We start from the raw sequence: 144,179 nt of genomic DNA on the forward strand, positions 1-144,179 counted from the left end.
GAAAACTAAGCTTACAGAAAAGCTGCCTTGCAGATTATTGTAAACTGTCTATTGTTTTCTCCTGCAAAGAATTTTAGGAAGACCACGGCTTAAAACGCGAGCACCGAGACGCTCTGAACCAGCTCTCAGAAGCTCTCATCAAGCTTCCATGATGTTACCTTTAGTGTGTAAATAGTGAACATAAACGTTGCTCTTATCAGCCCCGGCTACTCTGCTTGACTTCTACCTGAGACTTGGCTAACTCATTCAAACACATCACGAGCAAGCAAAAGGGCATGGAGTTGTTAAGATGAAAATGTGCAACATCACATCGCTTTTATTACGCGACATATTCGTTCTCCGCCGCATTCGCCCGATCATGTCCACATATAACTTTCCTGTTTTATAGCGACGACACACCGTTGATTGCGGTCACGTCATTGAATGTCATTTAAACAGCGGTTGCATTATTTATTTGCAAATTACTTCTTCATAAAATATGGTGAAGTAATTTATTATTTGGCCACCTGAGGAGCTTTCTAACTTGACTTATTTTTTATCGAGACTTGAATATAATGTTAAGTTTTATTTGGTTGACTCTGAGCATTACCTTCGCAACAGAAAGAGATCTGTCAGCGACAATATCATTCTTAACCTCTCCCAGTGCCAGTAGGTCCGTTCAAGTTACGTGATGAAAACCAGTTTGCTGAACTATGTCATATATGACATGTCGCTCAAATGTAGGTCTCTGCATTTTTGATGAATCCAGCCGTCTTTTGTAAATTGTCTACTGGCAAGTTTTTTTTTAAATTTTGTTTTGTTCTTTTTAAAACTGGTGGTCTCAGACAAGCTTATTACGCCTCGTCTCACCACTGGATAGCCGTTGTTACGCGCGGCGCCAGGGCCGACGGGGGAGGGCCGCGTTCTTTGTTCATCAAACAAGTCACCGAAGGGCTGCCAGCCTGCTGACCGCCGTGTACTGTCCATCTTAGCCGGGAAGTGAGGTGGCATTCCGACACCATAAGACGTTCGACGAGACGACCACAACGGTTTCTTGGTGTCACAGGTGCAGTGTTGTGGCCACGCCCCGATCAAAGACCTTGACTTGAGCGAGTGTGAGCGGCACCGTCAGAAATGGTGTGTGTGTCTCGTGATTCAACAGCGCATTCTTGACCCATTCCCTGATTAAGTCAAAACGTACACTTTATAGTGAGCCACCCAGCTCATTCGCAAGAGACCTCTCGCCCTGTCTGCACAGAATGTAATAAATCCTCTGTTAAGTTTGCCATCTTACTCCTGAGTGCACATGCGTTTTCTTTTCTGTCTCGCTACACGCCCTTTCTTGCCCCTATTTCTCAACCCCCAGTGCTAGGCAGCAAACCGGATGCGAAGATAGGGTTAATCCCCCAGCCTTCCTTTCTCTCTCTTGCCATCTTACTGCCTTGGCATCTTCATCCCGGGTATCCAATGTCTTAAAAGGCCGGTACAAACAGATAAGTTAAAGAATAAAACAGATGGTGAATATTTTCTGCAGCATGTTCAGACGCTGAATATAAGTGGTCATCCTCGAAAATTATCAACTTTAACACCGCGGACAGGTGCTGATATACCCTGAGTAGGTTCGAGCATGTATTATGCCTCGACGCTTTTAATCTTCATTAAACTTCTCCCTTTCGATTTCATCCTTGGGGGTTTTGTGTAGTTCTTCATCTAACGCCTAACCTCCCTGTCCTTCCTCATTTATTCCTCCTCCTCCCTTCATCCAACGCGTTGAATTCGTGCTGCACTGCTACCACTTCATTTCTTCTTTATATACGCCCTGTTTCGGGCACAATTATAGGCTGCCATCTTGGACTGATAATGATGCCGTTTTCCATCCGTATGAATATTCGAATTGTGCTATGGCGAACTCACATGCATCAAAACGCTGGGCCATTACATTCAACGTCGTATCACCATAATCATAGCTAATTACGACATAAAAAACAGCAAAAATTGCTTTTACGCCTAAGATGGCAGTGTCTATGCTTTACTGTAACTGTTACATTTTTTTTTTTTATTTTCAATTTGTCCAATATGTCATTTCATGCAGCGGCCGCCGAACTCGTTCCGCTGTTCATAGTGGTACTCTCGGTCTCTGAAGCTGGATGAAGATAACTAAGAAGCCTGGTTTTTACTGGCTACTTAAAATGTGAACACAAGCTATAAATCAAGATGAAAAAGAAGACAAATCTGTAAAAGTCAGTACTGGCACATAAATGGCGCGCCGATTGCGCCAATGAAAAACGTCGGCGGCGGCGGCGCGCCGATCAGTTCGCGTCGACGGCGGCGACGCGGTTAAAACTATTGGCGGCGGCGCGCCAATCAGCCGGCGCACACCTCTAACCAGGAGGCGACAGTCGCGATACCAACGTGCACCTCCTGGCAGCGACAGCAATTACCAAAGCAAGGCTTCCACAGTGGTGGTCAAGGAGACAGTGAACAATTGTGATGTTCATGGACCTGGTGTGATTTTTCTTTCCTTTTTTTTTCTCATTCAGGTCAGGACACTAAAAGGTGCCCCCCCCCCCCCCCTGTATAAAGGGGAAGACCACAGAGATCATCATCATCATCATAGACTTTGACTAAGTTCGTCAACTATGCTTTTCTTAAACTTGTGACGCACCTGACTACAAAATATCTGAAAAGCACACGCCCACGGCGCGGGAGTCGTCGCAAGGAGAGGGGTTTGTCTGGCAAAATTTTTGTTTCTGATCGCGTCGCGCTGCGCTTCGGGGTTGTAGTTTTCGTGTCTCCGCGACTACTAAGCAACGCGCGCCTTTAGAAACGCCATGGGTGTCATTCGAAACGGAGCCAACGGGAAAGGACCATTCAGCGCGGCGAGTTGTGATGTCCTTGACGGGTGAGTACGATGACCGTGCCAAGACACGATCGTCGCTTGTCCTGCGGCCTACAGCTGTTACTAGGGGCCTCGGGGTGCGCGCGACTGCGTCCTGTAGTGACATACTGCCTGCTTGCGACATATGCGATCGCTCAATTACCTTTTAAAGGCCAAGAGAAGCCAGCTAACTGTGTGGAAAGCACTTGGTGGTTAGGTTACATTTGTTGTCATTTGATGGCTTAAAGGTACTGTATTCGCGCTTCTAGATTTATAATATGGCGCGCTGCAGTTGAGAGAGCGTAGTCGTAATTACTAGAATTGAAGAAAAGTCTCGGGTGAGATTAGGTTGCGTTATAACTTAACTTGTCGGTCTTGATTACTAGCTATTTCGCCCATTCTCAATTGCTAAGTCTAGTGGCGAAAAAAAAAGTGGGGGGGGGGGGGGGGTGGAGGAAAACGATGCCCAAACTGGTTAGTGGTGCCGTGGCAGTAAAGCAAAGCCTGTGTATAGATTGCGCTGATCTGGAATAATTGTTGATTAAATTGATAAAATGTCCTAAAGTTACTATACTCCGTCATTCATAGTTGTTGGCTGCGAGTTCACTGTTGTTGCTGATGGCGCGCTTTCCTCTTGGCTGCCATAGTTATTGTATTGCTTCCTTTACCCAAGGTCATTTAAGTGAAATGTTTTTTATAATGTGGGAGCAACATACCTCTTTGTGAAAACAAATGCGCCTCATTGGCAGGCAATTAGTGATTGAACTAATAAAATCCAATTTCTTAATTGTGTTCATCTGTGCCATGTGAGTACTGTGGATGCATCTGGCTGTCTATTTCTCCACTACTTTATGACAAGCTTTCCGTGAAAGGGCACCACTGGTAAAAAAAGTGCTGCTATGAAACTATTGAACTTCATAATTTTGTTGCTGCGTGACATGAAAATTAGAGTGCTGTAAGCCTTCAAACAGACAATAAAGAACTTACATGGATCCACGTAAACACTTTGATTGTGTAAAAGAGTGAATTTCCTAGCGTGAAGCTACAATGAAATCTTTACATGTTTCTGCACACTTAAAGGAAAAGTTTGTTGTGATCCGGGATTTCAGCTCCGGACGAGCGGCCTTTTCAGAGATGTTTGCTGTACCATCTGTACCAACTGAGGGGCTCAGGGCTGGCACATTGAGTGCGTGTGGGGAGGAGACGGTTTACCATAATTTTCTAAGTAAGAGGACAATGGCATATCCGCAGTGAAATAGCCATTTTGGCTGATTGATTGCTATTCATTCTAAATGCAGGAAGTTGGGCGCAGTATGAAATGGACAGGATAAGAGTGCACCTGTGTCCTCTTGTCCCTGTTCCGTAGTGCGCCCCCCTTTTTGCACTTTAGAATGCATATCAATAGCTGTAATGGAGGAATGTTCAAGAATATAGTAAGTTTATCCATAACTAGGTGCCTTGACCTGGTGGTTGAAAATTTTAAAAATTTCTGGAACCCTCTTTAACCTTGCAGGCCTCAAAAGAGCGGATTTGCTATTGCAGTTTACTGTTATGACTTGTGAAAATCGGATTATGATTGAGCTTCACCTGCAAGAGTAGGTCGCAATAGCCTAATCAGGCCTCGTGCGCATCATCTTCTGAACTGCTACCGTGCTGCGATTCTCGGTACATGCGTCAGCCATGCCGTAAGAAAACTAACGACTGTGCACATACCATTGGCTGTTTCAAAGCATCATTGAAGGCCTACTGCAAGCAAAGTTGCTAAGGGCCCACTAAGCCATAAGTCTTTCTTTTGCGCATCAGTGAAGAGCCTATTGGGCATTCGTAGGGCAATATGCAGAGCATGTTTTGATGATGGTGTTCATATTTCATTTATCTTTGACTGTCATTTTCGTTTAAACTGCACTGGTATGTAATGCGAGGTTTGACGAATAAACTTTTGTTGGGAGCCTGTGCTCTTGTATGTGTCCTGCTTTGCCTGGTCTTTCTCGTCTTTTGCACTGTTTCCCTCCAGTATGATGTTGTCAGGCGTTAGGGTGCGTGCTGGGGCTATTTTTAACTAGATAAAAAATAGGTTTGCAAATTGCTCATTCTCTTTATTGTCTGTGCAACATTTTGCTTGTTTATGTCAAGCCTCACATATTTTCACATGATGTTTTGTGCACAGCCTGTTGTGAATCATGTCGAACTGACATATTTATAGAGAAAAACAGCGGTGTGCTTGCCAACATGTGAGTGCCAAGACATCTCAGGTGATTCACGCATTCCAACCATCCCACCAGTTCCTTTTGACAGCATTGTTTCCAGCCTTCAGTTATTCGGAAGGTTATAATCAGATTAAAGCAATGGTTGACTTGAGCAGCGTCAATGTGCACTGTGAATGTAATAGACCACTGAAAGCATTCCTACTTGTTTATTAAACTTGCCATGATTTTTCTCTGATGAAGTGATTAGCATTTTCTCTTGTCAATAAGTTATGAACGAATATGTACACGGTCAAGTTCATTCTCTATTCAGATACTCAGTACAATAGAGCTTGCATAGGTAGCTGCCGAAACGATCAGAATTAAGGTTTTTGCAGTTCGCAAAAGGCAGCAGGATTGTGACAGGCATAGCTTCAATTCGGAGCCGCAGATTGTTGAATCAATTGCTTGTAAATCATTACGAAATTCATAAGTACTCATCAGTAACAGATATTGCTTTCTCTTAACTGCTTCTATGGGCAATGCATGAATGAATCGGGAAGTTTGTAGCTTTTGTGAAACTGGAAATGTTTCTATGGACTTGGTGAAATTTCTCCTAGTGAAATTTCTACTAATTACCGCTGTACTTCATAGCAGTTTGCATTTCAGGGAAAGCCAAAATAATCTCGGCCTAGTTATACATCTCAGCGAGAGCTGATTGTGTCGTTGCTGGGTCGAAACGATCGCTGTGCCAAAAGAGTCATATAAAAAGTCACTCTAAGTGACAGATTGTTGTAACTATTTTGTTTTAAGTGTAAAAACCTGTTCAGTGTGGTTGTTTCCAAGCTAAATCTTAGTTTTGATGTTTTTAGATAAGACTCGAGGTGAAGATATGTTCCAAATTAAGAGACAGCTTTCTTGGTAGCATGACCAGGTAGCATGCACGTGCAACAGTAGTCTATTGCCCAATGTTAAAAGCCAGTGATTGCACTGAATGAACAGTTTAGATGTGCTCACAAGCAGTTCCAAGTGTTGACAGCAATCTTATCTTTGGCTAAAAGTGCTCTCAGCGAGAAACACTGTCCATTGCTCCTGTCCACTTCAAGTTGTTGCAGTCAGCAGCCTGATATGGCGGCGCAGCCGAGAGGTTTTCTGTTTCCTTGTTTACATTTCCTCGTCCCTCCTACTTTCATACCTGCGCCTGGTGCGGGGGCACTGATGTTAAACACAGGCATCCAGTTCAAAATGTAAACAAGTATTTCTTTGTGTATTTACTACAACACCTACTGTGGCAGAATCTTGTGCAGAGCAAACACCCACAGTGGTGTTCCTGCATGACGCCATCCTGTAATTTTTACATCAGTCTAGCTTTATTCTAAGTTATGTTTTGAGAATGTCCCATTGCTGTTTTTGAGGTGATGAGATATTTGATCATGTGGTCGCTCGATTTTCGTGACATGGATGAGCGGCTTGCTTCATTTAATTTTATCTTACATTTCACTTTAATCCTGAGGGTTCTTCGGCATTTCAATAATGTGAATGGGTCACATCACATTGAACATGATCTAGACTACTTAAAAGCAAGGGTACTACGTAAACACATTAACAGTTCTAATCAATGATAATGCAAGATTGATTAATGAAGATAATATTGATGCAAATATAACGCAATAAGGAATAATAACTGTAAATGCCAACATAGACTCAGCTACCTTATCCAGATACTGTGTTGTCAGTTATAGGTTATTTAAAGTGTCAGTAAAGAAAGTAAATCACACTGAAACAGTAATGATGATGTATTATAACCGGCAGTGCAAGGACACGGCCTGCAAGGGACACGCATCAGCATACCGTCCAAATGCAGTCCACGTGCTGCAGGAATGCTAGTGGTATCCGTGTGCGCTGCGGGGAATGTGCATCGGCATCGCTGTGATACGCAGTCTGCGTTGGACAGAAGCACTGGATGAAAAGCACGTGTACAGACGGGTGGAAAGAACGCGTCACCTGTGTGCCGAAGGCTCTCTCTCTGGCCTTCACTGGCCCTGTCATCTCTCATGTAAAGACACATCTTTAGATCTAGTTTGTGAACTCTTTTAAATATGTAAATAATAATGTGTTTTTCTTGTATGAAGCCTCACAATAGCTCTTTGTCGCCGAAGCCTGGGTGGCAGTTTGTACCCCCCTTCTCAGTCACATCAAGTGGTTGGCAGCAGCAGGATCGGGTTGTGTTTTCTAATGCTGGTGAGTGCTCACTTTCTGTAGTGGTTCCAGATGTTTTAGATACTAGTTGGTGGTGTTTATCCATTCAAAAAGGTAGATTAATTGGTGCTTTGTGACAAAGTGCCTTCATTGGAGGTACCGTCACAGCTGCTTGAGCAACGGAAGTCTGCAAGGGGTGACCATGGAGACGAAAAAATTGAGGACACCAGATTAAGTGCGCTCGTGCGAGGAGCTGGGGATCAAGGTGGTAACGACACAAAGGAAACCACATTAGATATAGGCGGTTAAGAATTTTGGCGCGGATAAGGAAGAGCTTAGTGAATACCGGGAGCTCGTTCTTGGAAAGGTGCAGAAGGCACAAAAAGATGAGGAATGAGAGCGGCTATCCTTTCAGAAAGAGACCACTAAGCATAAAAAAAAAGGTGCAGTTCAAGAAATGATATTGAAGCTTGAGCTTCCGATTGTGCAGGTGAAACGTGACGGTGGTCAGGGTACATATAATGTAGAGATTCACAGTAAACCTGACACTATAAGCATCAAGGGTGCGGATGAGCTATCATGTGAGTACTGCGTCCATCGCCAAACAGGTGTCACAAGCATGTCCGAAAGCCATTATGACTGGCTTTTAAAGAAAGGTTTCATTTCTCAGCTTGGGACATATGCAGTATTTTCGACTGAGCATAAAAATAGTGCAGAAGTAATCATCAAAGCAGAAATTATGGAATCAGATATGCTATTGACTGTATGTAATGATATGGAAAGGTAGGAGGGCGAAGATGGAGCAGTTATTTGTGGGAAATATAATAATAAAGCTAAAATAATTGACATCGAGGATAACAGATTGCCAGGGCCCTGCTTTTTCAGCTGCAAGGAAGCTGGTTCACTTTTTTTAGTGTTCCTGGCTGCAGAGGCCACTCCTCAAAGATCTTGTGTCAGAGATCTTGAGCCAGAGGAAGGTGCACGAAAGCGTAGATTGGGCACTCCTGTCTCTGTGCATTAGGGGACAGATTCTTAGGCCTAGGTGCTATATTTTTCTGTACAGGGGGTAGAGATTTTGTGAAGCGTCTGGGGGTTTTCATGTGGATTTTCTGACACACGTCTACAAAGATGCTCCTAAAGAGCCCGTAAATCACCCACAGGTCGCAATTCAGTTGTGGTGGGAAAATTGTGCACGAGTGTACAATGAACAAGGACCCTTGAGAATTTTTCTAAACGGTGCAGTAATAGCAAAGTTAGACACGCTTGATTATCGAAACCGTGACGACCACACCTTTCACTTTCTCCTGCACTTCCCTCTGCTGGTATCCTCTCCCATGCTGCTTGCTTTGACCTCTCGCTGAGCACTCCTCCCATGTCCCTGCCAACCTCACGTAGCATATGTCATCGCTGACGTGCTGCTTGAAACACCGTCTACTTCCGGTTGCCGCGACTCCGGCCATTGACTCCGTCAGTTGCGTGCTTGTTGGCGACCCGTGGCTGTGGTAATCGTGCTAGCATGGACCCTGCATTGCACGCACGCCCTTAAAGGATCGCCAAAACAATGGATTCGTACGGGGACACGCCGTGCGCCGCACCTGTTGCGCGCATGTGGGCAACACGACGAACAACAACAAGCAGTGCGGACAGCTGCTTGCACACTGACTGGAAACCGTAGGCTCTTGCCCGACCAATCACAGCATATTTGGCATATTTTGCTCGGCGCATCAGAGATGTGGCACGGGACGTCACGCGGAGGCCCGAAAGGCCCGGAAAGAAGGAGGGATTGTTTCTTAGAATTTGTGGCGCGCTGGTGGCTCGTAGCGCTGCCACGTGTAAAATCATTGGTCGCAACGACATTCCACACATGATGCACGCGTTTATTTGACATGCTTGAAAAAATATCGCAGGTTGTTTATGGGCCCTTTAAAAGAAGCCTTTTGTCTAGGGTCCATTAAGAATCTGAAAAGTTTCCTTGCTTGGGTTTGGAACGCTATCACTTAAGCGTAAATATAACTGGTCACCACCACAGTGAAGCCTTCTGTTGTGCAAAAAGTTAAAGAAGGAGCCTTGAAGTAAGTTAACACCTGGCGAATCCCGGGAAAGCTGAGTGTCCTCAGTGATGGACTGGGCTAAAGTGAGTCGCTTCTCGCTTAAGCCAGGCAGAGGAAAAGTTTAGCCATGCCTATGTCCTACAGCCGAGAATGAAGGACAAGATGATTTAGCCACTGTGGACTGCGGCCTTGCTGCAGCACTTCGTGCCATGACCTACCTGCGGACGACCAGGCAGCGATAATCGAGCCTCTCCAGCGAAGCAGGGTACTGTGCTGGGACCAAGCGTGTGTTGATGTTTTGTGAATCGTTGCGACACCAAAGGTGCCTACCATAAGACCTGCTGTGTGGTGTGCATTTCTGCGTTGTGGTAGACAATAAGTGAGATGCCCAAAAAGATGTACAACGGTCACTTGAGGGAGCAGCGCTACTGTAGCCTTTATGTGACCTCTTCGGGCGGTGGTCGAGCTGTTATAACTAGCAGTGCAAGGACAAGGCCTGCAAGGGACGCCCATTGGTGTACCGTCAAAACGCAGTTCATTGTCCTCCAGGAATGCAAGTGGTGTCCCTCTACACTGCAAGGAATGCGCATCGGCGTTGCTGTGACACGGAGTCCACTTCGGACAGAATCGCTGGATGAGAAGCGCATGCACGAACTGGGGTCATAAAGAGCGTGTCGCGTATGTGCTGAGGGCTCCGTCTCTGGATTTCACTGGCCTTCTTGTGTCTCATGTAAAAACGCGTCCCTGTGCCTTGTTTGTTAAATTTGTCAATATGTAAACTAAATGTGTTTTGTTAAGGTAAGTAAGAAGCCTTACTAAAGTTCTCCTTCTTCGACGCCTGGGTTACAGCTTGTGCCTGCTCCTCTGTCACATCAGAGGTTTCTATTTTGTAAGTGTTCTAGCTCAGAACAGGGGAGGGATCAAACAAAAGGATGAGAGGGAGCCACACGGGATTGGCAAAAGCTATTCTGATGGTCAAGGCATTAGATTAGCCACGAAATTTGCACAAAACAGGCAAGAAAGCATTGAAACAGACTCGAGCCCCGTTCTATTTATAAAATGCATAAACGGTCTCTAGACGACGTGGATTAGACCGAAACATAAACACTTGATCCTTGAAAATCAAATTAGCCTGTTTTGCACCTTTCTTACCCCAATCCCGTGTCGAAAATCACCACTGAACGACTCATCAAATCGCGACATTACCTAGCGCCCACTCAGGATATTATTATCGTTATCACGCTGTGGAATACCAAGCTTTGAAAATAATGTCTGTCAACATTGATGTTGAGCTGTAATAATTCTGTATTTATTCATGCGTTGAAAGCATTTCTGAATGCCCTCTCGTTTATTGGCTGTTAGCTCCCTCTCGTCCTTTATTCGGTATTTTGTACGCTAGAATGCTTACACAATAGCTCTCCAGATGGTATGAGCAATTTGAACTGTTAACTGTAATGTAACACAGGCCTTTAGCTTTCAGGAGGACATCTGGTCGACTTCATAATCAAATCAGTTTTAAGTTCATTTTTGGCTGGACATTGTCACTAAATGATTTTTTATTGCTGTGGCATTGTACTGTTGAATATTCTTTCAGCTGTTATTGTTTCCCATGAGATGCTGTCAAATTTCGTGATCAAGTGGAACTGTATATGTTCTCTTGACTTGCTACAATGGTGTTTTTCTTTCTTTTTGTCAATTACTAGAATTGCTTATTCAAAATAACAGACAATGGAGCCAAAAAAGGAGTAGGACAGGAAGTATAGGGTGTGCACCTGACCGTCTTCACTCCATATCTTTTTAAGCATGTTCCTGAGCTACTCAGGGATGAATGGCCTAAAGCATTGATTTTGCGAACCCCACCCTCCCCCTCCCATGTGATCAGCCTCTGTATAATCATAACTCTGAAACGAAAACAATGGAATTGGCTCAATATTTTTGCCATTTTGGAGACCGGTATTGACTTGTGCTTGGAATCCTGGCCCCAAATATTCTTTAGAAATTACTTGTATATGAGATATGAGATGTTTTTTTTTTTTTTTTTTTCAAACGACATTTCTTGATGCTTTGTCCCTCCCCTGCTCCCATCTTTTTCACTGCTTTGGCCCTTGTGGGTCTGTGGCTCGCTGGCTGAGGAGAGTTTGAGACCCGTGGTACAGGGGATCTTATCAGAAGTAACTTTAATGTAAGTGTGAAGAAAGAAATTTGATCGAAACGATAACTTGCCACCGACAAGGGTGGAACCTGCAATCGAGGTTTGGTCGCTGCCAATGGGAAGTTTTCTTTTCGTCGACTGTTCTTTTTCTACCTTTACAATGAAGTTGCTTCTAATAATAGCATCCCCTATACTTGGCATCGTTGTCTATTAGTTCTCAGTAATATTGTGTCTAGCAAAAAAAAATGAGCCGTTCACTTTAGCCGTCTTTTCTTTAGAATTGCTTATACTCTCAAACCTATTTATAACAGTTACATCTGCATGAAAATGCTTCGCTACATGCGAAAGTTTGTTATAAACGATGCATAAAACGCTATGACAAAGCTATTCATCACTTACTTGATTATAAAATATAATTTGTAATATCTAAATTAGTTATGTAGAGGTTTCAATCTAGTGTTTCTATTTCCCTTGCAATGTACAAATTTCTTTGCTTCACTTTCAATTTAGTTTGTTTTGTGCGTTATTTATTGTTATGTTTCTCTGCCCCCTCCCCCAATGCAATACTGCTCTGGGCCATATTGGCTAATATAAATGAATGAATGAATACTAAATAAATAAGTTGGGCCGCAGCTTTTGGAGCCTTGCTTCTAGTATCACAAGGCATCACATCATTGACAGTTGTCTTGAAAACCTTCCTGTAGGTTTAATAGCCATGACGAAGGAGACGAACCAGTGCCGCTGGCTGTTCACGTCGACCCCTCGTCCTCGCTTCTGGAGCGAAGGCGGCGCACGGTGCGACGGTCGATGCCTGCTTGTGCCGATGTTTCGGGGCTCGGCAGCCGCGGGAAGCGACTGTCTTCCAGGAAAGTTCGGCGCCTTGACAACAGTAAGCCCAATTCAAAGTCTACATTTCATTTGCACGCGGCATGAAATTGAGAAAACTGCAAAGTGCAAGCGTGCATCAACTACGTTCAGTTGCAATCTAAGAAAAAAAGGCAGCTCCACCCACAGAACCATGCCACATTTGCCTGTGAAAGGAAGTCATGCTACCTTGCTTTCACTCAATCAGCATTTCTTGGCTAATGTAAACACTGCACATATTATGAGAGAAAGGCTCGTCATAACTGCCAACTGTGTTATATTTTGCTGAGCAGTGGTTTTAAAACTTGACAAAATTCACCAGGACGTCCAAGTTTCCGTCATAAAACCAGGGATATGAACGTGGGCCTGTGTGGCAATGTCATCCATAGGAATTGCTCGAGAAGTGCTAGACATCTCAAAAATCATCATCATCATCATTAGCCTGACTACGCCCACTGCAGGGCAAAGGCCTCTCTCATAATCTGCCAATAGATGCGGTCTCGTGTTTTCTGCTACCACGGAGAAGAACCTGCAAACGTTTTAACCTCATCGGGCCACCTAACTCTCTGTCTCTCTTTCATGCGTTTGCCTTTCCTGGGAATCCAGCCAGTTACCTTTAAAGGAATGCTGAAGTCAAATAAGAATTTGAATTCGGCCTAATGAACGACGTCTAAAATGACAATGCAGTGAAACCCTTTTATAAGAAACATGGTATTAGAGACACCGGTGTGTCTACAGTAAAACAAGGGTTGATAAGAAAATGCATACGAAGTACTGTGCTTATAAGAGACATCTCAAATCATAGACAAGTACTGCTGCCCAGAACATGCCTCCTATAATGGGGTTTAACTGTATTATTGATAGCAGTGCCCTACTTACCGAAAAATTAAGGTAAATGCATGAGAACATGTGCGCTAAACGTAGGACATTCACAAAGTGATCCCGATGATGTCAGAGTTACTGCCTACAATTAATCACTAGTAATCGAACTAGCTGCACTAAATAAAGAACCTTCCGTGCATCAAGATAGGTAATAAAATGCTGCTTGTTTGTTTCTGTTTGAATCATGGAAAAAAGAACCGCTGGGCTATGCTATGGGGAATGATGTGAGTGGTTCAAAAGTTCAATTTTCACCTGGTTACATTGGACAAGTTGTGCCATCAAACGGGGCCCAGTTGAAGCAAGCACTTCTGCCATCCGGCAGGCTATGGCAGGAAGTTTTTCAATGGCCGTTCTTGCTGCTGTGGCTCTTGTTACTTTCGTTCTGCTGCTACTAGTGTCAGCAGCAGCACAGTAAAGCTGGGCAACATTGTGAACAGCAACAGTGACGTGACACGTTCCACTTGAGGCGGGTAGTTTGAAATGTGCTAACCCGATTTGGTCCCTTTAAAATGGGATGGTATTTAAAAATAAGCTCTTTTTTTTTGCACAAAAGTAACTCTACGAGGTTTCTGGACCACTATTTGAACAATCAACGACAACTTAATAGTTTCTGTTAGTTTCCGTTTAATGAGCAGTGGGTGTCCTGTCAACGTGCTACGTGCCCGGCCAAGTCTATTTCTTCTTCATCATTTCAGCTATGATATCCTTAACCCCGGTTTGTTCCCTGAACAACTCTGCTCTCTTCTTGTCTCTTAGGGTTACACCTACCATTTTTTTTTTCGGTCCCTCACTGCGTCGTCCTCGATTTAAGCGGAACTCTCTTTGTAAGCCTCCACGTTTCTACTCCATAGGTAAGTATTGGCAAGATGGAGCTGTTATATACCTCCCTCTTGAGGGTTAGTGCCAGATTCTCATTCATGATTTGAGAATGCTCGCCAAATGGGATTCACTCATCCTTATTCTAGTTATTTCACTCTCATGGTTTGGCTCCATGATTACTGCCTGTCCTAAGTAGACATATTCTTTACAACTACCAGTGCCTTTCCACCTATCGCAAAGTGCTCTTTTCTGCTGAAACTGCTACACATTACTTAGGTTCTGTGCGTACTAATTTTCAGACCTACTCTTTTGCTTTCCTTGTCTATTTCAGTAATCATGCGCTGTAATTCATATCCTGAGTTACTCACCAAGGCAATGTCATCAGCAAATTCCAGGCTACTAAGATACATTCCATTAACTCTTATCCATAATTCTTTCCAGTCTATGGCGCTGAAGACCTCCTGCAAACAGGCAGTCAATAGCATTGGAAGAATCGTGTCTCTCTGCCTTACATCCTTCTTATTGGAATTCTGTCACTTTTTTTACGGAGAAGTATGGTGGCTGTTTATGGCTGTGGGTCCACTGTAAATTTCTTCCAGTATGTTTATGTAGGGTTCATCAATTCCCTGATTTCGTAGTGTCTGCATTACTGCTGATGCCTCCACTGAGTCAAACGCCTTCTCGTAATGTATGAAATCTATGTATGAGGGTTGCTTGTATTCCGTGCATTTCTCGATTGGCAGTGGCCTACTATCGTTAGAGTGAGGGGCCTGTCAGCATAGTGTAATCGTGACTACAGTGACGGGGCCCGTCAGTGCAGTGCTATTGTTTAAGTAGGGGGGCTCTTCACTGTAGTGAAATCGTAGAAGAGACGGTGCCCGTCGTAATAGCAATGCAGCTATAGCGACGGGCTTCGTCACCGTAAAGTAATGACTATTGTGAAGGGGCCTGTCACACTAGTGTAATGATAAAATGAGGGGTGGGCTCATTGCCCTAAATTTGTGTAAGAAGTACGTACAGTGCGAACTCAAGAGCGGGATACAAAAGAAGAGACACAGACAGGCGCTGACTAGCAACTGAATTTTTATTAGCACGAAAGGAAATATATACGGAAAAACAACAGAAAAAATAAAGGAAAAATTAAAAGCATGACAAGATTTCTTCCAAGGAATGGTTACTCGCGCTCTTCCAAAAAAGGTAATTCTTTTGTCAATGAACAAGTAAGGTAGGAGCCATGCTGATGCATAGCGAAGCCTTCTTTCACGATATGGGTGGCTTCAATGATTTCACGAGTACGGCTGTCCTGATGTCTACTCATCATTGTGGTTTCTTCAAACAGGGGTGTGCAACTGCAGGATAAACAGTGAATGGCCAAAAAACCTTCTTTGGCATTGCGCACATTATTTCTGTGCTCACGGAGGCAGTCATTTAGGCGCCTTCCTGTTTGGCCCATATATAACAACACCCACATGAAAGCGGAATTCTATAAATGACATTGTGTGTGCATTCTACGTATCTTTTGCGATTCTTGATAGCGCACTGACATTTCTTTTTCTTTTTTTTACAGTAGAGGTGACACGCCAAAGATATGACAGGTTTATGGGGGGTTGAGGAAAACCACTCGAATGCCACACTGTTGCCTTATTTCCATCAGAAGATGCGTTATCTTATGCATGTATGGTATGACCAAAATCTTCTTCCCTCGATCGGCTTCCATGTTTGCCTGTTGAACATATTCTGGGCAGTTTTTCTTTTTCGGGTAAATTGCTTGCGCTACCGATATGTGCAGCTTTTGCAGGTAGCCTGCTCCTTTAAGCCGACGTATCTGCACCATGAAACTTCCAGTGACAGCGTGTTGACATGATTTTTTCAATGCATTGGAAAGACAAGTTTGAACGATGCTTCTCTTGACTAATCTTGTGTGTGAGGATGTGTACGGCAACAATGGTTTTGGTGCTGGCGGTTTGTACATCCAACATGTATGTTGATTGGCAAATGTAATTCTCAGATCTAGAAACCAAATGATGCTATCTTGTGGTATTTCGTGAGTAATAGACTGAGGCGACAGACACTTTTTTAATAATGAGATGAGGTGCCTTGTTGCAACTTGGAAGTTATCCGCATTGCACTCGAGAACCACGAGATAATCATCAACAAATGAGGAAGTTCTCAGAGCACTGCTACGATTGAGGCGTTCGTTAAGAGCTCTGTCAAGCTTTGCTAAATATAGGTCACTCAAAAGTGGTGCAATGCATGAGCCTATAGATACACCATTCTTTTGGAGTAAAATTTTATGATTTCATTTAACATAGATAGATTTAAGGTATAACAAAATGATGTCGAGGAAAGAACCCGCACTTATGCAATTCATGTTCTGGAATGCCAGAAGTCCAAATTCATTGATGCATTCTTCGATACATGAAATTAACAATTTGGTTGACACAGAAACACACAGGTCTTTCACATAGAGGGAAAAAGTGGTGAGCTGTTTGTGCGGGTTCTGGTTGATGAAGCTTATGATTTCTTGAGAATTACAGATAAGAAAGGGACTATCAATCTCTAGCAATTTAAATTTTTGTTAAATGAAGCTTGCTAGTGCCTTCTGCCACATTCCTTTTTTTTTTTCAAATTATCACGCGGAAAGGTGAATCTTTTTCATTGGTGTTGCATGAAAAAAACATATCAAGAGCCAAATTGTCACATTTACATATCATTAGTGCCATCTTTTTTTGGTCTAGTTGCGAGCAAAGTATGTACTTTGGCTTTTTCTTTAATTTTGCTAGCGATACATCAGGACATCGTTAAAACACTGAGAAAATGGCATAATGCGCTTTTCCAAAGTACACATAAGTTGGTAGTACAGCGGATCCTCTCTCTTTATCTGGTCCTCTTCCAGGTCCTCGAGGGCGAGCTTCGCCTCCCACGTTTCGGTTAGGTCTTCGTTCGTTCGTCCTGCTTCGTTATTAGTCGTGTGTTGTTGCAGATTACGTCTGGCAATACACTGGCATGCAAGAAGCAAGTGCGCCAGGGTGTCCGGTACGTTGCAAAGCGGGCACATAGAGCTATATCTCGTTGGGTAGAGACGGTGCATTAGGGCCCCATGTGTGTATGTGCTGCTTTGCAGGCGTCTCAGTATTACGCTTTTCTCTTTTGTCAGTTTTGGGTGTGGTGGAGGGTATACTTGTCGCTCCAGCATGTAATGCTGAAGTAACGACGTGTAGGTGTTTTGAACAACTTCCGTCTCTTCAACGACGGGTCGAATGTCCTGTGGGCAGGGGGCAGCTCGGCTGACGTGCTCGCGGGCAGCGGCGCGGGCCGCTTCATTTCCCTGCAGACCCTCGTGTCCTAGCACCCATAATACACAAGTGTATGGGAGTGGAGTGCTTCGCCGTTTCAAAATATTGATGGCATTGGCTGAGATACGGCCCTTAGCGAAATTCCTGCAGGCGGCTTGTGAGTCGGTGAAAATCACCGCGGCGTCTGTACATGTTGTGGTTGCTAGAGCGATTGCCGATTCTTCTGCGGCGTCTGAATTGAGTGCATGGACCGTGGCTGACGCTAATTCTCGGCCTTGAGAATCGACGACGCTGACAGCGTACGCGTTTCTATGCGGATACTTGGCCGCGTCAGTGTAGCGGGCGTCCGGGTCTTGCTTGAACTTTCGTCGAATAGTGTTAGCTCTAGCCTTGCGTCTACTTTTGTGGAAAGTAGGATGCATGTTGCGTGGAATAGGTGCGATGGACAGCGACTCTCAAATGTACAGCGGGATGCGCTTTTTCCGGTCTGCATCGGCGATGAACGTGTCGCTGTAGTTGAGGTACCGGAGCTCCGATCTCCCCGTGGGCGTCAGCTTGAGCCTCTCCAGCTGACTATTCCTATGCGGTTCGATGAGCTCTTGCCACGTGTTGTGGACGCCCATCTTTAGGAGACGTGTGGTAGAGGCCATTGGCGGAAGTCCCAGGGCTACTTTAGTGGCCTTTCTTATCATGATATTAAGTTTTTCAATTTCAGTGGTTTTCAAATTTATGTACGGCGTGCCGTACGTAATGCGGCTGGTGAACAGAGCTTGCAAATAATGAAAAAAACGAAGTATAAGAGTACGAAAAGGATGGACGCGATGAAAGTAATTATTCAAGTTTTTGTTAGCTTGAAATTATGTGGAAGTAAAATATACCAGTAATGGAACAGGGCAGTAATTGTTTAACTGATGTCAGTGTAGCGTCATAACTTATACGTATAAATATACGGTTGAATCATTTCATAGTAGAGACGCACCAGGGTTCAGTTCATGTCCCTTATATGAGGTGTCTTTCACAAGCAAGGTACGGCATTTATGCATTTTCTGTGCTACCCCTATTTCGGTGTATGCACTCTGGTGTCTCTTATAGCCAATTATCTGTTGAATCAGTGTCTTATTAGGGGCTCGACTGTATAACCCAATTTGTCATGTCATTACATATATTTAGAAACTAGCACATTTATGTGCACTTGTACTTATTCAAGTAATGCATGTTGTTAGTGACAACTGCTTTAAGTGATGTCGGGAAAAACCGTAATAAAGAACCTAATTTAATTAATGTGTTTGTCAATTAAAATTCACAGGGAAGAAAGCATTAAAAAGTAAGCGATCGTATATAATAAAAGCAGATAGAGTGTTTAGTACAGTTTTAGCTAGAGTTAATGAAGGAATATAATGCGATCTAAAAAAAAAGTGATCAAAAATCTACTAAGCATACAAACATGTATGTAGTAAGAATTCAAGGCTTCGATAACAGAACGCAGTCTGGTTACACCCGCAAAGTAAAAGAAAAAAGACGAAAAAAAAAAAAAACGGTGGTAGAGAACTCTGGGATGAAAATACAGCAAACAAGGCTGCCATTTTACTCTAGATTACTGTTCGTGGTTGGAGAGGCACCTTTGTTCTTGTCCTGTGAATGTTTCTCTGCTAGCCACTGAATGGTCCAATTTGTGCCCAATGCAGTTGCAGGGGCTCGTTGAGTGAAGATGAAATAAGTGTGCAAGTGTGTGTGAATGCAGAGCACTTTCTGCACGACCTTGCGGAAGAAGACGAGGACGCGATGGGGCAGTTGACCATCGAGGACTTTGTGCACCAATCGGTGTCCGCCTTCTCTCGGTTGCTTGCAGACCTAGACAATCACGAGGTGTGTGCAGTCATTTGTTGCTGCAGCTTTGCTCATTTTTCAGCATAAATCTCGCACTCTTTGCATGGGCTTTATGATTTACCATCAATAAATAAATGACATGTGTGTAATTTGGTACCAAGGTTCTATAGATGAAATTTAAAAGCAAGCAGAAGGGTTAAAATAGTGTTTATCGCATTTCACAAGAATGAATTGCAATTAGTATTGGTAATTATCTAATTAATGCTCAGTGAGTCATGCGATCTTTCAGTTTCTTGCTTTTTGATTCCGAATCGTTTCATTTGTTACACTTAGATCCTGAAGCACTGCACATGTACCGTCTACACCCAGCCACTCTTTTCTTGTTCACAACATCTTAACATTGAATCACGGTAGATTCTCGTTAAATTAAACATGAAGGGAGCAGAAAAATGTTTTATTTAACAATAGTTTCATTTATGGAGACATGAATGGGGTCAGTCACATTAGAGGCAGTTGTTCTACCTAAGCAGCAGTTATATTTAAAATTTCCGATTGCTGAGAGGCAACTTACAGTAAAAACTTGCAGAAAGTACAGCGATTAGGTGTAAAATGTACAAAAGATTGATTTGCCTGTACACACATCATGGAAACTAGGGGAAAAAGTTGCAAAGAATAGCCAATCACAAAAAAAAGATAGCAAGATTTGTGCTTCAAAGCATTCAATAGATGATGATGCAACAGATGACGTAAAATCCTGGACAAGCCTCCTCTTTCCTTCCAGAAAAAAAAAAAAAAAGGGTGGGGGAAAGCATGGTGGATGACCAGATGCCGAGCAGGAAGGGAGTGTGAAGGGAGGGGGGGTGCTTTTCTGGAATAGCATGGAATTTTGGAATTAGCTGTGAAATTCGAGGGGGCGCCTGCTCATAATATCATAGTGCAGTGTAGGATTTCAGCAGCATTCTCATTTTCCATTGTCACTGTTTACGCTCCCTCTCTTTTCCTCCCTCATTGCTGTGGTGGAGTGATATTTGTGTTGTGCAGGTCTGGGACGAAGTGCTCAACTGCACCGGGCAGCCGCTACCCCTGCCAGAGGACCGCAGGTCCAACGAAATTGCAATGGAAGTTGTGAGTAGCCTTCCAGCATCTGGCGGCTGCTTCCAAAGGCTAGATGCCGCGCTGCGTACTCTCTTGCGGAGGCAGCGTGTACCCCTGGTGAGTGCCTATGGTGGCATTAAGCATGGCAGGCACAGGACAGGCGAAGTGAGCCTGCTGTTTGTTACAAGCCTTCGGGAAAGTTTTTGTCAAACGTTCTTCATTTCCTGTCATAGAGACAGGTCCTACACGTATTTATTCAACAACTTGAATTTTGTAAAAGTTTATTGTGCCTATATTTATGGTTTTGGGTGCCTAAAACAGTATTTTGCGTGCCTCTTTTGGCACCTGAAACCCGTTTTTTTGGTGCCTCTAAATCTGGCTTTAACGATGAGATTGCAACTCATGATTACGGAGTTAGAATAAAAGAGCAAAAAGGTAGGTCTTAAAATATCACTGCAGAAAATTGTAGTAATGTACAACAATCTCGGAAGGGAACAGCGCTTTGAGATAGGTAATTGTGCACTTGAAGTTGTAAAAGACTACGTCTACTTAGAACAGGTAATAACTGTGGACTTGAACTGCAGGGTTGAAGTAACTAAAAGAATAAAAATGGGGGGAGCACATTCGGCTAGCACACTCATATTATGACTGGTAAATTGTTACTATATCTCAAGAGGAAGGTATATAAGAGCTGCACCATGCTGGTACTTAGCTATGGAGCATAAGTCTGGAGACGTACAAAAAGGACTCAGCTTAAATTGAGGACGACGCAGCGGGCGACTGAAAGGACAATGATAGATGGAACCTCAAAAACAAGAAGAGGGCAGAGCGGATCAGGGAACAAACCGGGGTTAAGGATATCATAGTTGAAATCAAGAAGAACAAATGGACATGGGCCGGACTTGTAGCGTGTAGAATGTACAACCGCTGGTCAATAACTGACTGGATTCCCAGAGAAGGCAAGCAGGGTAGGGGGAGACAGAAAGTTAGGTGGGGAAACACGCGATCGACCAGATAAAGTAACAGCTCTGTCCATCTACCTGCTGAATGTAGCAGATGCCTATCAGCAGGAGGACGGAACATAAAAACAAAAATGCGTTGCTGTAGCCACCAACGCTTCACGGGAAATATAAATTTCCTAGCTTGAAAACGCGGCTGTGGCAAGTTAGGAACTAAAGTTGCAAGTGTATGCCGCGTTTTCCACGCGCGAACAACTTCATTGTGTTGCGAATGCCGGCGCTGTCAGCTACCACGTTAGTTGTCTTAGCAGTTGCACATGAAAGTTTTTTGTCTTGAAGTTGTGTCATCCCGGCCACGGTTTTGGCGATAGATATCCGGTGACTTCGCCCAGCCAGCGGGGGCACGCTGTTGTTGTTTTACTGGGTCAAACGCATCTCGCAAGCGAGCCAAAGGGGCACCTAACCCCATTGTGAAAGAAAAAAAAAAAGAGGGGGAATGCAGCTGTTTGAAAATTTCTTGGCATTGGTTCTAGCCAGTGCAGAAAATGCTGCTAAGCCACCTTTGCCGCAGTACACCGGTGTCCTGCCAAGAAGCATTTGAAGATTTGGAAGAGGCTGTTATCATTAGTCACCGGACACAGCACATCTGGTTCGATTACTCATGCTTGTGTATGCCGCACAATCCTGAGTACCAGTATGATGATGATCGTCATCATCATCATCAGCGTGACTACGTCCACTGCAGTACGAACGCCTCTCCCATAATCTGCCTGTAAACTCTGGCCTGTGCTTGCTGCTGTCATTTTTAGGGGCGGAGCTCCTTAAGGCGGCACCCGTTCGTCCCTCGTAGTAGTCGTAGTCGTAGTGTGTAACCAGTCTTAAGTTTCGACCTGTAAGGAGGTGCCGGTGGGAGATTTCTCCTTTGCGTTGTTGAACAATAAAAAATTTGCAACGTGCGCGGTAACTAAAAGCTGACTTCTCCTGTCTCTCATTCCCCATTAGCTGCCATTGGCATGTACATTGAGCACTATCTGACAAGAAAGGGTTTCTACGTTATACTCGCTGGGCTTAACCTCCTTGGTTTTAGAAAGGTTTAGCGAGCGTTGAGCTGCAGTGCCATGAATACAGTGAACTAGTATATACTATGAACTCGAGGTGGTTAAAGGTGGGAAGTAGACAGAAAGGGCAAGCTGTAAGAAAGTGTGCATGTGCCACCTCTCGTTTAGTCTTTGGAACGTCCGCTGGATGGCGGTGCTTTTATATGGGGAATATATGATGAAAAGCTGCGAGATGGTGGTACTTGGAGTGTTGAAGAGATGGACGAACGGACACAGAGACAGATGCATGTACGGATGCACGGATGGCTGCACGGACAGATGAACGCATGGACGGACGCAGGGGTGGATGCATGGAAGAACGCTGGGATGGACGCACAGATGGACGCGTGGACGGACGAACAGACGCGCACGGACGGGCGGATGGACGCATGGACGGTTACACAGACGATCGCATGGACGGACGGAAGCAAGAACGAAAGGCGGATGGATGCTTTGCCCCACTCTCCATCATTCACTCCGTGGATATGCTGCCATTTTTTTTTATACCTGCAAACTTCCTAATCTCATCGGCCTACCTAACTTTCTGTCCCCCCTTTACCCGCTTGCCTTCTCTGGGAATTAAGTCAGTTATCCTTTAGGACCAAAAGAACAAGGAGGATTTTGAACAGGCTACTAAACAATCGACCACATTCATACTATAATTCAGGTAATAGAAAACTAGTATCATCACTGACGTATAAATAAACTATTGGCAATCATTTCGAGCAGTGTGACATTACTGCTTCCCTAAAAAAGAGCAAAATTGTGCACTAGTTTTTTTTTCTATGAATGTCTCGAATTTCAAGGTTGCGAGCTTGGCAGGTCCACTATAGTCCACATATAGGCACAACTTGACGTTAGTGTTATTAATAACACTTACTACGTCATTAATGCAAATGAGAAATAACAGAGGTCTGAGCACTGAACCCTGAGGCACTCAAGATGCGACTGTTACCGATGAAAAATGCGTGCGATTAAAAGTAACGAACTGAGATCTTAAGTGTAGATAGTCAGTGATCGAGTCTATTAATTTAGACCTTGTCAATATTGCTTGCAGTTTACATAGACGCTTTTTGTGGCAGACCATGTCAAAAGCTTTCGAATAATGAATGAAAATGGCGTCTAGTTGATCGTGACTATTGAGTGCAGAAGCTATGTCGTGTGTAAACTCAATGAGTTGCATGGCGGTGGAGAAACCAGAGCGAAAGCCGTGCTGGCTTTGTGAGAGAAGACTGTGGAAAGTTAAATGCTGTACAATATGCTTGTGAATAATGTGCTCAAGAAGCTAACAGCAAGTCGAAATAAGAGATATTGGTCTATAATTTACTATAAGCTGCTTGTCACTAGATTTAAATACTGAAACGACGCTGGTAATTTTTCAAGCTTTGGGAACAGTTGAAGTGTCCAGAGATTTATTGAAGATCACTGTAAGATAATGGGCATCCCATTCTGAGTATCTCTTCAAAAACATGTTGGGTATGGCATCAGGTCCCGTGCTTTTAGTCGTGTCAACTTTTAGCAACAGGTTAAAAACCCCAGCGCGAGTTAACTCGAGACCCGGCAACGCATGTTCCGAGTTATGTATGAAAGGAGGACGAGAACCATCATCTTGGCTGAAGACAGAGTGAAAGTATCTATTGATGCCTTCAGAAATGACGACAGGATCAGTGCAAGTTTGATCATTGATAATGAATGCTGTGGAGTCATGAGAAGAGGGAAGTATTGTTTTCCAAAATTTCGATGGGTTATCCTTCATGAATGTTGTTAACGTCGTGTTGTAATAAAAGTTTTTCGCTTCTGTCATTTTTGTCTTTAGCTCAGATTTCAGCGAAAGAAGAGATGCATCGAGGCGGTTTCGCTTGCGTATGCGCCTAATGCGTTATATAAGATGGATTATGTCACGTGTGTACCAAGGATGCTTCGGGTTATGTTTTACACATTTATGAGGGATGAGCTGCGTCACACAGGTGCGCACCAAATTATAAAACTGCTCTAACAATGCATCAACACTGCATGATTCACTGTTTGCCACGAAACTACCCAAAGAGCATTCCAACAATTCTACAATTGCACGATCGTTAGCATGCGCGAAATCAGTAACGGTGCTGAATCTCGGGTTACAAGGTACATGACTCACGTCAAGTTGCAATAACACACCCTTGTGATCAGTTAAACCCATCTATTACATCACACTCAAAGCCACGTTGCAGCAGTTCTTCGTTAATGAACACAAGATCCAGAAGAGAGTTACCTCTGGTTGGACGTTCAACCACTTGCGTTAAGTCAAAAGAAATAGCCATGTTAATCAGGTAGTCGCATATTGTCTTTTCACGACCTGTTGAAGTTAACAAGTCCCAATCATTACAAGGAGCGTTGAAATCGCCTGTGATGATCATTTTGTAACTGTTGATTTGGTTACGGACTATATATTCTGTAATGTGGAAAAATACATCTTCAGAACTGGGTGGACGACAAACAGCACCAATTACCGTCACAAAACCAGAAAGTTTTATACGACACCAAGCAGACTCAGTATTCGTAAGTTCAGGTAATACTGAAAATTCGATGCCTTTCCTAATAAAGACAGCAGCACCACCACCTTTACTAAATTGTCATTTCTTATGACTGAATAGGCTGGCGGCAAAAATTCAGAATCCGATATTGCGCTGTTCAGGCATGTCTCCGTAACACAAATAACTGATGAGTGGTGACACTCTACTAGCCAGTTGAAATCCTGAACCTTGTTAAGCAGACTGCGAGCATTTATGTTCAAAAGGGTTAGTTTCCGCTCACTGCTGAGTCACTCTGTGTCCCTAGGAACGGTGGCAGGAGGAGCCTGAACAATTGTTTTGCGAACACTGTCTCACGTGTAGCGAACGCTGTCTACTATCAAGGAATCGTATTGTAATCTATATTTAGATGCCTGTTTACGGATATCAACCAAATGATCCCACAAGTTTTTGCGGATTTGCTGTACGCGTGTAGAAAATTCTTCGTTAATATATATGTTGGTTCCTTTCAGCTTTCTGGCATTCTTAAAAATTTCAAGCTTGGTTCTGAAATCCAGCAACTTAAAGATTACAGGGCCCTTTCTTTCACTTCTTCGCGTGCCGAGTTGAATCGCATTGAATTCCAATCTTGGAAGAGAGCAAATTCGTCACAGAAACCAGCAGTGCTTCGGAAGTTTCATGCGTTGGTTCATTCAGGCCATATATAATCAAGTTATTCCTGCGGGATCGATTTTCAAGGTCATCGTTTCTGCGATCAAGTTTGTCAATTGTATCTTTGAGGTTTACAACCGTTACTTTTAGTTCGTGAATGCATTGAAGAGCATCATTTACAGTCGAAGACAACGTTTCAATGTTTTCTAGACGCTGTTCAAAAAAAGCCATTCTTGAACTGAGCGAAAAAAGCTCTTCGCCAATTCGCTTCTGTCTGGCTATCAGTTCAGTGAACATATTTTCTACCTTTTTATATGGGCCGGGGTTTAACTCAACATCGCCAGAGAGTTGCAACAATATTCTCAGGGAATGCAGGAGACATGAAAAAACACAAAAAAAAGTGCGGAGGGTCTGGCAACAGCAACAAAAAACAGTCATCGCTTCGATAGCATTTAGAAGGATATATCGGGCCTACCTGCAATAAGAAGCACACGTGTTTGCAAGAACCATCTGCCATGCCGCTGCCAGACCCACTGAAGAGGATTGACTGTAGCATCAGCCTTATATCATGACGTGTCCATGTTGATGACGTTCCAGAGCTGTGCCATGCGCAGTCCGATGAAGCAAAACCAGGGTCAGTTAAAAGAGCGGTCACATTGCCACCTGCCGAACAGCAAGCTTTACTGAAGGGAGGGTCATCAAAAGCAGAGCGCTTGAGAGAGAAACTTGAAGGTGAAACGTAGCTCAGAAAGTACAGGTCAGCGATGCTTGCGGCAATTTGCAATAAGCACACGTGTTTGCAAGAACCGTCTGCCATGCGCTGCCAGCCCCACAGCGATGTGTATCCCTTCCTGTCAAGTACAGCCATCGCAAAGAGCTTTGTTGATTCCATAACAAACTGCTACTTAGCACGCGACCGCTACCGATCGAAGTGAAACCAACGCCGATTAGGCCTAGCTTGCTGTCTGGTATGTTGTCGCGGAAAGTTTGTCCACGACATGAATATCCGGCATCGAAAAGATCGCGCTCACGCACTAAACCAAGAACAGCGTGCTGGATAGAAAGTTTGTGTTTGCGGACGGGAGATAATAACAAAAACCCGCCAAACTTACGTATGACAGGGCACTGGCAGCTAAGGCGAAAGCTTGTGCTGTAAAAGGATTTCAATTTATAGACGAGGTAGCAAATGCGATATCTATAGCAAGCTCTACAATGACTGTGCTTTTCTTGACTGGGAACTGTTAAGCACAGTTGATAAGGACGGGATCGCACGTGCCATGTTGAGCCGCGATAGCAACGCTGGTACACTGTAGTCTCGTCGGCGCCGGCCGAACTATATACAGCGTTCTGCCGGCGTTTTCTCGGTATTTCGTATGCTGGCGTCACTCAAAGTCAACGCTGCCGGTGACGGTGGCCAAAACGTCCACTTCTGGACGATTCAGATATATGCAGCGTGGGCGTCAACGCCAGAAGCGAGACGATAGATGGATAACTAGTCAGCCCACGGCTGCCAGCAGCTTCTGCTACGTAACAGCATCGTCGCTGCTGCCAAAATGGGTGCCGCCTACCTCGGATCTATTAAGTCGTCGCTGTGCTCTGTGTGACCCGAAAATTTTCAACTGATGTTTGTATTTGACTTGGCTTGTTCCTGAGTAGCTGTGACTTGTAACTCTCGGGATTTCTTTGAACCGTTTTCGAGCACCATACTTAAGTCCATCGATAGGGCTAGCAGGCCTGAGTGTATTGGCTGAATACGTGACCTCAAAGATATACAACTTTTAAGTACAGGGGCCAGATATTCTCAAGTTTTCGGTTCTTATTCCGAACAGCTGGTACTAGAATTAAAAAAAAAAGAAACTTTTTGTTGGCACTGTGATTTATCTTCCTCGCCTCAGAACTGCAAATGAGATGTGAAATGGATATTCAGGAATATTTCTTGTTGCGCATTGACGGACACTGTGAACTGCTTTGCGAGGTCTCGGGTTCATTATCTTTGACACAATGTGCAATGCTGCGCCGGCGCTGGCCTCAGCACTCCATATGGCTGGAGATAAAACGGCAGGACTACTCAGCTGGCACTCGGCTGACTGCCTGTGATAATCGCAGTGATCTGAACGCTGTCACCTTTCGGTAGCAGTATACAGTAAAATCTCGGTGTAACGAACTTCATGAGACCACAGTAATTTGTTTGTTATTTTGAAAGGTTGTTATAGTGAAGGCCCGAAAATTAACCACAAATACTTATTTTCTACCAACCAAAACTACTTACCTTTACAACGGTGGTTCCTAAACTCGGTTTTCACGATAAAAAAACAAATGCACAGTTGAACAGCAAAAAATGCGCGTTTTCTTAAATAAGTCTGATTTTTTCTTTTTACGCGTGCGGCACGAAGTTTGCAGCGGGAAAGCCTCCAGCTCATCCACATTCTCCACTTTCTCCTTAGCGAAAACTGCTTCCGCTTCTCTGTCGCAAGCAGAGATGAACTCATTGTAGTAGCACCGCAGCGAGAACGCAGACTTTCTTTGCGGACACGATAAGTAATCATTGAAAAGATTAACACGACTGATAAGGCCTCCTCAGAGAACACCTGTACCCCTTTGGCCTCCTAGATCCCATATAGAAGTGACAAAAATAAGTAAAACCGGAAGTGTCGTGGCTGTCGTCGCCTCTTTCGAAGAAAAGAAAGAACTAAAAAAGAAAATTTTGCGCGTTTCGTTTTCTGCTCCCTTGCTGTCTCAGGTTTTCCGCGCCCATGCTTCCTGCTCCGCCACTCCCACTCTGCTCTCTGCATTGCTCAACATGCTCCCCTCTGTTGCCCTCGCCTCTGCACTTGTAAACCTGCAGCGTCAGCGTTTCAATAAAAAGAAAGAAAAAAAGTCCCCTTTCGTTTTTTTTTCTCTCGACACCGTCGTGCATCTTCCCAGAAGCAAGGCGTCGATTCGCTGTGTCGTCTGCTTGCCTACTACTACGGTGGTCACGACGTATTGCAGAACATGTGTTCGTAGTACTGAGGCATTGTTAATATAATGTGGAATTAAATTAGCACTCGTTATTCCAAAAAGTTCGGTATTATTAAGCATGTAGTAGCGAAATGATTTTACGTTGAAACTACTAGCAGTCGACGCGGGATTTTCAAAAATTTTGTTAACCTGAAATGTTCATTAAAGTGGTGTTCGTTTTACTGAGATTTTACTGTATTTATAATTCAGTGCCCTGAATTTGTTTATAACAAAAGAATGCTACAAATAATAAGTTAGAAATAGAAGTTAGGGTTGTTATTACTGGTTCATTGACGAAAACTTTACGTCGATTAAGGAGATTTCACAATGAATTCGTCTGGTTACACTGTGCGACCCTGAGCTCATGCTAACCTTGGCGCTCTTCCTATGGTTTGCCGTTCTGTCTGGTAGCGCTGACGCGATGACGCGGAGTGAAGTGACGCCAGGAAAATGTTGGCAAAAATGCTGCATATGTTTCGGGCTTTATCCATTGCCGAGGCTACCGCCCTCTTCCCTTACTCAGCGAGCCCATGCAGTGTCTCGCGGTCTTTTGTTTCTTTTTTTCTTCCCTCCACCCTTCGTGTCCCCTCCTCCTCTGTAATGATCTCGGCGCTCGCTCCCCAGCGCGTCTCCTTTCAGAGACGCACTCGCTACTGCATTTGTCACAAACATTTTTTGGCAACCGCATTATAACCGGTCTTTCATCCTGGGGGACTGCACAGTAAGTGGTATGCATGTAGCAGAAATATTTTTCGGGGGGGGGGGGGGAGGGGAAAGGGGCACCGCCTTGAAATGGTCATTTTTTGTTAATATGCCAATGCAAAAAACAAAAAAATTTGGGGGGGGGGGGAGCATGTGCTTGTTGTTCCACCCCCTGGCTACACCCCTGATGGTTTTGCACTATAAGCAGTTACGGTCTAAGTGGTCTACACTGTATCGAAGTTTGAGTGTGGTAGTAGCAATAATATTAGGCTGTTATGTACTAAAACCACAGTATAATTATGAGGAGTGGCGTAGTACAGGGCTACAGAAATATCGAGCATTTGGTGTTATTTAACATGCACTGACATCGCACAGTACACGAGCCTCTATTGCCTCCATCTAAATGCGACTACAGTGGCTGGGATTCAACACGCAACTTTTGATTTTGCTGCCAAGCGCTGTAACCACTACACCTCCACGGTAAATGTTGTAGTAGGAGTAGTGGTACAGTAAATACCCGTTAATTCAAACTGATGCCCTTGTCCCAGCACAGCCCTGTGTACAGTAGACTCTTAGTAAATGGAAATTTGTTAAACAGAACAACTGCTTCTGGCCAAATCGCTTTCATGCTTGTCTTCTGCACACCTGGTCATCTCTCGTTATACGGAACTCCTGTTCAATGGAACATACTTTCCCATTCTTTTCTGGTTCCGCTTACTGAGAGTCCACTGCATTTCTATGGACAAAAACTCCAGATCACTCGAATGCATGGGTATCGACAATGGTTAATACGAACTAGGAGCCCCTGGTTTTTCGCTCTTCGCAGAAGTCGGCCTTATAACACTATAACAAATACAACAAAACCAAACTAAAGACAATCTAGCAGAGATGCTAAACATCGAAAACAGCAGCATTTCTTAGCAGATAATTCAGACACTGCACAGAAGCTCTTGAGCAAGTGACAGAAATGCCATAAACAAGCAACTGTAGATTGCTGATTACTTTTAATATTGATTGCATTAACTCTACTATATGAGTAAACATTATTTAGAGAGCATAGGTTGCTTTGCGCTCTGCCCACGTTGTGTGGTATGATGTACATTAACTGTGGTGTGTGCCCGCTTCTCTTAACTCTGCTTAGTTTGAACACATTGATAGTCTCCTTTGATTTTGAATTAACAAGCTTTTACTGTAGTTGTATTCAGGGGTGGATCCAGCTGCGCATTTGAGGGGAGGCGGTGACTTAAAGTAACACCGGAGATGGGGGCGTGGTCATTACTTTTTTTTGTTTTTACTTGCACAAAAACTCTATCATAGGATAAATACTGTTAATGTCTACTCAAAGCAAAGGGATCCCACTCATTTATCCTGATTGGTGATAGCAGGTGAACGGCAAGCACTGAGGAGAGGGGAGGGGATGCTGACAGGTTGGGGGAGAGGGTGAGCATACCTACTGCCTCCTTTTGGATCTACCACTGGTTGTAGTAGTACTTTAGTTGTAGTAGTAGTTGTAGTAGTACTAAGTCCTAAGTCACCCTCAAAGCTCAATATGACAAACATGAATACAAGGAAATAACGCTTATAAGGAAGTAAATGAAAAATAAAGTTGCAGTAGATATAGTGTTATGAATATACCTGTATAGTGAATTTCTGGATATAACGAACTCATTTTTATGTAAGATGCAACTTCATTATAATAAGGTTTACGTGTAGTAGTATAGTAGTAGTGTTAGTTTAAGGAGGGAAAAGGTGCTTTTTTCTGCAGTTTACCGGGGATAACAATGCAGTGTCATTGAGTATGAGGAAAATGGAATGATAAAAAAGATAGGAAGCAGCATTGGCCTTTTTCTGAAGGAATCAGTAACCACAACAAATAACGTCACGTGAAGTACAGTGCTCCTCGATTGAAACGCGACAATTAGGGGCTGATCTATGCTCATGCTTCCATTCTTCCACCTCCAGTTTGTGTCATATCGGCTAAACTTCGACTTCAGCAGTTATGCCAGAGCTAACAATACCTTCAGTGGCGAGATTCAAGGTGACACAATGCAGTGATCTTGAGCAGTCAGCCATGGCAATCGTTATAACAAAAATTTGGATATCCCATTTTAATCTGTGAGAGCAGTACCCCCCTCCCCCCTTCAGAACAAAATCTGGTTGATGCCCAACTGGGAATCGAACACAGAACATCCTGCATTGGAGTTGGATGGCCTAATCTTAGGATTCTAATAATAGATAGGCACCCAACAGGTGCTGCTCCTTGAAAAAGCTGGTTTGTACATGGACTTCTGTGCCTAATATTCATGCTCGCATTTTGAATGCACTGGTGGCTTTGTTTATTGCTGGGTTTTGACTTTTACTTTGGAGAAAAGAATGGGTAATTGTGAACCTCGATAACTCATCTGAATTGGTCAGCCTGAAAGAGTGGTGAAGTGTAATTGCAGAAATTCCTTGGGAAATAGCTTAGAGAACAAAGCTTAAGTAAATCCACATACCTACAGTCGAATCTCGTTATAGCGAAACTCAGAATAACCATTTTTTGAGATTCAAATGTCCATTGGTTTAATGTAAAAATATTTCACTACTATGAATTTCAGAATACCAAATGTTTCAAAACGTATCGAATTTATCCCCCTTATATCGCCACAACACTTCAAAATAAGAAATAGCAATTTTAAAAAGTTACTCGCGGCTCTAAAACTATGCTCAACTTCGCTCCTGCCACTATCATCATCACCTGAACGCTTGTGTACTTCTCTATCTGCCCGCCCTATTCAAATGTGCGGTAGCCTATCGCTATCACCATCATTGCCTTGTACTTGCTTCATGCGTCAGACTTTGCCCCATTACCTTCATTTTTGTCGGGCAGCTTTACCTGCGCGCTTGTCGCTAGATTGTTTTCTAGCTTTTTGGTTAGTGGTTGAGCGTTAAATATGAGCTTCGGAAGGACCATGAAAGGAGTGCTATGACAGGGAAAAATGCAATGCGAGTGACTTATGGGATGGATGAGTCGCCCATGATTACTCGTGCATGCTTCACTAACGCTCGAACGCTATGCACAGTTTGACGACGAAGCATGCACGAGAGCTTAGCTGGTGATCGATAAGATCCACACCGCGATAAGATCCACATCAAGGAAACAATGACGAGGGCAAAGGCAACGTTGAAACAGCGCGCGCGAACCAACGTGAAGAATCTGTCGCCAATGCTTCGCAGTGCGTAAAAAGTATGCCCACACTTCAGAGTTCGTCTTTCAGCAGTCAAACTCCCCACATCAGTATAGACCTCGCTCTACCTCAAATTAACGCGCACTGGTTCTGTAATATTTCATATTTTACTCTTAGTTGTTTTTTCACGCTTATTGGAGTGCAATACGGTCACACAGGTAGGCTACTCACCCGTCTGTGCTTACGATTTTCGCGCTTACGATTTTTGCGCAAATTTTTAATACTTCTACTACATTGACTTTTCGAAATAACGAATGATTTTCTGTGGTCCCTTGAGATTCGTTGTATCGAGAGTTTACTGTAATAGCCATCATTTCCGCGCTAGCGGAAGCATCATGCATTGTCGCCCTCATAGACACCTACACCTGATTTCTTTCTACTGTACCAGTATGAAACTTTATGGCACTAAGCACTTAAATACTGTTGTCTACTGTTCCTCTCCCTCATTCCCTCCTTTTCTTTTCAGTGTCGCCACTACAGCAGAAAATCCATCAACCAGCATCATAACCATTTCAGGCGCCACCTATGAAAAACTGTCTGTAAATGTGTCAAATCTTTACAACGTTACTTCAAGGCACTGAATATTCTGTTGCAACAAGAATAATGAGATTGTTGAATTTATGTGTGTTATAGGAACTTGTTCTCACTAAGTTGTAATTAAATATAACTTTATCCTGAAGTCACTGATCCTTACTTTTGCCATAAACAAAATTAAATCTCAGGCTAGAAATACAGGGCAAATTCATTTTTGCTTATGTCAATCTTGAGCGAAGAAAAATTGTGCTTTTCGCATTGCTTGCAGAAAGTGGCACGTCGCATGACCCGTCGAAAGTGGTAGTGCCTTGAGAAAAGTGATATCAGTACACTGCAAAGTGAAGTTAAATGAAGACAAATTTATTCTGCAAGAGGTTCAATTCATCCAAAGTATGATATACCTTGCTCTTTCTTGGCCTCTTTTTGAAATAGCAAGAACGAGTGACGTACAGAATTGTGTGCATAGCGTCTCAAAGGATTAAAGGGGCCGTGCAACACTTTTTGGGCATAATCAAAAAACGCTGCCGATTGGTAGTCGAGACATCGGAGACCACACCTACCAAGCATTTTAGCATAGCATGTGGCCTTGAATGTACAATGAATTCTCAAAATCGGCTGATAATCGCTTTCTCTTTTTTTTTAGGAAGGATATTACAGGCCCGAAATTACTACAACCCATGCCTCGTATCGGCCACTGGCTGGTTTGAGCATGGTGTGCTCAGTCGTTACAGGGACCCTCGCAAGAGGCTGTGACTTGTCCATGCATCTGTACGTGATCGCGCAGAAATGTGCATTTGAAAGGAAAAAAGAAGACAAAAACGCTCAAGGTCACAAAGTGCACTTGACACATTTTCTTTCACCATGCCATCCCTCTCTGCTTAGTTTGCAGCGTTTTCGTCAAGAAGAGAGAATGCAATTGCAGTGGGCGATAGATATTTGTAACGAGCAGAGAGCTCGTACTGAGCGGATTCTGAAAACTTTTGCGGCAATAAGCTGCTTTTGTGTATAAATTCCATGGCTACTTGCAAAAGCGTTGCAGGGCCCCTATAATGCCCAGTTTTATGACATGACTGTTGTTTGCCAGAATTGTATCATGGAAGGCATGCAGTAGTGTGTGGTAGACATTCCTTGTCGTTCAACACCAACACCGGTGTCTGTGGTGCAGGGAACGCTCTGCCTGCTGGAGTCTGAGCTGTGCCTGAGTTTTGAGCGCGAGCCTTGCGGGGAGAAACACTACCGGCTGGCCAGCAGCTTCGAGCGGCTCCTGCTGCATGCGCTGTGCCAGTACATGAGCCTGTTTGCACACAGTGAGTGTTCCTTGTTCCTGGGCCAGTTGGGCGCGTAGTCACCTGGTTAACAAGGCAACTGTCACGCTGGAAGAGACACAATTTTTCATTGGGTTGAAAAACTAACTCAAAGTAATATCAATGTCAAATGAAATGCGAACAGTGGCCAGCATTGGGAACGGTATAACATGCATTGACTAGTCTTCACCATGAACATGTCCAGGGCTAGTGCACCAGAGTGCTGCACACCTGTGAATGGTGATAACTGGATGGTGTGCACGAGTGCATGGCACTGTTCATGTTTCATTTGGCGCCGATAGTACAAGCAGTGCACTCTGTGAACAGACATCGCCGACCGCAGTTGTTAATCATCGGTAATCTAATCGTAAGTTGGGACACGTTGCCTTTTATACACGAATGACTGTAAATGGGTTATCTGCAGATTAAACTCTACTAATTGCATGCACGCAATCTTAGTGGAGCCATGTGAAACAGTCTTCTGTTCTCGTGTGTTCTGTCCTGTATCCAGTCGTAGTAACAGTTTTTGTTGTAAGCGAAGTTGTATAACATGACAATAAAAAAATATGAGCGTGTGTTCACAATAACAGTGCAGTGTTAAAATAACAGTACAGTGTTTGAATTTTTTTCGACATGTATGTCTGAAATTTCCGTACTTTCAAAATGAACTACTAATAGCTGAAAAGGTGGTTTCACTGCAGAGATGTGCCACTTTTTCGTTAAACTGCCAACTCTTAAAATTGTGCACTGCCATGAAGGCTAACTTTATTGTTGAAGGTAGGCTAAAAAATACAAATGTTTTTTTTGTGTTAGTGATAATGATCAAAGCACTGCTCTTACTCCAAGAACAAAAATGGCAAGTGAAGAAATATGAAAAAAGAAAATGCAGGTGGTGACATTGCCTTGAATTTTCCATATCATCTTGGCATGGTTTCATAAACTTCAGCCGTGTTTGCTAGGACCTGTGCAATCATCATCATCATCATCATCATCATCATCATCATCAGCCTGACTCTGTCCACTGAAGGACAAAGGCCCATGTTCCACCAGTCAACTCGGTCCTGTGCTTGCTGCTGTCACTTTATACCCTCTAACTTCCTAATCTTATCTTCCCACCTAACTTTCTGTCTCCCCCTACCCTGCTTGCCTTCTCTGGAAATCCAGTCAGTTATTGACCAGCGGTTATCCTGCTTACACGCTACATGTTCGGCCCATGTCCATTTCTTCTTCTTCTTGATTTCAACTATGATATCCTTAACCCCAGTTTGTTCCCTAATCCACTCTGCCCTCTTCTTGTCTTTTAATGTTACATCTATCATTTTCCTTTCAGTCCCTTGCTGCATCATCCTCAATTTAATCTGAGCCCTCTTTGTAAGTCTCCAGATTTATGATCCATAGCTAAGTACCAGCTAGATGCAGCTGTTATATACCTTCCTCTTGAGAGATAGTAGCAGTTTACCAGTCATAATTTGAGAGTGCTTGCCGATTGTGCTCGGCCCTATTCTTGTTCTTCTAGTTACTTCAATTTCGTGGTTCGGCTCTGCGGTTATTACGTGTCCAAAGTAGATGTAGTCTTTTACAACTTCCAAGTGCACTATTGCCTATCTCGAAGCATTATTCTCTTCCGAGGCTATTGTACAGTACTTTCATTTTCTGCAGAATAATTTAGGATATACCTGTGCAATCATTTGTTGCTAAAAACGGTTCACAATGTGCTCTAAGAAGCACCGAGCCTGAACCAATTGAGAAAATTTTATTGAGCCAGTGTGGCCAAATATGTTGTAAGATATTGAAATTTGTGATGTCACACCGACATTTATGGGTTGGAAGTTTCACGTTGCAATTCAAATTTGAGAGTGACATTTATTTCTTTTCTAATAATTTACATATGATCGAGAAACTGATGAGAATAGACATCTGAAAGAATGGTTTATCTGCCTAAACAAATTTCACGTTAGTGCTTGCTAAACAGCCAGTGAACAGACTCCAACTTTTTTATAATAACATCTCACAAACAAGCTCGACAATTCGTGCAGAAAGCTGCAATAATCACATTTTAGGCACATCCGAGCATGTCTGATAACCTTCTCAGGGTGTGATTTCACAGATCGGAAATTGTATTTTTCATAGTTGAGGGGGGAGGGGTGACATTGGCACAAAATGATTTCTCAAACTTGGCCAATGTAGTTCATTTTTACTGATTAGGAACTGCATAGGATTTACTTGAATGTTAACATTCGACAGAAGTCTGTCTGGTTGGGTATGCAAACTCAGAGATGATTTAAACTCCAACCAAAAAAGCTTTTTAAGAAACCCGACGTTTCAGAACCAACTTTGTTTCTTTCTCAGTGGAAACTGCAGGACTACCTAGCAGCCGCGTCTTCAAAGCACTCGCGGGGTGGGTAATGACCCCCCAGTAGTCCTGCAGTTTCCCCTGAGGAAGGAACCAAGTTGGTTCCGAAACGTCTGGTTTCTTCAAAAACTTTTGGTTGGAGTTTAAATCATCTTCCGGCATAGGATTTAGTAAACACCAACAAAATGTATGACGTCATAAAATTAGGTGTGGCAATTGCAAGACTGCATCGCCACCGGCATTTTTTTTGTGAGCATTTTTCGTGCTTGCCAAGCATCTTCTTGCAACAAGGATGCTGACATTAGAATTGTGAAAGAGTCAGTTACTACATCAGAAAAACTGTTTTTCTCTTTAGTATTTCTTTACAAACACGTCACATGTGTGTACAGTTGGCCAAATCTAGCTATCGTGCATGAGTGGCAGTTTTTTTTGTGTATCTTTGACATATGACCGAATTTCAAGTTTGAAAAAAATGTGAGGACAAGTGTATGCCAACAAAGCACATGTCCATGGGGCAATTTTTCGTAGTAACTTCGTTCCATAATATGGTGTTGAGAGACAAAAAAAGTGTCCGCTGCGAACAGTAGTTGAACTTCTTGCCAACTAGACGTGGGCCAGCTATAGGAAAGTTTAATATGTGACATACAGTAAAACCCCTTTATAAGAGACATGCTACAGACAGCATTTTTCGCCCTTTATATGAGATGTCTCTTATAAGCAGGGTACCTCGTATGTATTTTCTTATAAACTCTTATTTTGCTGTAGGTGCAGTGGTGTCTCTTATGAAGGGGTTCGACTGTACTTGACCTCCTGTACCTGGCATGTTTGAGGTCTTCAAATTCTGCGACTTTTCAAATTCGCTTTAAAATGATTCAATATAATAACCAACCTTCCACCAAAAAACATTTATATTTTCACTACCAAGTTGTTCGTCACGTGAACCTTGTGTCGAGCCTACACATAACGGCTCCACTTGAAACAACCTCTCGCTTAAAACAAACGATACCCGTGTGACCGTGGAAATTTATAATATTTCAGTGGCACAAAGTCCCACTTACAACGAATGTCTTTGAGCGTCGCCGATTCGTTAAAGCGAACAAAGTTGGCTCTCCGGCGACTTCCCGGGAAACCACTTTTGACCGACCCATGGATTCTTATCATCTTATTTTAATCATCGGCCCATGGGTTCTTATCAATAAACGCCGGCCCTGCCTCCGCAGCCCTCTATTTGTGGCTCTCCCCAACTTTTTTGTTATGTACCCCTTCTGTTCTTTGTCTTCCTGCTACTCTGAGCACCCCGCATCGCCAGACGAGGTCCGTGTTTGTACACTGTCACCGATATTTCGAAGACCGGTCGGCCAACTAAGTCTTTCCCCAGTTTTTGATTGCTGGTGCTGTTGTGACATTTTTCTTTTTTACAGGTCACACCGTTTCGCTCATGTGACCAATCTGGTGATGTCACTAAAACATCACGGCTGCTGCGGTGCTTTTGTTTTTACCATCATAGTTCATTTGAAGTCGTGACGGCAAGCCAGGGTGAGGTGAAAAAACTATGAAGAAAACTATTAACGGTGATAATATCACGACTGAAGAGATGGCAAGAAGTATCTAAAAAGTCTTACACGTGAACATGGCTTTCTCAGTAAGTTCAGGTTCTTTCGATGTTGTAGAAACTAACTCTCACCACTCGACACTTGAGATGCGCCACACGAGGGGGTACAGCAAAGTGGGAGAAGAAAACATGCTGCCGCTATGTAAATAGCGGCGATTGACTTGCTGGTCGCTTAAAGATGAAGTAAAAATGCTTGAGAAGTTCTAGTGAAGGCTGAGGAAGACTTGTATATACAGATTGTACAGAAGTTACATAAGTACAAACATCAAAGTTACAAAAAAAGAAAGAAAAGAAAACGCTTTCGTTATGAACCGTCTTCTTCAAGGCTACCCTATGGGATTCGGCAGAGCCGACGGTGCGTAACACCTCAAGCCCGATTCAGAACGCTTGGCGGAACTCCGGGACCTCTTCTTATTCCCTCGGTGCTCCGCTCTTACACAATAGTTGGGGTATCTTCGCCTGTTTGTCCTGTGATAGGACAGTACACTCGGTGAATCAAAAACCCCGCCACGGGGACGCCACCGTCATGTTTGTGAGGGCTCATGCCCTCTCCCTAAATAACACAACAACCAAAATATAAAGAAAACAAAACTAGAAAGCGCCATAGAGACATGGGACAAGCTCAGTGGCCCGCCATTATCTACACTTGGAGCTACAGGTACTGGGCTTTGCGGCCATAGAACGGCTTCGCGGTAACACGTCAACTCTTTGACGACGGGGTAATAATCTGCCGATCCCTTATGCGCTATATGAGGAATCGTTCGCTGACTGCACGTGGCTCCACTTACGAGCTCATTTGCAAGGATTAACATGGAAGCAGTGGAAGACACGGTATCAAGGGTGCCGCTTGCAAGTGTCGCAAGCTCGCCAGCTTTCGAGAGCTACCCCACCAGACCGGGACGAAAGGCTTGTGGCGATCCTCGCGGTTTCATCACGCACATTGCCAGAGTGGCACAAAATGCATGCGAAGTTAGCACGCAAACAGCATGCAGCTGGGCTGCAACCGAACCGAAGTGAGGAGTCGCCGCGCCTCGCTGGGTCTCAAAAGAGGCTTATTGATGCGTCGGCCAACAGTGCTGTGAGGCACTTTGGGGGCCTTCACAATGACGTATCTAATCCCACCACTTTTGTGGTCCATGTGGGAGTTGGTTGCTTTTTCCTGAGTTTACAGGAACTCGAAACGCTTCGTAATCTCAGGCAAATACATGGCCATGTTTGTGCGGTCAGGGCTAATCCGGACGGACACGCTTTGACTAACTGCCATCAAAGCAATGCTGCGTGCTGGAGTAAATGCAGCCAATGGCTGTAATGCCTCCTCAAGCTAACGGCTCAATGTAAATGAATGTAAACCACAAACTGCCGCACAGCCACATCCTACCAGGGTTCTACATCTTCTGTGGAACAGATGAAAGTCAGCAAAAGCTCTTTTCATGTCAGAGCCATCATCATCGAGGTTTTCGTGTGCTGTGAGGCGTTTGCAATTTGTTTCGGGTCGTTCTTCCGTGCACACAACCATATGGAGGTCACTTCGGGGGCAAAGTGGTTTGTGCTCCTTGTTTTGTGAACTCACTATGCCTGTGAGATAGCCTCGTGTTGAGACTTCTTATTCGCAGCGTTTAGTGTTAGCAAATGCTTCCAATTTGTACGGACATGCACATGTAACGTGCTGCTTATGTAAGGAAAATACTATGTTGCGTTGTTTTGTGGTGAAATGGTACAAAAGTGTTAGTATGCTGCTCATTCGCTTGCCTGTCATGAAGTGTTATTACTTCGATGCAGTTTAATTAGTTTGATCTGAAAAGCTCGTGCAAATGCATTGTGCACTGTCTTGGTTGAACTCTCATTTTTATCAGTAAACTGGCCTGTGCCTTCATCATCGTGTAGATGCAGGTTTTCGTTTTCTCTTTGGACCTTTCCCTATTTCACAGTACGAGCACGCGAATTGTTCGAATCGTGAAGACAGAACAAGACAGTTCTCTGTGTATGTTTGCCCATGTCACATTCGCATTATGGTGTTCGTAACAGCCTACTCGCATCCTCAATTGATATTTGTGGTTTAACGTCCCAAAACCACCATATGGTTATCAAAAACGTCGTAGTGCAGGGCTTTGGACATTTCGACCAAACTGTGGTTTTTAACGTGTACCGAAATTTAAGAACAAGTGCCTACAGTATTTTTGCATCTATCGAAAATGCAGCTGTCGCAGCCAGGATTCGATTTCACAACCTGTGGGTCAGCAGCCGAGTACCTTAGCCACTAGACCACCGCGGCGGGGCTACTCGCTTCCTCGTGATATTTACTGTACAATTTGACAGTGCATGACAGTTAACACCGGGATGCAATCATGCGTATAATTTATAATGTCGTCCCTGTTTCTGCACATTATTAATTCCTGCCAGCTTTTTTGTGAGAAATTGTGCTGCACCCCTTCACCCTAGACATGCTGTTTATACTGGTGTTGAATTCCCACAAGGGATGTCTTTATTTTTAGTAAAGACCATCACAAGACACTTGCTTGAAAAGCTAGTGAAACAATCAGTAATATAAGGACGCATATATATTTTATTTCATATTTTCAAAACACTCCCCATGCACTGTAAATCTAGCTGCAAGCCGACTTACTTTGCCTCTTGCTGTGTACATGGATTGATTGCAGTGCGACGACGATCACTCAAAAGTTGTGTAGAGAGGCCCAGAAAAAGGTTTGTAACATTGAATGCTAAAGGTAACTTTCAGGAGCCCTAAGCAGGCAGCAGGTTACCAAGATTGCTTTGTGAACTTCACAGTTTAGTATAAGGTTCTAACCAAATACTATAGTCTTTGACAGGTTTGAGAGTTCAGAAATATGTGTTTCATTTTTGAGAAAGTGATCCCAACTGGATGGCAGTCCACCTTCCCAGAGGCCACTGAAGATACTGAACAAGGAAGGGGAGCGAAAAGAAAAGTGTACGAGATCAAGGGGCTGATTAGGGTCCCGCAGGAAGAGTGATTCTGAAACTGCTTTGGCCAAGCTAATTTAATGGTTAAGGGGGAAAGGAGTCTTGTGAGGTATGACAATTCAGAATACCTACGAAATAGCTTTCTCACAGTCCCACAGCAAATTTGGTGCTGTATAATTGGCATCCTGAAATACACATTTCTTAATCTAGCAGCTCAAAAACAAAAACGAAAAAATTGCCAGACTCAATAATGACTGTAGAAAACAAAAATAGGTGATACAAGTGGCATTAGGTGAAATGTGGTGCCCTCTGGCATTCCCAAACTTTTTTTTTGGGCATAATAGTACATGTCCCCCTGACACGCACTTTCCATTGTCTCGTAATTCCCTTGTTCACTGCCGCTAAACAGAATTCAGAGCTAGTCTCACGCTGGTTTACCACTGAAATATTTTTTGAAAGCCTGCCTTTCTATCTCGTTGAGCTCGCCCCGCCGCAGTGGTCTAGTGGCTAAGGTACTCGGCTGCTGACCCGCAGGTCGCGGGTTCGATTCCCGGCTGCGGCGGCTGCATTTCCGATGGAGGCGGAAATGTTGTAGGCCCGTGTACTCAGATTTGGGTGCACGTTAAAGAACCCCAGGTGGTCAAAATTTCCGGAGCCCTCCTCTACGGCGTCTCTCATAATCATATAGTGGTTTTGGGACGTTAAACCCCACAAATCAATCATCTCGTTGAGCTCACAGTGTATCAGAAATAAGGCAACTTAAGAAAACGTACGTATGGTTGCATTCCAGTTTCAATTGTCATGCGGTACAGTAAACTCCACGAGGAAGCAGGTAGGCTCTTACGGGCACCACAACACAGACATGATCAGAAAAACGTACGCAGGGAAGTGTCTCATTCTGTCTTCACGATTCAAATAATTCGCACGCTCATACTGTGAAATGGAAAAAAGACCAAAAAGCTAACAACGAAAACAAGCACCTACACGGTGATCAAGGCACAGGCCAGTTTGCCTATAAAAATGAGAGCTCAACAAGACAGTGCAGAATGCATTTGCAATTCTTTTCCAGGATAAACTAATTGAACATGCGTGAATGTGTTGCAGCGTCGACGCAATAACACGTCCACAGCTATAGCTTGTTGCCCCATTAAATGACGGGCAAGCAAATGAACGGCATAGTACAGTGAAATCAGGGGACCGCGGAAATTTCTTTGTTATTTTGAAAGGTTATTGAATTGAATTGAGTTTATTTGCCCTGAAAAAAAACTTACAAGAGCAGGAGCAGAGACTAACAGCTATACAGCCTGACAAAGGGCCTCTGCTCCTAAATACAGTTTGGTATGTAGGCCACAGAGCGAGCATCTGCATATCTAACAAATATTTCGAATATAGTATTGCACAAAAATACAACAAACATTAGCATAGTTTTACTATGCAGTGCGAAATAAACACAAAAGAAATTAACCCCGCAGGGGCACCTGCGCAAGTAGGCGTTTGGTGTGTAGCGACACCACGGACCCGAGCTAACGGGGGAGTTTCGGCTCCCTCCCACGCCTAGCCAAACATGGCTTTGCCGTGTCCGGGGAAAAGGGGATCCTGGGGGTTGAGCCGACGCCGTATGATTGGACCTTTAAGGCCCCCCGGCGGAGGCAACACACCCCTTTGGCCCTGGCTTCACGTAGACTGCACCCCTGGGCTGACCCACCCAGGGGAAACCGGCAGTCGCCTTTTCCTGTCTCTTCCTCTCTTCATCTTCGTCTTTCCCTCTTACTTTCAATTTTTCCTGATCTCTCCTCTCTTCAATTTACTTCTGTTTTTCTTGGCCGCAAGGGTTAACCTCGTGTGGCTATCCAAACTAGGGTAAACCATATTGGGTTATAGTAACTGCGTACTGCTGGCGTTGCGCAGACATGCCCACATGCTCTGCCACGTCCCCTCGTTGGACTCCGTGGTGGGTGGTAGGCTCCGTTACTGAAAAATACACATTTTCTCATGGGATCCTCGACCCCCTCTTCAACTGATCGTGCTTCGAAAAGGGTACGCACCGACGCAACTTTACTACTTTGGCCCAAAAACAGAGAAACTTTCCCAAAATACCATGTCCTCCACTGCGAACAATCATCTACAAAAGCTAGAGCAATCTCACCCTTCCTTGTGGCCAAGTGCTTGAGAGAGACCATTGAAACCGGTTATAAGGCCACGAAGATGGCAAGTGGAGATCTGCTTCTCGAATTAAAAGACAAGGAACAGTACAATAAACTCTCGCACCTCGTAGCCTTTGGTAACATCCCCGTCTCTGTGAGCGCACACCGTACCATGAATACAGTGAAGGGCGTGGTATCGGACGAAGATTTGATGACACTGAGTGAAGAAGAGCTCTTTGATGGATGGAAGGACCAAGGTGTAATACATGTCCAGCGCACCAAAATCAGACGTAACAACAATGAAATAGCAACAAAGCACTTGATACTCACCTTCAACTCAACCACTTTACCTGAGACTCTCGAAACTGGCTATGTAAAACTCCATGTCCGACCCTTCATTCCAAACCCGAGGCGTTGTTTCAAATGGCAGCGATTTGGTCATGCATCCCAGAGCTGCCGAGGACAGCTGATGTGTGCTAAGTGTCGCACAACCGGCCACAGTGCCGATGAATGTAGTCATGATGAGGTCCTCTGTGCTAACTGCGAAGGTAGTTACCCCGCATACTCCAGAGCGTGCCCAGCCTGGAAAAGAAAAAAAGAAATAATAACTATAAAAGTGAAGGAAAATACCACATTTACGGAAGCAAGACAAAGGGTCTCGTTATCATTAGCTCTAAAAACACCTTTTGCCGAAGTGGTGCAACGAGGAGCGGCACCACAAAGGCCCTTGGCAGTTGCCCGGACCGCGCCTAGCATGCCGAGGCCAATGCCACAAGCCCCTACAGCGGAAGCAGCCAGCGCTGCCCTGCCCACATTCAGCCTGTCCACACCAGTGACCTCTACAAGCTCTGGCAGCAGCCAGGGCAATCACGAGGCCTAGGGGCCTTCATCAAACCCCAGCTCGGTGGGGACAAAGACTTCGTCGATCGAGGCGAAGTCTAAGCGACGCACAGATCGTTCTTTAGAGCGGGCATCCAGTGCCTCGCAAGAGGCTATGGACACCAGTTCAAGCCAAACGGCGCAGGAAGCGCCAAAGGAGCGGCGAGCTTCTCTCGACCGCCCCAAAAAGGACAGAACGCCGATTACAGGGCCTGACAAAGGCCCTGTAAAATGAGCTAATCTCAGTCTTCTCTGCACACAGCTCTTTTTCTCTTTTTTTTCCACTATGGACAAAATCATACAGTGGAACGTAAGGGGAATACTTACAAATTTAGATGACGTCCAAGAACTTCTGAGTAAGTTTAACGCGAAAGTGCTATGTGTGCAACAAACGCACTTAACTCCTAAGCACAAGGACTTCCTACGACAATATATTATTTTCCGAAAAGACCGGGAGGATGCTGTCGTACCATCTGGCGGTGTAGCCATTATAGCTGATCGTAGTATAGCATGCCAGCATTTGAAGCTCCAAACAGCCCTTGAGGCAATAGCCATTCGAGCTGTACTTTTTAACAAACTCATTACCATATGTTCTGTGTACATACCACCGCAACAACAGCTACACAGACGTGATCTAGAATCAATAATAGATGAACTCCCAGAGCCATTTCTGGTTCTAGGTGATTTTAATGCACACAATGTCCTGTGGGGCGATGCTCACTGTGATGCGCGAGGACGTCTCATTGAGCAGCTATTTTCTCTTCTAGTTTATGTCTTTTAAATATAAAGGAGCCTACGTATTTCAGCCTTGCAAACAACACGTACTCCTCTATAGATCTTAGCATTTTATCACCGTCCCTTTTACCTGTTTTTAAGGGGAACGTTCTTAAAAACCTTTATGGGAGTGACGACTTCCCAATCATCCTGAGTGCGCCGAACAAAGATCAACTACCCCCGCAGGTTCCTCGATGGAAGATTGACTCAGCTGATTGGGAAGGGTATAGAACTCTTACACACATGACATGGACTGAGCTGTCTGCCCTGACCATAGATGACGCTGTCACGTATTTTACAGCTTTTATACTTGATGCCGCATCTAAATGTATTGCCAAAACAAGTGGCATGTCTTCTAAACGGCGAGTCCCATGGTGGAACGACGCATGCAGGAAAGCACGGACCACTCAGAACTAAGCCTGGGCGTTGCTTCGCGATTCTCCTACAGCAGGAAACCTGGAAAATTTCAAGCGGGTCAAATCGCAGGCAAGGAGAACGCGTCGACAAGCTAGACGAGAGAGCTGGACAAAGTTTATATCGAGTATCAACTCGTACACAGATGAGGGAAAAGTGTGGAATAAGGTAAAGAAAATTAAGGGCCAACAAACGTATTCCCTTCCACTAGTAAATAGCCTCGGGGAAAGCTTGCAGGATCAAGCCAACTTTCTTGGCACACATTTCGAACACATATCGAGCTCCTCACACTACTCCGAATCCTTCCAGAATTACAAGGCACGAATAGAAAAACAAAAGTTAGAAAGAAAATCCGCAAGAAATGAGGCATCTAATGCACCATTCTGCTTAGCAGAACTGCGAACAGCACTCAGCTGCTGTAATACATCTACCCCAGGTTCTGACAACGTAATGTACGCAATGCTGAAGGAACTACCCTCCGAAACTAAAGAAACGCTCCTCTCTCTTTATAACCGCATATGGTTTTCAGGTGTGATCCCCTCCTCCTGGAAGGAGGCTGTTATAATTCCAATTTTGAAGCAGGGAAAGGATCCCTCTACTGTATCAAGTTACAGACCTATAGCGTTAACAAGCTGCCTCTGCAAACTATTTGAAAAAATTATTAATTGCCGCTTACTCCACTACTTGGAAACAAATTGCTCGACCCATACCAGTGCGGGTTTAGAGAGGGCCGATCTACCACCGACCATCTTATACATATGGAGGCACACATACGTGAGGCTTTTGTTCGTAATCAGTTTTTCTTATCTGTGTTCCTCGACATAGAGAAGGCCTACGATACTACGTGGAGGTTTGGAATATTGAGAGACCTCTCACACATAGGTATACACGGTAATATGTTCAGTGTCATTGAAAGCTATCTGTCTGATCGTACCTTCCGCGTTAGAGTGAGCAATGTTCTGTCCCGAACATTTGTACAGGAAACCGGAGTGCCACAGGGTGGGGTGCTCAGCTGTACGCTCTTCATTTTAAAAATGAATTCTCTCCGTCTGTACATCCCACGTAATATCTTTTATTCAACATATGTCGACGATGTGCAGATAGGCGGATTTCTTTAATCGTGTTCTCTTGGGATCTAAGCGACAGGTTCAGCTCGCCCTTAACAAGGTACCCAAATGGGCTGATGAAAACGGGCTCAAACTGAACCCACAGAAAAGCACCTGTGTCCTTTTTTCACGAAAAACAGGCGTGCACCCTGATCCTGAACTGGTCGTTAAGGGTGAGAGTCTACCCGTAAACACAGAACATAAGTTCCTAGGTATAATTTTAGATGCGAAGTTAACCTTTGTACCGCACATAAAACATTTTAAAAATAAATGCTTGAAAACAATGAATATCCTAAAGGTGCTGTCACGAACAATATGGGGCAGCGATAGAAAGTGCCTCATGAATCTGTATAGAAGCCTTATATGCTCACGCCTTGAGTATGGAGCAATAGTCTATCACTCTGCCACGCCAAGCGCTCTGAAAATGTTGGACCCTGTTCATCATCAAGGCATCCGCCTGTCCATAGGCGCCTTTAGAACAAGCCCAGTTGAAAGCCTTTATGTAGAATCGGACGAGTGGTCACTCCATCTGCAGAGAACATATTCTTCCTTCATATATTTCCTTAAAGTAAATGTGAACAGTGAGCAACCTGCATATTCCACCATCAACGACCCGTCCAGCTCTCAACTTTTTTACAATCGACCCGCAATGGCACGCCCTTTCTCGCTGCGTGTTAGAGACCTAGCTAAAGAAACAGATGTCCCACTGCTTGAATACCACCTCAGCCCCCCCGCTCTGCGGCTCCCACCATGGCAGTGGCAGGTTATAGACTGTGACACATCTTTCGTAGCTGTCACAAAGCATGCCTCCCCCATACACATTCGGATGTATTTCTTAGAGCTGCAACATAAATATGACTGTCCAGAATATTATACTGATGCATCCAAGTCTCATACTGACGCGTTCTGTCCACCAGCACAAGCATTTTTACAGCCGAGGCTTACGCGTTATTCGTAGCCGTTAAACACATCAAAGAATTGAATACGCCAAGGGTAGTTATATACACAGACTCCCTGAGTGTCGTAAAAGCGTTGAAAAATCTTAAAAAACACAGAAACCCCATAATTAGTTCCCTCTATTCAATACTCTGCGCGGCCTATACTTCCAAGCAACATATCGTCGTGTGCTGGGTGCCAGGACATCGCGAGATCGAAGGAAATGTGTTGGTCGACCAGCTCGCCACGTCAATTAATGGAAGCTCTGCCAACTCTTCAGTTGCTGTCCCTATAATGGACCTAAAACCAAACATACGGAAAAAGCTCAGGGCTTACTGGCAGACGTTATGGGATCAACAAACTCATAACAAGTTACACTTGATTAAACCATACCTCGGTAGCTGGCCACCCACGTCGAAAACACGCCGTACAGAGGTCAGTCTCTGTTGGCTTAGAATAGAACACACACACAGCACGCACACACGCCTTTTGTCCGGTGGTGACCCACCCAGCTGTCACAGATGTGGCCGTCCACTTACCGTACTTCACATACTTTTTGAATGCTCTGAGCTAGAGGCTTACAGGAAAAAACATTTTCCACTAGCGTACAAGGAACACATACCCCTTCACCCAGCTATGTTTATTGGTTGCGAACCTCTTTTTAAATATAATGCATTGAATGCATTCTTAAAGGAAGTAAATACTTTCCATGTTATCTACTCAAGTGATCGGTAGCACGGCCTCTAAAAGGAGGCTGCTGCTGCGGATGCTACATCCAAAGAGAGCACCTGTCTCTCAGCCCTTGAGACCAAGGGCGCCGGCGAGGTATCGGTGCTAATATAACACTCCTATTCTAAGGCGTCATCATAACTTAAGACTCATTCTCACCAGGCATGCTTCACTTCACTTTCATGATTTTAATAAAGATATGTCTTACGCACCTTTAGAGCACAGAACCTTAGGCCCTTTTACAGCCATTTAACATAACCATTGCTCTCATCCGATATCATTTTCTGGCGCTCTTTGGCCATCAATGGCCCTTGCACCATTACATAACATATATCATCATCATCATCATCACAAAACAAATTAATTACAAATCATTTCAGCAGACCTGAAAATACAACAGCACAACATGAAACGACAGCACAACATCAAAATACAAAATAGAGATCCTCGTAGCATATTGCGAAATATTAGAAATCAAAAATATAGAAAGGCAATATATTAGACAAGATATTAGAAATCAAACTTTAGATAGTGAACTCGATATCATGATGCATTAGTATGTTTTTGATAATGGTGTTAGAAGGTGTGGAATTGTGATCTAGAAGACCTTGTAGACGATTTAACATTGTAGGTATTTGGTATTGAATGGGTTGTTTGTCATAGTTTGTCCTAATTGTTGGAACTTAGTGGCATTGCTGACGCATGTGGTAATTAGTACTTCCAGGTGTGTTCTGAAGACATTGTGGCTTATTTTGTTTGACCCATTGCAAAAGTCTGAAGTAATACAGCTGTGTTACCTCTAACATTTCATATTTTTCAAAAAGTGGTTCAGTTTTCAAGTTTCTGATTAGGCCATAGTATTGCTCAAATGCTCATAACACCCTTTTCTGGAGAACTAGTAATTTTTTATAGTTTGTCTGTGTGGTAGTTCCCCATACTAAGATAGAGTATGTGATTTTAGAATAGAAAAGTGCATAATATAATTCTACTTGTAACCATTTTGGCAAAACAGTGCTGAGCTTGTATAAGCATCTCATGGTTCTACTAAGTTCTATTGTTAATTTATCTACATGTGTATTCCATGTCAAGCCTTCGGTAAACCATATGCCTAGAAACTTATGGATGGTGAGCTGCTCTATCTCGCTGCCCTCAAATAAACGATGTCGGACTGTAGCTACGTGGCTTATTAGGCGGGGCAAATACCATGTATTTCGTTTTGGTAACGTTTAGTTACAATTTATTTAAACTAAGATAATCCGACAGCTGATATAGGTAAACATTAAGCTGGCGTTCAAGCGCTAGAATAGATGTACCACTGAAAAATATGTTAGTGTTATCTGCATACATTATTAACTTGGGTGAACAAGGAATATCACACAAGTCATCTATATAAATTATGAATAACAGAGGGCCAAGTATCGACCCTTGCGATACTCCTCTTATTATATTTTCTTAAGAAGATGTGCTGTTGTTTCTATAAACATATTGATAGCGGTTTGATAGCCTTTCAATAATTCAAGAACTACACAATGTACGCCGCACTTGCTAAGTTTATACATTAGTACTTCGTGGCCTACAGAATCAAATGCCTTCGTAAAATCAATGACAAACCGAGTGAGTACAGTTTATGTCCGATATTTTTAATTAATTTATGTTTAACATTTAGCAAAGCTGCTGCACAGGAATTATTTTTTTGAAAACCGTATTGAACCTCACATTACACTTGGTAAAGAACTTATACAAACGGATGTTTATTGCATTCTCCAACACTGAACAGGAAGGACGGATATTGGCCTGTAATTAGTTATTTGCTCTTAATCCCCATCTTTAAAGACAGGGCATACTCTCGCTACTTTTAGTGGTCTCGAAAAATGCCCGTCTGGAACTTTCTGTTTATTATATGCATAGTGACTGGAGCTACAATATCAGCAACGTATTCTAATAAAGTTGCCGTTATGTCGTCAAACCAGCGGCTACATTATACTTAATCTGATTTATCAATTGTATTACTTCATCTGATGTCACAGCAGATAGATGCGCAGTGTTTCTAAGACTATATTCTTTTAATATAATACGAGGAACTGTATTGCTATCGTTTTTGTATTCGGCACTGGTCACGAAATACTCATTCATCTTATTCGCTGCTTTATTATCAGATAAGGTGCTTGCATTAGTCTTATCTCTTTTGCATGCTTATCTCTTTTGCATTAGATTTTTTGTCTCATTCCGCACCTTGCTAGTCATTTTTTATTTTCGTAAACAGCTTTTCATTGTACATTTTTTTGCTTGCTTTAACTCGTTAGTCAACTTGTTACGGTATTGTTTAAACTCTGAAAATGCTTCCAAGTTCCTTGTCTGAACAAATGTGTGGTACAATTGATTTTTCGCCTTAATCAGTTTAAGTAGTTTTCCGTCAATCCACGGCTTTCTTGCCTGTTCGTGCTTCTGATTTTGCAGTCATAGGAAACGCTTGATTACAGCATGCTTTGAATTTCTCAAAGAATACCTCGTAGGCTGCATTGGAGTTTCTTAGTTCAAACACGCATGCCCAATCTATTGACTGATTATGTGTACGTAAAACTTCCAAGTCTGCGCTACTGGTGCTGCGAGATAAGGCTTCCACGGTGGTTGTGCGTTTGACCTGCGTGTTTGGTAGTAGACAGAAAACTGGTAGATGGTCGCTTAAGTCGACCGTTAGCAGTCCAGCGATACAGTCTTGTGAATGAATCTTACACACATGTCAAGTAATGTAGTGCTGTTTTCTGTTAATCTTGTGGCTTCTGTAATAAGATTTGTGCACAGGAAGGAATGAATAATTTCAGCAAACTATTTAGCAGCAGTGTCACCTGATAACATATTTATGTTGATATCCCCCATTGTTACAAAAGGCATGGGAAATCGCCATAGAAAAGAAAGCACATGCACCACATAGTCATAGTCTAATTTGTTACCCATTGGTGGTCGATACATAACAACTACTAACTTCTCCAAACGTACCGACAAACACTCAATGCTATTATTTATTACTGAAAACTCAGAGACTATTTCACAATTTATTGACCTTTTAACATAAATTGCTATGCCACCCCCCCACCCCCCTGGCCACTTGAATGCACCAGACCATTGTACATGTAGTCATGAAAATGGGGTGGTTTTTCAGTTTCTGTTAGCAAGGTTTCCGTGTACATCAAAATATCAAAGCTATGGGTGATTGAAGCATACAAGTCACTGAGTTGTTCCTCTTTATTTCTGATGCTACGCATGTTTAGGTGCAATATTTTAAAGTGTTTAGAAGTACCTGAAACAGTTTTGTTAAAAGTGGCACATCGTAATAGCTAAATGCTTCAGGAAAGTTTATTATCTATGGGGTGGTCTACACATACACACAGAAAAAAAACTCACACTACACTGCTTCGTTTATCTTCTCAATGTCACTAATGCATGAAACCTTCAACACCGGGGAGTCTTCACTTTTTCTCACAAACACTATGCCTCCCGCTGTCCACGCGAATTTCCATCGGAGTTCCTTCTTTTTTTTTTGCACCGTGGCACCGAATAACTGCTTGCTGAAGCGGGTCAGGTTCTCATTCACATAAACCCTGGAGGTGGAGTGGAAGCCAAGTGTCTTTGCATCCAGTTTTAATTTCTTTGCTTTACTGAGATAATCATTTCTCTTTGTTCTACGAATAAACCGGACAATTATGTTTGATTCGTCGTGCCTAGCAGTAGGCACACGATCACCAACATCAACGATGACCAACATAAGGCCTCCAAAGAAAAACCGAAAGCATCATGGCCGTCATCGCCTCTTTCGAAGAAAAAAGCAGTGCTAAGAAAGAAAATTTCTCGCATTTTGTTTTCTGCTTCCTTGATGTCTCAGGTTTTCCGCGCCCATGCTTCCTGCACCGCAACTCCCACTCTGCCTCACTGACCTTGCCCTTCCGTGTTGCGCTCGCCTCTGCGCTCGCTTGTAAACCTGCAGCGTCAACGTTTCAACAAGAAGAGAGGAAAGTCCTCCTTTCCTTTTTTTATCTTCCACTCTGCGCGCGTCTTCCAAGAAGCATGCCGTTCGTTCGCTTTGTTGCCTGCTTGCGTACCACTCCGGTGGTCGTGACGGATTTGAGAACATAAGTTCGTAGTTCTGAGGCAAATATAACGCCGAACTAAATTAATGCTTGTTATTCTGAAAAGTTCGGTATTCTGAAGTACGTAGTAGTGAAATAAATTTACATTGAAATTATTAGCAATCGATGCGGGATTTTTGAAAAGTTTGTTAATCTGAAATGTTTGTTAATGTGGGGTTCATTCTACCGAGATTTCACTAACACTTTTCTACCATTTCACCACAAAATACCTTGACATATTTTACTTACATATGTAGCATGTCATTGTACGTGCTTGTCCGTACAACTGGAAGCAGAGGCAGTCGTTTGCTAATGGCAAACGTTCACAATAATACGTATCAACACGGAACATTACGGCACTGGCCGGCGATCTCAGGGCTTAGATAGTTCACAAAACAAGAAGCACAAACCGCTTTGTCACCGAAGTGACCTCCACATGTTTGTGTACTCGGAAGACCACGAAACAAATGGCAGACACCTCTCAGCACGCGAAATCCTCGATGACGACGGATCTGACACGGAACGAGCTTTTTGCTTACTTTTGTTTGCTCCACGTAGCAAGCAATCTTCATATCCAAGGCTTTTTGAGACACTTCATGCCACCTTTTCAGCCATGATCACAGTTTTTTCCACCTCGCCCTAGCTTGTCTTGACAGTGTTCGCTGTCTCGACTAGAAACAGACTGTGAATGGGTAAAAACATGCCGCAGCAGCTGGGACGTTTGGGTGTCGTCGCCGGAATGGTCATGAGGGTGAAAAGCTTTGACCTGCTAAAAAACAGTTCCCGGTTTAGTGTTACACTTGAGCCCACATATAACAGCCCCACTTAAAACGAACAATATTCGCGTGACCGTGAAAATATACGTTGGTTCAATGGCACAAAATTGCACTTACAACGAACGTCTTCGAGTGCCGCTGATCGGTTACTGCGAACGGAGTCAGCGGTCTGCCAACTTCTTGGGAAACCACTTTCGACTACCGATCAGGCATCGGCGAGGTGCCCATACATTCCTATCGTTAACCGCCAACCCTGCCTCCGCGACTCTCTAATGGCCGCTCTCTCTGACCCATGGAGGAAGGAAAGCTGTTTCTTTCCTCCATGCCCCAACTGCTTTTTGTTACACACCCCTCCGTCCTTTGTCCTCCGCTACTCTGAGCACCCCGCATCGCCATACGAGGCCCTTGTTTTCACACTGCCACCGATCTTTGGAAGACCGGTCGGCCATCTACCCTGTTTTTGATCACTGGTACTGTCGTTGGCGTTGCCGGCCTGGAGTGACCAGACTATTTGCCAACATCGTTGGCCACCGACTGTATCCGGAAATCTGTGTTTAGTGCATGCACGTACGCTACCGCACCGACTTTGATAATTTGCAATTCGTTTCGTGCTTAGGACTTGTTCTTGCTCACTTTGCACTCGGCTCAGCATGCCGTCCGTGCACGGAGGCGCGAAAATAACTGTTAATTTGTGCGGAACGAATCACTAAATGTTGAAGTTCATGAGGCCACGCAAATCCGCCAGCTCTACAAAACGATTTTCTGACCACTGCCGCCGATTCTTCGAGCACCGCTGCGCGCACTGATCCGGGCCGCCATGCTTTGACTTCTGCCCGCACAGGCACTCTTTCCAAGTTTTTCTACGTGCGAGTTTCACATACCTTTCAAGTAAGCTACCAAACCTGCCTCCTTACCCTGTGTTTTGGTTTTCAAGGTCACCCTCCCGCCGCTTCCTCCCCTCTCTTTATCACAACTTCTTGCCCTTCTCTTGCCAGTCTGCTCTCCTCTCTTGATCACAACCCCTTCGCCCATCTGCACCGCTTCGCAACGCCCGCTACGCTGGCTCGAATTAGTTTCGTTTTCTGACTGGAAACGGGCCCAGAGCTGTTCCACGCGTTGTGGCACTTGTGTCGCGTGTGCGCGTCTTGCTCGCTTTTGGTGTGCATGTGTGGTCATGATGGCTGACCGGAGGACTAGCATGCTTTTTCCTGCCGCTTAACAAAACATCAGAAGTGTGACCGCTTGGCTTGAGCGTAATCCGCGCGTTAGGGGCCCCATTGCAGAGCGCTTGCTCATGGCTAATGACCACCTGGCAGCAGACTTGCCACTTCGGGTGCTCGATATTCAGCTGTGGAGATGGTGAATATTTCGTGGGCGACGGTGACGGCTACATGCGCGCGAGACTGTTTTCGGGAGGCCGGCTTCGTTGACGTCGGGCCCGATGCCGAGCCTGAAGCTTCCGAACAGGACCACTGCGGCCGCGATTTGTGGCAGCGCGTCGTCGACTCCAACCTGGGAGAGCGGGTGGGACATCTGTTGCCATGGTTTAATTACGGCCGATGATGATGCCGACACTGCGGAACCGTGCATGGATTGGGGCATTGTGAATAAAGTACGTGGCGAGAGCGATTTGGAGGAATCGGATTGCAAGTACGCCGAAACTTTAAAGCCAGTGCCTCATGCAGTTTATGCCACGGGCTTCGGTGAACGAGCACCCTGCCGTTTTAAATGAACTTGAGACCGCCCTTATCACTTCTGCTCTTCAAAACAGGTGCATCACAGACTTTTTGGGGCAAAAAAAGTTTGTTTCACTCGCAACTTTTTTTTAAAAGCTGTGTTTCATTTACTACGAACTTCGGGATACAGCGAACAGATGCCGCGTCATGCTCAGGTTCGTTATAAGTGGGCTCAACTGTACTATTGTTGGCCTCGCCAGCCTGGAGTGACCAGAGCATTTGCCAATATGGTTGGCCATCGACTGTTCCTGATTGTCTGCGTCTGTATCTTGTCTGGATCGGTGTCGTATCGTTCCAGTACGTGCGCTTGCGCTACCACACTGACTTCAATAATTTGCAATTCGTTACGTTAGGAGTTGTTCTCGCTCACTTTACACTCGGCTCAGCACGCCCATTGCACAGGTTCGGAAGCGTAAAAAGGGCTTTTACACAGAACGAATCGCTAAGTATCGAAGTCAGCGTGGCTGGGCTGGTCTGCTAGCACCACAAGGCGATTTTTTGACATCTGCGTGTGCAGGCCGCTCTCTCAAGTTTTCCTAGCGTGAGTTGTGCGCGTCATGGATCCTGCAAGCATGCTACTCGACCTGCCCAGAGAACACCTACCTGCCTCCTTCCTGCGTGTTTTGGTTTTCAAGGTCGCCGATCGCACCGGCGTATGCTGGTTTCAAGGTCACCTTCCCGCTGGCGTATGCGGCGCATGCTGTGGTCGCCTTCCCGCCGGCGTATGCGGCGTATGCTGTGGTCGCCTTCTTGCCGGCGTATGCTGGTGCCGAAGCACACACGAGAGAGAAAAGAAAGAGAACAAAGAGGAAGCCGTATGCTTCCGTCTATTCACTCTAACGCAATTCCTTTGCATGTCTCTCGTAAGTCTGCTCTCCTCTCTTTATTGCAATTCCTTCGCCCTTCGCTACCACTCTGCTAGCTCTGCGATGCCAATCATGCTGGCTTGAATTCAGAAGTTGTTCCTTAGGCGCTATGCCATGCACCCTACCGAGCTGCAGAAATCAGGCGCCTTCTTATTCTAACCACTACCATCACCATTTCAGAAGTTTCGTTTAAAAACCAGCGTAGAGCAGTTGCACGCATGCTGAATTCTTTGTCGCGCGTGCATGTCTTGCTCTCCTGCGTGTGTGGTTAGGATGGCGCACAGGAGGCCTTTCATGCTTTTTTCTGCTGCTCAACAAAACGATGAAAGTGTGACCGCCCGGCACCCAACTTGCCGCTTCGGGTGTCCCTGTATTCAGCTGTGGAGATGGTGGAGGCTTCTAAGGCGGCGGTGATGACTGCATAAGCTGTTTTTGCGAGGCTGACTTCGCATCGACATCGGACCCGATGCTGAGCCTGAAGCTTCCTTACAGGATTACTTTGGGGGCGATTTGTGACAGCGCGTTGACTCAAACATGGGAGGGCGTCTGGGACATCTGTTGCGATGATTTCATTATGGTCAATAATGATGCCGACACAGCGGAACCGTGCGTGGATGAAGGCATTGTGAATGGAGTGCACAGCAGAAGCAATTTGGAGGAATCGGATGGCGAGAACGATGCAACTTTGGATCCAGTACCCACAAACGTGCTTGTAGCAAATAGCTACATTAATATCCTCCGGCAGCTTGTATGTACCGCGGGTCTCGTTGAAGAGCACGCTGCTGCTTTAAGTAAACTCAAGACCATTCTTATCACTTGTGCTGTTCGAAACATGTGTATCGCGAACTTTTTGAGGTACAAAGATTTGTTTTCACTCTCAAATTTTACAGCGAAAGCTATCATGAGATCACTACTCGAGTCACACACAACGCCGTAGTTGTCTGCCGCAGCCTGTGTCCGCAACGACATCACGCGAAATATGAAAAAAAGCCTAGTACCAATGACACAGTGGGGCTCGAACCACAATCCACTGGGTGCCAGCCCACTATTCTACCACCGAATTACGCCGGTGCTTGGGACATGTTGGCAAACTTGCCTTAGGCAGGCTTGTGTTGGGAAAGCAATCACGGTAATACGGCTTACAAAGCGTATTAAAAACAACGAAAAAACAACCAGTCGTTGTACAACGCAAATAGCGTAGGGAGTGGATTGTTCAATACTCCAACCCATTACAAAGGCTTGTTCTTGTTCACCTATTAACTGCGGCGCATACCCACTTCAGGCATAACTCCTCGTTGACATCAGCCACTGCATGAAAAATTGGCACAGAATTCCTTGCTATAGTTTAGCGGAAACCACGCTTCTCAGAAGAATGACAAAAAATAGCATAGCGAATGCCGTTTTCCTATTAATGCCGTAGTGGGCATCAAGCAAGTGTGCTTGCAGCAGTTACCCAATGGGTGTTTAGAAAAGGCTCTCAAAGGCCGCTCTTTTAGCTTTTGCTGTGACTGTGCTGTGCCTAGCGCGCTGGCCTGGCGTTTTTTTTTTTTAAGGTGTGTTTCATTTACTACGGACTTCTAGATAAAGTGAACGTATGCCCCGTGACACTCGGGTTCCTTTTGAGCGGGCTCGACGATATTTATGAATTCATGTATTGGCAGACGTCATGGAACCGCCTTAGTTCGGTTTGTGAAATACAATCCAGTTTTATTTCAGGTTCTACATGACAAAAAAAATGAGCTCTTTATCAAATCAATTACACTTCCTTCATTTCAGTTTTTGAAAACTCTTCAGAGTACCCTTAATATAAAAAAATAATTTAGACCTACTGTGGGCACTGTGTCGCGACACTTTATGTGCAGCAGAGGTGCGTTAATAGGGGCCTTGGCATGGATTTTAAAAATTTTCTTTGAAATATTCATAGACTTAGATAAAACTATTTGAGTTTATGTATATTGTTCAGTGGATTGCAAATATACAATAAATTTGTTTGTATGGCATCGGGTCTTGTGGTGACACATATCCCGAAGGAGTACGGCCACTAGCGTGGATCCGGTCTTAGCGAGCCGCAGGGCACGCGTTAACTGCCGCCATGGCGAGAACACAGTACTACTCAAGCTCGCAACATTTTATTGTCTGTATCAACACCGAAATTCAGTACAGCCTGTTGCAAAGGCACAGCAGGAAAGCAAGTGGGCTTATCCACACCACGGGCGAGAAGCACTACACAGGGTGCCATGGGCACATCTCCATGGTAAAAGTGATTCATGGAGACACCGGGACCAAGGCCCGGTTGCTCGAGCGAAGGCAAAGGCGCTCGTGTTGGCTTCGGAGGGAGACGGGTCGGCGTAGCTTGGCCACGCACTAGGACACCGTACCGCCCTTTGGCCAAGCGTATGCAAAGGGGCGACAAAAAGAGCGTTCGCCTCGGGCGCGAGGCGCCGTCAGCGAAGTCCGACGAGCCCCAAACAACATGCGTCGACGGACGGAAAAGGGAATGCGTGCTCACCGTAAGCTGTCCCGGAGAATCTGACTCACTCCCGACGCACGCGCGCGAAACCTCTCGGGAGATTTTGCGCGCGGCGCCACAGTTGACATTCGCTACCGGGTGAGAGGGGTTAAAATGCCAATACTCGCTCTCCCAGTGTGGCAGACAGCAGAGGAGGGGAGTCATGTCAGGACATAAGAACGGCAGAAAAGGCGGCAAAGCTCGCTCAAAGGCAGCGGGCTAGCCTCAATTCCCACAGTCTTTAGGATATACTTTTTGGTAGCAGTAGTTTGCCTAAACCGAGAGCTCAAAGTAAATCGCATCAAAATATTGGGAAATAAAAACTGTAGGCAAGAAAACAAGAATTAGTGATCTAAAGAAATGTTACATGATGAATGTGCCGTTATTTCAGAAGAAATTTCTCTATTCATGAGCTGCATAGCAGTGTTTCAAAGCATGATCGGTTTACCTGGAGGTCAATGGATGAATTTTCTGCAATAATAGGAAGACACTGCTTCAAAAATTTTCGAAAAGGTTTTCTTCAATTTTGACAAAATTTGCCCTCTTTATGTAATTTTGCGTGCTTATTTTAAGTTTGTGCGCTCATTTTAAGAGAGTTAGAAAGAAAATCAGCATATCACAGCAATCTTTGCGGAAAGCTGTACACAATTAAACCAAAATGGTCTGAACTCAGTTGAACAAAAGTCAATTTATTGAACAATCCTGAGTGAAATCTTCGTCCTTGTCTGTTTAGGAAACATCTTGCTCGCAAGAAAATAAATTTTAGTATTCTAAAAACAACATATAGTATTAAAACATAGCTGGATCTTGAATCAACATAACATGGGCATGTTCAAGTAGTACTTCGTCGGTCTTACCTAGAGATAGCCATCATCATCCCAACGCTTCTCTTCTTCTTCTTGGTGGATTTGGCCCAGGCAGACACTTTGAAATAAAATGTTCTGCCAACCACTTTCTACACACTTGTTACCCATGGGAGAATAAACATAGTGATGAAGGGCACCGTCACCGAGGCAAAGTTGAAGCTGGTGTCGCAAGCAGCTGTTGGGTGGGTTAGAGATGCCACTAAGGCGATCATGAAAGTCCGACTGTAGTAGTCTGCTTGCTGAAGTGAAGTGGAATTTAAGCTTGAAGACGGTTGGATTCGGTTTTGCGAGGCGAGCGACAGTTCTGAGGCAGGCTGGACATTAGAGCCATTCAAAGTTGATGTGGAAGATGTATTGTCAAGAGAGGCAAAAGTTGGCATCAGGCCAGCGCATTGGCATTATGATGATAAAGTCGTACTCTTGCAAGCACAGTATTCAGCGCCCTAGACGTCCTGATATATTCATCATGACAACAGTCAACACAGTGCACGATGGTTGGTGATGATGGTAAAGTGGTGACCGTAGAAGTACAAGCGGAATTTTCGTATTGACCAGACGATGGCCAGGCTGTTTTGCTCTGTGATCGCATAGTTCCGCTCAGCTGTCGACAGATTTGAGCAAGCGTAGAACACAACCTGCTCTTTTAAAGGCGGGATCACACTGCAGAAGGACTGCTGCAACGCCTTGTGTGCTTGCATTAATGTGGAGTAGAGTGGGGGCTGTTTCGTCAAAAGGCAGGCGTACTTTCAGACTGTCCAACGCGAACTTGCAGTCATTATACACTGCCAAAAAAAGCATCAGTGACTCATAACTTATATAGAAAAGCCACTATGGTAGAAAAGTTTTCTATAAGGCAACGAAAGTAGGACGCGAGACTATAAAGCTGCTGTTACGAACATGCTTTGACCTACCAACGGAAAAGCTTTCACTGGCTGTACTCAGAGCAAGACTATCCGGGAGAGTGCATCAGAACCCACTGTGCAGTGCTCTCTCCCTTGCTAGCATACCTCCCATAGTCACAGAGTGTTTCCATCAGAGACGCAGGACGCGTTGGAACTACGGAGGTGCACCCTCCTTTTTGGAGTGGTTATGAAAGGCAGGTGAATCGTCGGGAGCTGCTTTTTCATCTAAATTTGTACTTGCACCAAGTTTTTTTTCTTTTTTTTTCTCTTTTGCTCTGGTTGCCTTTCGTTCTTTCTCTGCCTAGATGTTCCCACCCAGTCCGCTAGCCTTCGCGTCATGCGACCCAAGAGGGGGTCTCTCGTAACAATAAGTAGCGTCTTTTGGTTGGATGTTCGAAGAAACTGTAGTACAGCTTTGATCTTGTCCATGCCGACCAGACTCGGACAAGATTACAGTGCAATTTTAACACCCACATTCTCTGCGTCGTGAGGGGTGAAACTTTAAAAGGAAACTGGTGCTGTGTTTGTTGATCCATCATGGAAATGAAGGGAAGTACAGGTTGGACAGCATTTGCTAGCAAACTGTCCACCCATCCTTTTTAGTTTGTTTTGTTCATCATGTAGCATAGGTAGTGGGCTGCATTGCAAAGCACTCAAGCAGTACCAGTGTTGTCCAGAGGCTTCTGAGGACCCCTAGGTCTCTTGGTTTCCTGTAACGTTCGAGCTTTACAGGGCGTATTTGACAGTCTTCGCAAAACATCGTGCACTCACCACTGCGTACAGATGTAGTATGCCATGCCATTGCAAGAAGTCGCGGGTTCGAATCCCGGCTGCGGTGGCTGCATTTCTGATGGAGGCGGAAATGTTGTAGGCCCGTGTGCTCAGATTTGGGTGCACGTTAAAAAACCCCAGGTGGTCGAAATTTCTGGAGCCCTCCACTACGGCGTCTCTCATAATCATATGGTGGTTTTGGGACGTTAAACCTCACATATCAATCAATCAATGCCATTGCAAGGTATTGCTTACAGCTAACATTTTTTTTAAGGCATGTTTCGCCAAAACTTATTCAAATCGACTGCAGATTGACGGCAAAGCTAAATAGATGCACTGTCACGCTCTTCAGACTCTACTTCACTGCAAAACGAGAAATGTATTTTGGGGCAGATCACTTGGGCAAATGCACCTGGCATTGCAGCTGATATGATTAGTGTTTCTCACTCAAACAGTGCTGTTGTTTCTATAAATAGATGATGCATACTTTCTTGGGAAAAACAAGTATGTTTGTCTACAGGATTCAAAAAAATAATGAATCTCCAGCCGCATGCATGCGATTTTCGAGCAATGGCAATGAGTGACAGCAACAGACTTGCTCCATCACGTCGCGACGGCTGCAACCACATGTTGGTGACAAGGTGTCAGTGTTGCTAGATAGAGAACTGTTGGGTGCATACCCACAAATTTCAAAAAGAAGTCTAAAGGTAGGTTGATGATAACATGCCAAATTTATTACTGTCTTGTGTGGCATAAGGAAGCCACAAAAGCATTTCGCGACCTTCTTTTTTCGCAGTCTTTAGTTTAACTGCGACAGGGTGTGCAAAAGTGCACACTAGGACAGCAATAAAGCACTTCAGAGGGCAATTTCATATTGATGCAAGCTACCATCGAACAAGATTTACTGCAAAATATGGTCGCTGTCTCATTCTTTGCGTGAGATGTGATTGTAAAAAAGGAGGTCAGTATTTTTTATACCTTAAAGTATGCATGCATGACAAGCATCGAGAGCGAATTGCAATCGAAGCGAGGACCAGGGGTGCGGCCATGTTGCCAGAAATTGTCACGCTGGCTTCTGGCCGGGAAGCGATGTTTTCTAGTTTTCGAGAAACGCGCAATGTGACAAGCAACGGCAATGGATGGGCCTACGCGACAGCAAGTCCTGTAGCTTGTCGTCGCTCAAAAATCGCAGGCATGTGGTTGGGCCTTTGTAATGTGATACCATATGTGGAACACAATGACAGATAAATTCATGCCCTGCTGGTTGAATTTGTCGAGATTTCAGTTCTGGCTCAGGGTCACGCAAACTATTTGCAGTAAGTTTTACGTACAAAAGAATGAAGAATGCTTTAATTAAACTTCATATAACTTTTTTTTTTGCCCTCAAACAAGCTTCGCAAATTTCATGGACGAAATCTATCGGAAGCCTGTACTTCTCATAATTCCTATGGAGGCTGAAGCGCTGCTGAAGGAAGGCTGCACAGACACTATCATTTGATACCCACTCGAGGCATTATAGCACGAAACTCCATGTTTCCCCTTAAAGTCTTCAAAATTTTCACTGAATGCATTTCTCTCTTCAACAATCTTTGTAACAACACCTAGTCGAGACTTTTCTTCATTTGTAAAAAGCTTTTAACATGATTAATTTATGGTGGTCGCAGGCTACGACATGGAGGGCAAGCGCTGGACCAGGGTGCGTAACAGCACTGCAGAGTTTTGCCGTCCCTCCGAGTCCCTCTCTGCCTACCTTGAGCGCTACTGGACTGCACGCGGAGCCTGCTGACTGCTTCAAAAAGGCCCGCGCAGTTGTCTTTTCTCGCACAACGGACATGTTTCAACATCATCTGAAATCGCCTCATCCTGGCTGCCGCAACTGTTGTGTGTTTATAGCCACTAACAGCAAAACTAGCAAGATTGTGAAAATTTTCTATAAGCACCATAGGTCAAAGGTGCCAGGCCTTGATCCCAAGTGGGCCTAGAACTGATTAATTAGTCTTACGTTTTATGGAACAGTAATAATGAAAGACAGAGTGGAGATAGAATTCCAATAAATTTAGCACTAATGCAGTTCAAATTTTGGTTCTGTTCGACATGCTTCAGTGCTACCGTTTCATTACAAGCTCCGTTGTAACATTTACACTGCGTAACATTACTGGGAAAGTCGTTCGCTTCCTCCTTTCAAGCACATGTTTGTGTGGATGTTGTGAGTGTGGCTATTGTAAAACGCTCTGCTATTTTAAAAACCTACAGTGCTGTTGCTTTTGCACGCGCCATATGGCTCGTAAAATTAGATTGTAGTAATAGAAGTGAGATTCTGATGGTTGTGACAAGTTGAGTTGCCTGATCCAACTACCGCAATCTTGTGCCACGAATGTTGCTTGCTTCATGGTAGCTCGCACATTGCTGCCTTTCTGTTTGCTTTAGAAAAAAACAAAACAAGTAATGGTTTATGACTCTGACAGCAGGTAGGCCACTTTTTAAACTTCTGTTTTACTTGATCTTTTTTCATGTTTTTTTGCATGCAGTAAGCTTACAATGCGAAAGAATGCATTGATTGTGCACTCATAGTTCACAATGTTTGAGAAGCAAGGACTGCTGGGCAAGTTGGTAATTCATGTGTAATGTGTCTTGGTGACTTTTTTTTGTACTTCAATTTTTTGCGCACCTCAGTGAAGATCACAATGCTTGCTGCTTGAAAACATTGCCGATAGCGTAAAGTCATTTAACGCTGCAAGTGCTTAGTATGTGTCATTGCAATTTAGTTTGGGTCACTCCATTTACTTCTAATCATGAGTGCATGTAATGTTCAAAGCATGTCATTTCCCAACATTCGCTCTGGAGTCGCAGAGAAGCGATGGCTTCCAGATTGCATGCACGCGCCACAGACTCATCCAGTGGTATGAGCGTAGGGTGTTTCTGTTATAACACCTCTTCAATTTCATTCATATCAGTTGTGCGTGTGCATAATAAAAGCATCATACGTAACATTTTTCATTTTCATAAGATGTGTTGAGTTGCAACATGTACACCGCAAACTAGTGAAGTAGCTTTTAAAGTAGCTGGTTTTGCCTTAAGACTGATTCTGTATAGTTAAATGGCTTGTTGCAAATTTGAATAATTAAGAACATCTGGCATAGTGGTGGTGGATCTCGTTTTATGTTGGCTCATCACACATGATCAACAATGCTCTGATGACAAATTGGTTCAGCATGTTCACTTCAATGTGTCCATTGGGCAACCACATCCTCTGAACTTGCTACCGTCATTCGAAGAATTGGGACTCTGTGAACACCATTTCTTCGGAAAAGTTGCAACCCGAAAACGCAAGAGAAAGTGTGTGCCCAGTTTCCATTAGGGGGGAACTGCTCAGGAGTAAAGGCTGTGTTGATCTTCCAGCTTTGGTAAAGGAAAAGGTAATCTATGGGCTTCACGTAATGTCTGTATAATAATATAGTGCTTTCAGACAACCATTTCTAACTTGTTAGTAAAAATATTGTTGATAAACTAGTCATTACAACTTCAATAAATGCCTCACTAATGTCCCGTGCAGGCTTTGTAGGTATTGTAAATAAATAAAATAAAATACGAGTACATACAGCATGCTCATGAATGAGATAAATTTACAGTTAAAGCAAGCCTAAGTCTCACTATTCTGCAGTAGTGATAGAAAGGGATAATAATAAAGAACTTGGCAGCACTCCTGAAATGTCATTTTTCATAATAATAATGTTTATTTTTCATCAATGGTTTGATAGACAGCTGCAGGTAAAAGCTGCTCTCCAAAAGAGGCAGCTTGACAAAGGCCTACAGCTACCTTTTAGCACTACAGCAATGGCAAGAAATCGGCAATGTGAAGTCAACAATAGTAACAACACCAAATAGATAAATAAATGAAAAATAAAGATATAAAAATTAAGTCGGAATTCCAAAAATAAACATAGCCACCATAATAATACCATGATCAGTGGTGTAATCCTAAATAAGGTTCTTCCTTTAGCCTTGTCATCAATCACTGACAATTGTCCAACATCTGTCGTTATAGACGTACATGTGTTACATGTTTTCGGGGCAGGATGCTTTTTTGCTGTTTTCAAATTCGTGCCTTCATTGTACTATTTTTTCATGTGGTTGCTGTATACATGTAAAATTTTTTGGGGCAGAATTGTCTGTTTGGGAAAATGAATGATTGTTTTTGCTGCAAAATATCGTAATTACATTTTAAAAATTGGATAAATGTGAATTGTTTGCAAAGGTTACGCTACCCAACCATATCTGATTGTACACGAAAAGAGTTTTAAAACTTGTCATCAGAGAACATTAGGCACTCATTGTGTACCGGTACAGAACATTTTAAAATCGTATTTACCAGTTCTAGTAATCTCTGTGGTGTAATGCACTGTTAAATGAGCTTTATCGTGGTTCGAAGATTCGAGGCTTGCCAACAATGAAATCACTGTCGTAACATTAGGTCACAGGTTCAGTACGAATTTGGTTTCTGAAGGTTAAACAAAATGAACTTTTGATCCAGCATAACCTGTACATCATATCTCCTGTAGTCCAGGGGTGTAGCCTGCAATTTTTTTGGGGTGAGGAGGGGGGTTCCCCCTAAAGATAGTGTAAAGAAGAGGAAGTACTCCGGCGCAGAGGCAGCAGCATCGAGTGAGCAGCAGCGGCAGCAGCATCGAGTGTGCAGCAGCGGCTCGAGCTCGGAAATTGCGGCTGGTGCATCGCCTTCCAAGCCTTCCAAGCACCAACCTTTCTGCTTAATAAATCTCCTTTATAATTGGTGGAGACGTGCCAGGTACCGTCCCTTACACCTTCCCGCTACCATCCTGGAACTCCGTTCTCGACGGCTACCTTCTGCTATGCCGGACGCCGATCAGCAGACGCTTCCATCTCTTCCGGCCACCTGTCCAGGCAGTGTTCCTCAGCGGGAGCCTCCAATCTTCAGTGGAACAGATGACAACGACGTTGAAGAGTGGCTCTCGACTTTCGAACGGGTGAGCGCTTTAAACAGATGGACGGACGCGGACAAGTTGACACGCGTTTCGTTCTATCTCACGGGTGTAGCCAGCCTTTGGCTTAGAAACCACCAGGCAGACGTCCGAACGTGGCCGCAATTTAAAACGTCGATTGTAGCAGTCTTCGATCGACCTGCCGTCCGAAAACTTCGTGCCGAGCAACGTTTACGCACACGCGCACAAGAAACGGGTGAAACCTTTACAAGTTACATCGAGGACGTCGTCGATTTGTGCAGACGCATGAACGCCGAAATGACGGAAGCTGAAAAATGTAAGCACATTCTCAAAGGGATTGACGACGACGCTTTTCAAATGCTCTTGGCGAAAAGCCCGACCACTGTTAACGACGTAATTAGCCTCTGCCAAAGCTACGATGAATTGCGGAAGCAGCGAGCGCTGACAAGACGTCCTCCAGCGCACGATTTGGCATCGCTGTCTAGTGCGATCAGTGGTCATGACCACGCGTCACTAATGGCCGAAATAAAAGCATTTGTCCGCGAAGAAGTTGCACGACAGCTTTCCTTGGTGCCTTTCACACCAGAAGCTACCACAACTTTACCATCGTCTCTACGTGACGTCATTCAAGGAGAGGTCGCCGAGGCCTTACCAGCTGCTCGCGAGCCTAATCTTGTGGCTGCTCCTCTCACCTACGCCGCGGCTGCAGCCATGCCACCTCGCAAGGCGCCTGCGCCTCCGTTCCAGCCTCGCGCGAGCTATCCCCCAGCTCCAGTTCACTGGACCAGCACTAACACCGCCAACCCGTGGCGCACCCTCGATAATCGCCCGATATGTTACACTTGTCGATACCCCGGACACGTCGCAAGGTATTGCCGCCGCCGGGCGCATATCACCAATGAAAACCGCCGTGAGCCTTTCTTCCCGCTTGACTCCAACGCGCGATACGGTTCCTCCAATCCAATGCCAGCCCGCTACCAGGACGACCACCGCCCTCGGCCGGGACGTCTTCGCTCGCCCTCTCCACGCCGCCGCTCGCCTTCTCCTATGCGTCGACGGCCCGCACCTAACGAGGAGGAAAACTAGACGACGCAGTTCCTGAGGCAAGAACTGCGCAAGTTTCGGTTTGCCCGAGTCCTCATTTGTCACCTACCAATGTTATTGATGTATTCGTCGAAAATATCCCTACCGTCGCTCTTGTAGATACCGGTGCAGCTGTTTCGGTAATAGATGCTGGATTTTGCCGCTCAATTCGTAAGGTTACGACGCCTTTCTCCGGATTATCGCTTCGCACAGCCAGTGCTCAACCTGTTCAACCGACCGCAGTATGTACAGCCCGCGTGACAATTCAGGACGTTCTGTATACGATAGAGTTCGTTGTTCTTTCATCATGCTCCCATAATATTATTTTGGGATGGGACTTCTTGTCGCGTCATAACACCGTAATCGACTGTGCTAGGGCTGAGGTCGAATTTTGCTCACTGGTTGACGAAGCGTCCGTCGACACCCAGTTTGCCGCTAAACTTGTCGTTAGCGATGACACCTACATCCCTCCATGCTCTTTTGCGTTCGTGCCAGTTTCATGCAGCGCCATATCCGACGGCACGGTCTTCTTCACACCATCTCCAATATTCGTCGCCCGAAGAGCTCTCCCCCTGCCTTTTGCTGCTCTCGATCTTGTACAAGGGTCAACCACAATGCCAATTTATAATCATGAGTCGTCGTCTTTATCTCTACTTTGTCGCGAGTGCCTTGGCCACGTCGAGACAATCAGTTCTTCCAGAATTATATCAGTCCCCGATGAGGTGCCTTCTACCTCCGTCTGTGAACTGGCTGTCGTCTCAGCGCCTGACTCAACGTCGGCAAACATATTTCAACCATTCATCGCTGCAGATTTGACATCTTCGCAGCGTTCACAACTCCTCACCATTCTTGAGAGCTACCGCCACTCTTTCGACGTTGAACAAACATCTCTCGGCCGTGCCTTAGCAGTAGAACACCACATCGACACTGGGTCCCACTCACCGCTGCGACAACGACCATATCGCGTGTCCGCTACAGAACGCCGCGTCATTGCTGACCAAGTAGACGACATGCTTCGCAGAGGCGTCATTCGACCTTCACAGAGCCCATGGGCGTCTCCGGTGGTTCTCGTCAAAAAGAAAGACGGTTCTATTCGTTTCTGTGTCGATTTCCGGCGATTGAACAAGATCACGCTGAAGGATGTCTATCCACTACCGCGCATTGACGATGCTTTGGACAGTTTGCAGGGTGCCGAGTTCTTTTCCTCGTTAGACTTGCGGTCAGGCTACTGGCAGGTGCCTATGGCGGAGGCCGATCGCCCCAAAACCGCTTTTGTCACGCCAGACGGCTTATATGAATTCACCGTCATGCCCTTCGGACTTTGCAATGCACCTGCAACGTTCGAACGAATGATGGACAACATCCTGCGTGGACTAAAATGGAAGATATGCTTGTGTTACCTCGATGATATCGTGGTCTTCGCCCCTGACTTTGACACACACTTACGTCGCCTTCAGCACGTCCTTACTTGCTTAACTAACGCCGGTTTGCAATTAAATCTCAAAAAATGTCGATTTGCCATGCGTCAACTGAACATTTTGGGCCACGTTGTTTCCAAGGAAGGCATCCTCCCGGATCCCGAGAAATTGCGAGCTGTTACGGCGTTTCCTAAACCTGCCACCATCAAAGAACTTCGAAGTTTCATCGGCTTGTGTTCGTATTTCCGGCGATTCGTCCGAAACTTCGCGTCTATTATATCACCTCTCACGCAACTTCTCAGCAGCTGTAAAGACCTCTTATCGTGGTCCCCTGCCTGCGACGAGGCTTTCAACACCCTGCGACGGCTTCTTACGACGCCACCGATTCTACGCCATTTCGATCCTGAAGCGCCAACTGAAATCCACACCGACGCCAGTGGTGTAGGCCTGGGTGCTGTGCTCGCACAGCGTAAACCGGAACATCAGGAATACGTCGTGGCATACGCTAGTCGCACACTTACCAAGGCTGAGAGCAACTACAGCGTCACAGAAAAGGAGTGCTTGGCCATTGTGTGGGCCCTTGGAAAGTTTCGCCCATATCTATATGGTCGTTCTTTTGACGTCGTGACCGACCACCACGCGCTGTGCTGGCTTTCGACGTTAAAAGACCCATCTGGCCGCCTCGCTCGCTGGGCGTTGAAAATTCAAGATTACGACATACGCGTGGTTTATCGGTCAGGACGGAAGCATGCTGACGCCGACGCCCTTTCCCGTTCCCCCCTGTCCCAGAATGCCACAGCTGACTCCGCTTGCGATTCCACATTGTCATCGCTTGACTTTGACACCATTGCTATCGAACAACGCAATGACCCGTGGACTGCGTCTCTCCTCAATCATCTCTCCGACACATCTGAACTCCCACAGACGCGAACGCTTCGGCGCCAAGTTCCACACTTCTCGATACGTGACACGCTTCTCTATCGACGTAACTACGCACCAGAGGGACGCAAGTGGCTGCTCGTCGTTCCACGAACCCTGAGGTTGCAGATTTGTTCCTCTTTTCACGCTGACCCACAATGTGGCCACGCAGGAGTCTTCCAGACCTACGAAAGGCTTCGACATCGCTACTACTGGCGTGGCATGTATACCTTCGTCCGCAACTTCGTCCGCTCTTGTGCCGAATGTCAGCGCCGAAAATCTCCACCACACGCCTCCGCCGGTGAACTGCAGCCTTTACCATGCCCTTCCCGACCCTTCGAACGGGTTGGAATAGATATTTATGGGCCACTTCCATTGACTCCGACTGGCAACAGGTGGATAATAGTTGCTATCGACCACCTAACGCGCTATGCTGAGACCGCTGCTCTTAAAACGGCTACAGCACAAGAGGTTGCCACTTTCCTACTACGTCATTTTGTGTTGCGTCATGGAGGCCCTCAAGAACTCCTCAGTGACCGCGGCCGCGCCTTCTTGTCCGAAGTCATTGAAAAATTGCTCGCTGAGTGTGCTATTGTACATCGCACATGTACCGCTTACCACCCACAAACCAATGGGGCTACCGAGCGCTTTAATCGTACTCTCGGTGACATGCTATCTATGTATGTGACGCCTGACCACTCTAACTGGGACTTAGTTCTCCCATTCATTACATACGCCTACAATACCGCAACGCAAGCGACAACAGGCTTCTCCCCTTTTTACCTCCTCTACGGCCGTCACCCCTCCCACACCATTGACACCATTTTGCCCTATCGACCAGACGCGTCCGAGTGCCTACCGATCTTGGACGCCGCCAGACACGCAGAAGAATGCCGCCAGTTAGCTCGTCGCTTTACCTGCGATGACCAAAACAGGCAAAAGGCAATTCGTGATGCCCAGACCTCAACTCCCGTTTTTCTTCCGGGTTCTCTTGTATGGCTGTTAGTGCCGCATCGCACACCTGGGCTCTCTTCCAAACTTCTGCCAAAGTACGATGGGCCATATCGTATTGTCGAACAAACTTCGCCAGTAAACTACCTCATTGAGCCTCTTACTCCACCATCGGACTTGCGACGTCGCAACCGCGAGGTTGTACACGTACAGAGGCTCAAGCAATACCACGGTTCAACGCCGCCTGCACAGGACTAAGTCGCCAGGATGGCTCCTTTTTTTCTCCGTGGGGCCATTGTAAAGAAGAGGAAGTACTCCGGCGCAGAGGCAGCAGCATCGAGTGAGCAGCAGCGGCAGCAGCATCGAGTGTGCAGCAGCGGCTCGAGCTCGAAAATTGCGGCTGGTGCATCGCCTTCCAAGCCTTCCAAGCACCAACCTTTCTGCTTAATAAATCTCCTTTATAATAGTCATTTTTCAATGGCAGAAAAAGTTCGAGGGGGGAGAACACAGCCCCTTTCTACGCCCCTGCTGTTGTCTCTCATTGTCTATTTGGCAGAAAAGTTTTGCTTATTAAGAAAATACTAAGATTTAACTTTGTTATTAATTTTGGTGTACGCATTGCAAAAAAGATAGCATTATGGGATTGGTTGCTTCAAGTTTGCACATGATTTTGCCATTGCATACGTATCTTGAAACACTCAAGGCAGTTCACATAAATTTGAAGACCCCCGTATTGCAAGCCTTATTATGATAGTATGTTGATATCTGGCTCAGAATTTAATATTTTTTCTTACATATGTTGAGAAAAAAAGCAGGAAATAACTTGCCAGGCCACATTTTAAATTTCTGACTTATTGTAATGTACTGATATATTATTTCTATCATGTTCACCTAAAAAATTAGCTTTGCACCTTTCTTGCTTCCTTCATCTGCCATGTTTTTGTGTTTGACATTTTTGGCCATGATCACTACTTTTAAACTTTTTTGTCAACTTTAGCCTTGCAAGCTTTTTTAAGAATTTAATTTTTTAATGGCGTAAAAAAGTGAATGGAATCACAGACACTGTAGTTCGGTAGCGGTGCAATTTTTACTTTCTGTGTTTTTTTACGATTTTACTTAGTTTGACTGAATTATTATGTACGTTGTGTGAGTGCAACATAATAGAGGTAACAGTTGCAGTGAACCATAACTAACTGCAGCATGAAACTTGTTTTGTTACAGTATTGTGTATTTTATTAAACAGTACATTGTTTTTGTAGCGCTGATTGCCTACTTCCATGAATATGTTCACATGCATGTTTCATCAGAGGGAATGTCTCATCTGGCCATCTTCAATAATGATCTGTTGTTCACTCATTCAGAAAAGTGAGCATATGTGACCGTTGTCATGGAAAGCAGTTGCTTCATCAAGGGAGGCTTCTCAGAACACAAGCATTGTTCAATTTTTCAAATGTCTGCACTGAGGATGCTGCTCACACAACTGCAAACATGTTAAACACCTATATTAAAGGTGGCAGAAGCATTTTTTTTATACTAGTGGTTTGTTTTTTTTTGGTTTCCCAATTTCATGATGATAAACATTAAACTGGGAGCACTAGGAATGTTGACATGCGTACAATAAAATGTAAGATATTCTGAGCAAGTGATGTGTAAAGTTGCGTAAAAGCATAATCCTGATTGTCCTTTGTGATGCGTACATCTGAGAGGTGAGGACAACGGCTCCACAAAAAATAGAAAAGTAGAAGATTCCCAGTTATGCCCAAAATTCATAAAATTTCATTTAGTCAAAATGCACTAACGTTTCAAAACATTGCAAAAGTAAAATTTCAACGGCTTTATTCTGGTGCGAAAGGTAATCAGAATGCATATAGTCCAAATGTGACAAAAGCCTAATCAAAATATAACAAATTATAAAAACAGGCTCAACATAGCAATTAAAAATTAACATAAAGTCTGTTTCTTAATGTGCCACAAAACTAAGAAAAAATGAAAATTTATTGAAAAGTTATGTGCTTGAAATGTTGGTGAAATGGGATTTTAGTTTCAATTAAGCAAAGTATTGATGAAACACTAAAGAATAAATAGTGCAAATGCTTGTGATTTTTTAAATTATGGGTCATTAGTAAAGAAAAATGAAACGTGGAAAAACATTGAAAAATCGCTATGTACAGAATTTCCAAAAAGTACCCTTTTGGTCAGAAACAGACTTGAAGTCAGTATCGATGAATTGTGACGGAACATGAAAAAATCAAGATGTAAAGAGGATTTTTCAGAAATGCTTACCATTATGGTAGATATTCACCTAAAATAATCTTTTTAATGCGATCAAACTTTGAAAAGGTGAACAGTACTTGCCTTTTTGGTGGGTGCCACGCTTTTTGTTTTTGCTTAGAGCAGGGAGTCAATGAAATAGCAAACAATTAAGCTTGGTCCTCTCACTCTCCTCACACCATATATAGACCGAGATGGGCTTTGACTGTTTCCTCGCCTTGCTTGTCAGGTAGCCCTTACTGCACGGCAGACCCACACGCTGGCACAAACAAGCCAGTTAGCGTCGAGTGCTTGCAGGCCCATCCTCAAAACTATAACAGCAGGATGGGCAGGACCTTGTAATAGGCGGACGTAGCGCGCGTCATGTTGGAGGTGGCGGGGTGAACGTTTTAAGGTGGAGGTTTGTTATTTTATTCATTTTTGTATCATGATAACAGACAACCTTTCATCCATTATTGTTTGCGATTGGTGATTCAACAGGCTTTCTGCCTAAAAGCAAAGTTATGGAAAAAAAAAAAGATAGGGGTACAAAGAAAGTAGCGAGCTTCCTGAATCAATACAATGTGACATGCCCTTCATGTGAAAATGTGTTAGTTCTTACTTCTCAAATGTAATAAACGGACAGTAGTTGGCGCACCTTACAAAAACAGCAACGATTTGTGGCTATGGAGGTACTTCATGATGAATATAAACACGATAAATTTATCTGATTGTGATACGGTGTGTTGTTAGAGAATCGAGATTATGCTCTAAGGTCACCCCTTTTTCGTGTCTTGTTTTCACGTGCCTTGCCCCCGGTAAGAATTCTGTGCATTTTATTTAATTTGAAGCTCATGGTAATATAATTATCTATGTCATCACAGTATGACATTAACCTTTTTTTCTCCATAATCTTTACCCTCATTTTGGTTTTTTCGAGAACTGTAGTTTGCAGTAATTATGGTAAAATGACATCTCTGATTCTTGAAAGTATTCGCCGGATTATGCAACTTTTCGAAGATAAATGAATCAAAGAAGTGCTGTGACATCTATAGACATGAGAAAAAAATTGGTAGACTCATAAGCTTCGCCTTTAAGAGTTGAATGCGATAGCGAAATCCGGCCCCTAGTGCACCCTTCAACCGTTAAGTGCATACTTATTCATATGTTTTGTTTCATACACACGCACACACTCTAACACGCACACAGTAGATTGGACCAGCGCGCGCTATTATCGCCGAATGGGCTCATTTTCGTCGTGACACCTGTTGAACAAAAAGCGTTAAAGGGGCCGGAAACACTTTTTCAAGTAACTATGGGATAAATACGCTAGAAGAGCTTATTGCCTCACGAGTTCAACGTTGCAAGAATTTTAAGAATCCGTTCAGTGCAAGTGGAGTTACAAAGGTTTGTCACATGCTACAATTGCATTATCTCGTCGCGAGGAAAGCGCTCGTTAAAAAACCACAGGTGGTCGAAATTTCCGGAGCGCTTCACCACAGCTTCTCTCATAATGAAATGGTGGTTTTGGGACATTAAATCCCACAAATCAATCAATCAGCGAGGAAAGCGCTAGAAGCCAAGCAGGGAGGGGTGGCAGGGCAAAGAAATTACCGCGCCTCGTGACATTGAGCACTTTTTTTTTTTGGATGCGCGGCTTTCTCAGTGTGATCGCGCGTGTACGCGTGGACAAGTAGCGGCCTCCGCCGGCTATCTCGGTAACTTGATTTTTTGGTCACAGACGCACAGACGATCTTTCGCTCACGGCCCCGTGGCGGGTTTTCTGCAACACGAGCTCTTTAACGATATCGCGTTAAAACAATTCAAGTCGTCACCTGTACTTACTTAGCCAACGTGCTACTAATTTATGGGTATGGGAGTACTCCTTTGCAAAAAGCAAGGTGACTAGCAGAATCCAGTTTGAGGAGCGCTCGTTCTGAATGTTTTTCAAACATTTACTACCGTCTTATTTCCCACTTAATTACCCCCATGAAGTTGTGCCATCTAGCCCATTTCTAATAATATAATGACTGATGGACAAATACGACTCAACAAGCAGGAGACACGCCGTCCTTATGGCTGAAGGCTTTGTGAAAAAGGATTGAAATAGTCCGCTCGTACGCTCTGCAGCATCTTATGGTGACGAGGCCACCGATCATCGAGCTTATGACGTCAGGCTAGAGCGCTCGCTCTTTCGTATAGTATTATGCCCGTCCAACTTTGACTGAGTACGCTTTCAAAATTTGTACGCGGCTATTGCTTGTCAGGACTAAATGTTCATGCTTGCAGTATTCGAGGATAACGAAGCTATACGAATGAGTTGCTTCCGTAGTAGAGAATAAACGTAACAAGAAAGAACTTCGTTTGAACACGTCGCTGAACTACTATTTTGAGATGATGGAATAAAAGCTGTTGCTCGTAAAGCAGGCAACACATTGTGGCACATTTTGTCTCTTTCATTCTTCCGGTTCTGTGGCTGCCAAGAGTAAGGGCTGGGGTTTTTTTTTAAGGACAATTTGTTAAGTGATTGAGGCGGCATATGGCTCAAAGTCTCACCAATCAACGTAAATATTGACAGCCTCCCCTCCATTTTCAGGATCTTGCAAACAGCACCTCCTAAATATATATATTCACTGGATACGTACCACCTGTGCTGTGCAGTGCTAAAGGCCTAGAAGAATGACGTGTCACTGAGAGCACAGCCGTTGCAGCGTAAAGGACAACGTTGCATCACTTGGCTAATGAGAGTTTAGGCCCCGTTGCATCAATGCAAGCATAGAAGCAACAATGCCGCTTTTGGGCTTTAGCCCTTTCAGTCACGGTGTGTAGAAATGTACAAGCCAGCTTCGATGGCATTGCCGACTGCGCCTGTTTTCACATTTATAGAGGCCTCTTGAGTGGACAACTTGCAATCATTTAACTCGTGCTGCAGGGAATAATTTTGCTGTATAAACTACCATGTTCGGTGACTCTTCGACGTGTCGCGTTTCATGAGCAACGTCTAGGCTTTTTTTTTTTTTTTTTAGGGGCGAAGCTCCTTAAAGCGACACCCGTTTGTCCCTCGTAGTACGTAACATGTCTTGCGCTTTGACCTCCAAGGGGGTGCCAATGGGAGATTTCTCCTGTGCGTTGTTGAACAATAAAAAAATCGCAGCGTTTGCGTTAACTAAAAGCCAAATTCTTCTGTTTCTCATTCCCCATTAGCAGCCATTGGCACGTAAAGTAAGCAGTATCTGACAAGAAAAGGTTGCTACGTTATACTTGCTGGACGTAACCTCCTTTGTTTCAGAAAGGTTTAGCGAGCGTTGGGCTGCAGTGTCATGAATACAGTGAACTAGTATATACCATGAACCCAAGGTGGTTAAAGGTGGGAAGTAGACACGAAGCGCCAGCCGTAAGAAAGTTTGCGTGTGCCACCTCTCGTTTAGTCCTTGGAATGTCTGCTGGATGGTGGTGCTTCTATATGCGGAATATATAGTGAAAAGAAGCGAGATTGTTGTACTTGGAGTGTTGACTAGATGGACGAATGGACACACAGAAAGATGCATGGACGGACGCGCGGATGGCTGCACGAACGGATGGACGCATGGGCGGACGCAGGGTGGACGCATGGATGGACGCATGGACGGACGGAAGCAAGAACGAATACACGGACGGATGCTTCGCCCCACTCTCCATCATCCACCCCGTGGATATGCTGCCATTTTGTTTCTGTACCTGAAGCGAATACAACAAAAAATGCATGCATTTTGGGCTTAATAGTCTGCTCTTTTTATCGAAGTATAGATGCTTACTGATTGCAGGATAATTAGATATTGAGTGCTACGCTAGTTAACTTCAATTAGGGAAACTCGCAAACACACACAAAAAAAACATTGTCATTTTCTGTCTCACAATATGTAACACTGTGTGCTTCGGAATCATGTTATGTACGTGAATTTGACGCATCTCCAGACAATGGGAGATGATTTAGACTCCAACCAAAAGTTTTGAAGAAACCCGACATTTCGAAACCGCCTTGGTTCCTTCCTCAGGAGTGACTGCGGAGGCAATACGTAGCAGCATCGTCTTCAAAGCACTCGCGGGGTGGCTAATGATTCCCCCCCTCTCTCTTTTTTGCCGTGGAGCGCAGTCCGTGTTGCGCCGTGTCGCCTGTAGGCAGACAGAAATTAGGTGCCTTCTTCCTTTTCCACATGAACCACTACCACCACCAGTCCGTGTGAATACACTGGTGGAAGGGTTCCGAGAGTGGTTGATATTATGGGCTGTCCTCTGTATGTGCCACGACTCGAGTAACAACCTTCTCCTCCAGTTCGGCTCGCTTTCGAGGATGGACGTCGCTTCGAAATTTATTTCGTGATCTAACGTTCGGCGACTGCGCTGCGCTCTTTGTAGAACTTCCGCACATCGTTGGCGCGTCGCTTCAGTCGTTCCGGTAGGTTTTTCGTCTCGCCGTATACGACGAGGGACACTCGGCGCACAGAATTTTGTAAACGACACCGGGGCGCCTGTCCATTGTTGGCCGGTCTTTCGGGCGGGGGAGGAGGCGGCCAGCGTACACGAAGGCACGTGCGCGGTGCCTTCGTCAGTGGTGCACCGACGGGAGCGGGAGTCAGGGGTTTTAATTCCCTACAACAAATGTCAACCCTCACCCAACCCCCCAACCCGTAAGTGCAGCCTTGATTTCTAGTTGGCGTCGTTTCAATCCAAGAAGTGGCTTGAGGGCGAACAATTGCCTGATTTAGTCTAATAATTGTGTCGTATTCACATATCTAGTCCTATACTGAAAGAGCAGAAACCGCATGCTCTGTGGCTCGAGCTGCGTCCACTTCCAGTGAAGCAGCTTTGTACAAAAAAAAAAAAAAAAGGTGCTTTGACGAGTCGTAAGTCTAACCATTCTTTTTTTTTTATTCTTGGTTGAAGTCTAAGAGGGGCTGTGTACAATGACAATGTCCTGGTTGACTTGGCGTCGGTGCACAGTGAATGTCACTTCAAAATATATTACATATAGCAGCTCAACCAGCTGTGTATGCAATACTACATACATGTATGTTGCAAGTGAGCAACATTTGCAACATACATTTGTAATACTTGTGTCCATTTGCTTCCAGTTGTCGATAAGAACCACTGATCTCCACTAGGGTGCTGGATGGCGCTTCGAGCTCTCCGGCGTGCGGCCGCCGGAAGTTCGAGCGCTCGTCCCGGAAGTCGGACAAATGGCCGCCGTTCAAGCATAGCGCGTGCTACGTATGGGCTGGTTTCGCGTGCATTCCGCTAAAAATGCCTGCTTGTTGCGCCGTCAACTGCACCAGCAGACCAGAGAAGTCGTCTGGGAAGACGTTCCACTTGCAAGTATTACAATTATCTGTGCGACGTGCGTGATACGCAGCGAAACGCAAACGTCATATCAGTGTCGTTGTTAAGCTGTAGCTCTTGTTACGCAGGTTCCCACGCTCTAAGCCGGATTTATACCGGCGTTGGGTGGTAAACTTAAGAAGGGACAAATGGACTCCATCCCCAGGTAGCAGACTCTGCAGTGACCACTTTACTGACAACTGTTTTGACAGAACGGGCGCACGAACTCGGCTACAGCCTGACGCCGTGCCCACCTTGTTTTCTTTCCCGAAGCACCTGTTCGAGTACAATAAACACGTGAAATCCATCTTTGTACATGTATGCCTGTTTTGTTTTCAATGGCGAGGCAGGAAGCATACTTAAATATTAACCTGCATGCACTATTGCCAACCATCTCCAGGCACTGCATTGTCAGTAACAAGGACACGTGCACAAACGTTCTGAGTAAATGAGTTTTTCGTGCAATTGCAGGCCTCTCAATTCGAATGAAGCAGTTCCACGCGTCCTCCTTTATCATTCTTTAAGGGTTACACTAAAATGTCCAATTGAAGCCGTAACCACTAGGCAAATCTAAATCTGGATAGACCAGTTTGCATTAGGCACTGCGTGTGCGCAATGGGTGGGTGTCCCTGAAAACTAGCAATAAATGTGTTCATAAGCTAGAAATTTTCCTTCAAGAGAAAGGGCGATACCTTTTGTCAGGCAATGATGAGAAAGCGCGTTTTAAAAGAATTTACTTTGACCTGCTGGTTACACTCATATGCTTGAATTCATATTGTAAAGGGTTCCGATGTACTAACTTTCAAAGGTAAAACAGGAGCAAGCTGCGCACAGCCATTTCAGGATTTTTTTTTTTTTTGGCCGGCACGTAGCAAACATCAAATCGGTTATTCTGTTTCAGGCAGCTTCCTCCGCGTTGTTATCGAACTCGCTTAGCTAGTTGATTTTCCGATAATCCAAGGCCTTTCACGGCTGTTGATTTATTGTTTTCGACTAATACAAGCCCCTTCATGACTGTTAATTTATTGTAAGACGTGCATCCTAACACAAATCATAAAGTCCACTCGCCAGCATAAATCCCGTTCGAGCTGCGTCGTCTCCTCTCGAACCGATACCTAAGTGACATTTTCGTTCTCCTTCGCAATTATAAACTGCTTCATATTAACGTCGCATGTTTCGGTATAGCATAAGTTGTGATCTGAACGCGATGTGTATCACCAAAATGAATTAAGTGAGAATAAAATGCAAAATGCGTCAATGGGAACGCTGATCAGTAGTTGAGAAGCGTAGCAGACGCTCAACTTCCGGGACGAGCCATTGAACTTCCGGTGGCCGTGCGCGCGCCAGGCCGCGACAGCGGCGAAGCGCCATCCAGCAACTCTAGTGGAGATCAGTGATAAGGACACCCTCGCACTGTCAAATGCTAGCTTCCTGGATAGCTCAATTGGCAGAGCAACCACCCCAGATAGATGTTGGTCCTGGTTCGAACCACGTACCACGACGGATTTTTCGGCAACTAAGAGGCTTTCTCTTTGAGAAGTCTTTGTGGCTTCGTGCTACAAACGGGTGGTTGCCTTTTTTCCCTATCATACATATATGTTCAGAACAAGAATTCGCAGTGTTGTTCACAGTTTACACCATAATCTGGTTTACACGGGCAAATCTACTGCACTGACTTGCATACATAAAAATACCTGGTTCACTTGGACGCTCCTAATGCAATTAGAGATTAAGATCTTAAGCGCCTAGATACCACAAAATTGTTGGCCTCACAAGGCTTGATTTAATGTCCCAAAGGGTGTGATGTGACGAAGCTGCAAAGTAATAACATCGCTGTCATGTTGCTTTAAATGTGCAACTTTTTTCAATGTAAAAGTCATAAAGCTAATTTTATAGAAATAACAGATAAGTTCATTCAATGTCCTTACTCGCTATAGAAATGAAACATGTGGTGCCCATTTCTAGTTTCGATACCGGTGGCAGTTTCGTTACTTTTCCCCAAATCTTTTACATTATAGTGAAAATAAATTGTGACCCTCATGTAGGTTGTTTCCTTTAAATAGATAACAATGAGCACACTACTTGCCGAAAAACATTCATTTTGCATCAACAATGAGCTGCTCAAACATGAAGTAAGAACAAAGGCACCTATTCGACAGCAAACGCGTGTCGGTGCTACAATGTTCTTTAGATTTAAACTCTTTTCTATTATCATCACTGCATGTTGACGTGCAAACGGTGTATAATTCAAATTGGCAGGATGAAATCAAGTTAACTATCGATCCTCTCAAACGAAAAAAAAAGAAAAGAAAAGTATCTCAGGCACCCTTGCCTTTCCAGATACATTTTGCGACTCTTCTTTTTCTTGCCTCATCACAATGCATAAAGTTTGTTAAATATACAAACTTCTTCATTATTATTTAAGTATTTGGAACTCTGAGCCCGTGTCTGTATGTCGCTGCGACAAATGTAACAGAGAAACACACCAAGAAACATGCCTAATTCATTCCAACCGCAACCGCATATCTTCTCAAGGACCAGATTCATCTGAATGACTGTAGTTTCGTGAGATCTTAAGTCGAATTTATTCTCTCATCTAAACTTAGTGAATAGGTATTCAGTTCCTCCTTGAAAGAGGGGCTCATTGTCGCTTTTGGATGTTCTCGCAACCATAAAATAACACTGCAAACACACCTACTCTAACTGATATCCTCAGTTCATTTCAGACCATCCGAAAATCCGCGATACATCAGTAGTGAACACAGTAATGCGAAGAGCCGCCATCCAGTGTAGAACATAACTGAAAGAGAGAGAGAAGAAAAAAACAGGATATATTTAGCAAAATTGCCAAAAACGGTTACCTAAGATTATTTATTCAAAATCACTTTCTTTTCATGTTTATTCGAAATCAATTCCTTTCCAAAAACCCAATAATTCGATCTTAGACATGCAACAACAGACATGCAACCATTCCCCCTATCAACACCACGACAGAAACACATCACTCTTCGTTGTCCGAGGCGTCAGTGAAACCATCATCCCCTTTGAAGCGACCAGTTCGTTGGTGTGAGGATGGTAAGAAGTCGTAAAGTTGTGCCGCGTAGCACAGGATCTAAGGAGGTCGTCAACTACACGAGACAGGAAGCAGCGACTGCGGTCCGTGAGTAGGTGAGAAGGAGCGCCGTGCTGAAGGATGATGTCATAGACTAGGAAATCTGCGCCGTTCGTTGCAGAGATTCAGAGTCGGAATGTTACCCAGCACTTTAACCAAAAAATATGTAACGGGAAGTATATAATAAGTGAACGCCGGGTGGGCTCACACTGCACACAGTATGCAAGGATGCAGGACAAGAGGGCAGTTCAGACACATTCCCACAACAACATCGTGGTCTTCATTCCGTCTGCGTCGTTTCTGCACCCGTGCCTGAAGTACCTTTCTATACCCGTGACAATATTTTTTTATTTTAAAGTTTTACCTGTCAGTAACAATGTATAATAGACTGTTAGCACTACAAATCTTTTTGTTAACCTTAAAAAGATTTCCAGGCATTTTCTCCCTCCCATTTTTTTCTCCCCAAAACCTACTGCCACGCGATTGAATGAATGAATTTTTATTTCTTCTTGAATACCTTTCAAGGAAAACTAGCAGATCCCACGTACAGCGGGAATCAATGATAGGCAAAGCATGAATGAGGATGGTTGATACGTCACTTTAAAATCAGCACAACGTGATGAGGCGGAGCTATATTTTGCCGCACATGACACGCATGCCATGATTATCGTGTTTGGACGAGTCATTTACCTTCGTCGTCTATTCACATAACGTAATACCAAATTTGGCATATGTGGAGCTAGCATAACGGCCAGAAGGCACCATGAGCGCAGCATGTAGGCATGTTTTAAATGACACGCTTATCATACTTATCATGTTTGCAACTGTCATTTAAATTCGTCCTTCATTCACGTCCCCGTTATAATAAATTGGGTAGATGTGAAGCAAGCGAAACGGCATCGAGCACATCATGAAGGACCCAATATACTCCGGCGTAACGTTGACGCGCGCAGGCTGGGCGCAACGACGCTACGTTAGCAAAACGTGAGCACTCTATAGTCTGACGCCAGGTGCGAGCAGCGTCCGTCAGCGAGGCCGGGTCGCAACCGGCGCGAAAGAAGACATGCTGCTTTTCACGCTGACGACGTTACCCGCACAGCCCTGCGTCTGCCTCTCTTCGTGATCGAGTATGCCGGGCCCGCTCAAACACGCATGCGTCAAAGCAACGCAGCACGGCACGCGCCTGCATATATAAGCAGGCAGATAGGCGCCTGGCAGGCATCACCGGCCTGACGCGACAAAACGAACGCCAGCGTGTACGCGCGCCGGGTCACGTCAAAGTGTATTGGCGCTTTGAGTGTGGCATGTAGTTATGTTTTTACATGACAAGCATGCAACGATTATCATGTTCCACGGGCCATGCCGTTCTGCGCAGCTGCCACTATAGAGCGACAGCCGTCGCGTAATTTAGATAGGCTAGAGCGGACTGCGATTAACTTCCGATGGGCCCATCGTATCAGACAGTGCAGTATGTGATGATAGGTGTGCGCATGTTCTGTGTTGTCTTCCTTTGCTTGCTGAGGACTGGTGTCACGGCTGCACGAGGGGTTACTCAACACACCCCGCACCTCCACCAGATGTCACGTGCGTCGTCGTCACTGAAATCCACAGACGACGAGGGTGCGGCAGACAAGGTTTATTAGTAAGGAGGCGTACTTGTGCCTCTCGCTTAGGACACAAAAGGAACACTAACAGGATCGGAGCGGCGTGCCCATGCACAGCTGCCGTTCCACCAATGAACAACCCACAGCTTACGCACTGCCAGTTATTTAAGCACTGAGAAGACAACACAGAACACGCGCACACCTATCATCAGATACTGCACTGTCTGATACGATGGGCCCATCGGAAGTTAATCGCAGTCCACTCTAGCCTATCTAAAATACGCGACAGCTGTCGCTCTATAGTGGTAGCTGCGCAGAACGGCATGGCACGTGGCACATGTTTGCACCAGTCACATACCTTCGTCATCGATTGACGTCCCGTAATACCATATATGCGGAGGTAGCGAAACGGCCGGAAGCGCGTATGATGAGTGTGGCATGTAGTCATGTTGTTACACGACAAGCATGTCAAGATTTTTATGTTACGGTCTGTAGCCTGTATTCGCCTTGCAGTCATGTCATACGAAACCAGTTTTGCAACAAGTAATGAGAACGAAACCACCGCAAGGGCAGCAAGACCATGAAGCGTAAATCATGACATCCATGACATAGATGTCATGATTTTCGAACTATGACTAGTCACTTTTATTTGTAATAAAATCAAGTTATGCCTACCAAGTTTGGTAGCGATATCTTTGTCGAAACGGCCAGGAGAGCTGAAAGTCGTAAGTGGCTAGATAGATGATAGATAGATAGATAGATAGATGATAGATAGATAGATAGATAGATGATAGATAGATAGATAGATAGATAGATAGATAGATAGATAGATAGACACGCTCTAAGTCACTGAACTTCGCTAAATATACTTCGAATTTAAAAGGTAACAGAGCTAAAGGCTAGCAACGCCTGACAGGGGCTCTTGCACCCGTGAACATATTGCTACGTGGCGCCACGAATAACTCGAAACTCGATAAGGAAGAAGACGATGTCGGACCTCTCGTGCAGACTGGGTTTCATCTTGTATACCTGCTTGTTAAATCGGCAGTAAGCATATTTCTCCGACTCCTTTTCCCCGTAACATTTTGGTGGAGAGTGTGGGTCCTCCCAGAATCAACATCCACGACGATTCTACGAAACGGGCGTTCTTTGGCTGCCTCTGCGATGGCTGATCACGACGAGAACGAGGATTCGTTGGTACATTCCTCAAGCGTGCCTTGTCAGACCGCGCAGCGTCCAACAGCGTCGCACCCGGCCGTCACGAACCGCACCGTCGTTCTGACAACTCCACATGACCCAGGCACCCTTTTCGGCAATGATGACAAGTGTGTCGAAAAATGGCTTCAGCTATACGAACGGGTGAATGTACTATCCAACTGAGACCCGACGCTCATGTTGGCCAATATTCTATTTTACCTTGAGGGCACGGCCAAAGTCTGCTTTTCCAACCATAAGGAAGAAATCCCGAGTTGGGGTATTTGCAAACACAAACTCATTGACCTCTTTAGCAAGCCCTTTGGACGACGTCGTTCGGCGCAGAAAGAACTCGCGTGCCGACTGCAGTTCTGCACCGAGTCATACGTGACATACATTCAGGATGTGCTCGCCCTCTGCCGCACAATTGATGACAAAATGCCGGAATCTGAAAAGGTCGCGCACAACCTCAAAGGAATCGTGGATGATGCTTTCACTCTCCTTGTGTTCCGCAATTCTTCGACAGTGGATGACGTCATTACCGTATGCCGACGCTTTGAATAAGCGAAAAGTCGTCGTATTACTCCCCAATTTTTGCGTCTTCCCAACACGGCTGCCATGTCTACCTGCGAAGACGCCCGTCTCCCTTCAGCCGCTGCTACTTCCGACAATATTGTGCGCATCGTCCACCGTGAAATCGAGGCCACATCTCCTATTGTTGATCATGCCCGTGCCACTGACTATTCTCGTACAACGATTTCTTTAACACAGACGATTGTCCGCCACGAACTGGCCAACGCCGGACTACAGACGCTCTGCCCAGTTAACAGACCTGACCAATTACCTAGTGTACCTGATATGCCCCGCGGTCCGTACAACCGTCCACGTTACCGGAACTCGGCTGAATGGCGAACCTCCGATGATAGACCTATCTGCTTCTGCTGCGGACGAGTCGGCGACATTTCACGTCATTGCCGTAATTCCTGGAATCGGCAGCCATGGCCGCACTACGCCAACATCCGGCGCTCACCTAATGGTTCCCGCATGGCAATATACGTCGACCACGACAATGCTTCGCTACCCATCCCCGCTCGACCAAACCGCTCGCCGTCGCCATCCGGACGCCTGTCGGCTCACCTAACCGTCGCCGCTCTCCCTCTCTCTCCTACCACCACCAGTCCTCGGAAAACTAGCGGGCACAACTCCTAGGGGTGAGCATGCCTTGACGACCCGACCCGAAATTCCTCTGCGCACGGTACCAGGACACAAGAACTTGATCAACGTACATGTTGACGGCACACTTGCAATAGCACTCATTGACACTGGCACTCACATATCTGTAATGAGCTCTAGTCTTCGTGCTCTGCTGAAGAAACTGCTTACGCCTGCTCTTATCACTGTAGTCCTAGTAGCTCATGAAGCAACGTCAGCTGTCACTAGGATTTGTGCCGCCCGCGTCACTGTGGCTGGATGTCTTACTTCTGTTTTGTTTTACGTCCTGGACCACTGCCCACATGAAATCATTCTGGGATTAGACTTTCTGTCGGGGCATTCCGCCCTAATTGACTGTTTTGCCGGTGTTGTTCAACTTGCCGTTGACCATCCTGCTCCTGCGCCACCAAGGCTATGCTCCGTCGAGTACATTCGCCTATTATGTCCAGCTGTGACGTATATAGACGTCTCTTCCCATCCGCCTGTGGCCGACGGAGATTATGTGGTGCCACCTAACGCTACCGTCCTCTCTTCGTTCAATGTAACGTTCCCGCACACAATTATCACTATGAAGGACAGCATGGCACGTCTCCCTATTGTGAACTTTGGAATTTGCGCGCAAGTACTGCCCTGAGGAATATGCCTAGCAACACTTGCCTCGGCCAGCGACTACAACATTTCCGCTTTAATAGAGGATACACCGTCACCACCCAGTCTTGAGTTAGGCACCACCCGAGGTGGCATAACGAAAATGATCGCATCTGATCTCCCTGCCGAGCATGTGCACGCGCTTCGTGGCCTTCTTGCACCGTATGAAGACATCTTTGATCTCCACGACCGATCACTAGGCCAAGCGACCGTCGTAAAGTATCGAATTAACACTGGCGATGCAAATCCGGTACATCGGCGGCCCTATCAAATATCCTCCACTGAATGCCACGGGATCCAGAAAGAAGTCGACAAGATGCTTGCTCGGAACATCAATGAGCCTTCATAAGCCCTAGGGCTTCGCCTGTCGCTCTCTTCAAAAAGAAAGATAACAGCTAACGTTTCGGTGTCGATTACCAGAACCTTAACAAGGTAACGAAAAAAGACGTGTATCTCCTGTCACGGGTAGATGACGCCCTTGGCTGCCTTAGTGGAGCAAATAATTTTTCTTCCATCGACCTCCGTTCCGGCTACTTGTAGATAGCATTTGATGACATGGACCGTGAAAAGACAGCATTCATAACTCCCGACGGATTCTATCAGTTCAAAGTAATGCCGTTCGGGTTATGCAATGTCCCAGCTACATTAGAACGAATGATGGACGCTCTCCTTCACAGTTTTAAATGGTCAATCTGCTTCTGTTACCTTGATGACGTCATCGTCTTCTCACCGCCTTTTTAAACACACTTCTAGCGTCTCTTGACTATTATTTCGGCTTTCCTCCGCGAGGTAGGGCTTCAGTTAAGCTCGTCGAAATGTAACTTCGGCCGCCGCCAACTCGCTGTCCTCGGTCACCTTGTTGATTCTTCTGGTGTTCGTCCCAACCCTGAGAAAATCCGTGCAGTCAAAGATTTCCCTTTGCCGACCTCCGTGAATGACGTTCGGAGCTTTCTGGGCCTCTGCTCCTACTTTCGCAGATTTGTGCGGAATTTCGCTCACGTCGCGCGCCCACTCACGGAACTACTGAAGAAAGATGTGACTTTTGTGTGGAGACCTAAACAAGCCAGAGCATCCGCTGAGCTAACCGCCAGACTTACGACGCCACCGATTCTCGGCCACCTTGATATGCCCGCTCCAACCGAAGTGCGCACCAACGCAAGTGGCCATGGAATCGCAGCAGTTTTGGCACAAAGACAGCATGGCTGTGAGCGCGTCAATACATACGCTAGCTGTCTCTTATCGCCAGCGGAACGAAATTACTCAATCACTGAACGTGAATGCCTTGCGCTCGTCTGGGCAGTGGGTAAATTTCGGCCATATTTGTATTGACGGCCATGCACAGTTGTCACTGACCACCACGCCTTTTGCTGGCTGTCGTCCTTAAAAGATCCTAGGGGACGTCTCGGCCGGTGTGCTCTACGGCTACAAGAATATTCGTACACAGTCATTTACAAATCGGGCCGCCACCATTTTGGCGGCGGAGGTGGCAGACAGCGCACAAGCTTATCGTCTACTTGTGTCTCACAGGTGATACCGGGACAGCTGCGGTGGTCAAGCACGGCATAGGTCATGGGACTGCGAAACTCGGGCCAAGCTAAGCTGGTAGCGTTGTCACCTAGCCACGTCGGAGCGAAGATTATTCAACGCCTACGTGACTTTGTTGTACCCCTTCAGCGCCTGCGTGGACATTGCTACGCAGCTATAAAGGAGCGCAAGGCCGGCTTCACGGCATTTTGACAGCGGAGGTGGCAGACAGCGCACAAGCTTATCGTCTACTTGTGTCTCACAGGTGATACCGGGACAGCTGCGGTGGTCGAGCACGGCATAGGTCATGGGACTGCGAAACTCGGGCCAAGCTAAGCTGGTAGCGTTGTCACCTAGCCACGTCGGAGCGAAGATTATTCAACGCCTACGTGACTTTGCTGTACCCCTTCAGCGCCTGCGTGGACATTGCTACGCAGCTATAAAGGAGCGCAAGGCCGGCTTCACGGCATTTTGACAGCGGAGGTGGCAGACAGCGCACAAGCTTATCGTCTACTTGTGTCTCACAGGCGATACCGGGACAGCTGCGGTGGTCGAGCACGGCATAGGTCAAGGGACTGCGAAACTCGGGCCAAGCTAAGCTGGTAGCGTTGTCACCTAGCCACGTCATAGAGAAGATTATTCAACGCCTACGTGATTTTGCTGTACCCCTCCTGCGCCTGCGTGGACATTGCTACGCAGCTATAAAGGAGCGCAAGGCCGGCTTCACGGCATTTTGACAGCGGAGGTGGCAGACAGCGCACAAGCTTATCGTCTACTTGTGTCTCACAGGCGATACCGGGACAGCTGCGGTGGTCGAGCACGGCATAGGTCAAGGGACAGCGGAACTCAGGCCAAGCTAAGCTGGTAGCGTTGTCACCTAGCCACGTCGGAGCGAAGATTATTCAACGCCTACGTGACTTTGCTGTACCCCTCCTGCGCCTGCGTGGACATTGCTACGCAGCTATAAAGGAGCGCAAGGCCGGCTTCACGGCATTTTGATAGCGGAGGTGGCAGACAGCGCACAAGCTTATCGTCTACTTGTGTCTCACAGGCGATACCGGGACAGCTGCGGTGGTCGAGCACGGCATAGGTCAAGGGACTGCGAAACTCGGGCCAAGCTAAGCTGGTAGCGTTGTCACCTAGCCACGTCGGAGCGAAGATTATTCAACGCCTACGTGACTTTGCTGTACCCCTCCTGCGCCTGCGTGGGCATTGCTACGCAGCTATAAAGGAGCGCAAGGCCGGCTTCACGGCATTTTGACAGCGGAGGTGGCAGACAGCGCACAAGCTTATCGTCTACTTGTGTCTCACAGGCGATACCGGGACAGCTGCGGTGGTCGAGCACGGCATAGGTCAAGGGACTGCGAAACTCGGGCCAAGCTAAGCTGGTAGCGTTGTCACCTAGCCACGTCATAGAGAAGATTATTCAACGCCTACGTGATTTTGCTGTACCCCTCCTGCACCTGCGTGGACATTGCTACGCAGCTATAAAGGAGCGCAAGGCCGGCTTCACGGCATTTTGGCAGCGGAAGCGGCAGACAGCGCACAAGCTTATCGTCTACTTGTGTCTCACAGGTTTGAGTATTTCTAACATTTTAACCTCTTCTTTCTGTTGCCTATGCTGCCAACAGTGTAGTTCTAAATTTAGAAAATTGAAAATTGCTCCAGCCACAGTTCAAAAAGAGCCCGACGTTTCGAGACCGACTCGGTCCCTTCCTCAGGGGGTGACTGTCTTGGTCATGGAAGTGTCGTCGCGTCGTGTTCTCTCACCACGGCTCCGGCTTTCCCTTTCCACCACGTTTCGGAGACCGTGAACGTACACCGAAGGCATTGTTCCCAGCGAGCGGTTCACGTTGGCAGGCGTATGCTGAATGTGCCAAGACTCGAGAAAGAGCCTCTTTCCCAAATTCCGTTCTGTTTCAATAACAGACGCGCCATCTAAGTCAATTTTATGGTCGTGATTCTCGCAGTGCTCCGCCAGAGCGCTACGTTGCACTTCCATCTTCCTGACGTCGTTCTTGTGTTGGCGCATTCTTTCCGGGAAACACTTGCTCTCGCCTATGTAGCAGGCTGGACACCCAGAACACGACACTTTGTAGACAACGCCCGGGTGTAGCTCCCTCGGAAGTCGGTCTTTCGGCCGCGGTAGCAAGCGAGCGAGCGTCGAAACAGGTTTATGGATTACCGTGACCCCGGCTTTTCCTAGGATTCTCGAGAGCTGTTCACTTATGCCCGGCACATATGGAATGGCGACGCGGTTGTTCGGCGTCTTCGTTTCTCTCGTGTGCGGTGGTGTGGCCAGGGCGGAAAGGAAGTCGGGCGGTGTGTCGCTTGCAGGTGTCTTTCCGCGGTGCGGTGGTTGTCGTCTCGACAAATGGCGTGACGCCCGGCGGATGAACGCTTCTGTGTAGCCATTCCTTCGTAGCTCGGCGACAATCCTCTTTTCTTCTTTCTTCCTCTCACCTTCCGACGTGCAAATTACTCGTGCACGTGAGAGGAGTGCCGAAACCACTGAAGCTTTGTGGGCAGTTGGATGACAAGACGAAAAATGCAAATACCTGCCGGTGTGAGTTGGCTTTCTATACACCGAAAAGGTCATGCGCTCGCCCTGTCGTCTGACTGAAACATCGAGAAACGGAAGCGCCCCGTCTCGCTCTCGTTCCACCGTGAACTGTATCGCTTGGTCGATGGAGTTTAGATGTTCGAGGAAGCTGTCTACTGCTGCCTTCTTTATTATGCAAAAACAGTCATCCACGTACCTCACAAATACTTTCGGCCTGTCAATAAAGGAGCCCAGTGCCGTCTCTTCTATGTGTTCCATTGTGAGGTTCGCAGCCGTAACGGAGATCGCCGCTCCCATCGCGGTCCCGCTGGCTTGTCTGTAGAAGCTCCCGTTGACGCTGAAATACGTCCCCTTGAGGCAGTATTCCAGTAGGCGACATAGTTCGTCGACGCCCAGGCAGGTTCTTTCATCCAAGAGCTCGTCTTGGTTCAACGCTGCTCGTGCGCTAGATACCGCTAGTGCTACGGGCACACTGGTGAACAGGGACACGACGTCGAACGAGACGAAGCACTCATCGCTGCTCACGGTCACATCTCTCATGCGCTCCAAGAAGTGGCTGGCGTCGCGTATGTGGGTTGGTGTTTGCCCCACGAGCGGCGCGAGAGTCCGGTGGAGATACTTGGACAGCGCCCAGAGTGGAGATGTTGTAAAATCCACGATAGGACGGAGCGGAACTGTGGGCTTGTGGGTCTTGGGAAGCCCGTAAAATCCTGGTGCAGAGCCGTTCCGGCAGATGAGCTGGAGGTATGTGTTTCTCGCCTTCGGGTGCGCTTTAAAGATATCCGCCAGGAGCTTGTTCATTTCCCTTTGGACACTTGGTGTGGGGTCCTTCGTCAGCTCTTCGTAGGCCGGACTGTCCAGCAGGTCTCGCACTTTGTCGTTGTATGCCTCCCTGTCGAGCAGGACCACTGCGTTCCCTTTGTCGGCCGGGAGGATGACAACCTTATCATCTTTTCGGAGCGCATGGATCGCCTTACACTCCTCTCTCGACAGGTTGTGCTCACGGCGCTTTCCTATTTTTGATAGTACGCCGATAGCCTTGAGACGCACGTTCTCCCGAATGCCGCTGTCGAGTCGCCTTATGCCTTCCTCCGTAGCCGCGATGATCTTCGGCAGTGACGGACGTGTCGTGGTCGTGTTGAAGTTGTGTCCCTTTGCCAGCACGCTGTGGTCTGTCGGGGAGAGTTGTTTGGAGGACAGATTGATGACGAAATTCTCGTTGTCAGGACTATAGTGGTGTTTTTCGCCTTGAAGCGTCGCAAGCTTACTTTTGTGGGTCGCTTGTTGTTTCTGCGCTGTTGTTGCAGCCACATTTCGTGCGCACTCCTCCAGTGACGGAAAGATGTCGGGCAGTCGATGTTGAAGTTGCCGTCGTGGAAAGAACAGGTCTAATTCCTTCTTCTTGATGACGCTGTGGCACTCATGGATTCGGGCGTTTAGTAGCCGCCGTTCTGCTTGTGCGATGATCTTGTTGCCCTCCGCCGTGTGCACCAGGCGCTTGAGCTGAAGGCTTCGTGGTATCACGTTCCTCTCCCGACAGGTCCTCGTGAAGTCGAGATGGTTGCGGTAGGTCGTGACGCCGCGTGCCACGTTCACGTACCGCTTTGCGAGGAGCGCTGCTTCCTGACCGAAGTCACTGCGTAATGACTTAAACGTAAACATTTTGACAGCAATATGTCTGGCTGGGTAGAAAAGTTTAGAAAATTGAAAATTGCTCCAGCCACAGTTCAAAAAGAGCCCGACGTTTCGAGACCGACTCGGTCCCTTCCTCAGGGGGTGACTGTCTTGGTCATGGAAGTGTCGTCGCGTCGTGTTCTCTCACCACGGCTCCGGCTTTCCCTTTCCACCACGTTTCGGAGACCGTGAACGTACACCGAAGGCATTGTTCCCAGCGAGCGGTTCACGTTGGCAGGCGTATGCTGAATGTGCCAAGACTCGAGCAAGAGCCTCTTTCCCGAATTCCGTTCTGTTTCAATAACAGACGCGCCGTCTAAGTCAATTTTATGGTCGTGCTTCTCGCAGTGCTCCGCCAGATTCTCGCAGTGCTCCTCCAGATAGTGCTCCGCCAGATAGTTCTAAATTGTGCGAATTCGTCTTTTTGAACTGTGACCCAAAATGGAAAGTGATATAGAGAGTTTGAAGCGAGAATTTCGGAAAGAAATCGGGAGCCTAAAGAGCAGCTTAGACTTCATAAGCGAGGAATATGAGTCCACTAAGAAAGAATGCTCAGACATCAAGAAAGAAAACACAGCATTAAAGGCAACTTATGAAACCATTTTGCAAGAGCTTGAGTGCCTCAGAAAGACGACGCAAGAAAACGCAACGCGCATCACCGCACAAGATCAATATTCACGGAACAAAAACGTCGAGATTAAAGGCATCCCGCAAGCAGTCAATGAAAACCTTGCACAAGTGCTTACTAAAATAGGGGATGCACTAGGCGAAACTATTACTGAACATGACATTGAGGCTTGCCATCGTGTTCTGGCCCGAAGTGCAAATGCTCGTATGAATGCTTCCGGCAACCAAGACAGCTCTGTAAACTCAAATATGGTCGTGTCTTTCATTCGCCGAGTAAAACGTGATGCCCTAATGGCTAAGGCAAAACGAGCTCGGATAAACACGGAAGACCTTGGCTTTGCCACAAAGCAACCGGTGTACATCAACGAGCATTTGTGCCCACAACTAAAGAAGCTACTTGGGTAAACAATTGCACGAAAACGAGAACTGAACTGGCTATTTGCATGGACCAGGGGTGGGAAAATCTTCACTCGAAGAACAGACACATCTCGTGCTATCCAGAATACCAGTAGAGCAGACCTGGATAAGATGCGCGAAGGTGGTCTCACTTCGTAAAGTAGTGACTACCTCGTCACAGATTTTTAGTTTTCTGCTTTACTTTTTTTCTTTAACATGGCGTCACCAATAGATATCACACACCAGAATGATGGTGCTCACCTGGAATTTTTACACCGCAATGCACGATCGGCTCGAAATAAGTACGATGAGCTCACCACCTTCCTAGATTAATTTTCCTTTAGGTTTGACATTATTATGGTTACGGAAACCTGGTACACATGCAACGAGGAAGTGTTTACATTACCAGGCTATCATAGCTTTTACTTGAATAGATCTTTCCGCCGAGGGGGAGGAGTACTGCAGTTAATCTCGGAAAAGCTTTCTTGTAGCTTACTTACTGAATTTACAACAATCACGCCGGATTGTGAAACTTTAGCACTAATCCGAGATAACCATGTTTATGTTGTTCTTTATCGCCCACCTGATGGGTGTGTTGAAAAGTTCTATGTCTTCCTTGAAAGACTACTAACTTGTGTAGGCACAAATAAGCTGTGCGTCGTAATAGGTGGTGACTCTAACAACAACCTTTTACAAAGTAATGCAACGTCTCGTTCATTCCAGCTGTTGCTTGATTCTTATGCATGCACAGTCACATTATACGAACCAACTCGTGTCAGTATTCACTCTGAAAGTCTTCTAGACATATTTATCACGAATAATACAAACGACTGCATGACAGCAGGTTCAGTTATATCGGATGTGAGCGATCACTTCCCTGTATATATGATATATAAAAAGAACAGGCTTTCTAGACACCTAAAACCAAGTCATTTGAAACCCTATCAAATACAGCAAATCAATTCAAAAACTTTGGAGCAATTATTTAGACACCATATTGAAAGGTTAAACTTCAGTGCCTTGTATAGCTGCAAAAATGCTGATGAGGCTTACGATACTTTGATGCATCTTTTAAAAAAAGCATATCACTATTGCTTTAAACTAAAGACTGTGATAACCTCAAGGAAAATTCGGAAGCCGTGGTTAACAAGCGAATGCCATGAAATGATTCGTAAAATAAATGCTTTATATCATAGATTTATCAAAAGTAGAGACAGCAGTCATCTAGCCGAATACAAGAAATTTAGAAACACGTTAAACAAAACTTTAGGTAACAAAAAGAATGCTTATTTTCTAAACCAATTTGAGAGGGCAAGTTCTCGCAGTGATGTTTTATGGCAGGAAATAAATCGTCTGATTCACTCTGGCACTCGCCAAACCAAGGAACTGGAGCTCGTAGTGCATAACGAAGTACTTAGCGGTGAAAAACTGGCAAACAATTTCAACAAATATTTCATGACTCAGGTCTCAAATAGCACGTCATGTGTGGACAAACGCTCTATATTGCAATTTATGGGCACATCAAATATGCAATCTTTTCGTTCTTAGAACCAGTAACGGAACAGGAAGTACATTCCACTTTTATTGGCCTCAAGAATAGTAAAGCGCGCGATATTGATGGCATTCATATTGGCCCAATTGAAGACGTACTTGACCTTCTAGTGCCTCCACTTACCTCTCTGTTCAACTTGTGTCTAGCCACAGGAGTTTTCCCGCGGTGGTCTAGTGGCTAAGGTACTCGGCTGCTGACCCGCAGGGCGCGGGTTCGAATCCCGGCTGCGGCGGCTGCATTTCCGATGGAGGCGGAAATGTTGTAGGCCCGTGTGCTCAGATTTGGGTGCACGTTAAAGAACCCCAGGTGGTCTAAATTTCCGGAGCCCTCCACTACGGCGTCTCTCATAATCATATAGTGGTTTTGGGACGTTAAACCCCACATATCAATCAATCAATCAACAGGAGTTTTCCCCGAAAAAAATGCAGAGCGCTAAAGTTAGCGTGTTGTACAAATCGGGAAATAAGAATGACTTCTCGAATTACCGTCCAATCGCAATATTGCTTGTTATTTCCAAAGGGCTAGAAAAGGTTATCTGTAAGCGAGTTATATCTTTCTGCGATAAGAATTCTTTGATTGCGTCAGAACAATTTGGTTTACGTCAAGGTTTGTCAAGTGAACACACTTTGCTAGCACAAAAAGAAATCATCTTAAAGGGATTTGAGGTAAAGAAGCTAACACTGGGTATTTATATTGATTTTTCTAAGGCGTTTGACAGAATACACCACCAAACTCTGTTTACTAAACTAGAACATTATGGTTTCCGGGGTGTAGCCCTAAATCTCGTCAAATCTTATCTAGGGAATAGAAAGCAATGTGGAAGCATTAAAGATAAAAGTTCTTCGCTATTGGACATAAATACCGGTGTTCGACAGGGAAGTGTGTTAGGCCCCGTGTTATTTAACATCTACGTAAACGACATAGTAAGAGTTAGCGAGAACGTCGAATTTTCAGTTTACGCCAATGATACAAGCTTGTTCCTCCAATCCGACGACGTATCTAATCTTAGTATACTAACTCACGACGCGCTAGAAAAGCTACAAAAATCGAGTGAAGTCAATTCTTTTGTTATCAATGCTGCTAAAACAAAGGCTGTTCTATTCAAAGCAACTAATAAAAATATATTCTAGCTTACACTTACGCCTCGGTGACAAAGAGATTGGGATTGTACAAGACGTTAAAATATTAGGGGTCACTTTCAGTGAAGACTTAAACTGGGATTCGCATGTGTATGATGTTGCCAAAAAGCTTGCCAAGGCATGTGGAGTGCTTTCGAAATTCCGAGATGTAGTTTCTCCAAAAGTTAAACTCCTCATTTATAATGCTTTATTTCACTCGCACATCAATTACTGTACCCTCGTCTGGGGAAACACCACGCAAAGGAACAAATGAAAATTGATCAGGCTACAGAAGAAAGCATTACGACATATTGCAGGTGTTCCATACGACGCTCATACATTCATATTATTTACAACATATAACGCGCTCCAAGTAGAACAACTGTACAATTTCAATCTCTTTGCTAAATACAAACATAGTTTGAAAAGTAAAACCAATTTTCTGACACTGTGTCAGCTCAAAGAGTCACCCGCAACACCTTACAACATAAGGAAAAGAGACACATGACAAATACCGTTTTCGTGAACGAATTACGGTTTAGAAGACTTAAGCATATCAAGCCAAACTTTTTGAATAACTTAAACAACAAAGGTATTACGCCTGATACGCTGACAAACAAGCAGTGGAAAGAATATTTAATTAGCAACCCCAGAGAGTCTGAACTTGATCGAATAATCTCGAGTTCATTTTCACTATGTATTATTTTAGAGCATCACATTCCACGTGATAATTCGTTTGAGTAGAAGTGCATTTTTGCCTTTTCATATGCAAATACTGTTTCTTGTATTTGTGTTTTCGTTATGCATACTGTTTCAAGGTAGTGTTTCTTATATATATATATATATATATATATATATATATATATATATATATATATATATATATATATATATAAATTATGTTCTTTTGCATTCCTTCACACTTTGTTCTCCCATATTATGCCGCATTCTTTCAGTGCTTGCGATTTTACATTATGTCTGCAGTTGAAGTTTGCTGCTAAATTTGTTGATATTTTACTTGCTTGTGTTATGCGTTCTTGTACTTTTTCTGTTTTACTTGCTTGTATTTAATTACTTTTTTACATCACCACGAGTCTGCGGCCAATCTGCTCAGGGTCAAGAATCCCGTCAAGCTGCTTTTTAGTAGCTTTTAATTCCTGTCCCTGCATCTGTTTCACTTTTTAATTTGATTTACATTTTGTTTTGTATTGACCATTGCCATTGTATGAAAACATTGAATCACTGTACTTTAACATGATTGCTGAAAAAGATTGCTAAATAAACTGAAACTGAAACTGAAGATGCCGACTGCTTGTCGCGTCATCCAGTCGACCCACTGGACGTTCCGGAGAGCGGCGAGTCCACTTGCGTGCTGGAACTTTCCGCCTTCGGCAACATCGGAGATGAGCGACGTCGTGATCCTCGCTTAAGAGATATCATCCTTCGGCTGACTGGTCCCACAACTCCGCCGTCTCTCCGTATGTTCATGCTCCGAGATGGCGTATTATATTGCTACAGCATGCATCCTGACGGACCTTAGCTGCTACTGGTCATATCCCAACATATGCGTCAGACTGTTCTCGCGCAGTTACTTGACATCCCAATGGCTGGTCACTTAGGAGTCTCAAGATCTTATGACCATGTTCGACGTCGCTTCTTTTGGCCTGGTATGCACTAATCCGTCCATCGTTACGTCGCTTCTTGTAAATCCTGTCAACACCACAAAAAGCCAACAACCCTTCCAGCAGGACGCCTTCAGCCCATTAAGATACCATCGGAACCATTTTATAGGGTAGGTCTTGACCTACTTGAACCTTTCCCTTTATCGGTTAGCAGTCACCACGGACTACACCACTTGGTATGCTATCACGCGAGCCCTTCCTACCAGTTGTGCAACCGACGTCGCCGACTTTCCTCTAAAAGACGTCATACTACATCACGGCGCCCGTCGACAACTACTTACCGATCGGGATCACTACTTCATATCCCAGGTTATACAAGACATATTGCATTCTTGCGCTACAAAACAAAAGTGCACAGCAGCCTATCACCATCAAACCAATGGGCTCACAGAACAGCTAAATTGAACTATCACAGAAATGCTTTCCATGTACGTTAACCCCGACCATCGTGACCGGGACGTTGTCCTACTATTTGTGACATTTGCCTATAATACGTCCTGGCATGATACTGCAGGTTTCTCGCCGTTTTTTCTCATGTATGGACGAGAACCCACGCTACCTTTTGACACGCTCCTTCCTACCGTTAGCCACACATCTGACTATGCCCGCAATGTTATCTCTAGAGCTCCAACGGCAGGTGAAATTGATCGCCTGCGTCTTAGTGATTCGCAAGACCTCCAACGACTGCTGTACAATGCTCGCCACCACGACGTCAACTTCCAGCGTGGTGACACGGTCCTTCTCAGCACGCCATCACGGCAAGTTGGCCTGTGCGAAAAGCCGACTTCGCCATACTTGGGTCTGTACCATGTCGTGCGCCAAGTTACCGACGTTACCTATGCAATTGAACCATTTCACAGCACCAGCGCCCGATCGTGTTCTGACGTTGTGCGCGTCTCTCAGCTGAAGCGATACCACACGGACCAAGCGAGCACCGAGGAACGAGACGGTGCCTTCGCCGCCGGGGGGTGATGCTACGTGGCGCCACGGATAACTCGAAACCCGATAAAGAAGACGATGTCCGACTTCTCGTGCAGACTGGGTTCTATCATGTATGCCTGCTTGTTAAATCAACAGTAAGCATATTTCTCCGAAGCCTTTTCCCCGTAACAATATTATTACACCATATTGCATTATGTAATGGTAGTTTATTGTAGTTCAATAATAGTTCAACTCGTGGCCGATCCCCGTGATGGGTTAAGACCGACCGACCGACCGACCGACAATTAAACAAACGAACCAGTTTGGAATAAAGAATGGGTCGATAGTAGGCTTCTCCAGTGAGGCACCGGCTCGTCCTTTTTTTGAGATTTGGGTGCCATGAAACCCGGGAAAAAGGACCTGGAAAGGTGAGACGGAGCGGACGTTCCTACCGTATGCGCAGGCTCAAAGATTTTTGTAAATCCGCCGTGGGTACAGGTTTTGTGCCAGGCCTAACCCTACTAGTGACCCAGATGTTAGAACATGATATTTCGACGTTTACTGGAATTCTTGTGTGAACCTTGTGCGATGGATGCCTTGTTGACTGCGACTTCACCTCGCAACAACACCGGCCAGTGATGGCTCTCGTTTACGACACTAGGCTGATTAACGTTTCGAAATGCGGAGTCAAGTAAGCTAGCAAGGCCGTCATGCAGGTCGTCGCAGCCATCAAACGTCTCCGGCAGTTGTATCGCCCACTAATACGTGAGTGGCGAACTATCCACCAAATACTGACTAAAAAGTACGAGGTTCTCAAAGAAATTTATATGAAGATTTAAAATACAGTTGACATTGATAATTTCGAAGAGGAGATAGAGGAAGCTGACGTTTACAAGCTCCGAATTATTTTAGCAAGGGTAAGATGAGAATATAGGATAACGAAACAAGCACAGGTTTATTATAGCCAGGGTCAGCTCAAAATATAGGATCACGGACATGTTAAAGACACAGAAAGCTCGTTTGGAGACGATAAGACACTGGATTAGAAAGCAGAAGCCTTAAGAAAAATACTCTCCCCATCCTCTTCACCACTATATAGTCAGTCAGTTCTAAACAGCAATCTTCTCACACAGAAGCTCGATGAGTCAACCTCACGACAAGAGGAACGCACTGAAAACAGACAGAGTAGCATTCGTACAGCAGAGAGTGCAGTCTCGATGATCTGTAGCGAAGAACAGCCTCAAAAGGTAAAGATCCCTTCCACGACTTTAGCAGTCTCGTCATCCTGCTGTACTAGTAAATCGAATGATAAGATAGCATCACCAGCAAAGGTGCACCTGGCGGTAGACGGCATATTCGTTTGTATTGAAGTCTTCACGTCTGTGCAAGCATATACCTGATCATAAGAAGTCAAGCCATTTCACCAAGGGAAAAGAAATATAAAAAAAATGGTAGATCCCATATAGAGTGCGAATCGATATGCGAGGCACGATTGAGAATGGTTGTTATGTCGTTTTGAAATCAGCACAATGCTTCGAGCCGGGCGTGAAATGTGCCGTACATAAATTTCATATCATAATTGTCATGTTTGGACGTGTGATTTATCTTTGTCGTCTATTCACGTCACGTGATACCAAATTCGACACACATGAAGCTAGCGAAACGGCCGCAAGCACGCTATGCGCGTAGCATGTAGTCATGTTTTACATGACACGCATACTATCATTATCATGTTTGGGCGTGTCATTTACCTTTGTCGTCTATTGACATCACGTGATGAAAATTTTGGTATATGTGAGGTTAGCGAAACGTGCGCGAGCGCATCATGAGCGTGGTATGTTGTCATGTTGTTACTTGATACGTATGTCAAGAGTATCATGTTTGCACCCATCATATATCTTCATCATTCATTGACGTCAGCTAGCGAAGCGTACACGAGTGCATCTTGAGTGTGGCACGTAGTCATATTCTTACATGACGCCCATGTCACGATTATGTTTGTACCACACAGATACCTTCTTGATACATTCGCGTGGCGTAATACCAAATTTGGTATATGTGAAGCTAGCGAAACGGCCGCGAGCGCATCATGAGTGTGGCGTGTAGTCACGTTGTTACGTAACACGCATGTCATGATTATTAAGTTTGGACGTTTCATTTGCCTTGGTCGCTCGTTAACGTCAAGTAATACCCAGTTCGGTATATGTGAAGCTGGCGAAACGACCATGACCACCGACAATGGGCGCAGAAATCACTATGAGCGCAACGTGTAGTCATGACTTACATGGCATGCATGTCATGGTTTTCCTGTTGGGGTCTGTCACTTGAGTTCTTCATGCAGTCATGCCATACCCTAACAGTTTTGCAACATGTCATGTGAATGAAAACACTGCAAGGGCAGCAAGACCATGAAATGTAAATCAAAACATTATTGGCATACATGCCATGATTTGTGAAGCCGCTGTGGGTAGAGGTTATGTGCCAGGCCTAACCATACTCGTGACCCAGATGCTGGAACAGGATATTTCAACGTTTACAAGAATTCTTGGGGGAACCTTGTGCGATGAATGCCTGTCTACTGCGACTTCACCTCACACTTCGCGACTTCACCTCGCAACTGCCGGAGACGTTATGACTAGTAAGTTATGTTGTTCATACAGTCATGTTATGCATGCCAATTTTGGTTTCAATATCATTATTGAAATGGCCAGGAGCGCTAAAAGTTGTAGGTGGCTAGATAGATAGATAGATAGATAGATAGATACGTTAAAAGACGTCGAATTTCGGCAAGAAATGCTTGGTATTTAAATGTCAACGAGAAAATGGAAGCCTATTGCCAGTACTTATCATAGTTCCCGATTTTCGGGTAAGCCACAGAAGGCTATCGCTGGTATAGAATATATCTACGAAGATGCGAAAATTCAAGACAACGTCAACCCCCTGAATAAAACAGCCACGCCAACGCAGAGGAAAAGGGCTGATGAATACTGATTATGCCCCCAAGGCAAATGCAGCCAAGAGAAAAAACAAGCAAAGTTTTGAGCAACAGCTACACTAGAGTAGTAGTAGTTGTAGTAGTAGTAGTAGTACAAAACTTTATTATATACATAATCCAGACAGGCTTGAACTCCAGTGCCCCGAGGAATATACGGGTTGGAGAGCGAAGTCTGTCCGGCAGGGTGGTGCCCCTATTCCAGGGCCCCACTGGCGCGAGCCATCCGTTCAGCTCTTTGGATCAGTCGCAGCTGATCCACTAGGGCTGGGCTAGACAGCAGCGCCTCCCATTCTTCCCACATGCCAGTGGTGTTGTGCTCTTCGTCATGCTCTGCACACTCCCACGTGATGTGAAAGAGTGTTGGGGTGGCTCCACACCACGGGCACATATCTCTGTACGCCGTGGGGTAGATCAGGTGAAGAGTGTGCAGGTCTATGTAAGTGTTAGTCTGTATTTTTCTTAGCGCTGTTGCCTCCGCAGCGCTGAGCTTGCTACGAGGACGTGGATACAGCTGCCTATTCTCTCTGTAGTGCTTTAAAATTGTTGCGAAGCAAGGGTCCAGGGGTGTAGGGTCATCACTTGCATTGGCATGAGTGGCTCGGTGATTTGTGAAGCCTCGAGCCGCCTCGTCCACGCGCAGGTTCCCTGTCACGCCCTCGTGCCCCGGTGCCCAAGTCACAGCCTCTACGTATTTCACTGTGGGGTCCCATCCTGTCCCAACCAATATACGGAGCGCTTGTGCTCCAATTTTGCCCTTTAGATAGTTTCTGCAAGCCTTTTGCGAATCTGTAATGATTGTTAATGGAGCGTTTCGCGTCCATCCCTCTTTTATTGCGAGTGCTATGGCAACTTCTTCTGCTTATGTTGTCGATACAAGATCTATTGAAGCGCAGGCTGTAGTTCTCCCTCTATGGTCGGTGGCTACACGCACATATCTGGAGAAGGCGATTTTCTTGCGCTAGTAACTGGGCCTCGGGTCATTCTTCAATTGTGTTATGAAGATCAAGCGTCATCAGCTTGTTGTTTGAAGTATTCCGCGGTAATCTCAGGGCTGTCTTGTAGGCCATTCTAAATATTTGGTTTACTTCCTCCTTCTCTTCCCTGTTCATAATTGCATACGGAAGCGAGCATGTAATGCGACTGATGACGAGGCTTTTGACCAATTTTAGGGTATCTTGTTCTCTCATGCCTTTATGGTTGTTTGTTATTCGCGAGATCATGCGTGAGATTTGCTGTACTGTTGTTTTGAGTTGATTTAATGTGTGCAGACATCTCTGATTAGCTTGAAGCCACATTTCCAGTATGCGTACGGTATCTTTCTCCGGAATGACATTTCCGTCGAGCTTGACTTCCAGCTTTAGATTCGGGTCGATCCTCCATGCTTTTCTCTTCGTGAAGCGAATGAGCTCTGACTTTTCGGCTGAGCACTGAAGACCCCGTATCCTTGCGTACTCTTCCATGGTGTTAGCTGCCTGTTGTAACCTATCTTCTTTCTCTGCTAGGCTGCCTGTGGTTGTCCATACCGTAATATCGTCTGCATATATCGCATGTTGTAGACCGGCAATATCTTTGAGTTTTCCTGCAAGGCCTGTCATGGCGACATTGAAAAGTGTCGGTGAAATGACCGCTCCTTCGGGTGTTCCTTTGTTTGGAGGTTTAATGACGTCGGATTCGTAATCTCCCAGCTTGATTGTTGCAGTCCTGTTACTAAGAAAACTTTTGACGTAGTCGAACATTCGTTCTCCACAGTTAGCTTCCTCCAGACCTTCTAGTATTGCTTTGTGACTGATGTTATCAAAGGCTCCCTTCATGTCAACTGCCTTAATGACGTTTTCCCCAACCTTAGAGATGTCCATTAATACTTGTTTTTTTAAAGGTAGCAGAACATCTTGCGTAGAAAGATGCGAGCGAAAGCGAAACATAGTTTCGGGCCTGAGGTTGTTCTTCTCGAGATGGTTGAGGAGCCTGGTGTTCACCAGTTTTTCAAAGATTTTTCCTAAGCAGGACGTGAGCGAGATGGGTCTCATGTTCTCAGTGGCAAGTTTTTTTCCTGGTTTAGGCACCATGACCACAATCGCATGTTTCCATTCTGGTGGGACAGTTCCAGCCAGCCAATGTTTGTTTATGTATTTAGTGAGAGCTTCAATGGCTTCGTCATTTAGGTTCCTGATCATACCATTGGTGATTTTATCTGCACCCGCGGCTGTGTTCTTCTTGTTACTAAATATGGCTGCTTTTATCTCAGTGTCCGTAAAGGCTTGTCTAAATCAGGTTGCGGTGATCCTTTATACCTTCCTTGATATGAAGGCGTCGCTCCGTCTTCTCCAAAGCATTTTTAGGGGCGAAGCTCCTTAGGGCGTGGGCTGTGCGTCCCCTGTAGCCTGTATGTAGCCACCTCTAGTTTAGTTCTTGCAGTGTTCACTAGATGGCGGTACCGTCCCCTGTATGTAGCCACCTCTAGTTTAGTTCTTGCAGTGTTCACTAGATGGCGGTACCGTCTCCTGTATGTAGCCACCTCTCGTTTAGTTCTTGTAGTGTTTACTAGATGGTGGTACTTGTAGCTGATGATGAAAAGATGCAAGATGTTATAAACTAGAAAGCGGTACTTGTAGTTGATGAAAGACGCGAGATCTTATAAAATAGGAATGATGTCGCATATGGCGCGTGTCATTGGTTGAAGGCAATCGTTCGATTTAGTGCGGCGACGTACGCTAGGGGGAGCGATGTAATAAAATCGAGTGGGCAAAATGTACAGAGGATTCATGGTTTACCAGGTTTACCTCCGGAGCTTCGCCCACTCATCATCATTCACTTCGTGGATATGGCGGAATTTTTTATGCATGGCTTGAATGAGGTCCTCTTTTGCACCTGGGTATAAGTGCAGTAATCGTTCAACAGCTTTACTGTTTTCATTTTTTGTCTTCGTGGGGTCTCTCATGGCTTTCAGTATGTTCCATGATTTGGCCATACTCAGCGTTCCATTGAGTGAATCACAGAAATTGGCCCAATTAGTGGCAGCTAGTTGATTGGCGTAATCCTCTGCGCGCTGGGTGATATCTTTGATTCTTTCTTTCAATTCACGGTTACGTTTCTGTCTTTTCCATCTTTTCGTAAGGCTTTGTTGCCCAAAGATGTAGTAGGTGTGAGTCAACCTCAGCGGCATTGCTTGATTGCGTTATTTCTTTACTGTCCCTTTCTTTTTGACGCCTTATTTTGTCACACCAATCACTCAAGTTTGTTATATCTGAGGCAGTCAACCTTTGTTCCAGTGATTTTCTGAACGCATGCCAATTAGGTATTTTGGCAACGCCAATCTTTTTGCGTATCGGATCTGTGTGTATAGTGGTGCATAATATGTAATGATCACTGCCTAGATTTTCTAGAGTGTTGTGCCATTCCACCTCTTGACAATTTTTGCAGTTAGATCTGGTGTCGTGTCTCTGGAGTTACTGTTTCCTAGTCTTGTTGGCATTGCTGGATCCGTCAGGAGTGTCATACCTGTAATTTCAATTTGCTGGGCTATGTTCCTGCCTTTGGCATCCTGAGTGAGGTATCCCCAGCTTGGGTCTTTTGCATTGAACTCCCCCACCACTATGAGCGTGTTCTGCTTCGCTAGTTTTGCTGAATCTTCAAATAGTTTGTCGAAAGTTGCCTTTCTTTGTTGAGGTGGGCTATAAATGTTTAGGATGAAAATGCTTTTCTTTTTCTTCTCCTTATATACGATTTCCGTAATGATATGTGGGATTTCGATTATTTCTATTGGTTTATGCTGTATTACGGTTATGGATTTGTGGACTAATGTCGCCACTCTCCATTCATTGGTATTATTCACAACTTCACCATGAGTTTCATAGCTCTGCATGCTTGGCGTTGTTCCCACCTCTTGGAGAGCTATCACAGCAGGTGGCCGCGGCTGCATGGCCACCAGCTGTGATGCTTAGTTCACACTGAAACATCCGCTTTCTACAGCGACCGTAATTCCCCTGCCGCCGAAACGCAGGGTCGTTCGCACTGGACGCGCCCCGCGCCGCCGAATATGCTACCACGGGGTGAACGCGGGATGGATGCGCTGTCACCCGGTTGTTGTCGCGGCTGGCAAACGCTACTACGCTATCCAGTGGTGTGTACTTCGACGATTCTCGTACGCAAGAAGCAAGAAAAGACAGTACTGCTTACTTTGCTGGCAAGTGGCTGTCTTGTAATGCACGAAGAGTAGAAAAACCACCGACGCCAGCGGCGTCGGTGGGTTCGTTTTGCTCTGCAAGACCGCAACAAGCTCGGTCACGCCAACAGCAAGCTCGGTCACCTCTTTCATGAAATACGGAGGCGAAGTAGGCACAGAGTAGGTTGAACTCCCGTTGGTTTCAACATTCATTTACGTGCATTGCGGCATAACAAGTGAGTAGGCCTTGGCCGCCATTTTTCAAAATTTTTTGACTAGCGCTCCTATTGGTCCGCGGTGACCGATTCGGCGGCAGACGCCGCAAAAATCGGTTCGAGAGCGATCGGCGCGGAGAGGGCCCTTCCGGCGGAACTCGCCGCCGCCGAACCGGATTCGGAGCACTTTCGGCGGCCGTTACGCTCAGTGTGAACGCGGCCTGAAAGCTGTTCCATTTTTCGTCGGAATCCCCGGCAGTTCCACTGCCATATGTCACACTCTTTATTAGTTTTTCTTAGTCGCTTATGCATTGTCAGTAACTTCTTGTGTCATATTAAGTAGGCTCAGCCTGTTGTATGCCTTATCTGCTTTTTCCCTTATGTGGCTGCCATTGGTATGCTTTCTCAACGCCTTCGTGAGTTGTATCTGTTGCGCTTGAATTTTTCTTTCCAACACGTCGAGTTTTCTGTCTACCTGCCCCATGACCTGTTCGACGATGGAGGGAACTATTTCTTTTACGGCTTCTTTCAGAATAGCCATCGTCACCACAGTGTCGCCGGTCAATATTGATACGCTTTGTTGCTGTTGCTGCTTCTGTCCTGCCGAGGAAGATTGAGTGGGTTTCTCTTGTGGTTGTTGCTGCTGCTGCTTTTGTTGGCTTCTAAGTTGCCTATTTTCTATTTGTAAATCCCCCATTCTTACACGCATTAACTCTAGTGCTCGCTCGAGTCTCGCGAGCTGTGTGTGTGTTGATTGCGCTTGGTTTGGAGGAAGTTGGGAGGCTGCCGCTGCCCAGCTTACCCTGAATTTCTGGTGATGGTGGTGGTGGTGCAGCTGCTGCTGTTGTTGTTGTTGCTGCTGCTGCTGCTGCTGCTGCTGCTGTTGCTGCGATGTCTTCTTGAGCTTCTTGTTCTTGTTCGTCTTGCTTTCTTCTTGCCGATTGCCTTTGGGGCTGAAGTGGTCTTGGGAATCGCATCTGGACCTCGATCTCGAGCGGGAACTAGATCGAGATCCGGAGCGTGATCCCACGTCGGACCCCTCCGTTAAATCGATATCCTGCCTTTCGGTGCTGAACTACAGACGCTTCAGTATTCCTGGAGATCGTTGTCCATTTTCGTGTCTAAGCTGCTGTACCTGTTCTTTTCCCCGTTGGGGACTTTCTTAAGCCTTTTAGGGCATTCTTTTGCCGCCGTTAGATGATCCCCGCCACATAGTGCACACTCGGGAACGCACTCGTGGTCTTTTGGAGGGTCTCTAAGCCTGCAGCCGCCACATACATTCACAGTGGGTGTTGGACAGACGTCCGTCCTGTGGCCGTGGCTTTTACACAGTTTACAGTATTGTCATGTGGGTTGGTATGGTAGACATGGCATCTCACCACCATAGTAATACACAAAACGCGGCACAATGGGTCCATAAAAGGTAATCATTGCCGTCTCAGATTTTCCCAACATGCGCGCTTGCACGATTGTGACGCCCTGTGTGCGTACTCTAAGGTTGTTGAGAAGTTCCTATTCCAGTGTTTCACGTTCCAGTCCATGCACAACTCCCTTGAGAAACCCCTCGGGTGTAGAAATGTAGGTATTCACGGGATGTCTGGTGTTCTTGAGGTCGAGCGCCTTGATTTTCAAAATTTGCTCGGCGACGTGCTCGTGCGGAGTACTTGCAATGATAATGTTGGATACATTCCGGAGGCGCAGCAGGAATTTGTCACCTCTGCATATTTCCGCGTCTCCACATGCACGTGCAATCGCTCGTGCCACTTCATATTGTCACGTAAGAGTGAGGGTAGCCCGAAGACAGGAGACCGGGAGGTTAGTAGAAACAGAAGGAGATCCGTTTATTTGGCGGACTTGCGCCCACTAAAGGAACAACAGACACACCGGCTTAGCGGGAGGCGAACAGCGCGCTCGACTGCCGTCGGGTAACAGAAAATGTCCCACTGGAACACAAGGCGCGTTCGACGGCCGTCGGGTAACAGAAATGTCCCACTGGAACGCAAGGCGCGTTCGACGGCCGTCGGGTAACAGAAAAGTCCTACTGAACGCAAGGCGCGTTCACCATCGGAGATACAGTCGCCGTAGCGTCTGGCGCTATCTCGTTATCAACGAATGGTCGACGTGCGGGCCATGATCTTCGCAGATGAGTCGTGGTATCGGCATGCGCAACACTATCCGCAATACACCTCGCGGCATTGCTCCCCTCCTCAACGTAAGCATCGACCCGATGCTTTGTTTAAAATAAAACCAAAACAAAAGGACAGCCTGTGCGGAAGTAAATGGCAAATAAGCACGAATCACGCACACATAAACAAAACAAGAGATGCAAACAGGGAGCCTCCTTTAGCGCGCATGATAGGGCTTCAAACGGGCGACGTGTACCACTTCTTGTCGTGCGCGGCGTCGTTGGGATGAGCTAGCCCCATCAGGGACTACTTCATAGTCCACTTCACCCACTTGACGGATGACTTTGTATGGGCCGAAATAACGGCGCATGAGTTTTTCGCTTAATCCTCGGCGGCGAACGGGCGTCCAAACCCAGACTTTGTCACCTGGCCTGTATGTTAAATCGCGTCTCCGCAGGTTGTAGCGTATTGCGTCGTTTCGCTGTTGGTCTTTTATGCGCAGACGAGCAAGCTGCCGGGCTTCTTCTGCGCGCTGAAGGTAGGCGGCCACGTCTAGGTTGTTTTCATCGGTGACATTACGCAGCATGGCGTCCAGGGTAGTAACGGCATCCCTCCCATGGACGAGATTAAATGGTGTCATTTTAGTGGTCTCCTACACCGCGGTGTTGTAGGCGAAGACCACGTAAGGCAGAATTAAGTCCCAGGTCTTGTGTTCTGTGTCCACGTACATAGCGAGCATATCGGCAATGGTCTTGTTCAAGCGTTCCGTGAGACCATTTGTCTGCGGATGGTACGCAGTTGTTCTTCGGTGATCTGTATGACTGTAATGTAAGATGCCTGAGTAAGATCAGCCGCAAACGCTGTTCCCCTGTCTGTTATTAGCACCTCAGGTGCGCCATGACGGAGGAGAATTGATTAGACAAAAAATTTGGCAACTTCTACGGCTGTGCCGTTCGGGAGGGTCTTATCTTCAGCGTATCGGGTAAGGTAATCAGTGGCCACTATGATCCACTTGTTACCGGATGTTGACGTGGGGAATGGTCCAAGCAGGTTCATACCAATCTGTTGGAATGGTCTCGACGGGGGTTCAATTGGCTTGAGAAACCCAGCTGGTTTTGTTGGAGGTCTCTTCCGGCGCTGACATTCGCGGCAACTCTTGACGTACCGCGCAACATCTGAGGAGAGGCGGGGCCAGTAGTATCGTTCTTGAATTCTGTGGAGTGTGCGTGTAAAACCGAGGTGGCCTGCAGTGGGTTCGTCATGTAACGCTTGTAAAATTTCTTCTCTGAGGCTGCTCGGGACGACAAGAAGGTAAGCTGCCTTATTCGGTGCGAAGTTCTTTTTAACTACCACCCCGTTTTGCACACAGAAGGAGGATATCCCACGCTCGAACAGTGCAGGTGGTATGGAGGCCTTTCCTTCGATGTAGTTGATCAATTGTTGTAGGATCGGGTCTGAGCGCTGCTGTAATGCAAAGGTGCTGCTGCTGATAGGCCCTAGAAAGGCATCGTCGTCTTCATGGCTTGGTGGTGCGCCGACAGGGGCTCTTGAGAGGCAGTCTGCGTCGGAGTGCTTACGACCAGATGTGTAGACTATCGTCACGTCAAACTCCTGAAGCCGTAGGCTCCATCGAGCGAGGCGGCCAGAAGGGTCTTTCAAACTGGCCAACCAGCACAACGCATGATGTTCCGTTACGACCTTGAAGGGTCTGCCATATAAGTATGGGCGGAATTTCGAGGTGGCCCATACTATCGCAAGACACTCCTTCTCAGACGTGGAATAGTTCACTTCCGCTTTCGACAGTGAGCGGCTTGCATACGCGATGACGCGCTCGCAGCCCTTGTGCTTCTGAACGAGAACGGCACCTAAGCCGATGCTGCTGGCGTTGTATGTATCTCAGTTTCGGCATTTTCATCAAAGTGACCCAGCACAGGCGGCGACTGTAAACGTTGTTGAAGTTCTTTGAATGCCTCACGTTGCTCAGCTTTCCATTCGAAAGGGGCGTCCGACTTGGTGAGCTGCGTCAAAGGGGCAGCAATGTGTGAGAAGTTCTTGACGAAGCGTCGGTAATAGGCGCACAGTCCTAAGAATCGGCGCACTGCTCTCTTATCTTGCGGCTGAGGAAACTGTGCGATAGCGGCTGTCTTCTCAGGATATGGTCTTACGCCATCTTTGCTTATAACATGGCCAAGAAACTGTAGTTCTTCATAGGCAAAATGGCATTTTTCTTGCTTCAGTGTCAGTCCTGATGACTTAATTGCGTCCAGTACCGTCCGGAGCCTTTTCAGGTGGTCGCTGAAGTTGGAGGCGAAGATGACCACATCGTCCAGGTATACGAGACATATTTGCCACTTGAGACCTGCCAGTACTGTGTCCATTAGACGCTGGAAGGTTGCTGGAGCGTAACAAAGTCCAAATGGCATCACTTTGAACTCATACAATCCATCCGGCGTGATGAAGACGGTCTTTTCTCGGTCTCTTTCATCAACCTGAATTTGCCAATACCCTGTCTTCAGATCAATGGACGAGAAGTACCTTGTATCACTAAGACGATCTAGAGTATCGCCGATCCTTGGTAAAGGGTACACGTCCTTCTTAGTTACACTATTCAACCGTCGGTAATCGACGCAAAACCGAAGACTTCCGTCTTTCTTTTTGACAAGGATGACTGGTGCCGCCCATGGGCTTTTCGATGGCTGAATTACATCGTCGTGTAACATTTCCTCAACTTGCTCTCGGATGGCCTGACGTTCACGTGCCGACACACGATAAGGGCTTTGATAGAGAGGGCGGATGTCTTCTTGTGTTATGATTCGATGCTTTGCCAGAGAAGTGTGTCGGACCTGTGAAGAAGTGGCGAAACAGTCGTTATAACGTCGAAGGAGGTTCTGGAGCAGTTGCTGCTTGCATTGAGGCAAAGAAGGGTTAATGTCGAATGACAGCTGCAAGTTGTGGGTCTGTGGCGTGATGGTCGCTGGATTCGAGAGGGCGAGGGTGTCACTGACTTCCGCGATTTCATCGAGAAAAGCAATGGTCGTGCCTTTGGCCAGGTGACGGTGTTCTTGGCTGAAACTTGTTAGCAGCACTGGGCCCTGTCCATTCCGGAAGTCCGCAATGCCTCTTGCGATTGCGATATCACGGCCAAGCAAAAGCTGTATGTTACCTTCGACGACGCCATGAGCATTTTCGGCAGTACCAGTGGTTACGGGGATTAGGGTCGTTGATCGAGTGGGACGCTCACGCCATTCTCGAGCACACGGAGGGCTGCACGATTATGTGGTGCCGAGTATGAATTTATGGCTTCATCCGAGGACAGTTTGATGGATCTGGACGCCAGGTCAATAACCGCGTGATGTTGAGTCAAGAAGTCCATGCCGAGAATGACGCCACGGGAGCACTGTGGGAGCACCAAGAAAGTGGCAAGGTATGTGTGACCATCGAATGTCACCCTTACAGTACATCGCCCCGATGGGGTGAGGAGGTGGCCCCCCGCTGTGCGGATCTGCGGGCCGTCCCAAGCCGTCTTAACTTTCTTCAGTTGTGCTGTCAATGGCCCGCTGATGACCGAGTAGTCAGCTCCTGTGTCAATCAAGGCAGTTACCGGGTGGCCGTCGATAGATACTTCAAAATCATTGGCACGTGGGCTGGAGTTGCGCGTTGGTTTTGGGTTCGGGTCACGACTTCGTCTTGTTGCTTCGTTTTGCTTCGTCTCGCGGCTTGGGTTGTTGTGTGTTGTCGTCGTCGTAGATGATGTGCTGTCGTCATATATGGTCGTCGGTGGAGGGTCTTCAGTTTTTCCTCTTGAAGCAACCTCACCTCCAAAGGTTGCTGGTTTTAGATTCCCCTACGGGGGCTTGGGGACCTTCTTCGTTCGTTGTTGCTGCGGTTCGGTGACGTGAAGCGTGGGGATGGTGGTGATGGAGAACGGCTGGACAAGTACTCTGTATGGCGCAAGTAGTCTTCGATTGTCGGAGGTCGTTGTCCAGGGCGTGGCCGTGGTGCCTGAGATGAGAAGCCATGCAGTCCCATCCACCTATAGGGGCAGTGTCGAAGAATGTGGCCGGCCTCACCGCAGTGAAAGCATAGGGGACGGTCGTCGGGAGTTCTCCAGGTGTCGCATTTTCTTTGGCTCGGGCGTCTCTCGTTATGTAGGGTGGGCGGGTGAGGGCGGACGGCTGCTTGTGGCTGCAGCGTACCGTCGAGGACTGGGCTCTTTTCGTCGGGGGGGCCTAGTGTTCACTGCAGCGGCGTAAGTCATTGCTTCGGCCTCTGTTCGTGTCGTCGCTGATGAAGAGCCAAGCGCCTGCTGGACTTCATCACGCATTATGTCCAAGAGAGATGCTCCTTGGGGGGGCTGGGGCGTAGGAGGTAGCAATCGGCGTAGTTCTTCCTTAACCACTTCTCGAATAGCTTCCCGCAGGTCGTTGGTGGTTAGCCCACCTCGAATCGGTTCCGAGTAGAGCGTGCTGAGCTGAAACGGGCGGTTGTATTGCCGAGTCCGGGCGTCCAGGGTCCTTTCTATGGTGTGCGCTTCTTCAGTAAATTCGGCGACTGTTTTAGGAGGGTTCCTTATGAGACCGGCGAAAAGCGACTCCTTCACCCCTCGCATTAGGTATCCGACTTTTTTGTCTTCGGTCATGTCTTGGTCCGCTCGCCTAAAAAGACGTTTCATTTCTTCGACGTACACGTTTAGGGTCTCGTTGGGCTGTTGGGTACTCGATTTTAGCAGCAGCTGGGCCCTTTCTTTTCGCATAATGCTGGTGAAGGTCCTGAGCAACTCATTCTTCAGAAATTCCCAGGTGGTCAGTGTGGTCTCATGGTTTTCATACCACGTTTTGGCGGGGCCGTCCAGGGAAAAGTAAACGTATCGCAGCTTCATTTCTTCATCCCACCTGTTTATGGTAGCCACGCGCTCGAATTGGTCGAGCCATTCTTCTGGGTCTTCAGCGGCATAACCATGGAAAGTTGGGGGCACCCGCGGCTGCTGCAGCATGACAGGGGTAGGTGATTGCGGGGTGCTCATGGTGGCTGTGGAAGTGTCCTTTCGTGGTCGCGTGGGGTCCGGTAGCGGTCCCAGCTCAGGTGGCAGGTTTCGGAGGCGGCGACTGCTTCGAGTATCTGTGTCTTCAGCGTCCTCGTTCTCTGCAGTGGCTGTTTTAAGGTCGTTTTTGTGCATACCCCGCATCTCCACCAGATGTCACGTAAGAGTGAGGCCCGAAGACAGGAGACCGGGAGGTTAGTAGAAATAGAAGGAGATCCGTTTATTTGGCGGACTTGCGCCCACTAAAGGAACAACAGACACACCGGCTTAGCGGGAGGCGAACAGCGCGCTCGACTGCCGTCGGGTAACAGAAAATGTCCCACTGGAACGCAAGGCGCGTTCGACGGCCGTCGGGTAACAGAAATGTCCTACTGAACGCAAGGCACGTTCACCATCCGAGATACAGTCGCCGTAGCGTCTGGCGCTATCTCGTTATCAACGAATGGTCGACGTGCGGGCCATGATCTTCGCAGATGAGTCGTGGTATCGGCATGCGCAACACTATCCGCAATACACCTCGCGGCAATATGTTTTTAAGTCTCTCACCACGAGCACTGGTTTGGATCGTATAACAATTTTCATATCATTTTGGGTAGGGGCGTCGCACGTGAGCGTTGGCGGCCTCTCATGGCACCCGACGCGTCACGTCTACACCCGTGCGCCCGCTCAGGCGTTCCGTAACTGCCACTCGCGTTCCTCTCGCTGTCTCTGAAGCTGCTGTCTGCCAGAGACGCTAAGTCATTAGTTGTTCTTTTTGTGAGATTTAGTGATAAAGTTTGCTGAAAATCACCAACTTGCCTGGGATCTTCCATGGCCCACGCTTGCTTTCTTAGTCTCTTACGTTCGCGTAATGAAAGAGGAAGCTGCCACTGACCGTCTTTCGCCTCGTCATCAGCTCCCTTTGATGCTTCATGGTGTTCGCTCGCGTCGCCGCTGGCTGACTCCACTTGTATCGCCTCGTCAGACGATGGGGAGTATTTGACGAAATCTTCTGCAGAGCCCAGTTCTGTGCTCAAATCTTGATCTTCCGTGTCTACGGCTTCCTTTGCCGTTACCTGGTCGTCGTCCGTTGGTTTATTGGCTGCTGCATTGGCACGCCCAGGAGAGTTGCTGGTAGTCGATGCACTGCTCCCCGGTCCGCCGCTAGTCCTAGCCTGGCGGCCGAGCATGCCAGGTCCTTTGTCACTTCAGAAGGGAAGAAATCGGTTTCGTTGTCCCGATAACTTGGTGTCAAAATGATCACGTCATACTTCCAGACACACTCTGCGTTTGCTTTAAAGAAGCCACGAAGTTTAACGCAAGAACAGGCAACATGTTGAGGAGCCGACACGAACGCGTCCGATCCGCTCGACGCCACCTAGCGTCTCAAGCTACACTAGAAGCTAGCGGCCAAGTCGGCATAATGTATTTTCGTGCCAAAGGAAAATAATCATAAAAAGCAGTTTACGGAAGGTGACGCAATTCCTGGCAAAAGCATGAAATAAACTTCGGAAGCACCACTGGAAGACCAAGCATTGGTGATAAAGTCAGACTGGCCAATATGAATCGACTTGGAGCTGATACAAGAACTAATTAACAAAAAGTGTGTACTTAAACTGTTTGTAATAGTGTTCTCCGACGTCAGTCGTAACTGTTGAGGCACAGAGGATGTTTAATATTGTGTAGAAGAAGACGGGTGCCACTATCATTATTAGGACAAGATCAAATTAGTGTATTTGGAATAAAGAAGATGTAGCATCTATGGAGGTAGACGTTGGGATTTGCCGAGGGGATGGTGGCTCATCCTCTTCCCAAGAATCGCTAGAAAAGGGCACCTCGGCCCACTTCTAGTAATCGACAAGCGTAATTGCATACTCTGCAATTACGCTTGTCGACTAGCATAAGAAGTGGCGTGCAATAATGTGGCACACTTTCAAAGGGGCTGATAATAATAATGGCCAGCTTCAGTCACGACTCATCTGGAAAAAGGACTGGTTGCAATGAAGAAGTCGCCCCTTTGGTTTTTTTTTCGCGGCCTCGCACATGCTGCACCTCTGGTTCGATATTTACACTTGGCAGTTTATCACCTGCCACCAATACTTTTTTGAAGCTGAAGGAAACCGCGAAGAGAGACAGGAGAGAGCGCAGACTACAGACTGTTTACTGCCATTTCATGAAAGCAATATACATTCATGTAACAATAGGCTACCGCGATGCGCGCGAATTCAGGTTTCTAACGCAGAGGTGCCACAAACAGCCGTGGCAGAACACTTCAAATGTAACGGATGTCACAATCTAAACTGCATATTCGCAAGGCGTAGACTTTTATTTTATCCACTTACTTTTTATGTTTATCTTTTTACTGCATGAAGCAACTTCAATGACATGAACACATAAAACAAGTACCGTAAAAGGTTCTTTTAAAACATTGAAGTAGTACTGGACACTGACAAGAAAAAAGAAAACAACAGTTTTAAGGTGACCCTTAGCCAGTAACAAATGAGGAAAACCATGAAGGATTTCGCCGAGAGGATCAAAAACATAAAACCTTATTAAAACATCATGTAGCATTGCATGAAAAATAAAACAGGAGAAACAAGTTTGCACTCATCAAAAGGTCAACAACAACAAAAAAAGAAAACCCTGCAAGCTGTTACCCACAACATTAAACATGGTCGTGTAGGAAGACTAATTTCCTGTCCGAAATTAAGACTGATGGCATGGTTATGCATTTGTCATTATTTCCTGACAAAATACGCTTCAGTATTCTCCTTTTTGATTTTTTCGCGTGCATTAGCCATGACTGACACATGCTCTAATCAGGCAGTGCATCCACGTGTCCTACAGTGAAAAGCCAAGTGGCCATCATTTTTTCCCTTTACTGCCCACTGCGATTACGCATACGTTAGTTGAGGCATCGCCCCGTCTGACCTATGTAGACTCTTCTACATGACAAAGGGATCAACGCGATGATGCTCGGGGAGTCACGACAGTACATCTGCTACTTGATTTTTCGACCCCTTGCGGTACTTTACCGTATCTTTTACCATTATGGGCACTCTTTCTAACTTGCCACCCGCAAAAGACGCCTCCGTGGCCCCTGAGCTGACAGTTATGCTTCAGTGTGAAATGACGTCCCCACATGTACACGTGCCACGTCTCGCACGCCCATACACATGACAGTGCTCCCGTTCTTCTAGGGAGTGCTTCGTCTTTGCTGGTGACAGCACTCGAGATGCAAAGGCGATCATGTGCCGTTCTTGTCCCTTTAATTGTTGTAAAACTGCTCCTAGGCCGCAGTTGGAAGTGTCAGTGAGCACTCCTGGAACGGACGCATCAAAGTTTAGAGGTATAGTGTTGGATGCAAATGCATTTTTACCCAATTAAAACTGGCATCATACTCGCCAGATCATATGAATCACTGCCCCCTTTTCAGAAGAACATGCATTTTTTCAATGGTGTCATCAAAGTTTGAAATGAACCTCGCGTAGTATTCAACCGGTCTCCAAAGATCGTAGGCCTGCTGTGTCAGTAGGCACCTGCGAGTCTTGCATGAAAGCTACCTTTTCTTCGAGTGGAACAATACCTTTTGCATTTACCATGTGGCACCGAAACGAACGTTCCTGCGTATCGAATAATCATTTTTATTTCTGCGAAATTTACTTTGTGCTCTTTTCAGCTCTTCCAAAAGTGAATAATACCTAAATGTAGAAAAAAACGCTGCTGCATCGCGGTAGAATTTTGAACATCATACTTTCAAATGCAAAGGGTGTGAAAGCACATGCGTTTATTATTATTATTTATTATTTATTATTTATTTTACCCTCAGGGTACACAGTATATTTCAGAGGGGAAGGGCATGCCCAACAATGAAAAAAAAAACAAGGAATACAAAGCAAATGGCATAAAAATGTTGTCACTAATTGGGGTACAAAGAACGGAAGGAGCCTAAGTTTTGTTGCAAATGGTTGCGCTGTGGATCCGTCGATCCGGTGTGTAGACCGAGGCCCCGGTTGCGAGGAGGGAATTCTCAAAGATACGAAGCCAATGTGGCCACGCAACTGCAGGACGGCCAGGCGTGGTGAGGAACGGGAGTGGTAAGGCAAGCCCCGACATATTTATGAACACTGATGCAGCAAAATCACCGATGAAAATTATGCTTCCCGAAACCGTCCCCCCTATCCCGATGCAGTGGCGCGCCGCTGAAGTGATCGAGCAACCAACAAAACCAAAGATTTTTTATTCAGACGTGCACATGCTTTTATACATAGACGACACTAGTGCCATCAGAAGCAGTGGTCAGTAAATCTAAATGAAATATGCAACAAACCATTGTTCTCTTAGATAGGCCAAAAGAAGAAGAGATGAGTTGCATAGAAGAGATGAGCGCTACACTGATGAACTTGGTTGACCGTTAAAAAAATCACAGTGTTGCCTCAAAGGCGAAGCAATGAACGCGATAGCAACAAATTTGAAGGTCACGCGCAAAATGGCAAGCATATTGAAACGTGCCCCGCATTTCCTACGCACAAATTACGCACGAAACGTATTCACAGGTACATATGAACGCGATTAAGCGTCTTGGTTGTTACTTTGATGTGTCTAAAAGCGTGTTGTTTGCGCGAACGGAGATTGTGCAACGATTGCAGTGACCTTTGTGCACACGTTAACTACAACACAATCATCCCGGTGAAGACTTAAGGACAGCCAAGACATACGATGCTGCCAACCGCGAGATAAGGCGTGCGAGTGTTCGTTAAGGGGCTTTACAACTACCTGTTTCTCTCCGCAAGGCAAAGTATGCGTGGGCACGCGCCAAGGCGCACTCAATGCGCCATCTTGCTGGTGTCTGAAAGCACAATAGTCCCCCTCTCCCGACACACCCATTGCCAGCGGTAAGGGATAATTAAAAATACTTTGCTGTTTTAACGTAGAAGGACGTGCTCCTCGGTGGCTCAGTAGTTAACACCCCACACTCAATATGCTGTGGTTCCAAGTTCAGTTCCTCGCGCCAAAGTCTTTGTATGGACTATATATATATATATATATATATATATATATATATATATATATATATATATATATATATATATATATTGTAACGACGAGAAATAAGAGACAACGCCTTTGCTGCAGGCCGGCTGTTCTTATTCTGCTTCGTCTTCCTCGGCTTCCGTCACCCTGCCTGCGCCCTTGCCTGAGCCCCACTATTTATTATCATTACACTCGGCCCCGACTGCGAGCCTCGTGGGTTACCGACAATGTCTCCGGTGGGCGGCATTGACTATTCCGGGGTGGCCGGGCTCGGCCAAGCTGGTATTTCACATGGAAGTTTGTTGAAGGAGATTCCGGAGGACGACACTGGCTGTGACGTGATGGTCGGTGCAGGCGTCGTCCACGATGGGGCCAACGCTGTTGACTTGGACAAGATGCCGCTAGCAGGAGATACAGACTCCTGCAAAGTGGCCGCGTTGGTTTAATCTCGTCGGTTTGAGCATCCTGTCGCAGTCGTGTTACAAATGCTGGAAATAGTCCACGCTGCACCGTCACCTGCTGCACTGAGCGTCGACGCCTGCGTTGCTTGCGGTGTGGCAAGGGGCGTCGGGGTGTCTTTGTAGTCATCTGAGAGCCGAGTTCAGGTTGCAGCTTGAGAGGCAACGCGTGCTCTTGCAGCACTGCCTTTGTCGGACTCATGCTCAAGCTGCTTATTCCTATAGTTTCACGTGCAGTAGAGCCTTCATTGTCAGATGACCTGTCACTAACCGGAAGTATTACCTTCTCTGGTAGGTCTTTGCTGACAGTGACTTTGAAGGAGGCGGCGCTTAGCGTGTGGCAGACGTCCGCACACTCGGCCACAGACTGACGTGATATCAGGAGATGTCGCTTCGAAGTGAGGGTCAACACTGTAGGGTTGTTCGTCCCAGGGTAGGTGGTTAAATTGGCTGTCGGGAAGCTGCAAAATACAGCTGAAGCCGCGAGGGTGGTCTCCTTCTGGGATCTATTCTCGGTAGCGGTCGCGTAAGACTGGGTGGTCGTGGAGAGGTGATGGTGACTCCGTCCAAAAGCAGCTATGAGCTTGTCACTCCAGTCCACCCAGGATGTCTGTCGCACGCCTTCGTATCGATGCCAAGCCGCGGCAGCATTCCGAAGGCGGTCTATGGCCATGCCCCACTTCTTTTGGTCCGTCCACGCTGCGTGATCTCCGACAGCGTTGACGGTTGCCACCCATTCCTTGGCATCGTCCTGGAAGCCGCGAAACTCCGGTAGCTCGAAGGAAATCGGCGATGGCGGGACTGCGGGCAAAACTCCGAAATGTGCCCACGCCAAGCAGTTCACTTGCTCTGATACCTCCGTGAGAGAACGCCCGAGATTGCGACGGTTCTCGGGCGAGCTTACCTCGAAGTTTTGTGAGGCGGCCGCAGCCAACATGGCATTGAGTGCGCACAATGTTGGCAAGATGGCAGGACATAGCTGGGAGCTCGACGCTATGAGGGCGTTGGTCGTGACGCGGAGTTGCGCGATGGTATGCTGCAGCTCCGCTGCGCTGTCGTGTGATCCGCACGAAGAGCCAAGGCCCGCCTCTGCGGAGGATACAGTGACTGCGGTACTCGAGGTGGTACAATTGCTGACCAAGGACGCGTGGACGGCGTCCCTTGGAAATCCAGCTGTGGTAGGAATCGTGGACATGGGTTCCAGGGCGCTGGAAGCGTCAACGACGTTCCCAGGCAAGCGGAACCCGTGTGATGAGTTGTGACCTGGTACTGTGGCGTAGATGAAGCGGTCTTGCGCCGCCGGGTAGGCCTCGACGCCGTACACGGTGGGTGCTTGAAGCGCCGACAGGTTGCCAGGTATGGAGGAGGCATGTACGCCATCCCTAGGTGAGAGAGGCCCGTGCGCATGGTTGCCGCGACGTGTCGCGTCCCAGGACAAGTTTCCCGGAACCACAACGGAGGCCTGGACGCCATCCGTCGGTGCTGGGATCGATGCTGGCCGCGACGGACGCCTTGCGGGTTCCATCAGCGAAGAAGCGTGACGGCGTTCCTTATCGTGAACTGGTACCGGTAACGGGTGCTGGAGCCGCCGAGGAGGCCTTGACGCCGTCCCCGAACGGTGGTGTCAGTAAACAGCTGCCGAGGAGGGCTTGACGCCGTCCTCAAGCGACGCTTACCGCGGCTGCACGTCGGCGGGCGTTCTGGATGACGAAACCGAGACGTAAGCCGTTTTCTTCGTCGACTGCGCCATTGTAACGACGAGAAATAAGAGACAACGCCTTTGCTGCAGGCCGGCTGTTCTTATTCTGCTTCGTCTTCCTCGGCTTCCGTCACCCTGCCTGCGCCCTTGCCTGAGCCCCACTATTTATTATCATTACAATATATATATATATATATAAGTGTGTGTGTGTGTGACGTGTGACGCTACAAAATGGAGACACGTCGTGGTCCAGATGCGTTTATTCTAATGCACGCGCACTTCCTCTTCGTCGGCTTCTCCTAGAATCACCTTGTTAATGCGTCACACTTCCCCCTCCCCTCAAAAAAGTCCCAGTTCAGAAGGTACAAAATAACGCTGCAGTTTGCTAACATGCACAATGTCAGAGTTTCTACGTAAGGGTAGCACGGAGTAGTTGATCTCATTGTGCACTGTTGAGACCTTGCGTAGAATCTTGCAGGGACCTTCCATGATGGAACTCAGTTTGCCATTGTTGGGATGCCATGGTGTCTCGTAAAGGACAAAGTCACCGACTTGAAACTCAATCGGAAGAAATTTTCCATCATAAATGACTTTGTTCTTATTGTGGTAGGCGATAGATTTGGTAACTGCAGTTTATCGCGCTTCTTCGACAGTTTCTTCTCGTTGTTCCAGTGCAGTTGGATAAGGGGGAATTCCATACATCAGGAAGGAAGGTGCGTAGCCGGTCATTTCGTGGGGTGTTCTCTTGTATTCGTCAATTACCTCCGGAAGCAGCTTAGTCCAAGATTTCTGCAGTTCGTCAATGATCTTACAATTAAGTCTCGTTACGATAGTCTGGTTTGTCCGCTCGTTCATGCCGTTGCATTGTGGATGATGAGATGAGGTGAATAGTTGGTGTATACGATTATGTTTTAAAAACTGCTTGAATTTTCCTGCGGTAAATCCTGTTCCATGATCTGAGAAGAGCTTCTGCGGTTTTCCTGAAGAAAAAATTATTTTTAAGCATGAAATGTAGACGTCGCTGTTTTCACTTTTATGAGCAAACGCCCATACGTAGCGAGTCGCATGATCAATAACCAAGTGGTGTATAAACCTTTTTGACGAGCCATATCCAGAAAATTGTCTAATGGTGTCTATTGCAAAAAGGTCGAAGGGCTCTTCAGCTGGAGGCAGTGATTCAAGCGTCCCAAACTTTTTGTTTTCGTCTTCTGGCATCTCTGGCATGTATCACAATGCCGAATGTAAGTGGAAACATCGGTTACCATATGCGGCCAATAATATTGCGGAGACAGGAGTGATAGCGTCTTCTTCAATCCGACATGCCCAAAATGTTGATGTGCATTCTTCAGATGGGTTGGGCGTAGTTCATGGGGCACGTATATTTTCCGTAGTCCTTTTCTTTTAACGATGATGATGTTATTTTCCAATGAGTGCGTTCCTTTTGGACGCTCATTATTGCATCGCTGAAGGTCGTCGTGTGATAGAAGATTAATTATTGAGGCTCTGGAGAGCGCATCTGCTTCGACATGAGCCCTTTTTATGTTTGATGTTCACATCATACATTGACAGTTTCAAAGACCACCGGAAGAGACGAGCTTGAGGATTTTCAACATTCTTCAGTCACTGGAGTGCAGAGTGATCTGTTACAACAGTGAATGGCTTTCCATGAAGGTAGCGATGCCATTTATCCATGGTATCTACAATGGCAAGACATTCTCTTTCTGCAATAGCATAGTTTACCCCGTGCTTAAGTAGTTTGTGGGAATAGTAAGCAACAGGATGTTCTTTGCCTTTGTAACCAGGTTGTTTCAGCACTGCACCGATGCCTTCACGAGATGCGTCACAGTACACAGTACATGGTCTCGAAGGGTCGTATATGCGAAGCACCGGTTGTTCAGTTATGCGCTCCTTCAGTTCACGAAAGGCTTGCTCGCATGCTTCTGTCCACACCCACTTGCTGCCTTTGTGGAGTAGTTTTGTGATTGGAAGAGAGATATCGCTGAAGTGGGGGATGTACTGACGGTAGGTGTTTACAGTGCCCAGAAAACGCTGGAGATCTTTTTCTCGTTTTGGTGTCGGAAATTTGAGTATGGCAGCCACATTACTTTGCTTAGGTGTCACTGTTCCTTGTGAAATTTTGTGGCCCAGGTATTCAATGCTGCAGCGTGCAAATTGGCACTTTTTTCGTTTGAGTTTTATGTTCTCGGTTTTGAGAGCTTTCAATAGCGCCTCAAGGTGTCGTATATGATCATTGAATGTCTCTGAGTATACGACCACATCGTCAAAGTAATTAATAACATTGGTGAGCTGATGTTTCGCTATTATTGATTTTATGGCTCTTTAAAATGTAGCTGGAGTGTTCTTCAACCCAAACGGCATTACCAACCACTCAAAATGACCATCAGGCGTGACAAATGCAGTTTTCCGAACATCGTCAGGATGAATTTGGAAATGCCAGTGTCCCGACGTTACCTCCAACGTAGTGAAAAACTCCGCCTTTCCCAAGTGGTCAAGTATATGATCTATACGTAGAATTGGTTGAAAGTCGAGTACCGTTATGGCATTGATTTTCCGGTAGTCAATACATAGACGAGCGCGTCCTTCACCTTTCTTTTCGGCTAAAATGACAGGTGCGGCGTAGGGCGACAATGAAGGCCTCACAACACTTTGCTTGAGGAGAGCGTTAACTTGTTTGTTTATCTCCACTTTGTTTGCCTGTGAACATCGGTATGGTGCTCCACAAATAGGGACAGCATTCGTAAGTGCGCTCCTATGTTTCTCAGTAGTGATGCACCCAATATCTGTCTGAGATTTCAAAAATATCTCGTCATACTTGCTTAAAAGAGAGTCGAGCGCCAAAGACTCATGCTCTGATAAGTTTTTTGAAGTCAGGGTTCGCATCAGCGGGGCTTGAATGGTTTTCTTTCTATTGTGATGCAGAAGGTTCATATTCTCACGTGCTTGTGTCACTGATTTGCTTTCCAGATTTACAGAAAGATTGAAGTATGAAGCGCTGTCTAGGCCAAGAATTAATTGCGTTCTCATGCCTCGCAGCACTTGTGCATAAACTTTCTTTATGACGTTTCCAATTTGTAACTGAATGTTTACGTGACCCAAAGTTCGAATGCTTGATGCAACTCGCTGGACCATAATGCTGGAGTCTCTCATCAACTGAAGTTTTAGCTGTTTGTACACATCCTCGCTTATACAAGTAATTGTTGCTCCTGTATCGAGAATCGCATTTACTGGCTTTCCGTTGATGAGAGCACTGAAGTGTATTAATGAAACTCTGGGTTGCCCTCCTCGTTTCCCCGTTCAGTATCAATAGCGGATACATTGCCGCGGCACGGACATTCGTTGTGCCAGTGAAACTGTCGTGGGAAACCAGCAGCTGAGCAATATCTACATTCGTTTTGCGGGGCACGCGGTTGAGGAGTTATTGTCGGTTGCTGCGGTCTGCTGAAGAGACGTGGAGCTCTTGATGCGATACTAGCGTTATGAGTAAAGAAAGCTCCTCTCACCCGTTTTAAAGATGTCTCGACCCGTTGAGCAGCGGTGAGCCACTCTAATGACGAGTTGAAAGACAGTCCGGCGAGTGCCAGTTCCACATCAGGAGGAAGACCATCAGTCAGTCCTGAAATGATGTGGCACTCTTTCAGGTCAGCCAAGAAACCCAGTCGCTTTTTCTCGTCGTAGTAGTTCTTGATGGTCTGCCCTCATTTCAGTCGGTAGTGAATGAAGAGACGGAAGGCATCTCCGTCAGTCGTAGCAAAGCGGGCTTGCATGTCGCGCTTGATATCGTCCCAAGTTGTCTCGTCGTTGCCGAAAATCTCTGTCAGGTACCACTTGAACGCTTCCCCTTCAATGTATTCGTTGAAGTGACTGACCCGATCGTGGCGAGTCCATGACGCCTCGGCTGCCTTCATGTCGGAAAGAAGAGGCCACTTGTCAATGGGGACGTCTCCTAGTGTTCCCTTGAACTTCTGTATGTTGAGCGGAGGCTTTGGCTTAGCAATGGCACATTGATGAGGTTGATCCTGTCGACATGTGTGACGCTACAAAATGGAGACACGTCGTGGTCCAGATGGCATGCGTTTATTCTAATGCACGTGCACTTGCTCTTCGTCGGCTTCTCCTAGAATCACCCTGGTAATGCGTCACACTATATATATATATATATATATATATATATATATATATATATATATATATATATATATATATATATATATGGTGGGGTGATATTCAATGGATCCGGTGGAAAATGCAGTATAAAAAGAGGTCGACAAACGTGCGAAAAAACACTAGTTTTACTAACGTTTCGGCAAGTGGGCCTGCCTTCGTCGGAGTGAATCACTCCGACGAAGGCAGGCCCACTTGCCGAAACGTTAGTAAAACTAGTGTTTTTTCGCACGTTTGTCGACCTCTTTTTATACTGTATATATATATATATATATATATATATATATATATATATATATATATATATATATATATAATCTCGCTGGTGTCTGAAAGCACAATAGTCCCCCTCTCCCGACACGCCCATTGCCAGCGGTTAGAGATAATTAAAAATACCTTGCCGTTTGCACGTAGAAGGACGGGCTCCTCGGTGGCTCAGTGGTTAACGCCTCGCACTCAACATGCTGCAGTGGTTCCAAGTTCAGTTCCTCGCGCCGAAGTTTTTTTATGGACTTTTTATGCATTTATTCTATTGTACGCACACTTGCTCTTCGTCGGCTTCTCCTAGAATCACCCTGTTAATGCGTCCCACGATATATATATATATATATATATATATATATATATATATATATATATATATATATATATATATATATATATATATATATATATATATATATATATATATATATATATATATATAATATACGGCGAGTGACGGTGACGCCGGCAGCAAACTCCAACTGAGAGTGTCCATATAGCTGCTATCAAAATAAAAAGCCCGACAAAATTTGATCTAACTCAATAACGGTACCCATGCCCGGTTAAACTATCGTCCCACATAAATTGTGTGTTTGGCATGTTGGTTAGATGCAGTAGAAAAAAGCAGCGCAAAAGACGAGGCGCCACGAAAGATAAGCATGTGCGCGGCATTATAATAGAGCTTTATTTGCCAAAAACGGACAATATATAGCTGTGCAATGTACCAACACGAATATTACAAACAATGATAATAAATCAGCCTATCAGCGCCATGAATGTGCACCATGCATGTTGCGCGTACGGCAGTTCTAAATGTAATCGTTTGAATTGCTCATGAAGCAGCCGAAAGCCTTCTCGCTGGCTGGCAACGTGTAGGTCATTACTTATTTATTTATTTATCTATTTATTTGTTTATCTTTTATACCATAAAGGCCCATTCGGGCATTACATAGAGGGGGGTAGTTACAATACAGCAGGGTTATGTGGCTGGCAACGTGTGCGTCATTAGGTCTTCCTTCGGTAGGGCTCAATGAGCATGTTTATTGACACATTTTAACAAGTGTTTCGAAATTGAAAACGCTTTGGCTTCGTGGAAAAAAGCGCATTGATGGATAAACGTAGTGTTGACATTTTGGGAGCGTTTACTTAGATAACAATGTTGCTAAACAAGTTTAAGTATTTCTTTCAAAATTCATTTTTTAGACACAAGCCACGAAGGAGCCACACTTCTAAAATAATGTATTATAAAATAAAATATTCGAAAAATTTAAGCTTCCCTTGATGAAGGGTTATTTGTCACACATTATTGGGCAGATGAGGCGGGTGCTATTTTTATTTTTTCCACGCACTGTGTGGGTCTAATAGAACGACTGTCGAGGAATTCACTGGAACTACCATGTTCCTGTTCAGTATTATTTGATACGAAATTTTGTGCAAATTTTCATTTTGTTTGTGCATGTGTCAGCTCATATCTACAAAAAATGAAAACTTTTTTGAAAGCATCTTCTGAGAAATTGAGAGCATTTTCTAAGAAAGCGCTTCTGTTCGTTTGATTCTTTGAATCTTTAAAAAAGTTAGGTTATTTAAGACGAACACTGTCCCAATCCCCCAAAAGCACTAAATTACTAATGTATAAAACACTGATTCGTCCTATACTTGACTACGCATGCCCCGTATGGAATCCACACAAGCAGGGTGAAATCGATAGAATTGAGGCCATTAAAAAAAAAAACTATCAGATTTATTTGCAACCGCTATGATCGCTACTTTTCACCTTCACTTGCCCTGTCTTCTCTTGAACTAACCACATTACGCATGCGCCGTCTAAAGGATTCTATGAAACTGCTTTACTGTTTTATTAACTCGGTCTATCGCATGTCCCACAATACCTACATCTCATTTGCCTCGCCGTCCACAACTAGAAGTAATCACCACCTTAATATCAAGCCTTACCATTGTCGTACTAACACATTCAAATTTAGTTTTTTTCCTTTCACTGCCGAAATGTGGAATCAACTGTCCGGTGATATTCGCTTCCTTCAGCTGGAAAACTTTTTACTTGCCCTTGCTGATTTGCGTTAAGTGTTCTTTTGTTTTATTGCTCTGTTGATCTGTTTGTTTGTTATTTTTTATTCTGTAAAGGCTCACTCCTGCCATAGCCCCAAATTGGGGGCTGCAGTATGTATAAATAAATAAATAAATAAATAAAAAAATAAATAATTTAGGTATCTAGTTTTCTTTGTAACCATGGCTTTCCAAACTTTACAATCTCATTCTCCTCTCCAAGGCTAACTTGAGCCTTGTCTTCTTCAGCAGTAGAACATCCATCTGGAGCTTGTGTCTCTCGCGCCTCATCACTGAGTCCTGCCCTAAAGCGTTTTGTATTATAATGCCAGCAGCCTTGACAGCATCAGCCGCACAGATGAAAATGCTTGATGCCTTGTTCTCCGCATGAGAGAAGTCACAATCATCGTTCACGCACTTGGAATTGTTTGGATAAACAATCTCTAGGTCATCATCACTGCCCTGTTCGAGGGCACTAGTTGGCTCATTTATTACCCCTTGCCTTTTGCGGGCTGGCGACAGCAGGAAGGCGTTGTTCGGTATGACTTCCGTCGGCTCTCCAGGCGAAGGTGTCGGTGGGCCATCCATGCAGCTAGGAATTTGTTGGTAAACAGGGCTTCGCCAACCGCTGTAGGTGGCGGGCGCATACACGGGCGAGTCGTCGTGATTGCCGGGATGCCACATTTCCGACTCATACACTTCGGTCGCATCTGAACTTTCCTCCAGAGTCGTCGGCGCCTCTTCAGAGCTATGATATGGAAAAAAGGCACCACGTTTCTTGTTAAAACTTAGTGCTAGCTGCTACTTTCACACACACACAATAATATGTATATATATATATATATATATATATATATATATATATATATATATATATATATATATATATATATATATATATATATATATATATATATATATATATCAGAATATTTGGCCAAACAAACAAGCCACATTTCATGCGCCCTCACATCGTACATTAAAGACACCACACATTTTCTTCGAGACATTGCAGGTCTGTGTGTGCAGAAAAAATCGTACTTGGTTAATCTTGATGTGTCCTCATTGTACACAAATATCCCTCACGATGACGGCATATCTGTATTAAGAACATGTACACATACAATAGGCTGCCTGACACCTCAGAGTTCTTTGTTATCACAACTTTGACGAAGATGGTCCTTGAAATAAGTTCATTTGAATTTAACCAAGTGTATTTTAGACAAATTAATGCGACCACCATGGGCCCCGAAACAGCACCAAAATATACTAAATTATTTATGGGAAAGCTAGAATGCGAATTTCCTTCACAAAGTTTCTTGAAACCACTCCTATGAAGAAGATACAAAGACATCTTTCTTATTTGAACTCACAGCGAGGACAAAGTTCTCAGCTTTATCGACACTTACAGCGCTGTTTCATCCAAACATAAACTTCACACACACCAACTCGCAAACAACATTCAATTTTCTTAATGTTACCGTAACGATAGAAGAAGACCTGTTGTCTACAACCCTATATCGCAAACCAACGAATCGACAGCAATACCTCTATTACCAGAGCGATCACCCACGCCACTGTAAAAACAGTATTTCCTTACAGCCAGGCTCAGCGGTTTAAGCAAATCTACTCAAGCGACACTGATCTTGACACGCTCATGGAAACTAAAACTTATGCTCAATAAACAAAAAAATCCCACATGTAATATATTACACCGTTCAGAAAGCTACAAAACTGAAGCGTGATGACTTATTTATGAAGCGACCTCCGGAAAAAAAACCCACGATGACAAAACTTTTGGTTAACTTACCGCACGAATTTCCTCAATGTGAAAAATGCGGCTGATTTACGTATCTGGGAATCGACGTTATGCGAAGCATGCGGAGGGAAGTTGACCGTGTTGGAATTTTGTTTTTAGAGCAACAAGTCACGAAATGATGCCGAATATATATATATATATATATATATATATATATATATATATATATATATATATATATATATATATATATATATATATATATATGTTGCACGCACAGACATATGTTAAAGAGTTGCAGATGTTTATAAAACTAATTGCTTGCATTTGCGCAGTGATGTGAATGAGAATATGCGTTCAGGAAAACCAGATGCTCGTATGAAGCGCTGATGCTGGCCCTGAACACTTCTACATAAATCAACTTCAGCGCATGGCACCTTACCACGATTGACGTTAGCTCGACGTAACGGCTTCATGAAAGGAGTAGATATGTGATGTCTATAAAATTGGATACGCAGTACTGCAACCACTATTGACGTTACACGAAGATTAGCGTTTATTCGAAAAGTAGTTCCAAGACCTGGCGTAGCTCTGTGGTAGAATGCTTGACTGCAACGCAGAAAACTTGCGCTCGATTTCTGATGGGACCGTGAAGTTCATTATTTGCGCTCGTCGGGGAGTCAGCGTTGCCAATGTCAGGCTTGTCTTAAGACTGACATTTATTCTATGCCTTAGTTGGGTTGACGCTACCAATGTAGGGTATTGCCTAATGCTAACGTGTTAAAATTGACCATGTGTGTTCTCGTCGTTCCTGGGTAGATACTAAGTGTAAATCACCTGTGGCACATACCCGCAAACCAGGGGCACATACCCACCCGTGTGTTTGTTCTGCTGTCTGACGGGAAGCGTTTGACGACGTACGCGACGGGATTGTGACATTATTCATCCTTTGACCAGCGCGTCATATTCGTCAAACTATCTTACCCTCTCAAGCTGATTTTGGTTCCTGCCAATTTATGGGGGTGATGACGAGAGCACCTAAACGTAAGCGGATAGATAGATAGATAGATAAATAAATAGATAGATAGATAGATAGATAGATAGATAGATAGATAGATAGATAGATAGATACGTTCAATGTCTCTGAAGTTCACTGAGAAATGCTTCGCATTTAAAAAAATCCTTCAACGACATGGCAACATTCTGGAACAAAGTGAACACCTAAAACTAAAACACGCATTCCCATCCACCCCTGGCGTCGTTTACCGACGACCATGCTACCTCAGAGGCACATTTGTCCACTCCAAATCAATACTTCATTCCCTAATAATTCATTCCAGCCTTGTGTAAAGTCACGATGTCTTGGACGTGAAGCGAAGGGAGAAACAGACAAAGCAACCAGCACACAATCCAAGTTTTCTATTAACAACGAGGAAACCTAACATGGGATTCCTATAATGTGGTACACCTACTCGAATGCAACATGTGCAGTATGCAGTACATCGAACAAACAGAAACACCATTTAGGATTCGTTTCAATATTCACAAAGCCCATGCAAAATCAGCCTTAAGTCTACCTCCACCAAAACATCTCAACCTTCCCGACCATGCATTCGACAAACTATCAGTAACATTCTTAGAAACGAGATTCAAATAAAACCGAGAACGCGAACAACGAGAGTAAAACATCATTCACCAATTGAACACCCTCTAAAAAGCAATAAGTTGGAATACGGGTACACTTCAAGATATTAATACATTAGAAAACAATAATGGCAATAATGGCAATAATAATTGAGTTCACGGCACTGCAGCTGCGACGGTCACTGGACAACTGAAAATACTTCTGTGTAACTACTCTTCCTGAGTACAGCTGTCGTTTGTTTCTGTTTTTACCTTACTATCCAATCAATTGTGGCAAGCATAACATGTCCAAAAGTAACCCTGTGCACAATCAGGAGGCCCAAACTGCGTAATCCAGGAGCGGGCCAGAATTGACATTGCACCCGCTTGCCAGCCTCTGTGCCGATGCGCGGCGCCCCTCTTTCAACGACGAGATGTCCACGAGGCACTGAGTAGTTAAGGACTTAAACATCTTAAAAAAGCTCTTTTTCTCCACACCAAACCGCTGGAGCCATGTGGCGCCGTATGGTTGGGAACAATACGTTAGAGGAAGGCAGTATATGCAGAATGCGGACATCTTAAAGGTTATCGTCGGAAAAGGGAAAGGAAGGAAATGAAGAAGAGAGAAAAAAAAGAAAAAGAGAAAAAGAAAAAGTTGGGAGAAGGCGATCCGGGGGAAGGAGGCTGCCTCTCTCTCCTTTATGATTGTGTAAAGCTGAGCACCAACAAACTGTAACCTCATTCCTTGTGAAGGCCAGGGTCATGCTGAAACTTATAATGGAATAATTGGAAACGCAAACCAACAGGACACAAGGCAAGAGACAAACAAGCACAGACTTCAACTGGTTTATCATAAACTTCTTTAAATTTTTCCTAATGGCTGCAGACGCTTTTGAAACGTATTGTTCTTGAGAGAGAACAACAAAACACCCTTCCTTATCAGCAGTAACAAGCCTCAGGCTGTTAGACACAAAGAACGAAATAATCGGGCCCAGTCTGCAGTGTACACCCGCCCTCGCATTCCTTTTGGACAACTTTGAAGCACATTCCTTAACACAATGCAAACTGTCCCCTTCCTGAACTCTCTGTGCTACTGACCATGTCAATGCAAGCTTCTCAAATTCGTCCGGGGTAGATGCCGGGCAAAACTTGGGTCCCATTTGAAGAACACGAAGGTGCTCTTCGGGTACCTAATATATATACATATATATATATATATATATATATATATATATATATATATATATATATATATATATATATATAAGGGAGAGAAATGTATACCTAAGGGCTCGTATTTCCGTGTTTTAACACAATAATAACGAGATGTAACAGACAGTAATGCCAAGGAATGTACAGGGGAAGTTATTAGAACCAATGGAATGTAAATAAGAAGAAAGAAGAAAGAAAAGTGGATGAAAAAAATACCAGCTGTGAGCAGGAATCGAACCCACGACCTTCGAATAACGCGTTCGATGCTCTAACCACTGAGCTATCACAGCGGCCGTCCCTCCATCCACTTTTTGGGGTTTATATGTGAATTTAGAAGTAGGAGTGACAGTCAGTGCCATCTATAAGCCAAACAACGAGTGTGAAAACACTCTTATTCGCATGTTTGGCGTCACGTAGCAGGTGAACTTATTATGAGCGGGCAGCTGATTAATTGTCCCTCTTATACAACCTAAACACACCAAGTCTGCCAGTACGAGACCCTCGTTCAATGAAATAAGGGAGAGAAGTGTATACCTAAGGGCTCGTATTTCCGTGTTTTAACACAATAATAATGAGATGTAACAGACAGTAATGCCAAGGAATGTACAGGGGAGGTTATTAGAACCAATGGAATGTAAATAAGAAGAAAGAAGAAAGAAAAGTGGATGAAAAAATTACCAGCTGTGAGCAGAAATATATATATATATATATATATATATATATATATATATATATATATATATATATATATATATATATATATATATATATATATATATATATATATATATATATATGGCAGCGTCTCGTGCGCCGCGCGGCGCAGCAGCCATCCCCACACAGAACTGGCTGCTGCGCCGCACGGAAGTGACGTCACTTTAAAAAAATTGACGTAGAGCTATTTAAATGTGCAAATAATTACTTTATAATGCAACAAACTTACAAAAGTGTCATTAAACAAGTGTGTAACGTGTTTTTATAGTGCATAAATTAATTAATAACGCATTTTATAAAAATATTTGTTTTGTATATTGTTTTTGTAATATTAGTATATATTGCTCAATTTAACAACCTAATAAATTATTTTTTGGTTTATAAGTATTATTAAAAGGAAAATAAGTTGATTGTTTGTTCTGTGCTCGAGGGTGCAGCGGGTTTGCCCCTGGTTTCGGTTTGGAGCGTATTTTGATCCTACGACTACCCTAATACAGTACATGTGTACAGTATTGTACACATACAGTACACATACGTACAGTATCGCACACAATATTGTACAGTACATGTGTACATTCTACATCGCAATGTGCCATGTCAACAGCATTCGCCGAACACCGTGTGATAAATCTGCATCGCAACGTCAACAGAGTGTTTCTTTGATAGACCAAGAGGAAATCGGTGGTCTGGCGTCAAATTAATGTGCATCCTTGCCTGTCGACAGAGTGTTTCTTTTGTAGACAGAGAGGAAATCGGTGGTCTGGTGTCAAATTAATGGGTATCCTTGCCTTTCGTTCGCGAAATCTATGCGTCCAGTGACGCTGTTCTGGTACCACGTCTACTGCGGCGCGTTTTTCTGTCATCAGAGCTTCAATAAATAGCGTGAACAGCATTGCTTACCCAGTGGCGGAGGAAACAATGCAGTCAGTTGCATCGTTTTCGCTTACGGGCCTGGAGTTTTGTGTGTCCTTGTACGTCTCGGCAAGAAAGTGCATCGATTGTTGAACAGGCGTATAAATGTCCTATTCTGCGAGGATAATCAAACATTCGAAATCAAAGGAGGCGGTATTCAGGAAGATCAGTCCAATATGTGCTTAGGAGAAACTTGTTAACTTGTGTCGCAGACAGTACATTATTGTTATTGATTTCAGCAGTGCTTTGAGGGACGGGGATCTTTCAGTGCGCTGCTAAAATCAAGAATGCGATCCAACTTGCGTATGCAATTTTCAGTTTTCATGCAGCACATTATTGATCGCCTTATATGAAAAAGTTAACAAAAAGTCATTTATGTACGTGCTATGCATGCCACGTTAAGCTTCAGTGCTAACTATACCCTTGCACTGGATATTAAAATGTTTACATGCTTACACTCTGAGGAAGATATGGTCCGCTTATTTCTTTTAAACAAATCTGGAATGTTGGCCATGTTGTCGCTTGTGCCTCTAGACCAGGTAGTCGTGTCTGGACCACCAAGCAAACCAGCTTGACCTCCCTCATGCCCAGGGTCACACATCTTAATTCATGCGGCTACGATGTGCTGCTGCACTTCCACTAAGTATGAGTTGAATATGTTCGCAAATAGACTGCCATATAAACCACTTGCAGGTGCTCTTCGGTTTTCTTTTCTTCTTTAGCGTGTTATAGTGCAGCGATTGGTTCGCAGGTAGGACTTGCAAACCTTGTACAGCTATGGACAGGGCTGACTATTGTAGCTTCGTATGCATGTAGAAACCTTTTTCAAGTAGAAAGGTTATTATCATCAACATAAGAGAAAGGTATACAAGCTGTTTTCATCCAACCTTTCTTCACAATTGAGATAAAGATGACTAACCCATTACTACTTGAATTACTAGCCATACTGTACAGGTTGCCATCAATTTAATTAATGCAACACCCAACATTAAAACCACACTAATTCATTAATTTCACCTGTGACGACAATGTTAGTATAGTCAGCATTAGGCTGGCAATCCTGGCACTGCACGAGAGCCTCTTTTAATGTTGCCTATAGCAGCTAGATTACAAAAGCACTACAATTTTGTCGAAAAACTCACATGATCTACGAAGTCTTCACGTCTCGCTATTGAGGTGACCAGGGCATGGTTGGAAGTGCTGCGATCATATGTCTGACTAAGGAGCTGAAGTGCTTGCTTCATGTGTGATGCCTGTATTGCGTTGATTTGCTTGCATCGGATCCATGCATTCATTGTGCACGATGACCTAAACTGATACGACACATGCATTTTAATCTCTCATAACATAGACAGATTAAGAGATGCCCTTCTTGGCTACTTAGTTCATAACTGAAGCTCAACAGTGGCAGGACAAAAACATGTGGGTCTAAAGGACCGGGCAAAATCCTCCTGACCTTATATGATGGTCTACTGACAAATTTTGTCGCCTCCTCACCTACGCCAAATTTAGTGTTAGTTATAAACGTTCGGCGATTTTAAACTTCCAGGCTTCAGTTTTGTCACTTTATCTATCTCGGCTAGTGATAAGGTAGCCCATGCCTTACTATAAAAGCTTGTTAAGACTTTCGCCTAACTCAGTTTATCACGAAACCTATACAAATTGTAGGTTCTGATTTTGATGAGATAAACCTTGAAACTTCTTTTTCTGAGAGCTTTTTAGCTCTATGTTCTTCTCATTTTTTTGAACAAAATTAGACGCCGCTCAAAACTACCCGAACTCATGATATGACACATACCTGTTACAAAAGTACGGTGTAGTAAATGTGCATTTTTGCCTCAAAGAGCCAATAAAAAGAAGAAACAAAAATGTCTGTGTAGGTCTACACTGTACCCTATTAATCCTTGGGAATTCAACAGCAAGTGATATGGATTACAGAAAAATGCTCAAAGCCTCAAGCCGTCAGTTGAGGTGCTGTGCACTATCATCATCAGCCTAACTACGTCCACTGCAGGACAAAGGCCTCTCCCATGTTCCGCCAGTTAACTCGATCCTGTGCTTGCTGCGGCCACTTTACACCCACAAACTTCTTGATCTCATCTGCCCACCTAACCTTCTGTCTCCCCCTAACTCTCATGCCTTCTCTGAGAATCCAGTTAGTTACCCTTAACGACCAGCAATTGTCCTGTCTATGCACTACATGCCCAGCCCATGTCCATTTCCTCTTCTTGATTTCAACTATGATATGCTTAACCCCGTTTTGTTCCCTGATCCACTCTGCTCTCTTTTTGTCTCTTAAAGTTACACCTACCATTTTTCTTTCCATTGCTCACTGCGTCATCCTCTATTCAAGCTGAACCCTCTTTGTAAGTCTTCAGGTTTCTGCTCCATAGCTAAGTACCAGCAAGATACAGCTGTTATATATCTTCTTCTTGAGGGATAGTGGCAATCTACCTGTCATAACATGAGAGTGCTTGCCAAATGTGCTCCACCCCATTCTTATTCTTCTAGTTACTTCAATCTCTTGGTTCGGCTCCGTGGTTATTACCTGCACTAAGTAAACATAGTCTTTTACTAAAAACTCGCGCTCAGCTTGACGACTTAACTCATCGCCGCAGAACTGCCCGTCTTTCGCTTCTCCACAAGCTCTATCATCACCCATACCTCCACCGCATTTTCCAAGCACCAACAGTCATCTTTCCACGCACAGACCATATCTTCAAGATAAAATGTATAACTTGTTGCTCAGCTCATTACGCTAATTCCTTCATTCCCCGAACAATAGTTGCATGGAATAGCTTGCCATCCCACATTGCCACTCAAGCAGATTTCCCAACATTTAACGAACTTTTACTCAACATTTCCGACTAGATATCCACCGCGCGTACTCTCATTAAGCTTCTTCATATGTACATCAGTGTTTATTTTTCTTATTATCATGTGTTAATGTTTTTCACGACCATTGTACACGCTTGATTTGTATTATTTATGTGTTAATTGCGAACTTTTGTATCTTAAGATCATACCATCATTTTAGTTTTTTTTCCTTGTATACTGTATTTGTTAGTGCCCTTAATTTATGTTTCCAGTATTCAATATTTCATCTCTGCTTAATTTTTCTTTTTTTCATAGTATCTGATTTTGGTTGTTGTTGTTGCTTTTTGTATTTAGCTCGCTTTCATTATTTTGTTTATTCTTGTTTTTAGACTGTATAAGCGTACAAAAATTTGTTTCATGTGTCCGTTCCCCTATGTAATACCCCTTCGGGGGCCTTTAGGGGTATTATGAAATAAAAATAAATAAACAACTTGAAGTGCACTATTACCTATCTTGAAGCACTGCTCTCTTCCGAGGTTGTTGTACATTACTTTCGTTTTTCTGCAGATCAATTCTAAGACCCACCTTTCTGCTCTCCTTGTCTAATTCTTTAATCATGAGTTGGAATTAGTCCCCTGAGTAACTCAGCAATGAAATGTCATCGGCGAAGCGCAGGTTACTAAGGTATTCTCTATTAACTCTTATCCCTAACTGTTCCCATTCTAGGCCTCTGAAAACCTCCTGTAAGAACGTGGTAAATAGCATTGGGGAGATTTTATCCCCCTGCTTTACACCCTTCTTGACTGGTATTCTGTTGATTTCTTTATGAAGCATTAGGACAGCAGTTGATCCCTTGTAGATGTACTCCAGGATCTTTGTATATGCTTCATCGACGCTCTGATTCCGCAGTGTCTGCATGACTGATGATATTTCTACTGAATAAAACGCCTTCTCGTAATCTATGAAGGGTATGAATAGTGGTTGGTTATATTCTGAGCATTTCTCTATTATTTGGTTGATAGTATGAATGTGGTCGATTGTTGAGTATCCTGTTCGAAATCCTGCTTGTTCCTTTGGTTGATCGAATTATAATGTTTTAATAACTCTGTTAGCAAGTACCTTTGTAAATAACTTGTATACTACGGACAGCAACCTGGTCGGCCTGTAATTCTTTTAGTTCTTGTCATCTCCTTTCTTATGTATTAAGATGATGTTAGCATTCTTCCAAGACTCTCGTACCCTTCCCGTCAGGAGACACCTCGTAAATAGGGTGGCTAGTTTTTCTAACACAATTTGTTCTCCATCTTTCAGCAGATCTGATGTTACCTAATCCTCACCAGCAGCTTTGCCTCTTTGCATGCTCTCCAAAGCTTTTCTGACTCCTTCTATCATTACTAGTGGGGTGTCATCTGGGTTACTGCAAGTTCTTATAGTATTAGGGTCGTGGTTGTCCTGGCTACTGTACAGATCTCTGTAAAACTCCTCCGTTATTTTAACTATCCTATCCATATTGGTAGTTATTTTGCCTTCTTTGTCCCTTAGTGCATATATCCAATTTTTCCCTATTCCAAGTTTCCTCTTCACTGTTTTGACGCTTCCTCCATTTTTCAGAACATGTTAAATTCCCTCCATGTTATACCTTCTTACATCGAATACCTTACGCCTATTAATCAACTTCGAAAGTTCTTCCAGTTCTATTTTGTCTGTTGTACTTGAGACTTTCATGCTTTGACGCTCTTTAATGAGGTTATTCGTCTCCTGGGACAGCTTGGCAGTGTCCTGTCTAAGTACCGTACCTCCAACTTCCACTGCACACTCCATAATGATACTCTTCAGATTATTATTCATTGCCTCAACGCTAAGGCTGATTTCCTCGATAAGAGCCGAGCACCTGTTCTGAAGGGAGACTCTCGATTCCTCTACTTTCCCTCACAGTGCTAGCTAATTGATTGGCTTCTTGCGTATCAGTTTCTGTCGTTTCTTCTTCAAGTCTAGGTGAAATCGAGACCGTACCATTCTATGGTCACTGCATCACACCCTGCCAACCACTTCCACATCCTGCACGATGCCTGGGTGTGCACTCATTATAAAGTCTATTCCGTTCTTACTTTCCCCATTAGGGCTCCTCCATGTCCACTTACGGTTTCCTCGTTTTTGGTAGAAAGTATTCAAAATACGTAAATTATTGCATTCTGCAAATTCTACTAGTAGCTCTCCTTCGGCATTTCTAGTACCGATGCCATAATCTCCTACTGCCTGGTCTCCAGCCTATCTTTACATTAAAGTCTGCCATCAGTATAGTATAGTGTGTTTTCATCTTACTCATTGCTGATTCCACGTCCGTCTTCATAGAAGCTTTCAACTGATGCGTCATCGTGGCTGGATATAGGCGCGTAAGGTTGTATCCTTCATCTTGTATCTCTTATTGAGTTTAATTACCATACCTACCACCCTTTCATTAATGCTATAGTATTCCTATATTTTGCCAGCTATGTTTCTGTGAATTAGGAACCCCACTCCCAGTTCTCTTCTGTCAGCCAAGCCTCGATAGCAAAGGAGGTGCCCATTCTGTAGCACCGTATATGCCTCATCTGTCCTCCTAACCTCACTGAGTTTTATTATATCCCATTTAACACCCTCTAGCTCCTCGAGTAGGACAGCTAGGCTTCCCTCACTAGATAAGGTTCTAGTGTTGAATGTTGCCAAGTTCAGGTTCCAATGGTGGCCTGTCTGGATCCAGAGATTCTTAGCACCCTCTGCTGCATTGCAGATCTGACCGCTGCCGGGGTCAGTTGCTTCGCAGCTGCTGGGGACTGAGGGCCGTGAGTTATTTGACGTATGCATGTGGGAGGTAGTGGCCAGATACTGCGCCCGGGTGGCCAATCCATCTCTGGTGAGAACCCCCCCCCCCCCCTAGCTCGGGTCCGTGGTGTCACTACACACTAAACGCCTGCTTATGCAGACACCCCTGCGTGTCCACTGTGCTATGTAATAAACCCTGGAGATTTTGGAATGTAATATAAGCCGCATTTATATCCTGATCCATCTGAACATTGACTAGCTGAATGGCGTCTATTCTGCCTATTATAAAAGCGTTCTCATCTGTTTTCACTCTTGAAATGGTTACTCCTTTTCGAATCTTTAGTTCATTTCATGATTTCTCTATTCTATGCAATAAATTTGTAGTCGTCAGTAAAGATGGTATTTTTTCTTTATTTAGAAACAATAAAAATGCTGCAAGTATAGATCTCCTTGTTTTCAGCCACGATATATTAAAATATATTTGGGAGCATTTTTGAAGCCTTTACTGCACTTTTTTTATTGATCATTATCCTTTTGCTGCATTCCTCATCACTGGTGTGAAGCCAAGTTATGCAATGTTCTAATCAGGCACCTGCCCTGATTCTCTAAACTACAGACTCATTCCTTTCACTTACACTTTTTCCAAGCTCCTCGAAGGCATCATTCAAACTCAAATAAATAATTATTTCAAAGATTACATCATGTTTAAATAGCACAGTTTCTGTAAGGAATTTCCTTGTGATCATCAGCTGACATAATTTACTCATGGCTTATTAATAGACACTGGCTTTCAAGTTGAAACCTTGTTTCCCAGTTTTTTCGGTGCACTGATTGGGTCTCCGACCATAGGCCTGTATTCACTAACCATCCTCGGTGTTACCTCAAGTTTTTGTTATCGGTTGTAAGCCTTTATTGCGCTTGATGTACAAAGTTGGCCAGTATTCGTGAACCAGTCTTGTAGTTTTTTACCTCCTTACCATTTTTGTGCCTTTATAACACAAGTAGAGGGTACAAAAGCTTGAGGAGAACTCGAGGAAAGGCCAAGGTTGGTTTGTGAATATGGGCCATAGACTCTGTAGTTAACACAACTGAACATTCACACACACATCTTAGTATACAAGGGTTCCTCTGATATCGCAGTCAATTCACCTCTGTTAATGGCTCTTACTCTTCGACAGCTCAAGTAACATTCGGCACTCCGCAGGGAAGTTTCCTTGGTCCCCTGTTCTTTTCTAATATTTGTTAATGATTTGCCTGAATGTATTTTTTCTCAAACTAGACTTTTTCACTAATGACCTCCTTTGTAGTGTACTGGGCCATGAAAAGTAACTCTGGCTATCAGTTATTATAAAGCAACCTCTGTTCAATTACAACTTGGGGCTCATCATGGCAACATTTCTAAATAAGTGTAAGGCTCAACTTGTCACGTTTACAAAAAGTTTTATGCTGCTTTCTGAACTTCACATACTCCAAATACATAAATGTTGATTCAGCTTGCACGGACAACTATTTAAATGTTCATTCTATGTTTGACCTGACATGGAGCCGTCATACCTATTTCGCTTTGTAGTTGCCACTACCTCTCTGCCTCTCAAATTGTAATCTACAACATGCTCCTGCACAGGTGCTTAATCTCACCCACTTTACTTTAATTCATCCTAAAATATAGAGTATACTTCATAGATGTGGCACCTGAATTAGGCCTACATCATAGGTAACATCGATCTCTCCAAAAAAATGCAACAGATTTTTTTTTTCTGATTACTACCATTTCACTGGTGTGTCAGTCCTAAAGGCTTGTGCTGGTCTTGATAACCTTTACCATCATTGTACACTAGTTTCTTTACCTCTTTTTTATAAAATATACTGCCACTCATTACTTCATTTTTTTTCCAATCATATTTCCACATCACCATCGTCCTTTCAAAATTAAACACATAGCTTGCTGTACTTCCATCTTTGCTAAATCATTCATCCCTAAAACCATTATCGAGTTGAACTCGCTGCCTCCTTATATTACAACTAAAATTAATACACTTAAATTTAATAAACTTATTAAAAGTATTACCCATTTGTAGGCTGTCTCACTAGAGCTTTTCTATTTTCAGAATTGCATTTTTGTATATTTTGTTTGTTATGTCACACTTTTTTAGATGTTTGTTTGATGAGTATTGTTGTTCTGCTGTTTATTGATGCTACAGCCTATCTGTTTTTCCCTCCTCTTTATGTAATATATCCCTACAAGTAAGGGACTTGAGGCATTTCTTGCAAGAAAATCAGTAAATGACAATTCTAATGTACCAAAGTCTCCTTCCCGTTTAAATGAAACCGCTTTATGAATTTTTAGGCTAGTTAGTCATTATCAATAAAGTTTGTGAATGTCTTTTTTATGCCATTTCTAAGCCTGAAGAAAAAAATAGCAAGAAAATACTTTAGCCACAAAAAAATCATTTTTTATTCAAGAAAAGCATTTGCATGTATAGGCTGGTGCACATGTATGCACTTATATTTGCAGAGGTGGTGCCGCTTCAGTGGCTCATACAGTACTCGCCTACTCACCCAATAGATGCAGCTTTGATTAATCCAGGCACCATGGTTGCATTTCTGTAGAAGTGAAATTCTAGAGAACCACGTCAGGTGGAATACTAGGGCCCAATAAAGAACCCAATGGGGTTCAAATTGTCTGGAGCCTTCCAATACACTGTCTCGAAAAGGTCGTACTACTTTGTTAAAGTCTGTAACCTAAATTTAGAGGCAAAACTTTAAAGTAAATGATAACAGTACACTGATGAAGTCATGCAATAAAAGTTTGGACACAGCATGGTAGAGTTGACGTGTCAGAATTAATGGTGTGAAAGTATTTGAAAAGTGCAAGTAATATTGTGCAGTACCATTCAATTTGGTCTTTTGTTTGAATAACTCTAGGGGAATATTTTTTGATTGTTTAAAATTACAGCAAAATCTCAATAGTATCAAACAAACACGAGATAAAGGTATGATAAATATAATCCAAAAGGCCAGAATTTGTTAGGTATAGACAGCAATCACTTAGACTTTTTAAGGAGAGTCACCAGATATTTTAGGTCCATGGCAAAGTAGCTCCAGTGCGTTACATGCCACAAAAGTGCTACTGACATTCTTTTGGGCCCCAAATCTGAACGAAACATCGTAAATAGTGTAGTGCACATGTGTGAGTGTATGTGTTATGTGTTTATCACTGCATATATCATAGTTATCACCCAGTATCTGGAGTAACATGTCAGGCGAAAAGCCAGACAAACATCTACAACTCTCCACTAAAATGATACTCACTCTTCAACAGCTTTTTGCAAAATCTGGCTAAAAAATCACCAAATTTTTCTTTGTGTTTAAAACTTGCTCTGCTTGCTAATTTCTGTAGACGAAAATTTTCTTGCCTGTTCGTGCTAGTTTATAGCTTTTCGCCGACTCAGCTAGAGAGTATCAAACAACAATTTTCATTCAAAGGATGTCTATAGGATGCACTCGATAAAATGGTGTTTATGGCAAGCGAATGAGATAATGTAACTGTAAATAAATTACTTTTTTATGTATATAAACTCATTAAGGAATTTTGGCACGAGCCAAATTGAATAAATTTGTGAAATTCAATATTCACTGTAGAAGCATGTCAAAATAAAACGGCACAAATAATATGTCATAGCAGCCTGTTCAACATGCTATGAAGTAAAAACGATTAAGGTGCTCAAGATATATCGACTGAAAAATAAATTCCAATTTCGCTTTTTTTTAGAAGAAAGCTCAGTGTTCATTGAAAGCCTACTTTGCTGGTCACTTAGTGGACTAAAAGTATTCATAAAGTTATATATATTACCTAAAGATATGTGAAGTTACAGGGAAGTATTGTTTTTTGAACTCGAGAAATACTTTATTTTTTTCAATTTTGTAACACTGTAAACTTTTTGACGATGTAATGCAAGTGGCAACACGCGTTCGCAACAGCAGCCTTCAGCCCAAGCCCACTGATCAGGGATGTAGGCAGTAAGCTTGGCACTGTCTATGAATGAAATGGGGTTATCATTGGCGTTTTATTGCCAACAGAGGCAATACAAGCAATGTGGTAAGAGAGTGACAACATCTCAATGAGCCATCCAGCCATTACAGATTTACGATCATAACATGCTACTTTCTTCAGAGGGTTCTGCAAATGAAATAGGTGTGTTTTTTATATTTATATAACAATAAATTAAATATTATGCATTTAATAAGCCAGATAGAGCACTGGTGCCATTCACGCAATATACTAATAAAAGCTGACCTTTTACAATTGTTTAACTTCAAGTGCAATGCATTTCTTAGTGAACTTCTGTGACTTTGAATCAATCAATCATACGATCAAACGATCTCTCTCTCTCTCAATATATATATATATATATATATATATATATATATATATATATATATATATATATATATATATATATATATATATATATATATATATATATATATATACCTATCTATCTAGCCACCTACGACCTTGTGCCCTCCTTAGCATATCATTAAAGGGATGTACACACCAAAATTGGTATACATACCGTTATACATTGATTGGTACACTCGCAGCCGTTTCATTACATAGATATATGCCAAATATGATATGACGAGATATTTTTGTGCAAATAACATAAATTAATGGTGTGGTAATGGAAAAACCATGACATGCATGTCACGAATGGGCTCACATGCATGTCACGAATGGGCTCACATGCATGTCACGTTCATGGTGTGTTTGCGGTTATTTTGCTATAGCTTGGTTTATACCAAAATTAATATGACGTGACCATAGGTCAGCAAAACTTATGCAGCTCATTCAGACTGAGGCTCACAGCTTGATCTGAGTTTGATTGAGTCGACTCGTGGGTGAGTTCGTCAACTTATGGACGTGACTGCATGATGAACATAAAGAGCAAATGGTAACATGTATATTATGACATACAATCATGCACCACGTGATTTACATGCCGGGCTCTTGGTGTGCTTGCGGCAATTTCGCTAACTTAATATACAGTGAAATTTGCACTGCATACCACTGTATGATGACAATAAATGACATTTCCTAACATGCAAATCATAATTTCCACGTCTTAATTGTACAGCATGGTTTCCTTCTTCCTGGCTGCTTCGCATATTATGCATCGATTCCTGTATACTGTGCATGGGATCTGCCTTTTCTTTTTCTTTTCAAGAAAAGCATCCTGCTCCTTGGGAGCCAAAGAATGTCATAAAACTAAAATATAGTCTAGCCTTATGACGCTGTATATGTTACAGTAACATGATGTACTGCGAGTGTCAAGGAAAGCTACTGTGCATGCTCCTCACAGCAGCCATCCCATGAGTGGGGCCATGTGTATATGTCAGGTTGTTAGAATGGCGTGTATGAATTGCTGTGTGAATATATATATATATATATATATATATATGCACCTGCAGCAATGTTTATCAGTGTTCTGCTGTAACAATGCTTCAGAAACAGGCGGGAACTCTAGATTAGTGTCCACCGTGTAAATTTACAGGTGATTTTGCGGGTACATTTATAAAGTACATGTAGCTATAGTTCGTAGTATGCTCCATGTAAATTAACTGATACTTTTAATGTGCTGAACCAAATGGCAGCCGGTAATGTGATCTAGAGTCTGCAGCCTACATTTCTTTGGCGGAAAATCTTCGACTGCAGATCCAGCAATTTTCTCTCGTACACTAAGGCCACTTTAGATGCCAAGCGTGTTATGGTCGAGTTCAATGCTGTGTGCGGCGTGACCACCCTTGCTGCGCATGCGCGTCCCCTCCCCGTCTCTCTTTTCTCCTACACTCCCCCTTCTCTCGACTCGCACCACCGACGCAAGCAGCATCTGATAGCGAGTTCCTTGATTAAAAAAAAAAAATGACTGCTAGCACTGCCCAACCGTTCACTGGCCACCCCGTATTAGGCACTGGATATTGACCTCCAAGGTAGTGCTGGTGATAGATTTCTCTTGTGCGTTGTTGAACAATGAAAATGAGCAGAGTGCGCGTTATACTTAGTTAAAAATGTACTGAGGGTCTCTGCATTTAATAAGAGTCTTGTGTCTCTCACCCATTAGCAGTGATTGGCATGTTACAGAAAGGAACACTGGTTCATCACTGCGTGCTTAGCGCCTCGTCCCCAGGTTGATCTTCTGCGCAACGCCACGATGAGAGCCAGCGTCCACGGCGCCGCCTGTGTAAGCGTTAGCGCCCGCTGCTTCACACGTATGCATGGTTCCCTTTAGTGGGAAAGAGCAATTTTTCTTCCACCATCAGTTTGTCTATCGGCGCAGATCGCAGACTGCGCAGCTCGTAAGCAGGAGCCGTACATTAGGAATAAGCCCTGCATGCCTTACCAAATGCATCGCGTACTACGAGATTTTAAATATTTGTTCCCCATCTGCAGCAGTTAACCTAAACAGCACTGCGCGCGCATTCAAAGCCACGCCACGTCAATCTATCTATATAACTCGGTGACAGCTAAGACATCATGTGCGAAGATGGCACGTGGCTAAGTTACTCAAGGACTCATGCAAATTCAACTTGCGATCAACCAGCTATAGTTCCCAAAGTGAGCAATTAAAGAAATGTAACAGCTATTATCACATCAGGTATTGCATCTCACTCACATAATAGCCTGTCAAATGTG

The 144,179-nt window shown here is 44.9% G+C and overlaps 2 protein-coding genes across 3 annotated transcripts; one reads left to right on the forward strand and one right to left on the reverse strand.

Annotated features, from left to right (window-relative positions):
- Nucleotides 1-2,637: 2,637 nt before the first annotated feature.
- LOC119180959 (R3H domain-containing protein 4) lies at nucleotides 2,638-71,637 on the forward strand. 2 transcript variants are annotated; one of them, XM_037432114.2, is made up of 6 exons: nucleotides 2,638-2,881; nucleotides 12,147-12,331; nucleotides 19,045-19,169; nucleotides 20,172-20,255; nucleotides 34,071-34,212; nucleotides 62,311-71,637. In XM_037432114.2, exons 1-6 carry the CDS (start codon nucleotides 2,811-2,813, stop codon nucleotides 62,430-62,432), a joined length of 729 nt encoding a protein of 242 aa, XP_037288011.1. In that variant the 5' UTR covers nucleotides 2,638-2,810; the 3' UTR covers nucleotides 62,433-71,637. The 2 variants fall into 2 exon arrangements, with proteins under 2 accessions (XP_037288011.1, XP_037288010.2); XM_037432113.2 differs by having other exon boundaries at nucleotides 2,639-2,881; nucleotides 20,172-20,342.
- Nucleotides 71,638-84,699: 13,062 nt separating this feature from the next.
- Nucleotides 84,700-113,135, reverse strand: LOC142784398 (uncharacterized). Its single transcript, XM_075882767.1, has 3 exons — nucleotides 112,765-113,135; nucleotides 90,049-91,093; nucleotides 84,700-84,756 (listed from the first exon to the last, which is right to left on the reverse strand). Exons 1-3 carry the CDS (start codon nucleotides 113,133-113,135, stop codon nucleotides 84,700-84,702), a joined length of 1,473 nt encoding a protein of 490 aa, XP_075738882.1.
- Between the last annotated feature and the right edge of the window lie 31,044 nt (nucleotides 113,136-144,179).

The sequence above is a fragment of the Rhipicephalus microplus genome, unplaced genomic scaffold (genome assembly GCF_043290135.1).
Source record: "Rhipicephalus microplus isolate Deutch F79 unplaced genomic scaffold, USDA_Rmic scaffold_14, whole genome shotgun sequence".
Lineage (NCBI taxonomy): Eukaryota > Metazoa > Arthropoda > Arachnida > Ixodida > Ixodidae > Rhipicephalus > Rhipicephalus microplus.

What these genes read in the sequence shown, in the direction of transcription:
- LOC142784398 (XM_075882767.1), bottom strand. Translation starts at nt 113,135, where the DNA reads ATGCTCGGCCGCCAGGCTAGGACTAGCGGCGGACCGGGGAGCAGTGCA. An exon ending in TGGGCCATGGAAGATCCCAG is followed by an intron (nt 91,094 to 112,764) that starts GCAAGTTGGTGA and finishes GTCATTACGCAG; the next exon opens with TGACTTCGGTCAGGAAGCAG. An exon ending in ACCGGACTCTCGCGCCGCTC is followed by an intron (nt 84,757 to 90,048) that starts GTGGGGCAAACA and finishes TACCGTGCGCAG; the next exon opens with AGGAATTTCGGGTCGGGTCG.
- LOC119180959 (XM_037432113.2), top strand. Translation starts at nt 2,811, where the DNA reads ATGGGTGTCATTCGAAACGGAGCCAACGGGAAAGGACCATTCAGCGCG. An exon ending in GGAGGCAGCGTGTACCCCTG is followed by an intron (nt 20,343 to 34,070) that starts GTGAGTGCCTAT and finishes TCTGTGGTGCAG; the next exon opens with GGAACGCTCTGCCTGCTGGA. An exon ending in CATGAGCCTGTTTGCACACA is followed by an intron (nt 34,213 to 62,310) that starts GTGAGTGTTCCT and finishes TGGTGGTCGCAG; the next exon opens with GCTACGACATGGAGGGCAAG.